Source organism: Phoenix dactylifera, chromosome 5 (assembly GCF_051530095.1).
Source record: "Phoenix dactylifera cultivar Ajwa chromosome 5, Ajwa_hap1_PhDact_Kaust_v1.1, whole genome shotgun sequence".
Taxonomy (NCBI): Eukaryota; Viridiplantae; Streptophyta; class Magnoliopsida; order Arecales; family Arecaceae; genus Phoenix; species Phoenix dactylifera.
This window is the reverse complement of record NC_143194.1, coordinates 18758934-18879226: the sequence shown is the minus strand read 5'-3', so window position 1 is coordinate 18879226 and position 120293 is coordinate 18758934. Positions and strand designations below refer to the sequence as shown.

Here is a 120293-nt window from a genome sequence, read left to right as displayed (position 1 = left end):
ATTTAGCTTGACTTTTCTGAAATATGTGCAAATCATTTTCCTCTCTTTATGTGTGGATCACATCCTTTCTGAGCATTAACCCGGATTGCTAAAGCTTTTCTTCTCTATATCTTCTTATAGTGCCAAACTCTGGAAATGGTCTGGATCTGGATAAGTATTCTTGGACTCAAACGCTTCAAGAGGTTACTGTCAATATTCCAGTTCCTCAGGGAACTAAATCAAGGTTTGTGATGTGTGAAATAAAAAAGAACCATCTAAAGTTTGGGCTTAAGGGACAGCCTCCCATTATAGATGTAAGTAGCTTAATCTTTTGTTCTGCCACAAGTTTCCTATTCTATTGCTGTATAGGAGAATATTTTCTAGGATTTCATCTAAAAGACTACTTTTTTCCTTCATTAAATTTTGGTCACTCACCTGTATTTTTTGGGTATTGTGAATTATCCAGGGGGATCTGTATCAGTCAGTCAAAGCAGAGGATTGCTTCTGGAGTATAGGTATGTGTTGATTTTTGCATGTCTCCTGTGCTTTCGTTGTAGGATATTTTATGCTTTCATTGTATAATTATGATTCCCACATGTGACAGAGGATGGAAAATCCATCTCTATCCTTTTGACCAAGCAAAATCAAATGGAATGGTGGAAATGTTTGGTGAAAGGTGATCCTGAAATTGATACCCAGAAAGTAGAACCTGAGAACAGCAAGTTATCTGATTTGGATCCTGAAACTCGGCAAACTGTAGAGAAAATGATGGTAAATTCTTGATTTTGACTTTTCTTCCCGGCATTCAATTTATGGCAGGTTCCTGATGTCCTGTTTACGTTTCTTTTTCACAATGTGTATAGCCCACCAGAAAGTAACTTTTAGCTCTCACATGCACAGATGCATACCTTACCTTTCCTTTCAAGCTATTTTTCTTCTTTTTTATAATATTTATTCCTGCAGTTATGGTATGCTAAGTATGTTAATAGATTGATTTAGTTTTTTCTGTATTCATGGAATATTAGCATATAACTCATCACATTCTCTGAGATTTAAATTTCTAAGACAATAAGGCATTTTGGCATTGAGGCTTTTATATCTTTCTTTCCATGCCCTAACCTTGTCCGATTGCTTTGTTGCTTCCAGTTTGATCAGCGACAGAAAGCTATGGGTCTCCCTACAACTGATGAGATGCAGAAGCAAGAAATTCTCAAGAAATTCATGGCCCAGGTAAGCAACCTTTATCAATTTCCTCATGGTTTTGGGTGCAAATCTTTTTCTTTCTGAATCTTATTAGTGTCATGGTGTTTACTCCTGCAGCATCCAGAAATGGACTTTTCAAAAGCTAAAATAGCATAAGGATCGATGAGATGAAGGAATGCCAAGTGATAACTGGTTATAGTTCTTCTGGGGACTAATTAAGGCTGAGTTCTTTCTGTCAAGTGGGTCCTTCTTTGTGTTCACAATACTAGTTTAGATTTTTCATGTTTTTTAAGCAACTTTATTTGCATCACTTTGTTCTTTTTCTTCCTTTTCACACCCTTTGATCTGCTATCTTAAGTTATTTGGGCGCTTGGCCATGTTTTGTGAACCTAATGTTACCATTCGGAATGGAAACACTGTTGAAGAAAGGTTTGAGTTAATTATCTCAAGTTATATAACTAAAGAAGTTTTGAGATGTCTATCATTGATCATGGAGACCAGGCATGATGTGATGTCTTTTCTGGTTAGATCAGTATCACAAACCTTTTGTGTTGACAGGGACTTGCAGGATAGTATTTATTGTTTTCGAGCCTCCAAATAATGTTCCCGGGGTACCTCTTTAAAGATATTGTTCAAGCAGATTAGAAGATAAATTTTCCCTCTATGGTGTCATATTAAAGCACTATTACTTTGTCTTTTTTATTCCCCCCACCAGAAGCCGAAGGGGGCAATCCACCTCTCTATTTCAATGGGGGTTGACAACAAGATTGTTTCACATGGATGGTGAAGAAAAGTAGATTAATAAGCTTGTTCTACACTGATAGTGCGCAAAATGAGATTAGGCACCTGCATAAAAATTCTGTGAATTTATGTTCAGTACTGAATTTTTATACACAATGACAATCATGAGAGCATTTTTCCTACCAGGGCATTGTTTAGGTAGGTTATTGGAAATTCAAGTCTCTTCTGCAATACGCTGCTGGCTTTGAGAATCATTCAGGGGTGGGAGCAGTATCTGACTTAAATTGTGCCATTGTTTTCTAAAATTCTTCTCAGCTTTTCGTTCAGCGCGGTGTAGATCCTTTATAAAGCTTCCACTAGGTTACGTGCGATATATGATCAAATTTTGGGGCTGCCTGCTTGCCTAGATGCCTCCTAGGAATGTTAAATCCTGCATGTGTAATATTTGTTTGATTGTTTGCATTTGAAAATTGCAAATTGCAGTTTCTATGTTTGGTTGTTTATTGTGGGAGTGTAATCATGATATTGCTACATAATTATTTTTATAAAATTATATATTATTATATTGTAATATGTAATATTATTGTGTTATATTAATTACAAATAATACATAGTATAAGATAATAAGATGTTAACCATGAAATATGATGATACAATATATAGTATTAAAACCAAATATATAATATCATATTCCCTTATGTAATTATATAATATAATACAATATTAGTATTATAATATAATATGATATAATTAATATTTATAAATAAAATATATTATTATTTATAAATATTATTAATCAATATATTAATATATTTATAATATATTAATACAATTAATGTTAACTATATTAATGTATTTAGTATAATATTAATACAATATAAGTGAGGGTATTTTTGTCAAAAAAATGATATTTTTAGATTACCATTATTCGGTAATTCAGTATGAGAAAATAAATACCATTTTTTTTTATGATATTTGTTTTTGTTTTTTGTATGGATATCCTTCTAAATATTCAAATTTGCAGGTATATCCTCTTAAAATTGATATTTGTATCTATATTCTTATAAAACACTGTTATTATACAAATGTCCTAATCTAATGGTTATTCTAACACTGCTAAAAAAAGGTAATGACGATTTTATCCTCACTTTCTTTTTCCGCGGATCGGGAGGGAGACCAGCGGCTCTAATATGTTTGTGTGGCTGAAAAGTAAAGAGTGCCTTTCTTTTCCTTTGAATTGGATTGATGTATATCGACAGCTTTCTTGCATATATTATGGTTGGGACTATGAAACCCTGCTTCCACGCTTTCCTTCATCCACACAATGTTCTGACGTGTTCATGTTAAAAAAAACAAGCAGCAAACTAGAAATTATTGGAGCTTGTTGCAGTGATACTGGTTTTAGATATCTTGCAGGGTTGCAGTGATGGAGTGTAAACTCTCTTTATTTTGGTTTGACATTGCTTTCAGATAGGTCCACCACATCCTTCGTTTTGGTAGCAAAGTGATTTCCTTTGGGTCTTTCAGTGCTAGCAACCTAAATGGCTGTTGTTGCTGCAAATTAGAGCTGAATGGAACCATGGCAAATATTTATTCAGCAGTACCTCAAGGAAGTTGGAAAAATTAGTCTTCCTGACTGCTGAGACCTAAGGTCCTTAGGCTGCAAATATTAACCTGCCCATCTAAGAGGCAAGTTAAAACAATCGAGACACTCCCCACAACTGTGTTATTCTTAATGGACAAACTACCAAATGCATTTCATTTGGCTTTCTAAATCCTCCAACAAAAGAAAAAGAGATATTGTTTGAGCTTTGTTTTTCGATAGCCACGTTCTGCCAAGAATTTCCAGCTTCCCTGCTTTATTATGTGACATCAACTGAAGCTATTTTATTTTCCTCGGCATGATTTTTCTTACACGGCCAATTTCGCTCGTTAAAAGACCAACATCTATAATGTTCAAAGGATGAAACAATTAGAGAAATTTATTGAAGATTTGTGTCACATTCACAGAAAATAAATATTTTGTGCTATTTCCAAAAGGTAAAAGCTTATGAATATCGTCTTGATCATTGTAGAATAAAATAGATTGCTAGAGAAAAAAAACACAAATCCATATCCAACATAATCTCCACTGTTTCAGCAAAACATGCCATCAAATATGCAATTAGTAAAAATGAAAAAGAATAAGTATGAGAATTAACTCTATATTGACCAATAAATTATATTTAGTAATAATGCTATAAAAGTGATTGAAGTAACTTGAAAGCAAATAAGGTGCAAAAGTTGGAATAGGTATATCCAACATGTACGATCAAGATTGTGGGTAAGCACTTGTAATAACCCCCAAAAAAAAAATTTATATAAAGAAGGGTAGAATAGTCCTTAAATTTGATATAAGAGGTAAAATTGGAAGAAATCAAAAGATAATGGCATAATTGTAGATGCAATGAAGTGGCGAGGGCAAAATGAAAAATTTAGTATTGTGATGTGACTTAAATGGGGCGGTAGATTGGTGCTGTGGCGGTGGAGTTTAAACAGAGAGGGAGAAACACAGAGAGAAGGAAAAGAAAGAAAGAAAAGAAGAAGAAGAAGAAGGAAGAAGAAGGAAAGGGAGTTTGAGGTGGAAGGAAGCCCCGGTTGCACTGCCAGCTGAAGGAAAAAGCGTAGGTCTCCTTCCCCTCTACGCAAAGACCTCGATTTTTCAAAGAGAAAAAGGTAAATACCCATCCCTACCTAGTCTTCTAATGAAATTAGGCTATATAAAGAGTGGATGTGGTCTAGAGAGGTTCGATAAGGGTTGTAGAGGTGGTTAAAAGAGGAAGAATCGGATTTTGACAAGTTTTTCCGGCACTGCGGAAAAACTGTGTCGAAGTTCAACTTCGGTGAATTATTTCGGAGGACAATCGGCCTCCGATGATGATGTATCTTACCATTTTGGAAACCCCTATGAGTGTAGAACATTGGGTATAAATTTCATAAAAATTGGAGTTCGGAAAGTGGATCAAAATCGGGTGAAGTAACCCGCTGTCAGCCCGATTACTGTTCATCCGGATGAAGAAGATGAAAAAAAAAGATGATGTTGGGTCGACCCAAGGTTCAGTAAAATTTTGGATTTGAAGGGATTTGATCCTTTCGCACACCTTGACCCTATAGCATTGGTCTAAGGTGTGTGTGGGATACTCTTGCATCATGATTAATGTAAATTAAGGATTAATTAATAAGAATAAGGGAAAAAGAAAAGATGTTAATTAAGGGGGGGAGTTGTGTCAACTGAAACTTTTATGCTTACAATTAATACGTAGGTTATTGGGCCTTGATATAAGAATAAATGGGTTATTAATGCATGTTTCAGTTGGGCAAGGAACTAAGGATCAAGAGGAAGAAGTCCTCTATTGCCTTCCATAGAGTTTCGGAGGCGTATCGGGACCGTGCCGGATTGGCAAGTGAGTGGGAGTGTGTACTTTGCACCATGAGCACATTCCTTATTTATTTTCATGAATGTTGCCAAGTGTGACTTGATTCCACCTGAGCTTATTGATTGATTGTTGTGGTAGATTCCTCTATGTTTGTTCTCCATGCTTGATTATTCTGTACATGCATTTGAGAAAAATTGAGAGGAATTATAGGAGGAAAAAGAGTAATATGTTGAGTTACATTGCATCCCTTGACTCCTCACTCCCAACCCTGATGTTTAGTTATGATTGGGTCGTGATCGAGTGAGTGGTAGTCTTGATTATACTCCTTTCCAGTAGAATATTAGGAGGGTGCATTATGGTATTTATGCATGGCTTGGCAGTATCTTTAGGACACCTATAGTCGATGAAGTTAGACATCGGCCTGTATGCACATAGTAGCCTTCTGGGTGGGCGGAGCCCAGTCCCTTCCTAGGGGGGACACGGCCCTAGGCGTAGGATCGGCCGGTCCTGCGACTTATATATGGCTTGCCGCCGGGCAAAGTAAGACCCTGCGAGGTGCCGTTTAGTATGCAGATGTGAGATGTTTTTATGGATTTCTGTTCTAGATACTGGCCAGCATTTATATTATCAGTATGGTGTCTTATCCTGCATATACATGTGACAGTAGGGAGTTGTTGTGGTTCGCCTGGGGCGTAAGACCCACCTCCCGATAGCTGTCTAGTGATGACTTCGCATATTGATATCCGATTTGTATGTTCGAGCATTATGATCTGTTGAGCATATTCATGAGTAGCATATATGTTTACTTGATTATTTCATATGTGCTTAAGATGAGTTGATATTGATTATGGTGATATTGATGATTTACTCTATATTCTTTACGTTGAGTTCATGTTCATCTTGTTATTGATCACCATTCATATGCTCTTGAGATTTCATCTCGAGCCATGATTATATTTTGTCTCATATGCATAGTACTCTCTGTTGCCCAGTAGATACAACCCAAGAGGGGGGGTGAATTGGGTCTTTCAAAACTTTTATGCTACTTCTAAAACTTTTTGATTAACTATGCTAAGTTGTATAGATGCACAGTGAAAGTTAAACTTAGCAAGGGTTTGATGTATAGACTTCGACTTGATTAAATATGCTTGCAACTAAAGGATGTGCGGATAAGAATTAAGCAAGCAATTTATCTAAGTAAGTAAGTGTGTTAGTTAGACAATAACTAGAGGCATTACAAACACAAAGGACATATAGTGGTTCGGTGCACCCCAGCACCTACATCCACTCCCCAAGACCTCTTGGGAATTTCACTATAATCCTACCGATTACAGCCGGTTGTTTTACAAGCTCACAACCCAACTTGTTGTTTTACGAGCGCACAACGAACTCGGTCGGTTTTCCCAGGCTCACCGACTAGAACCACTCCGATTGTTTTCCCGGGATCACAATCGAACCCTACTCGTTGGTTTTACCCTCGGCTCACCAACAAACCTAACCCCTTGATTCAATCCCTTGATTGAATCAAGTTACAAGATATTAAAACAAAGTATAAAACAAAACAAAGCTTCTTAAACAAGCAAATATGACAATATAAACAAATAGAGTAAAGAGAAGCCCTCAAACGAGTTTTGAAGATGAAGGAGCTCGGCTTCTTCTTTACTTGACCCTCTTCTGATTTGGCACGAAGTAGAGGATCACCGAGGCAGCACACGGATGGAGAGGAAGCTTTGGGATTCACTTGGATGCTCTTCTTCTCTCTATTTTACTTTGAATGGCCCTTTTGTGCTTATGGGAGATTTCTCTTGTAATCTCTTTGGAATCTCTTTCCTAAATGATCTCTCCTACTTCCATAAGTTCTCCCCTAGCTCTCTTCTTGTTTTTATAGCTTTAGATGGCGTGGAAACAAGAATATAGCCGTTAGAGACAAAAGTAGAGCCGTTGGACACAGTCTGCACTTCCTGACAATATTACCGTTGGGATCGGAGTCGACTCGCGCGATCAGGAGTCGACTCGCCTGTTGCAGGAGTCGGCTCGTGCTTTACTGGAGACGACTCGGCCACTGTTCCAAATTTGAATTAAAGTGCATGCCTTGACTGGGAGTCGACTCGACTTAACCCGGAGTCGACTCGCCAACATCTGGAGCTGACTTGGCATCTTCGGAGTCGGCTCATCCCATGAATCCAGAGGACATACTTTCTGATTTTCTTCCTCGAGTCGACTCGGATTCTCTTGGAGTCGACTCGGCTCTCAGAGCCCGAAAACTGATCCTCTGCATTTTTGGGGTCGCGCTGCCTTGGAGTCGACTCGAACTGTCTGGGAGTCGACTCGAATCTCAGAGGCAGTAACTTGGTTTTCTGTCTGTTGATGGTCGCGGAGTCTCGGAGTCGACTCGTGCAATGCGGGAGTTGACTCGAATCTCAGAGTCCCAAAAATGCTCTCTGACTTTTTCCTTGTGTTCCGCTGAGAGTCGACTCTTGCTTTCTTTGGAGTCGACCTACCAACCATCGGAGTCGACTCGCGTTCCACTGGAGTCGACTCGAATCTCAGACCCGAAAACTGCTCTCTGACTTTTCTGCCTGTGACTCCTAGGAGTCGACTCATACTTCTCCGGAGTCGACTCGAATTCCACTGGAGTCGACTCGAAGACTGTTCTTTTGAATTTTTCTTTTGATTTTACTCCTCCAATTTGAATTCTTTGAACTTTAAACTTTGGGCCAATAAATTGTAGCTTTCTTCCAACTTGAGAGCTTTGGAGGCCTTCTTGTGTTCTTCCAACTTGCTATGTTCCTTGCAAAATAAATATCTTTCTCCTTGCAACATAAACATTAGTATTTATACTTCAAGGTTTTGTGATCATCAAAATCAATCTTTGGGTCATCAATCTCCCCCTTTTTGATGATGACAAAACTTGGAGTATATGCAATATAAAAGATATTATTTTCTAGAAGTAATACATAGCTGAGTTGCATGAAGTAGAAGACATGTATATTTAAAACATACTTCATGATAATGCTTTTAAATTTAATCAGCTTAACATAATCAACATAGTTCAATTTCAGCTTTGTAATACAATTCAAAAACACAACGCATTATGAGCATATACTTAAAGATTTCTCTCCCTTTTTGACAACATCAAAAAGATAGTGAAACATTAAGCACAAAGATCAGAATGCTCATATATTTCTTTTCCTTATTGTACTCTGATTTGCAAGTCAAATTATTGCAAGGATATGAATCATATAACTCAAGGCAATAATATTAGAATCAGATTAACTCAAGGCAATTTCAGAGCAGAACACATCGAATGTGATACCACAGATAGTTTTTTTAATCAAGTGTAGGTGGAATCTTCCTTAGGTTAATTCAAGAGGTACCACAAATGATATTCAAGGAAAAATATGAGTGGAAATCTAACCTCTCTTCACTAAGTATGAAAGCTTGTTCATTTAAGACCTTTTGCCCAATCTATTAAGTATTTTATCAACATGAGAGCAATTTAATTAATTTTCAGAGTAAAAGATCAAACCTTATATATTTGGAAAAACATATCATCATGTTGGATCATTAATTCTTAATGACTTCAAAGTTCTTTTATGATAATAAGAGCATTGGGGCACAAATACCAAAATATGAGTTTATGCAATTTTTGATACATCTTTGAGCTCTTTTAAAGACTTTCTTTTATTCCTTTAGAAAATAAGCACAATTTGATACATAAAATAATGAATTTGCACAAAATTGAGGTTCCAAAGAGCAAGCCAATTAGGACTCATTAGTGAAGTTCAAAATAGATTTTCTAAGAGATACTCAAGAAAATTTAATACATTGTTCTCCCCCTGTTTCATTAAATTAGAGGCTCTCAAGATTTGTAATTTGGTTCATGAGTGATGCATAAGATATACTAACCAAATAACACGCCTCAAGGTGTATCATAAAAATTTTCAGATTTAAGTTTCAGATGATACATATTGGAGAGTATTAGGATTACTTTTCATTTAGTATTCTTTCTCTCTCCTTTAGCTATAGATTTATGCAATTAAGTCCAATAAGACCTCTCCTTCTGAAATTTTCTTTCTCCCCCTCAATTGATTATTCCATTTAACAGTTTAGAGTTTGAAGATAATGTTCAATAAAATTGTCAATCTCAAAAATATGTTTTCCATAAGTTTCAGCTTATTTTCATAAGACTCAAGGTATGAGATAAGACAACCTTTATAGAACTCTTATCAAGGCATAAACTTATAATTAAAGCAAGTATTGCATTATAAGGAGGTTCATCAAAATCAATCCATAAAAATCAAGGTATGCTTCAAATTGAAGTAACTTTAGGATAAGATATCTAAAGCTCCCCCTCAAAAGATGCATACTTCTTTAATCATTCTTTTCTTTTGTTGAATTTCAGATTTTAATGTTAAACGTGAATAAACCTGAAACTTTATGATATCAAGAATGTAGAGTGATCTAGAATTATTCAAAATTTATAGTAATCACTCTTTCTAATCCTTTAAGAACAAGTTATGCTTTCTCCTAATCTTAGAGAAAACTGTATAGAAATATTAATCAGAAAATGATTCATTTGAAGCCCAATTTCTTTCAAAGGCATTTACATTTTCTTTCTTTTAGAATCATTCGAGTGAGCTGAAATATTTCTTGCTTTAAGATCATTCACTCTATTCTGTCTTTAATAATGTAGGAGAGAAAAACATATAGATGATCATTGAAGTATATATATTTATAGAACTCAATTTCTTAATTATAGTTTTTCAGCAATGTATACATGAAGCACAATAAATCTTTTTAATATCAAAATAAAATCATATATTTAAAATTATTTGCTTGCAATCAAGATCATTTAGACCAATATTAGTAGATTTTAATGATAAGAAAAGATATGTTTCGGATGCGTATCGGAGCAATCAGCCAAGGCATCAAAATTAATTCTGTTTTTCTTAAATTAAGATTTTATTTAGAAATCATATTGAGTTTAAGCTTTTATACAAAATCAGATTCTAAATTTTCATAAGAATTTCCAAGAAGGCTCTCAAAATTTGAGATATGTATCTTCTACTTTGTAGCTCATCTTAAATTACTAAGATTGAAAACACATATTTCAAACATATAAGAGCATATTCAGAATCTTTGTATTAAATGTTGAGTTTTGGTACGAATTTGAACATTATATACCAAATTTAGGCAAGTTGAAGGATAGAACAGAATCAATTTATTTTCCCTAAATAGAGATATCCTTCTCTTCTCCTTTATTCAACTTTCAGGTTTTAATGATGATTGTTAACAACCAATCTGAAAATTTCTTTTCAATAATGCCAAACAAAAATTTTATGTAATATTCCAAACATTCAATCAAGTTGTCCAAGCATGGAGCATTACAAAATATTGAGAACCCATAAATCAAGACATCATACCATATGCAAAATATATCATGTGTTGAGTCATGCATTAAAATACTAAGAACAAGCATGTCAAAAATCAAAATCTATTCCTTTTCAAATAAACTCCCCCTATTTATATATAATCTTGCACTGATTTCATCCTTAAAGTATGTTTTCAAGTGTTTAAAAAATTGACTTGATTCTTCTTATATACTTTTATTAACTTTGTCTTTCATTTTTACTTTCTTATGCTCTATACTCTATTTGCTCCCTATCCGGTGGAGTTGGGAAGGGGCACGAGGTACTACCACTAGCCTCCCTCTTGTGCCGTCCCTAATATGCCCTACACCGAATAGTTGGGTCAAATAGTGCCGGGTACTACTACTAGCCTCCCCATTGGCACCATCCCTATGATGAGCAATATAGAAAGGTTAAAATGTTCACTCCAAACTCTTCCTGTTTGAGTGTAATTAATTATAGATTTTATCCCTTCCAAATGTGCCGAATATATTATGCTTGTTTTGCTTTTCCTTAAGATTGAAGTACTTGCCTTTGCTCAGATTTTTCATCTCTTGAACAATGTCCATTTTCTTTTCTTTATCTCTCTCTCTTTTTGTCATTCTCAAGTAATTTACATGAAAGAGTAGAATAAAGAGATAATCTTATGTATTATATAGATGTATATTATGCAAACAACATTTTCATTGTGCTCAAGGATTCATAACTTCTCACAAGTTATTTTACATCAAAATTTTAAGCATATACTTGTGTATTTCATGGTTATGACATAGGCAAAGATATATTTTAGTTTGGGCAAACCATGAAATAATTTCTAAAAGTATAAGTCAGTCAATACACATATAGACATTGTTACGGGGGAAATAAGCCGCCATGCCCCACGTGACCGGCACGCGCGCCCAGGAAGACTACGGCTGCCCTTTGATCCAGCAATCCGACCCCGAGTCGGATATCCTCGGCTCCGCAGCCCGACCCCGAGTCGGCTGCCCTTTGATCCAGCAATCCGACCCCGAGTCGGATATCCTCGGCTCCGCAGCCCGACCCCGAGTCGGCTGCCCTTTGATCCAGCAATCCGACCCCGAGTCGGATATCCTCGGCTCCGCAGCCCGACCCCGAGTCGGCTGCCCTTTGATCCAGCAATCCGACCCCGAGTCGGAGATCTCTTGATAACGACAGGCTATTCCCCAGAGGCACGCCGCGGCCTCCTGCTCCACTACTCCCTGCAACGGCTGTATCTGATGCTGCTCCACGATCTCCTGCATCAGCCGTACAAAGCGGAGCCCCACTATGCCCTGACGTGGCCGTACCCGGTGCTGCTCCACGACGCCCTGTAACGGCCATGTCAGTGGCCACACCATCGTGCCCCACGATAACGAACCCCCCTGAGAGACCCTCCAGCCAGGTATATATGCGGCTGGGGGGAGAAAGGGGGGAGGTGAGCAATATCTCCCAGAGCACTCTCTTACTTGCGATTATCACCTCTCCTCCTCCTCCAATCTCCTCTGACTTGACCGTCGGAGGGCCATCACCACCCTGGTGGTGGTGCAAGGCTTGTTTGCAGGTTTCTTGGCGGAAGGTGGAGCGCAGCCAACACCAACCAAGACAACTCAGACGGAACCCCGTTCACACCGCAGTGCCAATCGTTCACGGTTTGGACCACCAGCAACAGTTGGCGCTAGAAGGAGGGCACCGAATCTTAGAACGATCGTAATGGCACGGCGAGGTGGTCGTGGAGCTTCCAATGCTTCCGGTCGCGGAGCCTCTCGCGCCTCCGGCCGAGAGGCTGCTGCGTCCCTAACGCACTCTCAGCAGCACTCCACCGCCCCTTCTCCCATTCAGACGGTCGAAGCTGCTCAGTTCGACCAGCTAGCCCAGCAGGTTCGCACCCTCGCGGAGGCAGTGCAGAATCTGCAGGGTGGGATCTCTCGGGTGCCGCAACGGGCTCAGGAGCCGCTGCCCCCCGAGCACTCGCCTCTTCCTCACAACCCGCGCTCCTTCCTCTCCCATGGAGAGGAGCGCCGGCGCGAGGAGGATTCTCGAGTACGGTCCATTCTGCCAGGACCTTCTCATCGGAGCTGTGCGGGGTACGAGAGGCGGACCCGGGCGCGTTCTCAGACACCCCAGTCCTCGAGGGGCCCGCACTCCAGTCGGTCCCCCTCGCGCCGCTCCTTGTCCCCCACCCACCGGTCGCGCTCTCTGGACCGGCGGGTGGACGATCTCCACAGACAACTCCAGGTCCTGAAGGGCCACTCCAAAGATCCCTTCGCTGACTTGGAGATCTCCTCCCAGCCGGCGCTTGCCTCGAGGATCCTGCGGACCCCGAACCCGCCGGGGTTCAAAATGCCGGCGATCGAACCCTACGACGGGGCGGCGGACCCGCGGGACCACGTGGAGAGTTTCAGGACTCTTATGCTCCTCCATGGAGCATCGGATCCGCTCCTCTGCAAGGCCTTCCCGGCGACCCTCCGTGGCCCGGCAAGGGCATGGTTCGCCGGCCTGGAGGCTAACTCCATCCAGTCCTTCGACCAGTTCACCCGCTTCTTCATCAGCCATTTCGCCGTTAGTAGCAGGCGGCGACTGGTCTCCGACTCCCTCTTTGATGTCCGGCAAAACGAGGGAGAAAGCCTGCGGGATTATCTCACCCGCTTCAACAAGGCTACACTGGAGGTCCGGAACCTGAGCCAGGAAGTGGCTCTCTCAGCCCTGAAGCGTGGCTTCCGGAAGGGCAGACTCACCTTCTCCCTGGACAAACGCCTGCCGCGGAGCTTTCCGGAGCTGTTATCTCGGGCAAACCAGTATGCAGACGCCGAGGAGGCAGCATCCCACCGGAACAAGGAGGCCGCCGAGGCCCCTCTAAAGCCCGGGAAGAAAAGGCGAAAAGAGGCACCCCAGAGGAGGAGCCCGACGCCTCAACGCCGGCGCAGAAGCCCGTCACCAGCAAGGAACCACGGCGCCACACGCCCTCGTTCTCCGCACCGACGCTTCAACCGGTACACCCCACTCCTGGCCCCCCGGGCCCAGATCCTCATGGAGGTCAAGGGGCGGGAGGACCTCCCGGTCCCGAGGCAGATGAAGAAGATCCCTGGGAGGAGGCCTTCTCGGGCGTACTGTGAGTACCACCGAGACCACGGCCACGATACCGAAGACTGCTTCCAGCTTCGGGACGAGATCGAGGCTCTCATTCGCCGAGGGCGTCTCGGTCGATATGTAAACGACCGACGTCCCCCGGCAGGCCCGCGTCCGGTCGACCCGGCCCCTCAGGAGCCTCGGGAGCAGAATCGACCCGTTGCGGGAGTGATCCACACCATCACTGGGGGCTGCTCTCGGCCCGTGAGGAACGCAGGGGGCTCGGCGGAAGCATCAGGAGTGGCCGTCGCGAAGAGGCAGCGGGTCGGAAATGTAATCACTTTTTGCGATGAAGATGTAAAGGGGGTTCAGACTCCCCACGATGACGCCATGGTGATCTCTCTCACTATGGCGAACTATGATGTAAGGCGTGTTCTTGTGGATAGTGGAAGCTCAGCTGATATTTTGTATTACGAGGCCTTCCAAAAGATGAGCTTGTCCCGACAATTGTTGCACAAAACATCCACCCCCCTTATAGGATTCACTGGAGACGCTATCTCGGCCGAAGGTGTCATTGAGCTGCCTGTGACTGCGGGCGTTGCACCCGCAGAAGCCACGGTGCGACTCGGGTTCTTGGTCGTCCGTGTCCCCTCGGCCTACAACGCTATCCTCGGACGACCCGGACTGAACGCCCTTCGCGCGGTGGTTTCTACCTACCATTTGCTCATGCGGTTCCCCACGGCGGCCGGGATTGGAGAGGTCCGAGGTGACCAACCAACCGCACGGCAGTGTTTCCTAGCAACTCTCAAAGGGAAGAAGCCCATGGAGGCCCTAAGCGTCGAGTCCCTTGACGCCAGAGACGAAGTGGCCTTGCGGCACGGGGAGCCGGCCGAGGGCGTAATCGAAGTTCCCCTCGAAGAAGGCCGTCCGGACCGCACGGTCCGGGTCGGTGCCAACCTCGACTTGGAAGCTCGGCTCCGGTTAGTGGAATTCCTCCGAGCCAATGCTGATGTGTTTGCCTGGTCGGCGGCCGATGTACCTGGGATCGACCCGGAGGTCATTTCTCACGCCCTCAACGTCGACCCGACCCACCGACCAGTAAAGCAAAAGAAGAGACACTGTGCCCCGGATCGGATCCGGGTGGTCGACCAGGAGGTAGACAAACTCTTGGAGGCAGGTTTCATAAGGGAAGTGAGCTACCCCGAGTGGCTGGCAAACGTCGTACTTGTCCGGAAGGCGAGCGGGAAGTGGAGGATGTGCGTCGACTACACCGACCTGAACAAGGCGTGCCCCAAGGATAGCTTTCCGCTCCCGCGAATAGACCAACTGGTCGACGCGACTTCCGGATATCAGCTGCTGTCTTTCATGGACGCCTTCTCCGGCTACAACCAAATAATGATGGCTTCACAGGACGAGGAGAAAACGGCCTTCATAACAGACAGGGGGCTGTACTGTTACAAGGTAATGCCCTTCGGTCTGAAGAACGCTGGCGCTACTTACCAGCGCCTCGTCAATAAAATCTTCAAGGAGCAGATCGGCCGGAACATGGAGGTGTACGTGGACGATATGCTGGTAAAGAGCCGCCATGCGGATCAGCACATTGCGGATCTGGAGGAGACCTTCGCCACCTTGCGGAAGTTTCGTATGAAGCTAAACCCAGCGAAGTGCGCCTTTGGTGCTTCGGCCGGGAGGTTCCTCGGCTTCATTGTCAACCAGCGGGGGATCGAGGCCAACCCGGACAAAATCAAGGCCATCCAAGATATGTCCCCTCCGACCAAAGTGAAGGAGGTTCAGGAGCTCGCTGGGAGGGTCGCCGCGCTCGGACGATTTGTGGCAAAATCGGCCGAACGCTGCCAACCGTTCTTCAAGGTGTTGAAGCGCCCGAAAGACTTCCTCTGGACGGCTGAATGTCAAGTGGCGTTCGACCAGCTCAAGGAGTACATGGCGTCTCCTCCCCTGCTGTCCAAGCCGCAAGAGGGGGAGATGCTCTACCTTTACCTGGCGGTCTTCCCAACCGCAGTCAGCGCAGTACTGGTTCGGGAAGAGGCAAAACTTCAGAAGCCCGTGTACTACACCAGCCGAGTCCTCCGGGATGCCGAGACGTGGTACACGAAGGCTGAAAAGATCGCCTTCGCGCTGCTGACTGCAACCAGGAGGCTTCGCCCCTATTTCCAGGCTCATTCTGTCACCCTTTTGACCGATCAACCACTGCGGCAGATCCTCAGCAATCCTGAGAATGCGGGACGGCTGGTGAAGTGGGCAGTAGAACTTGGTGAGTTCGACATCCGCTACCAGCCCCGGCCCGCCATCAAGGCCCAGGTGCTCGCGGACTTTCTCGCTGAGTGCACTGTGCAGGAGACGGAACCTAGGCCGCCGGAAACACCCAGCCTCGATCTCCCGATCTGGACGCTCCACATTGACGGGTCGTCGAACCCTGAAGGTGGAGGGGCTGGGCTGGTCCTTACCAATCCCGATGGAGTGATAGCCGAGTATGCCTTGAGGTTCGGATTTCCAGTGACCAACAATGAGGCGGAGTACGAGGCCCTAGTCACGGGACTCAAACTCGCCAAGGAGCTCGGCATCCGGCGTCTGAAGGTCTTCACCGACTCCCAGCTGGTGGTCGGGCAGGTTCGAGGGGAGTTCGAGGCACGGAGCCCGACCATGCAGAGCTACGTCCGGAAGGTGCAAGCACTCATTCCCGACCTCGGCAGTATTGACATTCAGCAGGTCCCAAGGAGCGAAAATGCTAGGGCCGACAGGTTGTCCCGCTTGGTGGGCGCTGAGGCACACAACTTGTCAAGGGCGATATACCTGAAGACCCTAGATGCCCCGAGCATCGGCGAGGCTGAAGCGGTAATGGCAATTGATCCGGAACCATCTTGGATGGACCCGCTTGTAGCTTACCTCGCCGAAGGGATCCTCCCCGAAGATGAAGATCAAGCTCGGCGACTTGTTATGAAGTCCGCCCACTACGTACTCTACGAAGGGAGGCTGTATCGGACCTCGTTCACCGCCCCCCTCTTAAGGTGCCTCCGCCCTTCGGAAGCGGCTTACGCCCTCAGCGAAGTCCACGAAGGCATCTGCGGATCGCACCTGGGGGCTAGGTCCCTGGCACATAAGATCATGAGGCAAGGCTACTATTGGCCGACCTTATTGGAAGACTCAAAGGATCACGTACGGAAATGCGACGCCTGCCAGCGCCACGCCAACATCCAGAGAGTCCCCTCTGTTCCCTTGGCGCCAATCACCGCCCCCTGGCCCTTTGCACAGTGGGGAATGGATATCCTCGGACCATTCCCCATCGCTTCGGCCCAGCGGAAATTTTTGATTGTCGCCATCGACTACTTCACCAAGTGGGTGGAGGCAGAGCCACTGGCCACCATCACGGAGGCGCAAGTCCGGAAGTTCGTAAAGAAGAACATCATCGTCCGATTTGGGGTACCTCGGGTCCTCATCTCGGATAACGGTCGACAGTTTGATAACAAGCATTTCCGAGACTTCTGCGAGGAGTTCGGGATCGAACATCGGTTCACGTCCGTGTCGCATCCCCAAACCAACGGCGAGGCCGAGGTCACAAATCGGACAATCCTCCAAGGTATCAAAGCGCGGATCGGACGGACGGGGCAAGCTTGGGTCGAGGAACTCGAGAATGTCCTTTGGGCGTATCGGACCACGCATCGGACTCCTACCGGGGAGACGCCTTTCAGCCTAACCTATGGCACGGAAGCCGTTGTCCCCGTAGAGCTCGGACTTCCCTCACCTCGGGTAGCCGCACACCGACCCGAGGCCAACTCGGAGCAACTCCGAGGGAACCTGGATCTCTTGGAAGAAGCAAGGGAAATGGCGCAGGTTCGGATGGCAATGTATCAGCGGAGGGTGGCCCGATATTACAACTCCAAAGTCCGACCGAAGCTTTTCAGAATTGGAGATCTGGTGCTGAGGCGAGCTAAGGCATCTCAACCTACGGAAGGTGGGAAGCTAGCGCCGAATTGGGAAGGCCCGTATAAAGTTCGTTGGGTAAACCGACCTGGCTCCTACCAGTTGGAAGCCCTAGACGGCCGAGAAATTCCAAGGGGCTGGAATTCCGCTAACCTGCGGATGTATTACCAATAGAACAACAAGGCCAGAAAGACAATTTGAAAAGGTGCAACACTTTTCATTTCAATAATTTCTGGTTACAATGGCGTGCTCGTGTGATTACAAGGAATTCCCAGAGGGGAATTAGGGAGTAAAGAAAGCAAAGAAGAGGTGGAGAATCTGTAGAGCTGAGGACCGAGGATCCCAAACCCTCAACCCAAAGCAGCTGCAATCCCACCGGAAGTGGGTGCTTCTAACCGGAGGCGCCATCCAGCACCTCACCAAAAAGACGAGGAGCCGCCGCAGAAGAAGCTCCCGCTGCCCCCAGGGGAACGCCGCCTCCAAAGGATATTCCCATCCTCCCCAGTGGTAGGAAAGAGAAGGAATACGAGGGGGAAGAGCATATGGAGGCGCGGTCCCGGACTGAGCGTCTGGTGCAGAGCTCAATCGGGAGGCTGAACTTCAAGGAGGGGAGATCTGATCCCGGATGAAACGCCTAGAGCGGAGCTCCGCCGGGAAGACCCTCCTTGTTGATCCCAGATGAAACGGCTAGTTGGCTGAAGTCGCAAGGGGAGCGTCTCCCCTTTCCTTCAACAGGAGTCTCTCAGTCATATGCCAAGGAGGAGGTCCGCAATCCATGGCAACCTGAACAGCTCCGGCTTGGCAAACTCCATCGTACCTGCACCTGTATTTATAGCCGAAACTGCGGCCCCCTGGTCGTTCCGATGCGGGTGGCTCCAATAAATGCAGGCGCATTGAAACCGGAGCCGTTCCGACTCCCGAGGCGTATCTCCCCGTGATTTCCTAAGCGTCATTCTCCTTAAACCGCATTCTTTGTGCAGGACAATCCGGGTGTCATGTACCCCTAGGTCCACATATCTCCGCTCGCGCCCAGGCCGTATCCTCCTCGAAGAACCCGCGTATCGCGGCCGCTCAACTAACACTCCTCGCAAGCAGCAGCTGGTGATCCGATTTCCCAGGTAACGCATTAATTAGCGTTTAATGCCCTTCTCGTGTTCCCCCAGGCAACGCTTAGAGAAAAGGAGAAACATGATCGCGGCTGGCCACGGAGAAACCCCGTCGGGCAGCGAGCGACAAGCGCACGACCAGCGAGCGGAATTTTCCGAGGCACGGCCCTCGGATGCCTGGCTAGCCCGATGATCATCCCGGGAGCAGACTAGCCGGAAGCCCCGACCGGTCGCCTCGGCTTGCGCCAGCCTTGGCCGACCAACGAGTGGAATGCCCCGAGGCTCGGCCCTCGGATGCCTGGCTAGCCCGATGATCATCCCGGGAGCAGACTAGCCGGAAGCCCCGACCGGTCGCCTCGGCTTGCGCCAGCCTTGGCCGACCAACGAGTGGAATGCCCCGAGGCTCGGCCCTCGGATGCCAGGCTAACCCGATGATCATCCCGGGAGCAGACTAGCCTGAAGCCCCGACCGGTCGCCTCGGCTTGCGCCAGCCTTGGCCGACCAACGAGCGGAATGCCCCGAGGCTCGGCCCTCGGATGCCAGGCTAACCCGATGATCATCCCGGGAGCAGACTAGCCTGAAGCCCCGACCGGTCGCCTCGGCTTGCGCCAGCCTTGGCCGACCAACGAGCGGAATTTCCTGAGGCTTGACAACCCTCGGATGCCAGGCTAACCCGACGATCATCCCGGGAGCAGACTAGCCTGAAGCCCCGACCGGTCGCCTCGGCTTGCGCCAGCCTTGGCCGACCAACGAGCGGAATTTCCTGAGGATTGACAACCCTCGTATGCCAGGCTAACCCGACGATCATCCCGGGAGCAGACTAGCCTGAAGCCCCGACCGGTCGCCTCGGCTTGCGCCAGCCTTGGCCGACCAACGAGCGGAATTTCCTGAGGCTTGACGGCCCTCGGATGCCTGGCTAGCCCGATGATCATCCCGGGAGCAGACTAGCCGGAAGCCCCGACCGGTCGCCTCGGCTTGCGCCAGCCTTGGCCGACCAACGAGTGGAAGGTCCCGAGGCTCGGCCCTCGGATGCCAGGCTAACCCGATGACCATCCCGGGAGCAGACTAGCCTGAAGCCCCGACCAGTTGCCTCGGCATGCGCCAGCCTTGGTCGACCAACGAGTGGAATTTCCTGAGGCCTAACCCTCGGATGCCTGGCTTGGCGCCGGAAAGATTTCCTGAGGCCTAACCCTCGGATGCCTGGCTTAGCGCCGGAAGAATTTCCTGAGGCCTAACCCTCGGATGCCTGGCTTAGCGCCGGAAGAGTTTCCTGAGGCCTAACCCTCGGATGCCTGGCTTAGCGCCGGAAGAGTTTCCTGAGGCCTAACCCTCGGATGCCTGGCTTAGCGCCGGAAGAATTTCCTGAGGCCTAACCCTCGGATGCCTGGCTTAGCGCCGGAAGAGTTTCCTGAGGCCTAACCCTCGGATGCCTGGCTTAGCGCCGGAAGAATTTCCTGAGGCCTAACCCTCGGATGCCTGGCTTAGCGCCGGAAGAGTTTCCTGAGGCCTAACCCTCGGATGCCTGGCTTAGCGCCGGAAGAATTTCCCGAGGCCTAACCCTCGGATGCCTGGCTTAGCGCCGGAAGAATTTCCCGAGGCCTAACCCTCGGATGCTTGGCTTAGCGCCGGAAGAGTTTCCGGAGGCCTAACCCTCGGATGCCTGGCTTAGCGCCGGAAGAATTTCCCGAGGCCTAACCCTCGGATGCCTGGCTTAGCGCCGGAAGAATTTCCCGAGGCCCAACCCTCGGATGCCTGGCTTAGCGCCGGAAGAGTTTCCTGAGGCCTAACCCTCGGATGCCTGGCCTAGCGCCGGAAGAATTTCGGGAGCCAGGAGTCAGCAAGACGCTACCGAGAGTTAAAAGAAAAAGAAGGACGAAGGCGAGATGAAGAAACATTCAACTTGCATTAATTTTCATTGTTTCAAGGCCGAGGCCCATACAATTTGGCAAAACCCCGGTATACAAAAAAAAAGAGAAGACAACGAAAGGTACAAGAGGTCAGCTTGGAGGAACTCCCGGGTCGGGAACGTCGGGCTCGTCCGCAGGAGGTAGGGAAGCAGCAGGAGAACCAGCAGGCAATGGCGCCGGAGAGGAGTCGAGAAGGGAAATCTCGCTCAGGTCAACTTCGGGGTACTTAACCGACACCCTTGCCAGGCCCTCCTCGAAGCCTAAGATAAAGGCTTCGGCCCCCGCGTCCGACGCGTCACGGACAAACTCGTCGGACTGACGATAGGTCTGTACTGCCTCCGACATATCATGAGCGAACTCGGCGGACTGGCGATAAGCCTCTACCGCCTGACGCCCGATTTCCGCACTCCTCTCGGCCAGTGCCGCCTCTGCCCGCTCCATAATCTGGGCTTTCGCCTCCAAGACCTTCGCCACAATCCGGCCTTCCGCCTCGGTGGAGACCCTCAGCAGCTCAGCCCGAGCCTCCTTGTGCTTCGCTTCGGCAGCAATGCGAGCAGCCTCAGCCTCCGTCAGGCGCGAATGAAGCTCCTGATCGCTCGCACGGGACTTCTCCAAGGCCGACTCCAATTCGCCCAGCTTAGCTTCAAGAGACCGAATTCGGTTGCGGGCGTCGTCGGCTGACCGCTGGGCCTTCTCCCACCTCTCCCGGTAGTCGGCAGCCTTCCGGGACTGCTTCTCGGCCCGCTCATCCGCCTTCTTGACCTCGCCCTCGAGACCCGAGGCAAGCTCCTGAGCCTCCAACAGCTGCCTCTCGAGGGCAGCAAAGCCGAGTGCCCGCTCTTCGGCCTCCCGGAGCCTCGCCTCGAAGTCCCCGGTTGTCCTGCCTGCCACAGCCTGGCCTCCCTTTTCCACTGCTTTCAGCCGGTCCTCGGCCTTCGCCAGAAGCCCCGCCTGTTCCTTGTAGCACTCCTCCAGACGGATCATGTACTGGGCGAGCTAAGAAATAGGAAAAATAAGGGAGTCAGGCGGAGAACAACAGAGCCAATAAATGGTGAAAAGCGGCCAGAAGAACACTCACCGACATAAGACAGACACAGCTGGCAGCCCCAACGTCAGAGACCTCCAACTCCCGGACCCGCCGACGGTCCTTCTCCAGCAGCACTGTTTCGATGAGATTTCGGGCGCCATCGGTAGTGAAGGCAGACCCCGATTTCTCCCCAGAGCCGGACGGTGGTTCTGCAGCCTTACCCCTATCCATTGCCTGGGGAAGAGTCCGGCCGATCGCGCTCTGGGCGGGGGTCACCCCAGGAATTGATAGGGTCCCGCTCGGTCGGGGCCTCGGCGCGTCCCTCCTCGAGTCATCAGGAGCCGACCGAGTCGAAGGCCGGGTCGGAGACCGATCACGTCCGACCCGTCCGTCTCGGGCAGGCTCGGATGATACCTCCGGAGTAGCGGCAATCTTACCACCGGAGGGCTGATACAGCGTCAGCTGCCGGTCCGTGCCCACGACGTCTCCCTGATCGGTGGGCCCGGACTCGTCGGTCGGCGTCGGAGGCACCTCCTTACGGGACTTCTTCGCCGGTGGGGCCCCGCTCGGAAGAGCTCGTTTCCTCCTCTGGGCTGCTTCCAGCAGGGACGCCCTACCAACAGCCTTTGTCTTCACCGACCGCATGACGTCGTCGATCTCTGCAAAAAGGACGGGATAGTCGGAGACGGAGAAACCAAAGGAAAGAACGGGACGAAAGAAGGGAAAAAGTCAAGAAAGAATCGGTGGCGGACTCACGGTCGGTGGGGACCGAGCTCAGACCGACATTCACCAAAGTATCCTCGGAAATAAGGCGGGCCACCGGGGGGAGCTGGCCCTCGGCAGCCAACCCCTTCAAGGCGGCCAAGCCATCGGACTCCTCCCTTGACAGTCTCGATAGGCCGATCGGAGACTTCATCGGGGTCTCCCAGGTCGCCCTGATTTCCCAAGAGGGATCTGCATCAACAAAAAAGAAGCGCTCCTTCCATTTGTGAATGGAGGTAGGAGCCTCCTTGACAAGGCCGCATCCTCGCCGCGCTGCGAAGCACCACCACCCTTTGTCCTGGGGGTGGCCGCTCAGGCTGTAGAACTCCCAAAAAACATTCAAGGTGGCGGGGATCTCGTGCATACGGCAGAGAACCTGGAAGACCGTCAGGGCCCGCCACGAGTTCGGCACCAGTTGCGTCGGTGCCACTCTTAAACCCCGTAGCACCTGCATGACCAAGTCCGAAGGGGGAAAGCGGAACCCGGCCTGGAGAATGCCCTCATTGATGGCGATCTTCCCTGGAGGAGGATGGGACATCCTCTCCTCAGGCCCCGGGAGCGTGGCGTTGCAGGCCTCGGGAAGGTGGTACCGAGCCACGAGTCTGTCTAAGTCTGTGGCGACCAGCTCCGACTTAATTTGGTCTGCCCTCACTTCGCCCATTCCTAATGGCCAATAAACCTACGGTCAGGACGGGGACAGGAAGGGGGGAAAGACCGGAGCGACTGGAGTACACTAGTATAAGAGGGGAAAGTATGGAGAGCCCTAAGCTGAAGAATGGGGAAAACTCACTGGAAAAGAGGTAAGAGCGGCTCCGAGAGCGCCAAAGGAGAAACGAGCGAACAGTCCGACGGCAGCAACAGCGGCGCAAAGGGGAAACTTGAAAATATCTGTAAAGAAGAAGACGGACGGGGAAAGGCCCCCGATTAAATAGGCGGAAAGGCAAGTGACGCCTCAATGACGCCAGAGGACGCCTGGCTGCCGAAGGGTCGCTCGCGCCCCAAAGGCGAATCGACACCATTAAGGAAGGATGTCCGCCGAAATCCTCAGACTGCCGGGTCAGCAATAACCGCCATACGCCATAAAAAGGGCGGGCAGCTCGAAGCGCGCGCGCCTCTCCGAGGAACGGCGGCAATCCCGAAACATCACTCCCTTCACCTGTTCCCCTTCTGGTTCCAGGCTCGGAAGTGGGGGGCTACTGTTACGGGGGAAATAAGCCGCCATGCCCCACGTGACCGGCACGCGCGCCCAGGAAGACTACGGCTGCCCTTTGATCCAGCAATCCGACCCCGAGTCGGATATCCTCGGCTCCGCAGCCCGACCCCGAGTCGGCTGCCCTTTGATCCAGCAATCCGACCCCGAGTCGGATATCCTCGGCTCCGCAGCCCGACCCCGAGTCGGCTGCCCTTTGATCCAGCAATCCGACCCCGAGTCGGATATCCTCGGCTCCGCAGCCCGACCCCGAGTCGGCTGCCCTTTGATCCAGCAATCCGACCCCGAGTCGGAGATCTCTTGATAACGACAGGCTATTCCCCAGAGGCACGCCGCGGCCTCCTGCTCCACTACTCCCTGCAACGGCTGTATCTGATGCTGCTCCACGATCTCCTGCATCAGCCGTACAAAGCGGAGCCCCACTATGCCCTGACGTGGCCGTACCCGGTGCTGCTCCACGACGCCCTGTAACGGCCATGTCAGTGGCCACACCATCGTGCCCCACGATAACGAACCCCCCTGAGAGACCCCCCAGCCAGGTATATATGCGGCTGGGGGGAGAAAGGGGGGAGGTGAGCAATATCTCCCAGAGCACTCTCTTACTTGCGATTATCACCTCTCCTCCTCCTCCAATCTCCTCTGACTTGACCGTCGGAGGGCCATCACCACCCTGGTGGTGGTGCAAGGCTTGTTTGCAGGTTTCTTGGCGGAAGGTGGAGCGCAGCCAACACCAACCAAGACAACTCAGACGGAACCCCGTTCACACCGCAGTGCCAATCGTTCACGGTTTGGACCACCAGCAACAGACATGATATCAAAAATTAATAATTAAAGAATTTAATCATGCCATAATAAGGTTTAAGTTACTGACTTTGCTCAACTAATTTGTGAGAAAGGTATCTAAATTACCTATTCATTATATGTTCTTCAAGCCAAACTAGATTTCTTATGTGTGAACTTTTGGCTGAAGAAGATCCTCTCTCTTGTTTGCATGTGAATCTTTAGTGTATCTTACATGAAGATATCCTTCAAGTTGAAATTTCTCATTTTTCTTTCTTGAAGGAAGGTCATTAGTTTCTTTAAGATACAAAGCATTCAACCAACATATATATTTTTAACTAGATGACTCAATATAAGATATGACAATAGTTGCATGTTGAGTCACTTTACTCAAGAGATTGCCTAAATATAAGCAAGCACATATCACTTGAACTAAAGAGATAGATTCATTAACCAAGATAGTTCAAGGACAAGCATGTGAGGCAATAGACAGATTTATCAAGGTCAAATCAATTTAGTTTAGATTCTATTTGCTTAAGATAATTATCAATAAGATGTGTTAACTAAGTTTTAATCAACTTATCTTAAACGTTTGTTTCTATCAAAATTCAGATTATGACGTATTTGTTATCAATAAAATATGATTAATTAAAGTTAGATTGAAGTCTTGCACAAGGTCACATAATGAGCATACAATCTGGTCTACTAGCTGTATGATAAAATAATTATTCTATCATGCTTTAATACAGCTTTAAACAATAGATCTACTTTGCTCATCCTTTACAATTTCTACAAGATGGGGTCATAGATATACCTTCTTCACGCCAATCTTCCATAAGAGTTTTCTTGTGGACTAACGTTGGTCAATGAAGATCCCCTTTCCTGTTTGTCTTAATTTGGAGTTTGAGAGAAGATGTTAATTCATTCATCATATTTCAAACTCACCTTGCAACATAACTATTCATATAAATTTTCATTGGTAGAACAAAAATGATGCCATCAATGTGTGCTATGAGCAAGCAAGATATCATAGATTCTTCTTTTTGATGCATAGATTTATCACTATTACTTTCTATCAACAAGGTTACCTAAGCTTTTATATATCAAGCTTTTGATGCTTGTTTTAAATCACATATTGCTTTATCATATATGTAATGTGTAATTTTTAAATATGGTGGTTATTTGACATAGATCTACTTTTTAATGAAATAACCACATAGGAGTGAATTCTACACATTCATTTGACAGAATATAAAGCTCATGAGTCAAGCAAATGATAGTGGTGATCTTTACTTTTAATCATGCAAGAATCAAGATCTATTTCATCTTTTCTTGATTCAGTCTTTTAGTAGTTATCAATTTTTCTTCATTAAGTGCATTTCTGAAAAACTCAATTTTGTTATAATTATTAACAAGTTTTCAGATTGTTATATGTAAAAGATTAACCATATATAATTTGATCTTAGTATCTTGACAATAAGTCATTAGTCTCATAGAGAATAAGACGACTTGATATTTTTGCAACTAAAATCTTTTCATTGAATATTCTATATGCATTGCTTGATGAATGATATCCAAGGATAGACATATCTCTATCAGATTTGGCATTATTTTTCATAAGAACATATCAAGCATAACATGTATGACTGAAAAATATGAAAGATATGCAATGGTTCATTTTCCATTTTTCAGAAGATCAAAAGGAGTTTTCATCAAAAATAGATCTAATAGAAATCATATGTATGACAAGCAGTGATGATAGCTTTTTTTAAAAAATCATTTAAGTAGATGACTATCATACACAATTGTCTTTTTTCATTTCTTCAAAAATTCTATTAATCCTATTTTACTTAAGGTGTCCTTGGTGCTGAAAATATTATTTTTCTGTGCACAACTTAACACAAAATTGGTTTTCAATTACTATGCCATGATTTCATAGTTTGCAAACCTTTATCATTTGATCGCTTTTTGTGAGTTTGTGCCAATGCAGAAAATATTTTAATTTGAGAGCCAAGAACAAGGCTAATGTAAGCTTTTAAAAAATTAGTGTTGGAAACAACATCTCTAGATTTAGAAATTATTTTTGTTTGTTTCCTTAGTTAGCATGCATAGTAAAACTTTGACCTTTAAGAGGATAATCTAAGTAAGCCTATGGCAAGGTCTTTTGAGATTAAGTACATACTAGCATGAGCTGATTTCATATGCCAAATATGGTTTCTTTAATCTTGGTATTCATAGTGCATATATTCAAAAGCATACCAAGTACACATTATCATATCTATGATCAATAAACAATAATGCCATAGATAAAAACTCTCAATCAAGCATATAGAGAATTCATAGAGTTATTCTTAATAAGTTGATTAATCATTTAGCACCTTATCCATTAGTGAGTAAAATGAAATGATTTGATTATATTTCCAAAAGTATTTTCTATATCACAAAATTGATCACTACTAGCAAATCATATCAAATACTAAAGCACAAATAATGATGAGATGCAAGAATTACTGATTTCTTTATTATTTTTTTTGTTAATAACTTTTTAAGTTTCTTTATGTTCCATGGGTACCTTGGTACACCTATGTGTACATCCTCATTTTCTCATTTTGGGTACCCAAGCTTGCTTGAGTCCTTGAGAGTTAGGACATATGGTTCCTTTTGGAACCCATATCTGTTTAATAGTAATAACTTTACCATTTGATTTAATTATACTAGAACGATAGGTAAAGTTGTTATTCCCATCCTTTTCATTTTTGAAATAAGTTATCTTATTTAATGGTTTGCTTGGTAAATTGATAACCTTCTTCTCTAGAGATTTATGGCTAAGTGAAGGAGTCAAGCTAAATTTTGATTTATCAAAATCAGCATGTTGGCTTTCAAACATCATTTTTAATCTTTCTGAGCTTACGGTGAATTTGTTAATGCAAGATTTTAATTGATTAATTTCTTCGCTTAAGTTTTGATTTTCTTTAATTAAATTCTGATTTTTCTGGATCAATTGTTCTAAATTTAACCTTAAGCTTTTATTTTCAGAATCTTGTATTTCATCATTAGGATTTCTTTCTTTTGAAATTTTCAGATTTAGTTTCTTAAGATTTTTATTCTTCACAGCTAATTTTCTATATTCACTATACAAATCATGAAACGCATTTAATAATTCATCATAAGAGAATTCTTCTTGAAAATCATTTGAGGTAAAAGTAGATTCAGATTTTACCTTGTCTTCTTGTGCCATAAAGCACAAGTCAGTTACCTCTTGTAGTTTCTTGGAGCTAATATCATCATTGTTGCTCCTAATCTTTATTTTTTGGCTTGACTCTTTCTTGGTCAAGGCTTTCTTCCTTTTTATCTCTTTCTTCCTTTCTTCTTGCTTCCTCTTTTTCCTTGTCTTTAGGAAGCTGATTTGCCTCGGAGTCGACTCGGACCTTATTGGAGTCGACTCGGCTAGCTTGGGAGTCGACTCGGAACTACTTGGAGTCGACTCGTTCACAGGGTCTTCAAGACTGTGTCTCTGCCTTTCAGACTGTTCTTCTCTAGGAGTCGACTCGGACGAACTGGGAGTCGACTCGGCTACTGTGGAGGATTCTGCAATCTCATTGTTAGTACGCAATTGAAGCACATGTGAGCTAATCTGAGATTTATCATAAATAGTTTCTAAAGTATCCCAGATCTCCTTAGCAGATAAGCATGCAGAAATTTCATTAAACTTCGTTTCATGAATAGCACAATATAATATGTTCATAGCATTAGCATTCAATTGTGCTAAGTCCTTTTCATTAATAGTTTTAGAGAGTGTATGAAGGTCATTTATTATGATTTTCCATAAATAATAGTTTTGTGATTGAATAAAAATGCGCATGCGTGCTTTCCAATATGTGTAGTCTATGCCATTAAACAGTGGAGGCCTATCAATTAACTGTCCTTCTCCTAGAAAACTATCTATTTGAGTTGTCATGATCTTTGGCTCTTGATCGTGAGATCAATAATTAATCTTAGAGCACCTGCTCTGATACCACTTATTGCCCAGTAGATACAACCCAAGAGGGGGGGTGAATTGGGTCTTTCAAAACTTTTATGCTACTTCTAAAACTTTTTGATTAACTATGCTAAGTTGTATAGATGCACAGTGAAAGTTAAACTTAGCAAGGGTTTGATGTATAGACTTCGACTTGATTAAATATGCTTGCAACTAAAGGATGTGCGGATAAGAATTAAGCAAGCAATTTATCTAAGTAAGTAAGTGTGTTAGTTAGACAATAACTAGAGGCATTACAAACACAAAGGACATATAGTGGTTCGGTGCACCCCAGCACCTACATCCACTCCCCAAGACCTCTTGGGAATTTCACTATAATCCTACCGATTACAGCCGGTTGTTTTACAAGCTCACAACCCAACTTGTTGTTTTACGAGCGCACAACGAACTCGGTCGGTTTTTCCAGGCTCACCGACTAGAACCACTCCGATTGTTTTTCCGGGATCACAATCGAACCCTACTCGTTGGTTTTACCCTCGGCTCACCAACAAACCTAACCCCTTGATTCAATCCCTTGATTGAATCAAGTTACAAGATATTAAAACAAAGTATAAAACAAAACAAAGCTTCTTAAACAAGCAAATATGACAATATAAACAAATAGAGTAAAGAGAAGCCCTCAAACGAGTTTTGAAGATGAAGGAGCTCGGCTTCTTCTTTACTTGACCCTCTTCTGATTTGGCACGAAGTAGAGGATCACCGAGGCAGCACACGGATGGAGAGGAAGCTTTGGGATTCACTTGGATGCTCTTCTTCTCTCTATTTTACTTTGAATGGCCCTTTTGTGCTTATGGGAGATTTTCCTTGTAATCTCTTTGGAATCTCTTTCCTAAATGATCTCTCCTACTTCCATAAGTTCTCCCCTAGCTTTCTTCTTGTTTTTATAGCTTTAGATGGCGTGGAAACAAGAATATAGCCGTTAGAGACAAAAGTAGAGCCGTTGGACACAGTCTGCACTTCCTGACAATATTACCGTTGGGATCGGAGTCGACTCGCGCGATCAGGAGGCGACTCGCCTGTTGCAGGAGTCGGCTCGTGCTTTACTGGAGACGACTCGGCCACTGTTCCAAATTTGAATTAAAGTGCATGCCTTGACTGGGAGTCGACTCGACTTAACCCGGAGTCGACTCGCCAACATCTGGAGCTGACTTGGCATCTTCGGAGTCGGCTCATCCCATGAATCCAGAGGACATACTTTCTGATTTTCTTCCTCGAGTCGACTCGGATTCTCTTGGAGTCGACTCGGCTCTCAGAGCCCGAAAACTGATCCTCTGCATTTTTGGGGTCGCGCTGCCTTGGAGTCGACTCGAACTGTCTGGGAGTCGACTCGAATCTCAGAGGCAGTAACTTGGTTTTCTGTCTGTTGATGGTCGCGGAGTCTCGGAGTCGACTCGTGCAATGCGGGAGTCGACTCGAATCTCAGAGTCCCAAAAATGCTCTCTGACTTTTTCCTTGTGTTCCGCTGAGAGTCGACTCTTGCTTTCTTTGGAGTCGACCTACCAACCATCGGAGTCGACTCGCGTTCCACTGGAGTCGACTCGAATCTCAGACCCGAAAACTGCTCTCTGACTTTTCTGCCTGTGACTCCTAGGAGTCGACTCATACTTCTCCGGAGTCGACTCATACTTCTCCGGAGTCGACTCGAATTCCACTGGAGTCGACTCGAAGACTGTTCTTTTGAATTTTTCTTTTGATTTTACTCCTCCAATTTGAATTCTTTGAACTTTAAACTTTGGGCCAATAAAATTGTAGCTTTCTTCCAACTTGAGAGCTTTGGAGGCCTTCTTGTGTTCTTCCAACTTGCTATGTTCCTTGCAAAATAAATATCTTTCTCCTTGCAACATAAACATTAGTATTTATACTTCAAGGTTTTGTGATCATCAAAATCAATTTTTGGGTCATCACTCTCCACTTCACTCACTAAGTATTTATATACTCACTCCTCAGTTGATATTTTTGTTGCAGGCCAGCTGATATATAGAGAGGAGCAGGATTAGTGGTTGCCTGCTATCTGTGCCGCCCCATAGTATAGTATAGTGTAGAGTAGAGGTTTATATATTTTGATGTATTATAAACCCTCAGTTGTATATAGTGTACAGTTATAGACATAGATCTTGTTGTGGATATGGGTTTGACCATGGATGGAATGGGAACCAGATTTTTATACAGATGAGTTATATGCCTGTGATGATGTATTGATATATACTGTCCAGGTTCATTATGTGACAGATTATGATTATAGTCGATATCCTGTTCAGGTTGTTATGTGATTGCAGCTTTGACAGGTAGATTGTGGTACATGTGGATATTTTCTGACAGGTTAAAAATAGAACAAAGTGATCATTTTGTGCATATATCATGCCAAAATTTTCATGAATTTATGATGATTGATAGGTAGTAGGGTTCCACGCGGTGGCTGGTAGCCTTATGCCTACCCGCACCCTAGGACCGTCACGGCAGCCCGCCGGATCAGGGCGGGGGTCGTGACAGCACTATCTTCTCTAACTAAAGTTTTCATTCTTTTAGCTTGTTTGTAGCGTCGTCCTTTATTTTTTATTCCTCTTGGTGCTACGAACACTGCATGTGTGCCTCCTGTAATTGATAGTCTTCCTCTTGAATCATTTTCTTAGGCCTGCAATATTTCAATGATAAGCAAGTGATAAAGGACAAATATCATTAAGTTAGAGTAGTGCTATATGTTACCTCCCAAGCTTCTTCGGTGCAAAAGAAGAGGATATTGAAGCGTGAGATTCCTCCGCTACTGGATTTTTGCAGGTCTTTGCATGATGCCTAAGATTACTGTAACACTTACATTTGTGCATCTTCTTCGATGTATTCTCATCTGTACTCCTAATTCTCTCCTTTTTAGGCTTTTCTGGAGGTCTTAGACTGAGGTTAGGAGGCAATACCTTGTATCCAATATCAACTTTTATCCATTGGGCCTTGTTAGGTAATGATCCAATTTCTAATGCATAGGCAGTCTTATACTTGGCAACAATGAAGTACTCCGAGACATAATTTTTCAAATTTGCATCTTTCATAGTACCAATAAAAGCTATAGCATGCACACAAGAAATGCCCGACACCTGCCACAGACGACAAGAGCACCTTTGTTCATTTAGAATTACTTCATGTCTTCTATTAGTCTCAATTACTTCTGCTTTGTAATCACTGGTTGTATAAACAGTATAATCACCTAGCTTAAGGCTGATGTCTCTTACATATTTCATTACCACAAGAACTAAATTTTCTTTCCAGCAGACAACCATTCTCCTTCTTGCTTCCATTTTCACCATAATTTTTTGTCCTACAATATCTAGTAAATCAAGAACTGGCCTATGTCCAGCCTCAGAAATTCAAGCATTGAATGACTCCAAAAGGTTATTTGCTATATAGAAGCACTTAGCTGTGATACCAAACTGAGATCTACTCCATAAACCAATATTTTCAGCATTAAGATACTTGAATGCCTCTAAGCTAGCCTCTTTAATTTGATTGATGATATCGTCATGTTGGACTTTTGTGTATGCCCTTGCAGCTCCCCATAACTTAATTTTAAGCCAGTGTCTTGGAAACTTTGTTTGAAAATTTTTGTACAAGTGTCTCATGCATTTTCTATGTTCTGCTTGGGGGTATATATGTTGCACTGCTTCTTCCAGTCCCTTTTGTCGATTTGATACAAGTACTAGACTTTCTGAAGTTTGAATTGATTCTTTTAGTGCCTCCAAAAACTAAATCTAGCTATCACTATTTTCAGATTCTGCAATACCAAAAGCAACTAGAAACAAACTATTTTTTCCATTATCAACCCAAACTATGCTAACAAAATTAAAAAAAAATAGTACATAAATATTCTGCTAGTGATGTCAAATCTACAATTCTCTTATGCCATCCTCTTTTGCCTACCCTACAAATACTTGCCAGGCAAGATAGGATTTTTTTTCAATTATGGAAAATTAAATCTACTTAAACATTTTTTAAGATGCATGAACACTCGTTTCTCTTTCACCTTCTCCAATTGTATTGCTCTTTTGTTGGTCTCAAGGGCCTAGCATGAGAAAAGAATATAACAAATTAACATCCAGAAACCATCAAACCCTTATAATAAAGATAACAATCTGACCATTTAAATTTAGGCCATAAAACTATTATGGCGTTTAGAAACAACAGTTTCACTTTCTCAGACATCAACTGGTATTCTTCAATCCTAAACAGCAAAGCTCCTTTAAATATTATGGAAACAGGGAGAAAGAAATAGGGAGAAACAGGGAGAAAGGAAGGAGATTGATTGCTGTGAAGGAGGAGATCGCGATCCCGCTCGCAGCTCGCAATCATGATCGCCCGCGATCTCGTGGGATTGCCCGCGATCCGCCCACGACTAGCATCCAAGCAATCCATCTCCAAGACTTCTTTGCTCATAAATAATTCATCCCCATTATCTCACGTTACTTTCTCCTCAGATAAACACAAAGAAAACCAATCTTTTTTAATCAAACAACATTCAAATATCATTTTGTGGCTAAATATACTACTTGCCAATGAAAACAAAAAATGTGGATTCATTGATGGCAAAAAAAGGAGGATCATTGCTTTAAAGAAAACCAAATAAATTGCATCAAGTTTTTCTTATCAAACACCACCTGATTGCCATCAAATCAAGATCAAAACCTTCCACTAAAATGGGGAAAAAAAAGAAGAAAGGAGATCAAAATGGAGCAAAAGAACCCAAGATACTTGAAAGTGGAGGGCAAATCTATTTTTTTTTCAGGGAAGCAAATCTATATTCTCGTTTTTGTCAGAAACCTCGAACGAATCTCAGGTCTCCCAAACACGGCAGGGGATTCACCATCTTCGCTACGTTCACCGATGCACAGACAAGGGGACAAGATCCTCACGACCTCGGTTCCATAGCGACGGGTGAGGAAGCCCTTGAGCTCAGGCCTTGCTTTTGGAGAAGCTTCTTTGCCGAGGTCTGAAGCTCATGCCATCGGCATTGCGCCTTTTTCTTTGGATGCTCGTGGGATCGTGATCGCGATCCCGATCCGCAGGGAAAGAAGGCGGGGATAATAACATCATTTCCAAAGTTTATTTTATTTTTAATTCTTAAAAATATAATTTTTTTAACGGTGTTAGAATAACCGATTAGGGTATTTGTATAATAACAATATTTTATAAGGATATACATACAAATATAAATTTTAAGAGGGTATTCATGCAAATTTGAATATTTCGAAGGATATCAATGCAAAAAGCCCTATTTGTTTTATATTCTATCTCAAAAAAATAGATACTAAATCCACCATTTATTTTACCATTTCTCTTATCTGCTTTTCGAATCAAATATGTTAATCTGATATGGAATTTATTTTTTGACTCAACACTGCCTCCAACCTAATAGGCCCTAAGTAGCATACAAAAGCTATCCTTTTAGTGTACTTTATTATCACCGGTGGGAAGTTTCTATAATTATTATTATTTTTTCATTCTTTTAGAGAAGATTACAAGTATAGTCCTCTCATATTTATACAATTTTTTAAAAATGTTAAAAGTGCACAAGCAGTGACCTACTCAATGAGAGCAGTTCTTTTCTCAATTGGAGCAGTCACCTCCAAAATCTTGATAAATATGATACTTTTGGCCAACCAAATTTCAATTTTGAAATGACCTTCACTGTTTATTTATAAATAACCATCATAAAGTAATGGTATAGTGAACCCGTTGTAATATGAGAACATTCTATATTTTCTTAAAAAAAGATAACTTCATATATCATGGGGCATGATTAGCATAACCTATGAAAATTATTGCTAAATTTAAAATTATTTGAATATTAAATTACTAAATCAATATAAAAGAGTACAAGAAACTTTCTATGTGCACTAACAAGCTCTCCTAAGGATAGGCTTGATAATGGATAGAATATAAAAATTTATATCGATTTTTTATATCTGTATTTATTTTTATTTGAAGAATACTAGTGGGACAAAAATTTATATCCATATTTATCTTAAAAAAATATAAATGCAAATTAAATATTTAGAGTACGATATAAATATAGATATAAGTTAGATAGTTAAGTTTTATGATCGCTAAAATCAAAGAAATCACCAAATGAAAAAGTAAATTAAGTCAATAATATATTTATATAATAACTTACTTCCCTAAAAAATTTATGAATATAATATGATATTAAACAAGACTAAAAGTACAATCGGATATTCAGATACAGATTGGATAATATCTATTCATATTTATATTTTTTTTATTAGTATAGATATAAATATAAATATTAGTTGGATTCTTAAAATTCTAACTATATTTAAATATTTTAAAATAAAAAATGGATCAAGAAGCATGCTATCGAGTCTAGTTTTTTTTTTTTTTTTGCTAAAGCCGCTGTTTCATACTATACGGGTATGAATACACCTAGAAGAGTCTGCATACAAAATATCACAGGAGGCCCGGGAGGAACTTCAAACTTGGGAAGGGCGGCTAAAGGATTGGTGGGAATGCACCAGGCAAATCATCCTCACCAACCCATAGGGTGCCGCCTGAGTGGCTCGCAACATACGCCGCCACCCAGTCCGTCGCCCCGTTGGCCTCACGATATATATGCACAGCTCGAAAGAGCATCCCCTCCCTCACCATCAACCATATGTCCCGGAGCAAAGGATGAACTCTCCTATCGCTGTGAGGGCACTTCCGGACCCAGCTGATCATGGTGGCCGAGTCTCCCTCCAAGAGGATGGAACTCTCCCGAAGTACAAAACGCGCATACCGCAAACCCATCCAAGCCGCACGCAGCTCTGCCCCTGGGACCGAGATGTCGAAGATCTGACAGTCTCCTGCTACCACCGTGCTGGAATCCGAGCCCTTGATGACAAACCCGGCTCCTCCCCTCTTACCTCCATCCTGGACTGAGCCATCAAAATTGACCTTGAGGAAGCTCGGAGGTGGGGGCTCCTAGGTGAAAAACACCATATGAGAAGTTGCCGAAGCAGAATGGGGGCCCCAGATGTCCCGGGCTGTCAAAGGTCCGTAGTCCGTATCTGCATGAAAGAACTCTGTTGCCTGTGCCCGTGCTCGCTCCATCACAAACCGCGGGGATAGGCTGATATCGCCAAAAATTCGGCCGTTCCTGGCCATCCATACCTGATAAGCTATGCATGACGCTCTAATAGCCGCAAAACGCATCTGTGGGGAGCTAGACCAACTCCGAACCTCCTCCAGGAAGCAATCCCTCCAGCTCCAAGTGCCCTTCGAGAGCCCTGACAACCTCCAAGTCCTCCTCGCCCAAACACACTGGAAGAGTACATGATCTACTGACTCGTTCACCTCACATAACGTGATACCTGCAGTTTCACCGGCCAAAGCATCTGCAGAATCCTCGCGAGCACAAATTCAGACTTCATCAGCAAACCGGTTCAATGAAAAGACCATTAATTGACCCAATGCTCCGGTTTGGTGCCCGGTCCGTTCTGGTTTCTACGGCGTAAAGAGCTGCAGGAAGAGCGACAGCCCGAAGCTAAACCTCGGGAAGTGATGGCGGCGTCTTTGTTCCGGCGAGTTTCGTCCCACCTGGCGCTTCTTCCTCGTCCTTTCCTTCCCTCCGTCTCTCTCGAGAATCCCTTCTCCCAGGGCTCATGGCCGTCCCCAAAAAAAAGGTAGGCCCTGCTATAGTTCTTGTGCTTTGGGTTCCCTTCTAATTATCCTTCTCCCTTGAAGTGCTGTTTTGTATAATATTGAAATATAATGGATTGTTGTTTTTGGCTGATCTCGTATACCACCTTGCCTTCCAGGTATTTGTTAAAATCCCCAGCCTAGTAATTCTTGAAACCTATGAATTAATAGCAGTGTCCATAGCTTATGTTGTCTTGGGAATGCATGTACTAGAGCTCCCAGCTGATTGATGATAAAACCTGTAGTGAATTGTTCCCCGACAAATTGTAAACTCTAGTATTCTCTTAAAATGTTAGCTTTTGCTGCATGTCTGTAGCTACTATTAGTACACTCTGTACTCCTTGTCTTCTACCTAGTTTGTTTTGCCTATTGCTGCATGCCTGAATAAATTATTTATTTGTTGCTCAACTTCTGATTTTTATTTATCGAATTACTTTTATATTTTAGTTGTTATATCTTGAATTTTGGTTGTGCTTCTTCCTTTTAGTATGGAAAATTGGCTGCGTCTTTCTGCATGGGTGTTCGCTAGTAACTTGTATGCATTTTTCCTGCAACAGTGCAGGTTTCTGGAATTCTTGTGCATATGAAAGAATTTGTAGAATGACCGGAGATTGATAACAAAGATTATTATATTGCAGGTTTCCCGCCATAAGAAGGGATTAAGGAATGGACCGAAGGCTCTGAAACCTGTTCCGGTTATTGTCCAATGCAAGTAAGAGTTCTGCTTCTCTATATTCTGTGACCTACCTTATACAGAACATGGTTCAATCATTTTGATTTGAACTGCACCTCCAACTTTGCAATAGTAAATACTATCCATGGTAACATATACAGTTAAGATATCCATCTTTAATTGGAACAAAGGATGCTCAAATTTTGTTTTCACAAGTTCTAAAGTGATCTGTAGTTGTATTTTTACTAACGGTCATGAAAATTTTTCAAGTTTTCAACCGTTCTGGGAATGTTACTGATTGAAAGTTGCACAGACCATTTACAATTTTACATTGTAGTGGTTTTGGATGAAACTGTTTGGCTTTGGGTGAAACCAACTTGTGTTTAAGTTGGTTTTATATAATACTTCACAAATTTGACCACTTAAGTTGGCCTTTGGTAATTTTTCAGTTAGTTTCTGACTGGCTTGTTTCGGCCGTTGACTAGTTCCAATTAACAAATCAGAGTCCAACTTAAAATATGAGGTTTAAGTTAAAAAAACTAAACTCGGAATATTTTCTTCATTTTCTTAGATGAGAGTGGTGTGTCATACTTATGAATGGTATATCAGGACTCCAAGAATCATTTTCCTATGATTAAAGACATGATCACGATTTTTTCTTGAAAATTTTGAAAGCATCGGAATTTCGGATCCAAGAAATTTAAGGAATTTTTGGGTTACTTTCTTTATTTCGAAAAGTTTTAAAATGGGGGATTTCATAAGCTTCAATGTAGATACATTCATTTGATTTATCAGCAAGTTAAGTCTCTTAATGAAGTAAAATTTATAGTCATTCTTATTGATATTTGATGGATTATTGTTTTGCATTTTCTTGTGATCTTCCTTGTGCCTTCTGAGTACTTTGAGAACTATGACTGCATGGAAACCCAACCAAATATTGAAGTGAGGGTGTGATTGAACCTAGGTTTCTTATATCAACACAAGAGACTAGACCGACTCACCCAGTTTGCACCCTCTCTCTCTCTCTCACACACACACACAGTTGCTTGACGCTTTAGACCTAGAATAAATATTGAGACATCTTATTTTTTTCTAGTGCTTTTAAGAACTAACAATCTCGTGCTACATTGTATCTTAGATTGTCGCTAAATGATGTGTCATATTTTTAAGCGTTTACTAGGATATTTTATTTGACTTATCTCAGTTTTCTATTTTTAATGTTTTTTCTTGTAATTTAATTATATTGGTTGTATCTTAAATATTCTGTGAGACTGAGACCATAGAAATTGTTACTATAACTATCCAAGTCTCAATCTGAGTTAGGATTGAAACTGAATTTCTGGAATATAACTCACATTATTTCCCCATTCAACATCTAATATGATATTTGAATTTAAATTATTGGATGATAAAGCCTTTTTGTTTAAGAAGTGCTTAATTATGTTGGAAAAATGTGTTGAGCCTTACTTTTGAGTGTCATATAACCAAGTATCTAAGTACTGCTTACCATCTTGTGGAGGCCTTATCATGCCAACTTTGAGTACCAACATGCAATGATACACAACACATTTAGAAAACAGAAAATGACATATTATTGTACAACATTTGAGCATTTTCCTCTTTTTAATCTAGGCCATTTTTATTTCAATCTATTACATGGAAGACCTCTTTTAAATACACTGTCATTATTTCAACCAATCTACATTAACCTAAGTCCTCACTCCGGAAGGTATTATTTGGATTTCTTGGCCCTATATAGGTATCCAAAAGCTTAACAATGTGTAACCTATGTGAGATTAAATATATGTTTGCAAGGGTCCCTCGCATACTCCCCCACTGAAGCCTTTACGTCCTCGCCAGGTTAAGAGTCTAAACTCTAAATTCTATCAATTCAAATTAGAATACAATGATTGGCCCGTGATCAGCATCAAATGGGCCCATACTGTAGTATCTCCTAGTCCACATGGGTTAGGGACCAGTTTTCTCTGATACTATTTGTAATAATACATAATTCCACTAAAAAAGGTTAGCTAGAAGGTATTATTTGGGTTTCTTGTTCCGGTATAAGTACCCAAAATCTCTCTGGTGTATAACTAATGTGGGACTAAATACACACGTACACGAGTTCTTACACCATCTTAACAAACTTGTCCTCCAGGCCATTTTTATCGCATTCTAGTGCAAAGAAGACTTGTATATGACTTGATTTGAATATGCTATCATTATTTAGGTCCATCTCCACAAACATATTGTCCTAGTTCATATTTCAGGGCAAAATGCTTGTTGCTTATGGGCCCTAGATATGTTGGAAGTCATATTGAAGGACATCACTATGGAAACTAATAGTAACAATCATACAGGATCCAAAAAGAGTGACAAACATAGAAAAACTCAAACTAATGCGAGAATGTCTTTGGAGATGTATATGTTCTCCTCCATTGGTGCCTGTCAAAAAATAAGCATGAGCATGTTTCTTATAGATCCTGATTTTGGAAAACCCACATCTCCTAGGTTCCCAGGCAAGGTAAAACATAAAACCACCATGTATGAACAGAAAAAGAGAAAAAAATGGATGCAAGGAAAAGAAAACCCATCACTTCATTCAAGAATACAAACATATGAGAATGTGCCATATGTATTAAAAAAGAGAAAGATTGAATGCAAGGAAGTCATGCTTCTTGGAAGATGTTAAGGTAAAAAAAAGAAAAGAAAGAAGAAAACCAAAACATTGTTTTACCTTTCTGAATCTAGGTTTAACTCTTTATTTGATGTTGTAGTGGCTGCCAACTGATTGGTGGAACTTCAGAATATGAAACATGCAATGATCTGGGCGAAGAGAAGGCACCTCCATACTGCCCCAAACAAAAAAGGACAGGTTTCAGGGACTACCAGGCTTAAGTAACATATTTGGGATGTGTTGCAGTACAGGTGACTTCTTACTGATATAGGATAATATACAGAGCAGATATGACATGTCAGGACCTTCTGTGCAGAGAGGTATGTGGAAGCCCACTATATTCCAGGTCCACATATCACAACTCCTTTTTATGGACAATATGAAAATATCTGATTGTCTACACAAGCTCTGAATGTCCAAGAAATGCTTGGTAAAGAAATAAAAACCCAGTGTTACTCCTATTCTGCAAATGCTAAAGAAACATAAAGTCTGCAATTGATAGGATAGATCACATTGGATTTGTGAGGTTTTTCATTTATACTATAAATACATTATATAATTCAGATCCTAGTTATATCACTAGTCACTTTATATTCATAAGTATGGATGTTTTGATTTTCTGCAAGACATACTCAGATACGAATTTATGTTTTCTATTTTTTTTTTTAAAAAAAAATGGCGATGTTTTAGGAGCGATCATGCTCAGTGTGCCTCCAATATTTTCTACTTCAATCAAGGCGGTTTTAGACTATCACATCTTGTGAAGCCTAAGAAGTCATTTGATGACTTTTAAATGCCATAGAGACTTCTTAACTCACTTTCACATCAAATACTTTGACTTGAGAACTAAGACTTCATATATGTGGTCACTGAAACTCAGATATGATGATTAGACCACCAAACTAGAAATTTCCTATCTTTTCTATCTTGTGGATTGGATCATTTCTCAAGGGTGCCACGATGTGCTATATACAGGAGCTTCATTTTAAAGAATCCCTGTCTTGATGTATCGGCACTGTCTGTATTTAAAACCACTATTCTCTAAAAGTAAGGGAGCTAGAATGGAGGAAGACTTCCATAGTACTCTGGAGGTCATCTAGGAAAGACCGAGGGACCTGACTGACCAATGGGGCCAATAGGACAGAGCAGTGGTTCAAATGAGATACCAGCAGTGTTCTGCAACAGTGGAAACTGAAGCAAAAAAGCAGTTGAATCTGGTGAGAATTCCGCAGGCAAACTGGAGAGAAACAGAATCCATATATGTGAATGTAACAGTTTCAGCAAAATTGTTAACTTTTATAGAGGTTTTCATCTTCATTAAACTAACAAGTCTTACATCTAACTGGCACAAGTTATTCTGGGTGATGTTTTATACATATTCTAGATCTTCTTGGACAGTGGTTGAAATTATCCTTTGTTAATTAACTGGTGCTGAATTGGATTATGAGGTTTATTTTATCTACCTTACAGGAGTTGCGGTCGAGTTAAGCTGCCTCACTTCTACTGCTGCAGTGGGGAGAGAGGGAGCAGTGGTCCCTCCAGTTGATAAAACAATTCTTCGTAATGATAAAAATCAGCATGCTCGATGAAATCTGAGAATCTTGACATTATCAAAACTAATATTGGAAATTTATTTTCTTGTAGCAGATAGGATATGGATGGAAGGCCTGGCATGTTACCAATAGTCCTCTTAAGCACAACTCTGCTTCAGGTTCAGAGTTGCTTCCATTAGTCATATGGATGTTCATGTGCAAATTTCTGATTTTCCATTTGAAGGGAAGATGCTCAGTGTCTCTGGCATGTTTATTATTAGTGATCATGTTTTGTGTTTCAATTTCATTTCCTGGTGTACTTGGTATAGGAATGGATGGCCATTTATCTTTGTTGTCCTCAACTTTGCTTTTCTTTTGATATTGATATCCTGGATTGTTATCACTTCCTGTTCTTTTTTCCATGGCTAGGCAACTTCTAGTTAGATGTCTTGTGAAAGAAAGGATGTAGTTCCATTCATTCAACACATGGGTAACTGTATGATCTCATGGAGCAAAGATGACCTCCGTGCTATGTGTTGCATGGTGAAGTGCTCTTCCAATTCTGGCAGCAAAGACAACTGTTACCACTGTGTACTAATAATCGGATTAAGTTGTGTTTGCAATCAAGTGAAAGCTGAATAAAGATTGATTGAGAGGTAGCACACAAAAAGTAGATGTATTGTTTAAGAGGTTTCTGGAGAGATTTTGGATGCCAGTCTTCCAAGTAGCTTGGGGTATGAGACCATGCTTGAGAGACAGTAGTTATAATTCTAAACGTGCTTATACAAATTAAATGCACTTTAAAATTCAGGGGTTTTTGATACCTAAAATATAGCAGCAAAAGTTTTTTTCAAACATGATTCCATGGATCAACCAGTATTTCTTTTGCCCACTATGTCATTGGCTAACTGGCCCATCTCTATCTTTGTTATTTGCAGAAAGAAAAAATCAATAGAGCTAAACCTGCTGGATCGGATCCCTTTTCAAATGATGTCAGCTACTAGATTTCAGATTCAGGCCTAAACGCCTGATTTCTACGCTGTATAAACTTATTGCTAAGATTATTGTCAGCATATTGAAACCTTAACTGCCTATTACTATTGCCCCAGAGCAAACAGATTTTGTTGCATCACGATCTATTTTTGATCATATTTTACTGGCACAGGAAGTTCTTCGCACTCCGGAAACTCTCTCCTTTAATGCTTTTATGGCTCAAACTAGATATGGAGAGGGATTACGATCGTATGAGATGACATTTTACAGAGGATGTCATGCATAATTTTGGTTTTCATTGAAATGGCTTATATGGATTGAGGGGTGTGTTTTTTTTCAACCTTAATAGTTTGATAGTTAATACTTTAACATTTGGTAGGTAGGTAATAATTGTTGATAATTGATAAATAGTTAGTGAACTTCTAAATAAAAAACACTTCATACCCATGATTTCAAGCTTTAACCTCTAGCAAAACAAAGCTTCTAAGCTTGCTCACAAGTGACAGATTTTCTGCAAAATTATATTGTACTACAAATTCATCTATAATATTATAATCTTTCTATTACTTCTTCTGCCATTTAAAATTTTAAACATAATTACTGAACTAATTGTTGTGCACTGCATAGCTTTAGAACTTTCCAATGCTAGCCTTTATTCCACAATCACTACAGCGAGCATACTGTATATTCACCTTCAGTTTTTTTTTTCCTTCCCGGTAAGGTTAAGCCTGCGCTCTTGACAAAGTACCAAAGCAAAAGGTTACCATTTCATATAGACAGTCTCGTTATGGAAGGACTTTATGAAGCATGCTGACCCACTGCATGTAAAATTTCAAGAGTGGATGTTGACCAATTGCTGCATGCTGACCAATCCCATTTTACCTTTTTGTGCTATAAATTCTATATAACTAGCCAAGCAGATTATCCTATTACCTGTTCATTAATTTCAAGCAGAGCCTCATTTTTATTCTCATTTGAATTGAAATTGCATTTTTTGTACTTTATTTTTGTTTTAATGATTGTTTAGGGCATTATTGTCCAATAGTTTACTCCAAATTTAGGATTTAGCATTTAATTTTGTCTTGTTCCAATCAATTAAAACTTGGTCAGATGCAAGAATCACATACCATGGCACATCTTTCTAAATCTTGGTTGTAATTTTACCAAGCCAGGCAAATTGTTTCATGCGGGTGTCATTGAGAAGCGATCCGGTTTTAGGGGTAGAAAGGAATGTGTTTCACTTGGCAACTCGCGATAAGGATGGAGCCCGAGATGCAATTATTTTGCAATTGCTGACATTTCTACTTCTTTTATTAGATTGTAACCTTGGGGTTTAACCCCTTGTGTCCACCAAAAATTGACTAAAACAAAAAGGACGGAGCCTGTAATGCGTACCATGATAGGGAGGCTATACACTGGACGCCAAGCATGCTCAATGGGACAGATCAACATGGAAAACAAAACCTAGGATCATGTTCCCCATAGTGGAACACATTAAAAGGATCTTGTTTTACTCCTTTTGTCTTGGTCTGGTGTGCGATTGAACCCAGACAAAACATGTGCCTCTCAAGTTTCAAATATGTATGGTATTTCACCAGTTCAGCTGGAAAGTGATCTTCCTCCATGAATAACATGACCGGAGATCGCAAAAAAAAGCAGCAGATGACCAAACTAGAACTTGTTCTAATGTACATTTCAATTATGGAGTAGCTTAATCCAGATTTCTAGTAAATATCCTCGAATGAGAACTGTAGCCGCCCCTTCAAGATTTAGAAAGATCATGGTTGAGAGGAAAGATCTATCTCCAAGAAGGAGGCAAATTTGGATTGCAGAATCAAGGAGATGCACGACTAGATCATGGCCCTGCAAGAGCGGAAGGACAAGGCTGGAGACGAGTTTGAGGTGATGAGCGAGCCTCCCTTCACCAAAGAAATTATGGAAGAACCTTGCTTACGGAGTTCAAAGTACCTTAGTTAGAACTCTATGATGGTACTACTGATCCGATAGATCATCTCAAGAGCTTCAAAGCTCTCATGATGTTGCAAGGAGCTTTGAAGGCTGTGATATGCCGTGCCTTCCCTGATATGCTAAGAAAGGTGGCACAGCTTTAGTTCTCAAGCCTTCGACTAGGCTCGATCTACTCCTTTAGTCAGTTTGGGTGCTAGTTCGCTGGCTGCTTTGTCAGTAACAAAAGATAAAAAAAAATTTCGATCAGCTTATTCGCTATCAAGCAAATGGAAGATGAGTCCCTTTGAACCTGCATCAAGGCAGCTTCCTCCTAACTCAGCTCTGCAACCTCGATCGTTGATCCATGCTGAGTAGAGCTTCCTCCGCAAAAAGGAGTAGTTTGTCTTCCACCTTTCCAAGGGTGTGTTTGTCCCGCCAATTGCTAGGTTGTTGTGGTATGTCTTTAGGATTGTTACACCACGCCAGCAGTTCATTGTGGCATGATCTTGAGTTTGTTAGGACGCGATCCTAGAAGATTTGCACTCCAACTATATATAGGTCTGAATAGTTTTCCAAAAATGATAAGAATGAAAAATCAACTTGGCTAAGAGGGACTCTGTCACTCAGCTCTCTATTTTTTCTCCTTCATTTTACATCTACAAGATCTTCACTAACATAAACATTGGAGGGCCCGGTCAGAGCCAATCTGGCGAGCCTTCATTCTTTGCCTGTTGTTTTGCAAATCCACAGAGGCGATCCACGTCGACGTCCTAGGATCGGTTGCAACAAATCTGAATGCAAATGGTTTGGGCTTGGATATCCAAAACTCTCAATACAAAGAATTGATCTGAAATATATACATGCATATGCACACATATACATACTTACATACTTACATATATATGTATGTGTATATATATATATACATACATGCATACATACATACATACAAGAAAAAGTCGATATATTTTGGATCCGACTTATAGACTCAATGGATCTCATGAAAACTTTTCTACCTGAACATGGAGCTGGAGCTAATCCAATCATTGGATCAATAGGGTCTGGGTTAAAATATGGACCGAAATCATCTAATGTATTCAAGTTCCGGCTAGGAGGAATCGAAAACCCAATCTAACAAGACAACATTTAACTCCAACCTAAGTCGGAGCTTATCCAGCTTGATCCAATCCCAATCAGAATCCATAATTTCTAACAAGGATGGCTTTCTTGAGCTCCAACACAACCTAACTTCAATCAAAGCAACGTTAACAATCCGAAATAAAGCCCGCCAATCCGTAGAACACAGCCCAACCCAAAGCACAGCTTGGATCAGGAGAGTTATGGCTGACCCGGCCCACCATGCATGGGTTCGCGTCGTAGGAGCCAGCGGCGTATTTTATTTCCGCTGGCGTCCGAAGCTCACATTCTCAGTGGCATCGCAGTCTTCAACCGGTTTTCGCATCTCCTCTTCGATCTCCTCCGCCCCATACCCACCGCCTCTCGATCCCATCCGACTAAAGGAGTGGAGAAGGAGAAAAGAAAAAAAAAGAGAGCGTCCATCCTTCTGTGAATCAGGATGAGATGGGGCCTGGAATTAGAGGAGGAGGAGGATCGGCGGGTCTCCGCTTGGCGCTGGCCCTGGCGGTGGCCTCTCTCTTGGCCTCGCCCACCCGATGCCTCCGGTTCGACCTTCAATCGAGCAAACCCAAGTGCATCTCCGAGGACATCAAGCTCCATGCTATGGCCGTCGGCAAGTACAACATCATCAACCCTGACAACTCCAGCCCCCTTCCCGACTCCCACCGCGTCACCGTCCGAGTATAATAACTAGCCCTAGTTCCATCTCTCCTCAATCCCAGATCCTATATTCTCATATGATCTAACCTATTTTCTCTGTTTTAATTCTATTATGTCTTTTATTATTTGGAATTTATTCAGATTTTGTCGCCCCATGGGAATAGCATCCACTCCGCGGATAGAGTGGAGTCTGCGAAGTTTGCTTTCACTGCGATCAAGGCTGGGGATTACATGGCGTGCTTTTGGACACCCAACCACAAGCCGCCGACCACGGTGACACTCGAGTTCGACTTGAGGACCGGCGTCGCCGCCAAAGACTAGACAAGTATTGCTAAGAAGGGGCACCTTGATGTAAGCAATTTATTTGATGTTTTGACAATTTTATCGGCTGGAATTATATGATTTGCCAATGATTATGTATTCTCTTGGATATATGTATTGCTTTATAATCTGTTATCTGACAAAAATGTTCATGGTTGGAATTTAGGTATTAGTTGCAGGATCTTGTCATGCTATTGAATAGTTATTTTAAATTAAGATACTCCCTCATCTGCACACACGTCCGCGATCGCAAGCATGTGCGCACACACCCACACACACAAAAGAGCATAGAAAACGAGATTGTCTAAAATAGAAGATAGAAGTCACCTGATTTCCTCCTCTAGTTCAGTGAAGCTGTTTTAATATTATGCTGCCATATAACTATGGTGTACAGTGTGATATGCTAATAATGAATTGTGCCACAATCAAAGAAGTGTGATGAGATGATGCCAATTTGGCTTCCCATTCCTTGCCCTTGTTGTTTGCCGAGGGATGTTGTTAGCAGTTTGAATCTTTATCAATAATCATATTATTTCCATAGGAAGTATAATGAGGAAAATTCCATAGTTATTTGGAGTACTCATATGGGCCTATATTGTTTTATGTCTTTGATCCATATGCCTTTGTTTTATCATGGTAAATCCACAGTTCCTTTTTCTGTGGTTTTGTGTGCTAGCTAGCTACTGCTGATAAGTGCCAAAATTATAAGATGAACATATCATTGAAGTTAAAATGGATTATTTTAATGGGCCAATGATGGTCAGAATTAGGTTAGGTAGCATTGTAAGCTTAGTCATTGGGATGGTGATATTGCAAGATTTCTTGCATATGAATCTCAGATAAATGATAAGTATTTTGGAGTCCTCTTCTATTTTCATTTTATTAGAAGACTCTTTGACAGGCAAAACTCTTGTTCTATTTTGACAATGAAGTTTCTTTTAGTAGATGAATATGATCTCTTAAATCATCTAAAATAACATGGTTGTTTGGCATGATCATAGAAGATGTCTTCCTTGACTGCCTAGACAGTCTGCCTAGAAGGGGCTGCTAGGCACTTGCCTTAACTTTATACTGTGGATGCTTTTCATATTATTGGTACCATCTTCCTTTATAGTAGTTGGGATGAAAATTTGTTTGACAAACTCTAGTTTTATGTCTGGTTCTATTCCATGTAGAGCATGCTGATTTCTTATTGGGATTGAAATCAACATGAGAATAGTTTTCAAGCAAATCCATTTTCCTAGTGAACTTGTTCTAACAAACTTGGAGAGGGTGGGGTGATGTTTGAATTAGAGCATGATGGATTGGTCTAACATAAGTCAACCTAAATTTGACCTATTTTCATAAAATTTAGATTTGAATCTGCCCAATTTAATTCACCATTGTAATTAGCTGAGTTCATCAAGTGTGATGACCTTCAATCTACAAGATAAGACCTACGATAGGTGGAGAGCTGAAATAAATCTTAGATCTCAAAAGTTCTATGAAATCCGAATTTATTATTTAAGCAGAAACTAAAGTAGTGGAATAATTTTGTTCTCTTGGAGGTGTAGATATACATGATCTTAGGTGAAATAGAGAATAGAAGAGAGAGACAAAGAAGAGAGAGCTAGAAAGATAGTAACAATAATATTCATTCTTATCACTAAAAGTGGTTGTATCCTCTTCTTATTGTCTTTTTAACTTATGACATAATGAGACTTACTAAATAGCAAGGACTCAAGTTCCAGTGGGATGTCCTGGGGACACTTGGATGATGGGGTACCATTTTGTGTGTCAGGACATGACTATCCTGCCAAATCCTGTTCAACAAATCTTAGGACATCCTTTTCTCAGGTATTTGGACAAGGCAGGACGGTGGCTTATCCTATTCCATGGAAAAATCAAGACAGACATGTCCTACAGAATTTAAAATCTTGCTAAATTGGACTCTTCAACTAACTAAGATGCTTCAAGATTATTCTCTCTAAGAAAAATAAAGAAAAAAGAAATGGATAAGACTTATAAATATTTCTTGACAACATGTAGGACTTGTTTTTTGATGACAACATGTAGGAATTGTTAGAGCAGCAAATTCATATCTCTATGAGACCCCACATAGGAAAATATCAAAATCTATTCAAAACACAAAAGCAAGCAGAGGGCACCTAATAGATTTCCTATATCCAAGCAGGTGTGCAAAGACCCTATACAGTTATGTAGCTGCTGAAATCTTTGAAGCAAATTAGTTTTTAAAGTCCCCATCCAACAGTTAATTGGCTAATAGTCCTTAACCCTATCTCTAGTTTATTAGATGGAGATAAAGCAATAAAAAAATGGCATCAGTCTCTACTCAAGCAAAAGTTTTTATGGTAAACGTTTCTAAAAGTATGTTCATATTTACAAAGTCTTTGATAAAAAAGCCAAATGTCTTCATATATCAAATTGAACTTCATATACCAATTTTTTTGTTCTAGGGTCCTGTCAAGTTTGCCTTCAATTCAAATCCATAGTTGCAATATAAATAATGTTTTGTTTCTAATTCCTTTATTCCACGAATATCATATTGAAGTGATCTACAAATTTCAAATAAAACTTCTCTCTCCTTGTTTTAGGTAGCATCAGCTTTTACTCCCCTTTGATTGATAGCACCTCTTTCTTTCATTATTTATAGATGCGTACATTGGCATTGCACTTATTTCTTCTGTACAAAAGGAAACATGGTTTAACTACATCATTTATCTAAAATAAATAATATGCAAAGAGGTTATGATATAGGATGGTGCAAAGGATTTTTGAAATAGCAATTTTTGGAAGCTAGTATTGCTTTCATGTTAGGAAGGGCATCATGGAGGGTTATTTTCATGTTCTAGCAATTACTAAACAGTTAAGGATAAGGTGGAAATAAAAGCATGATATCATATTGACTGGTTGAAGTATGATAGTGTCATTTAAGATATGTCCAATCGAAAAGACATTTTCGTATCATGTGGCATTACCAATAACTTCTAACATGCAGCAAGTTACCCTAAGGTTTAGTGATGCAGCAAGAATGGAATTCTAGCAAGAACAGAAGAGATTATATCAAAGAGAGCGTAAAACTAAATTAGGAAATAAGAATGAAATGATTCTGGGTTCAAGAGCTCAAGGAATTCTCAGATCTATATTATTTTCATAAGACGGCAACAAAAGTACTTACAAAGGCTCTTAATAGACCTTTTATATCAAGTCTCTAATAACCCTAGCGTCACAACTCTTCATTACATAAGTTTTTATTATCCTATATAAAAGGTCTATTAAGAGTCTTTGTAAGTACTTTTTTTGCCTTCTAATAAAAATAATACAGATCTAAGAATTCCTTGGGATCTTGAACCTAGATTCCTTTCATTCCTAATTCAGTTTTATGCTTTCTTTGCTGTAATTTCTCTTGTTCTTGCTAGAATTCCATTCTTGCTAGGTCAAATTGGTATCAAAGCCATGGCTTGATGTGAAAGAGGTAGAGGTGGTCGAGGAAATCAGGGACAATAAAGAGATATGGCTGAGATGAGATATATGCTTGAAGATTTGTTGCAGGGTGTGCAAGCCCTTCAATAACGAGAAGGTGCGAAAGTCTGTATATAGACTCCGGAAGGTGACCATAAATCCTTAGACATATTGGAAGATAGCACCATGGATGAAGATTTAGAAGAAGAGGAAAATCCCTTTCGTGATACTGGACCTACTATCAAGCAGTACAAAGTAGATGTGAGGAGAGGTTAGTACATGTACTTGCTTTGAATGGAGGAGTCAAAGTAGAAGTTTCTAGTTTTAATAGAAAAAATGCACGAGGAGGATTTTGGACTAGAAAGCCAGCTTAGAGACTTATTTTGAGTGGAAACGCATGGCTGAAGATTAAAAAGTGTTGTCTATGAAGCTTAAATTGAAGGGTGCTGCACTTCAGTGGTGGAACAGGGTTGAAGAACAACGTGCCAGACAAGGAAGGCCAAAAGTTAGCACATGGGAATGCAAGAAATCTAAGCTGCATAATTTTTGCTAGCTAATTACACGATGCAGTTGTATGAGAAATTCCACTCATTAAAATAAAGAGGCATGACCGTTGAGGAAATGCACTTTCAAATTCAACAATCTCTCTATTTGGGTTGGTTTAAACGAGTCCGAAGAGCAAGTAACATCTCATTATCTTGCTAGATTAAATAAATTCATTAGAGATGAGATGGTAGTGGTTTGTTTGTTCAACCTAGAGGATGCTCGACAATATACCTTAATGGTAGAAAGGCGAGCATGGCATTATGGTTCAAGGAGGCCTTTGTTGGAAAGGATTGAGGGTGCAATACAGAGGAATTCAAGTTTTGTACAGAGTGTTTTAGAGACAAAAAAACTCCAAAGATGGGCAAAAAGTTGTTGTATCGAGCCAGAAATGTAGCAGGTATGTTGCTAACATTGACTAGGGTGAGAAGGAAAAAGAAATAGCGAAATACGATGCACAAAACACCTTTGGTTCAAGTTTCACTAAGACAAATAGCAAGTTGCAATTATGTTATTTCTCTTGTCAGGAGAAAAAGACCCACTTCCTATGCATGCCTACAGAGAAGGGTGAATTTGGTAGAATTTGAGGAGGAAGAAGCAGCTTTTCTGCATCTAATTTTTGATGAGTACCATTATGTAGTATATGATGTTGACATTTACCAGGTAGAAGGCAAATCTTTGATAGTGCGTCGTATGATGGCAATGCCTAGAGATGAGAAAGAAGATTGGAGAAGGCATGATATTTTTCGCACTCTTGTTCTTTACGATAGCAAGGCATGCAATGTCATTCTTGATTAAGGTAGTAGTGAGAACCTTGTTTCAAAAGATGTTATGGAAAAGTTGAATGCTGCCCATTTAAAAAGTATTCCAACCCCTACAAGATTGCATGATTTTGGAAAGGAAATGAGATACCAGTTACTCTCTAAATGCTTAGTTAAATTTACAATGGGTGGCAATATTGAAGATGAGGTTGTGTGTGACATAGTGCCTATGGATGCATGTCGCATTTTGTTGGGCATGCCATGGTCGTATGATAAGGATATGATCCATTATTGTCGACTCAACGTTTATTTATTTTGCAGAGGGAAACAAGAACTATATTTTGCATCCTCTTAGGGAAGAGGTCTCTAATAACCCTAAGGATAGCAAAGTTAGTGGAGTTTTGACTACTGAGAAGTTTGATGTTGCAAACAAAAAATTGAAAATTATATATGCGTTGGTAAAAGTCTAGAAGATAAGCAGCCTTTAGAATTTGGTGATTATGCATCAGAAATTCAGCAGCTATTGGGGGACTTAAGGGAGCTAATTGGTAATGATTTGCCTACAGGGTGGCCACCATTAAGGAGTATCCAACATGGCATTGATTTGATCCTGGGGGAGAAAAGCTTTACCAAACCTGCACCTTATAGAATACCACCGCTATAGCATGCTGAAATCCCAAAGCAAGTAGAGGACTTAATTGCAAGGAGTTGGTGAGTGAATGCACTGTTCCAACCTTGCTTACATCCAAAAAGGATGGCTCAAATAGATTAGAGACCCTCTAAAATAGTTGGGTCCATCCTTGATAAATTTGTTGGGTCCAAGGTATTCTCTAAAATAGATTTAAGGAGTGGGTATCATCAAATTAGGATGAGGAGTGGTGATGAATGGAAAACACAGGATGGACTTTATGAATAGCTGGTGATGCAGTCTGAATTGTCCAATACACCCAGCACCTTTATGCAAGTTAAGATAGAGGTACTTAAACCTTTCTTAGGATCATTTGTAGCTATGTACTTTGATGACATATTCATTTATAGTTCAGCATTTGATTCATTTACGCCAAGTTATGGAGGTTCTTTGCAAGGAGAAACTCTATATCAATTTAGAGAAATGCTCTTTCTTGTTCAATGAGGTGGTGTTTCTTAGCTTCATTTTGTCAGCAGATAGCTTGAAACTGGATCCTGAGAAAGTGTGAGCTATAAAAGAGTGGCCTACACCACAATCCAAGGGAGATGTTCATGGTTTCCATGGGCTGACATCTTTTTTACAGAAGGTTTATAAGGAATTTCATCATTTGTTATGCTATTTATCATAGAGTAGATTGACCTCTTGCAAAATCCCTTGTGTAACATCACATGTTGACAAACCATGCCCTTGCTTTATTACTTATTTCTAGTTCAACAGAACAAAGTATCAAGAGATTGAGAAGCTAAAGTAGAACACTTATAATATGATGGTTACAACCATCAAACTAATGAAAAAAAAAGTGAACTAGAACTCGTCTTTGGTCTGTTCATGGCTGTGCCAAAGACCTTGAGTCGTATGATTTTGCTGCTGGTAGGTTACGAGGTATATTGGTCTCCATGAAATGGTTAATTGGATAAAAATAAAAGATTACTTGCACCACTTCGAGTTTTATTTGGGATACACATAAGTTAAGATGCCCACTTTATCTATCTCTTTTGATTAGTTTATTTAAATAATGGTGCTTACTCAAGCTCAAGTGGATTTTTTGTTTCAAGAGTTCTGAAGAGTTTGGATAGTATAAAGAGAAGGAGAAGATAAGTTATTAATATTGTACTGATATAGAAATCCATGATGTGGTACTTCAATTTGGAGTGTGTGATCCAGATTTGACACACCAAATGATGGGCTTAGCTTATGACTCAATTAATACACATTTAGCTGAATTCTTACTTAAGGGAGATAGGTAAAAGAAAATGAGCATGTTCTTTATCATCCAATTATAAGTGAAAGAAATAAGAGGTGATTATGAATTGGAAGAGGAGAAATGTCCCACAGTGGAGTTAAAGAATTGGAGAGTCAGAAAAAATGTGGAGGAATTTCTCATTTTTAGTTGTACAAAGTTCCAAGAGATGTCCTCTTTGCTGAAAGCTACTCAATCTTTTTACATTACCTTTTCAATATTTATGCTCTATGGGCTACGATATCTTTGATGGGAGAAGGCTTTGTTGATGTCGATGACATAAAGTTGTTGAACTGATTTTTTGAAAGGTAATATGTTTGATGAAGTCGAACATTTATCTCAATTCTTTTACATTACCTTTTCAATAATTTTTTTCTATTGGCCTACCACATTTTTGATGGGAGAAGGCTTTGTTGATGATGATGAAAATAAATTTGTTTGAGTTGATTTTGTAAAAGGTAAGTTGTTTGATGAAGTTGGACATTTATCAATTCTTAACCAAGAAAATGAGCATGCAAATGATCTTTTTAAATTCTTTATCCTAGATGCCAATACAATTTCATCTTTTCTCATATTCCTGAGAAGGGGCTGGGCCATAGAAGTTGCTCTTTCCTTGTTATTCTGTATCTGTCAGCATTTTGGTCCTGCATATGCCACATGATGTGAACAAAATAAAAATATCGTCATTCATTTTTATGTGGATGAAAATTTTTGGTTTCCCCCCTCCTTAGCTTTCCATAGTTCTAATCGTCAAGTACTTGAATTCCTTAAGCTTCTTGAACAATGAATGCTTTCTTTCAAAGCATGGTTTTTCATTTATGAGTTTTGTCTGTTTGACCTTTACCAGGAAGATGGTTTACAGGATGTAAAAACTGCCTCTTGTCCCTGGAAGAGAAAACTATTTCTTTATTGTGCAATGGGAAAAGCCTAATCCATAGAATCAGTTTGTTGCAAGCTGGCACCGGAATTTGCTCTAATATGTCTGTGTTATGATTTCTTTTGCAGCGCGTGGAGCTGGAGTTGTTGCAACTGAGGGATACAGTTCAGTCGATCCATGATGATATGTTCTATCTTCGTTTAAGGTAATACATATGATATTTAAACATCTCTTCAATTTGAGAAAAAGATTCTTTATTAGAGTAAAAATTTTACAAAGCTAACTGAAGCAAATGGGGGGCTATTATCAAGTCTATGCAGGACAGATCTGAGTCAGTGCAGATTATCTGTCCAGATGTGAACCAGGATGTTCTGTTGAATTTTTATGAATCAACCCTAAAACTACCCTTTCCTCTTATTTTGTCTCTAAGGGAAAGGTGGTCTATGGTGAATGGTTCTTTTCTTTTTTGATTTCAGAAGTAATTATCTCTTGATTTCGAAAGTATTTATCTCTTACGAGCAGCTTTCAATCTGTTACATTATATAAAGTTTGGCTAATTAATTCCGACTTTAAAATGCTAAATGAACTGAAAGGTTTTGTTGGTTTCATCATCTTTAGGCCACTTTCCCACTAGGTTGCGAAGCCCTCATCAAATATTGAGTAGCCTTGCTTGTCATTAGCATGCATTGAATTTTTGTTTCCTGATAATGTTTCAGTGAGGAAGCAATGCAGGGAATGACCAGAACGACAAATTCTAGGATGGCATGGCTAAGTTTTCTTTCACTTGCTGTATGTTTATCAGTGGCGGGCTTGCAGTTATGGCATCTAAAAAGCTTCTTTGAGAGAAGGAAGCTGCTTTAATCCTATTTTGATCACATTATGTACCAATTCATCATTGTTGTATCAGGTTGGGAAATAGTCCTGAAGGAATTTGTCTTCTTAAAAGTGGGCCTGAGAACTGCATGCATTTAACTTGCCGCATGTAGTCTTACGTATCTGGGCTAAAAGATATATGCAATCGAACCTTGGTTGCTAAGCTTGCTGACTTAACATGCCTCCTGTTCACATCTTCCAATTAATTACAGGAAATGCAAGGAGATGAGGCCTTGCAAGTGATCGAGTGCCTGATTTCGGGCATGTGTCGTTTTATGAGTTAGGCCAAGCTCTTGATTTTGCAGTCTCACATGGTGTCATTTTTTTTTTTGGGTTAAAATGCCTAGTCCAGAGTCAAAATAATCTTAATGCTTGTCAAGCGCAACAAACTTGATCTTCACCGTACAACATCATAGTAATATAATTTATATAACTTAGGGACTGTGGATTATTTTTGTTGATTTTGCGTTTTCATTACTCTACCAATTTAGCAAAATATCATAGGTGTTGAAGGTAGTGTTTATGCAAAATTTCTGTTATTCGTCCATACTTTTTATTGAAAGCCCTAAAAGATTTTATAAATATTTTTTTTTAAAATAAAAAGTTTCACCGTACATGTGCTCAGCCCAATTCATTTATTTTTTAGATTTTTGGAACTAAAAAATAGTACCAAACAGCCCCACAATTTATTCTTTTTTCTTCCAAAAAAAAAAGAAAAAAATTTATTCTCCTGTTTGGAACCACATTCGAAACAAAGACATGAATATATCTTTCAATAAATTTATTACTTGAACTAGTAGCATGGTCTGAAAACCCGTAAGCGACTTATATTTTAGCACAGGCTACTTCAGTAATTAACAAAATCTCTCATTTTAGCCATTTTGAAGACCATCTTGTTATATTCATGCAACAGGACAATTCATGTGATTCTTAAAGAATTTAAGATCAAAAAAAAAAAAATGAAAACGGACTACAGTAACATGGCTCAACCTAATCAATGTACAGGACAGAAAAATTATTAAAACCTCTTCTAAACTTGCACTTCCTCAACAATATTCACAACTCTACTTCATTTCTAGAAATGTAGGATGGTGGCATCTCTTCATCCTAACAAATGTCAAACGAACAAGGCTAAAATTCAAGAAGAGAACATGCGTATGGTCCAGCTACCAAGATTGCGCGGTACTAGAGCAAAAGTTGTACCTCTTTTAACTTTTTTTAGCTTTCCATCCAAATCCATGACCATTGCGGGCTCGTTTGGTTCGCGGGAAAAGAAGGGAGGAAAGTGTGATCAACGAGAAAGTAATGAGATTTTCTTATTTGGCTGAAGTTTTCAAAGGAGAAAGAAGTGAAAGTTGTATTCCCATTGAAATATGATTTGCATATTTTATGGAAAAGTTATTTTCTCATGTTTCACATGAGAAAGTTATTTTTTCTAATTTTCCTATGAGGCGGGAATCATTCCATTTTTACTTTTTTCCAAAAAATTCCTTCAGCATTAAAGAAGCATTAAAGAGGCATTAAAAATCTAATTTTATTAAGGACATAATAAAAATTATACATAATTTTTCTAAAAAAAATGAATGACATCAAATATAAATATTTTAAAAATTTATTATTTTTTTATGATCAACCAAATATATGCTAAAAGCACTTTTCTGGCCTCCATGCCCATCTTTACCTTTAGCACCAGCGACAGAGAATCTGTCGGTGGGAGAGAGAAATGGCGGTGGAATTTAATCACAAGCGAAACGGAAAACTCCGACCCAGAACAACGGACGAGCGCAACAAACCAACGAGAGAGAAAGAAGAAGCAGCGGCGATGTCGCGTCGGGTGCTGAGGGTAGCGGGGACTTCCGAACCGTCCAGGAGGCGATCGGTGCAGTGCCGCAGTCGAACCGGGTGCGGACGGTGATCCAGGTGGCGCCGGGGTTCTACCGGGAGGCGGTGTACGTGCCCAAGACCAAGAACCTCATCACCCTCGCCGCCTCCCAGCCCGAGACCACCATCCTCTCCTGGGACAACACCGCCACCCGCATCAACCACCACCAGGTCTACCTCTTACCACCATCTGTTAATTTCGATCCGAAAAATTCTCTGGGCTTCAGATCGCCAACCATTAGCCTACCTTCTTCTCTTAGTCATCTCGTGCGATCGGCAAGGGGACCTTCGGATGTGGGAGCACCATTGTCGAAGGAGAAGACTTCATTGCCGAGAATATCACCTTCGAGAATTCTGCCCCCCAGGTACCAACCGCTGCCCCCTTTTGCTCCCTGGCCTCGGCTTGTCTTCTTGAATTGTACTCACCCGCATCGCATGGTGATACTCCTACGCAGGGTTCGGGGCAGGCCGTCGCGATCCGAGTGACGGCGGACCGGTGTGCCTTTTATAATTGCAGGTTTCTTGGATGGCAGGTACTGCTCTTCCCTCTTCTTAGGCAGCTTGGACCTGTTTCCTACTCTGTTTATTGCATAAAAATTGCCAGAAGTATATCACATGTGCACATCTAATTGCAATCACCTGGAATTGGGGACACCGATCTTGCGTGACTCGTCCCGACATCTAGCGATATAGACAAATGCGCAACTTATGTCTTGCTTAGGGTTTGCTATTGCTTGTGTAGATTTTTGTTGACGTGGGGCATTAAGGTTTGGATCTCCTTATCCGGGATTTCGATTTTAATTTAATTGAAGGGGGCTCTCTTTCTCTTGGTTTCTTCTATTAGTGGAGATTAGTTATATTGAATGAACTTTGAGAAAAAATAATTTTGTGATATAATCATCCAGCTGCTCCTCTGGAGGCATCACTTGTGGTAACTTATCCATTTGAAATGCCTAACTGCTCGTTCAAACAAGTGACAGGTATACAACTTTATTTAACTAATGTTAATTAATATTATGCTAGAAAGTATTGCTAAAAAGTTTGATGCAAAATGAGCAAGTGGGTTGAACAATATGAGGGCCAATTTTAATAATTTCTTGGTAGCATTATGATTTCCAGTCAAGTTATAGTAAGTGGTTTGATTTGTGAGCAATAGAAATATTTGTTCTACCTAAGCTTTTGATCTTGCAGAATTTTCTAGGTCATTTTAAGCAGTATAAATTAAATTTCATGATTTTTTTCTTTTCTCCGGATCTATCGTTTGATCTTTCATTTGATCATTTTAGTCTTGAAGATTCTCTTCAGTTTGATTGGAGTGTTGATTTGCCTATATCTACCTTTATCACCTTTACTTAGATGTCATCACTTGCAGTTTGTCCTATATTCCTCTTTGCATTGGCAGGATCTGTGCTGAGTGATTTCAAAATCGCAGTTTTCACCTTTTTTTTCTTTAAAAAAGAGGTAATCCTCTCTTGTTTGATGTCTCATTTTATGAAATGGAACGAAACACAAAGCACTACTATTACAATTAAAGATTAAAAGTTTTTGAGTCTCTGCCCCTCCTTTTTCTTCATATAGACAACTAAATATCCCTTTAACCACAATAAGACTATGTTTTCTAGGTTTCACAGAAAGCCCTTCTTGTACCTAGTTTCCTTGGTTAGAAGAGGGTTGACTAGTTTGACAATCAGTCACAAAGATCTACATGATTACATGGATTCTTCTGAACTTAGAATCACGCTCCTGGGTAACTTTGAATTGATGGGTCCAACTTGAGGGGAATGAGCGATGGCTTGATCATGGAGAAAAGACTGAAATTGCTATTACCATTCCAGCTTGGTATAAAATTATAAATCAAATTGGGTACCTTGTTTCAAAATATATGTGGTTTCACTGAGTCATTGCTGAATCAAAATTTAGAAGCATATGAATGACCTACAATTAGCATATGGGATATAAGATGAGCATCAGAGTACAAGTGCCAAGGTTTGATACATACCATGATAAGTTGATATTCCAGGGACTTGTAAGGCCTTTGCTTGATCAAAGGATACTTGCAATGCTGAAGGCCAGTGCTCAAGCTCTTTATTCTTTCTTCACACCTAATGAGAAAAACTGATAGGATAATTGCTTTGGGCATGATGATATGTGATTGAAGTTTGTGATATTTTTTCTTGGTTCTTAAAGATTGAAAGGAAAAATTTCATGAATCACTTGAGAATTTAGGTTAGCCAGCGGTTTTTTATTCTTGCTGCTCTTTCTTATATTAGACTTGGGATAAAAAAGAAGAAAAAATGGTTTCCAGCATTTCATTGTTAATAAGTTCTGTTCCACACTATCCTTACTCAACTGATATCGGTGCCAGACATGTGCATATGCATGTGATACTTTGAATTGATTATTTTGTGGTTAAGAATAAATGCATAATTCTTTTAATTATGCTATATGCACTTTCTTGTTTATTCAATTCCACCTGTTGAGCATAGGTCTCTTGAACATTATTTTGGAGAGCAATGGAATTGCATCTCATAAGATAGAAGTGTATAAATTAGTTCCTTGCCATTTAATAAAATAATAGTGTTTTTAACCACAGTGTCACCAGCGACACAGTGCCTTTTGTGTATACATTTGTCCTTTATCTCTTTCTTAATTTTGGCATATGATAGTCTAACAATTAGCCAAATTGTTTCTTTGCGGATACTTTTGAGTTCTTTCTTTATTTGAAAGCATAAGATTTGAATCTCGTCTTGGTCTCCAAACGGAAACAGCATTACATGTTTAATTGATCGTTGATGTTAACAATGCTATTAAGCTTTTTATTGACTATATACTTCGTTTGAATTTTTATATATATTTCTTCAAAATGCAGGATACCTTGTATTTGCATTATGGAAAACAATATCTGAGAGATTGTTATATTGAAGGAAGTGTGGACTTCATCTTTGGGAATGCTACTGCCCTGCTGGAACATTGTCATATCCATTGCAAGTCTGCAGGATTTGTAACTGCTCAAAGGAGGAAATCTTCCCAAGAACCAACTGGCTATGTGTTTTTAAGGTTTGTTTGCTTTCCTTCTTTTCCCGAGATTGTATTTCATTATGCATTACGATTAGTAGTTTTCACTCATTAGTTTTTTTGGTTGATAAGATATAGGAGCATTGAACGTATGCTTAATTTAATAAGTTTTTCTATAAGTGCAAATGTGCTTTTAAAATCATCAAAAAGTTTTTTCACTTTCTTACAGGCCTCAGATTTGGCTTTAAAGTTCAAACTATTGTTATTGAAACTAAAGTTTGTCGTTTCTGTAAACCCTACATGATCTCTTCATGACTGCCTATCAGCAGTTCACAGGTTATTTCCAATTAACTGTTAGTTTCGTACATCTTTTCTTGATCGAGGGGTAATTGATAATCAACATAGTCATGTTAGTCCCCCACCAATGAGTCCAAGAGTGCTACGACGATTTCCGAGTTTACGTAAGGAAGGATTAGTGGCGGGCGGCATTTTTTCTCCCGACAGTATTCAGGTCACTTTAAGATGAATGGCATCCATAAAATGTTTTAGGTTTAAGGGTTTTTGATGGTCATTGGTAGCTTAGACTCTGTGCTCTTGTTTTTGATACAACATTGTTCTATGTAAGCCCCTCTTGCTGTTCTGCAGCTTCCACTAATCAGCACCCTTAACATGTGTCAAAGAGGCTTGATAGATTATTCGAGTAGATTTGCAGTGACAGTGGATGTATGACTTAATAGGAATGATTGGCTAAAGGTCTATATGTCAGATTTATCCATTTAGCGAGTTTGTGTACTTCTATTTTTTATCTTGGCCAAGATCTCAGCCAAGATATCAGTTTGTATCAGTATCAGGTACTCGCCAATAGCTATTCTAATATGCTGGCCTGCATTATTTCAGCTGACATGGACTAATTCATCACATACATTTGTTGAGAAATCTAGTGGGGATTCCACCCCCTGGATTCAAACCCAGGACCTCTCCCATGTAGAGAGGGATGCCAACCAGCTGGACCAAGTCCATTTGGCAGTATATATCGAGCTAAGCTGATACAATATCAATATTGCTACCAGAGTTGGGCATGAGTGATGAACATGAGAGGTATTATGTATGGTTATCATCTTGCAATCTAAGTTTATTATTTATGTGATTTAATAAATTGGCATCAAATTTTGAGAGCTGCACTTATATTCTGGCTTTAACTGAAAATAACAATTGAACATAACCCATTTATTGGGGTTATGTAGCTCTCTGTTGATTACTTGATTTATGAAGTTATATTTGGTTAATACTTCTACATCTTATAATTAATATATTTACAGTGGACTTATTATTTTGTTGAATACGCCTGTTTAGGTTGATTAACATGTGCATGTTGAATGCTTTGTTTCTCACATCTAAATACAAAGCAGGAATTCTTCGATCTCGTGTAATTTATTTTTTTCCAGTTGATGTTTCTCTTTTGCTGCATAAAAGTGTTATTATGTCTATTTTGTGGTACTCACAATCAAACCGTGCAAATGTATTATTACTGGGACTGGCAGCAGTTCATAGTCATATCTTGGGCGGCCATGGGGTCCTTTTGGAAGAGTTGTTTTTGCATACACATGGATAGATTGCTGTATTAAACCTGTCGGGTGGCATAACTGGGACAAGCCTGAGAATGAGAGAAATGCCTGTTTTTATGAGTACAGCTATGTACTTCTGAGAGTATTGGGAATGGGCTTCCTACCATTCCATTTTGGCAAATTTCAATGATAATTCTGGTGTTTCCTCAAAAAAATGATAGTCTTGATGTGGTTATTTAGGGTTCCAGCTATATATTTGTTGCAACCTTGGCATTGCTCATTCTTATAGGTGCTAGAATGAACATCTCAGAACCAACAACTCGTTGAATAAACTTCTTTGGTTGACTGCCAGATTAGATAGTTTTAAAGCACCACACCAACAGTTAAGCATGATTTTTCGAAAAGGCAGTATGTTTGTTTCCTGGGGGAACAATCATTATCAGTAGTGGTTTCTTTCTGTTAGTTCTTTTGCACAGTTGCCTTACCATGAAATGCTCGGCTGCTGAAGGTAGCGGTTTTCTTATGTTCCTTCTCTAAACTTGTCCACAGATGCTTTGGGCCTGGCTGCTGCCTTTCGAACCGAGTTACATGGGCTAGAGAATTGCTCGATGAGGAAGCTGAACAGTTTCTTCTGCACTCATTTATTGACCCAGATCCGGAGAGGCCTTGGCTTGTACAGAGAATGGCAGTCAAATTACCAATATCTGCATGAAGTTATGTAAGATTCCGCAGAAGATGTGCCCTCTTTGATATGTCCACGTATGATATTTAGTCCTGTTTAACTAGTAAGATCAGGTGGAACAAACATATGCTTATTTTACTTGGAAATAGTAATTATGATTAATGTTAACCTTTTTATTATGGTGCTCAACTGGTTGAACCCATACGCTTATTTAAATTTGAATAGAGGGCATGACTGGATGATTTATAATATATTCTCTTGAGCAGAATAAAATTTGAAACATATACAGGTTTTGAGGCAAGCTTTCCTTGGGAAGCCCTTGATCATGCATTGTGCACTACTGGAATAGTATGTTGATAATTTCCATTGCTGTTGTTAGAGTCGACCTTCCTTGTGCCCTGATTAAGTTGAAGGTGTCATGGCACCTGGTCTAGCTTAACTGTATTAAAATATTCCAGACGGTCAATTGCATCGACCTGGCCTTGAATAATAGAAAACCCAGTCCTCAAGCAAGCTAGCTAGCTAGCTGATCTGGGAAGCCAAACCTCTTTTCTGAAGTATTTAGAAAGCCTGGGATTTACTAGGAAGCATTCTTTGTTCTTGGAAAATATTGCTTGCTGCTGCTTTTTGGTTAGCAAGATATTGCTCTCTCTACCACAAACTCAATGCACTGAAGATCTCTAGGATTTTAAAATGGGAAATATCCCTGTCTGTGGTCCTCTCTTCACCATGATTTCTACTAGATGCCTCAACTAAAAGCTTGTTTTAGGCATTTAGTTCCAGTGCTGATTTTGATCTTCATACAAGCTTTATTGAAGCAAGATTTCATTAGAAATCATATCGAGACAGTTTCAATGCTTTTTCCCCCTTTCCTATGTACTTGCACTTTAGAACCAAATGGGTGGCCCGAAGTATTTCTTCTGGCAATCTATAGTTGCCAGTTGCTAGTTTTATTATATTCTTTACCAAAAAAAGCTAGGATTATGTTATTTTACTTGAGAATGTTATTGTTTTGACAAAAGGGACCAGGACTAACGAGTTGCCCGTATCATGATGTAAATTAGCTATAAAGACCGATGATAATGAGGATATGAAGTTACCGCTGGCCATGCAGGCAGATGTGAATTTCAACACAAAGCCCGGTGTCTTACTGTATGTACAACCAGTGGAAACTGGCTTTCTTACTGGCCAGTGGACAGTGGTGCTGCCCATCTCTTCTGGGGCACTATAGATAGAATAATTTCCTGTTGTCTAAAAGGTGGAGTGCTGACTTTCTACAGCTTCACAACTGGTTTAGTTGGAAGTTTGCAGGGACAACAGGAACAGTGAGCTGAATAGGCTTGACCTTTTTACACTAAAAAGAAAAGCCAACAATTGTATAGAATGATGCTGTGATAGAATTGTTACAATATCGAATTGTAGAAAGCTGAAAACATATTTACACAAAAATAAACCTTATTATCGTAAAACGTCCCATTTACAGACCAGCACAGCATTGCAAGCAAACCAACATCTGTTTGGTAACATTTTCAAGATCTCAATGTACAAAAAGAATACCTTACACAGAAGAGAACCTAGCAAATTTTACAGAGGAATAAGCAGATTTGATGACCTGTTCACGGTTGTGTTGCAATGACAGATGATAGAGAGGGATGAGTGCTGCTGATGTTCGGTTGACAACTGACAACCAGAGTGCTTGCTGGGGCTTAATAGCTACCTTGATCTATTTTTGACAAGCATGCCATCCGAAAATAAGAAAGTGAAAATTGGAAAAAGGAAAAAGCAGGGAAAGATGGGGAATAAACTCCACTTTTTTGCAAATGATGGCCCACGGCAGAGGTGTCTCATCAGCCACTATGCCAATTTCCATCAACAAACATTCTGCGTCTGCTGCATAATTAATTGCAATACCACCAATCAAGGTAGCATGCCCAATGATGCGCAAGAAAAAACATAATCTACAGGGTAAGAAGCCAGGTTACAAAATGTGCCAGTGATGCTCTTGCGGTAAGATCTCCTTGATTTTTTCAAGCCTCTTGAGTATCTCTAGAAAAGAGGGCCTCTGGTTCATATCAGCAGACCAACACTGGCTTGTCAACCTACAGAATTCAAAAACCCAAATCTTAAATGTCACATGATGCATTGAGAATATTAGCTGAGGAAAATGATCAAAGGTTAAGGGTTACAAAACCACCGCTGGAATAAAAAAATACAGTAACTAGTTGAAGTATGAATGCTGTTCAATAGCTAAATTTGTCCATACTCTTTCAATTCTTGAACATATCCTTTTGCTCGAAATGTTGGCCGGTGTCCGTCAGCCGCATATTTTGCACCTTCATATGCTTCATAGTTTGAGAATGGGGGATCTCCTTCAAGCATCTGCAGAAGCACAGATCTGTCAAAAAGCACAGAGCCTAAATATTTGCCAATCAAGTGCTATTTCGAAGGCAAATTACCTCATATAATATCATAGCAAAAGAGAAAACATCGACTTTCTTGTCATATTTCCTGTGCTTGAATACTTCAGGAGCCATATATCGATCTTGGGTTCTCAAAGAACAACATGAAAATCAGTCCCAAATTCATGATATTATTAAATCTGATAAAATGGGTCTAAAAACTTACAGCTTCCAGTTTCTCCAGTCATCTTGTACACGTCATGAGAGTTCTGGACTCTTATCAGCTTACTTAGTCCAAAATCTCCGACCTTCAGATGGTCTGCATTGGAGTTCACCAAAAGGACATTCCTGAAATTAAACTAATGTAAATCAGCTCTATGCCCAATCAAAAGCATGTAAGAATCAGTGATTGAAGTTACCTCGGTTTTAAATCTCGGTGAATTATAACATTTGGCTCACTATGAAGATATGCCATGCCCCTGTAAACACTCGAAGGTCAAATCAACAAGTCAACAATGATGCAAGTCAAACAAATGTATGAAAAGAAAAAATTGAAGTGGCAAGTTTTAGCGTTCAAGGATATGTCATCCACATAAGTAGAGGTGAGAATCATGTAAACAGTGTTTTTAGCAAGCAGAAGAGTGATGGCCCATGCAAGAAAGCCATTAAAAAGAAATCAATAGATTGGTTTAGAAAATTAGGAGTGAGCACTACAATATCTGCCCATCAAACCAAAAAAATAAAAAGAAAAAAGAAAAAAAAATGAACGACCAAGCATAAATTGTTACAAAAGAATCCATGAAGCCTGGAATCCAAGGAAGCGCAGATCCAAAAGCATTCTGATGGGAGATATATGCTTGGGATGGAGTTGAAGGCATTAACTCTAACAAGTGGACAGGAATGTGCTCCAAAGACAAAATGCAGACCAAGAACATCAGCAAGGTAGTCAATGCATGTTGGACAAAATAAGGCTTCCATCAAGACGAGCAAAAAGAAAAGAGAAAGGGGGAAAAAAGGAAAAGTACCCAGACGACTTGACCAGAATCAGGAGTAGGTGCAAGTGCAGGGTTTAGGGAAGCGAATATTCAAAAAAACCTAGTATTAAAAAAATGCTTAGGTAGCAGGTTATATTTGAGTTATCAAGAAGTTACATAAGCAGATACATTACCCTAAATAGAAGCTTCCTGCTACTTAGAACTAGTCAAAGGAAAAGACAATAACCATCACCTTGTGGGTGCTGCCCAAGTCAAAGAATGGCTGCTACAGTAAATGATGGGTCACACTTGCATGCAAGTCTATATACAACTCCAAAGACAGGTCTAAAGCACAAAGGGCAAAGAGATATTTGTAAATTTGTAAAAGGAACAAGCTGGTTAAGAATGGGATGAGAACTACTGTAGTGAAAAATGGACAAAAGGGAAGATATTAGCATGTGAGTTACATCTAAAATTTGGCCTGAAACATGAAAAAGAACTTAGGAGTTATGAACTTCTAGGATTATTAATGTGTTAGATCAGGGTGGTTTTTGATGATCTAGCATACAGACTTGACCAGAATCCAACCTAACCTGCCAGAAGGTCAATATTGCTTGATTTATACCCAATGGCAACCCAGTCCTAGTGACCCATCGCAGCCAGTTTCGCCTAAAATATTAGAACACATGACCATGCATATGAGTCCTTAAATAAAAACAGAGAAGGCAGACGGCTATTTGAAGACCACCATCTCAGTAAGAAAACAACCATATTGGTCCTTAATCCACTAAAATACAGCTTGAAATAAAAAGAAAAAGGTTATAACTAGTTAAGAAATATAATAAGGGCTGCCTCATCTCATGAAGGGGAGGGGGGTAAAAGTAGTTAAAAAAAGTGAAAGTATCACAAGTCATATCTCCACAAACCATATTTTAAGTAATCTCTATTTTCACGTCTAATACAAAGAGGAAAAATCCAATTTAATTCATTGGCATTTCCAAATTGTAGCCATGATGAGCTCAGAGAGAGAGAGAGAGAGAGAGAGAGAGAGAGAGAGTTGTGGCAGCCAAAAAAAAGTTTGAAAAATAAGGTTTCTTTCAATTATTTGTTATTCTCCTTTTACCCTTCCCCAGTCTTGGTCATTAATGTTTAAAGTGGATATGTAGGAGTATGCAGTATACCAACATACATTTAACTTAGAACTCTATAAAATAATAAAAAAATAGTGGGATATATCAACATGATAGGCTGCTAGATCAACTATTCCACCTAATCTTCTATTCCTGTATCAAGAAAGTATTTTCATTACATGACAATTGATGGTACAATTTGCAGTTTACCATTACCGATTAAACATAAATGGAATTGCAGTTAACATTAAAGTGTGCATACAAAGAATATTTCAGCATATAGTGGATTTGTCCTTTATATTTACAATTGCTTCTATCTTGTTAAGGGAGAATAGCACTTCTATTCATGCCTAAGAAAATAAAATCCTATTTACCTGGCAATATCTAGCGCAAAATTAACAGCGGTCAATGGAGTAAGTGAGCCCTTTTCTTTCAAGAACTGATGAAGATCACCCTGTAAAGAAATGTAAATAAAGCGTTGTTTCAGAAACAAGAGAATGTTACAAACTCTTAGCTAACCAAAAATTAGTTTTAGACAGATATTATCATTCAAACCCCTCGTAGATACTCCGTTATTAGCATCAAAGGTTTCCTTTCAGTGACTGCTCCAAGGAACTGGACAATATTGGGATGGCGCAACTTCACTAGCAAATTAACCTCATGCCTGAAATCTTGGCTGAATCATGAGAATGAGAGACTGTTAAGATATGCTGTTTCTGCTGGGTTAATTTTACTGCATGTGATATGATCCCACTGAACAAGATAATAGATTTCCAGTGCTTTAGTTCCAGCACATCCTCATTCTTGGAAACAGGAAAAACAAAAGTTGCAGATTTGCAGTGATGCCCCTAAGGCAAAGTTTCTCAATTTAAGAATTTTTAAATATTTTATTTTATCATTTCAGAATACGCCTAACATCCAGATAAAATATAAAGAACCTGATAAATCTAGCTTGAAATTCCAGTTCAACTTTTACCCATTTACACTAGTTCAACTATGAGTGTTGCTTACATAGTTTTCCTTTTAATAAAATATAAAATAAAAAAGCCAAAGCCAATTCACTATAGCTGGTTATATCATAATCTATAAGGACCTTTATATAATTATTTCCAGCATTACAAAGTTGAAATATGGGTAAATTGCAAAGGGAAAAATTCATAATGGAAAAAGCTAGCAATAAATCATGAAAATGTTAGAGAAAAAATAAAAACAGAGAAATCGATGGATGCATACGAAAAAACTCTTGATAAAAGAATAATTTTAAAATATTTTAAATCAATTCATAACTGCAAATTCATTTTTTTACTAATTAGTGAATAATTAAGGGGAAAAATTAACAAAAGATATGATATATCTTTTGGAGGGTTATGCAAGTACATTGAGGGTATATCATAGTTGTGATTTGTGAATCTTTTTTATTTCAATGTTTTGAAGCATCATGCATAAAGCATACTATTACCAAACTAATCAATTATACTAAGTTGAATTGTGATTCAAAAGTTGAGCATTTATATCCCAAATAAAATTCTACATTTATGCATTTAAAAAAAGGGCCAATAATCTATCATATCAAAATTGTGTATCAAAATATGAAAACGAAGAAATGTCTTACATCACCAATCTATCTTCTGATAGAGATGGAAGAATCCGTTTGACTGCCACTGGTGTTCCACGCCAATAAGCTTTTAAAATTTCGCCAAATGAACCCTGCAATCATGAGCTATTATTACTAAAAGAAAACAAGGAGGAGCAATATAGTAAACATAGACTAAAAAATTACAAATAAAAGTCTCAAAAACTAATTTTGATTTGATATGATTCGAATGACCTGTTGCTTAATAGATGTATCTTAAGAGAGAAAAAAGGTTCATATTGGATCATATGCATTATATTTAGATATTATAATATGACAAAGTTCATTGAAGAAATAATTTTCTCGAAGAAAAGTTTAACCATTTGGAAGAAAAAGCAATCATCCAGCCAATTATTCAGCACAATCTTAAGATTAAAAGCAAGATCAACTCCAAACTCCCCACAGCTAAACTCGTACTGATGAATAACCAACCCACAATGAATAGGGAAGGTATAGTAATGCTATGAATGACCTAGTATCGAATACTGGTAATAATATCAGCAAAAGAACATTGCTTCCAGACATTCTGAGCTCCAAAAATTTTTGTACATTCAAAACAAAAAAAGGAATTTGACTCCAAACTCCTCACATGACCATTGTTACCCATATACTACAAATTTTAGGCTTCTAGAATTGCTCATGCTTTGGGACACACATTTGTTGACCAGTTATGATAAATCTTTTTGCTTTGGCATGAGAACATCTTGTGTCATTAGTACTTCACCTTTGCCATATGTCATCTCATGATTCTTTAGGACTGCAATAATTCGTGACTAATAAATCTCTAAGACCACATTTTGAAAATGAACATTAGACTGTAAAGTGATGCAAATAAGGTTGGCCAACCTAAATGGAGCTTGAAGCTTATAGATAAATAGCAAATGCCAACAGCTCATCCAAGGCAGGCAAATATCCAGTGTACAAGCAAATATTTCTTCTGACTTGCCGCTTTATTTTGAGCCTCTTGCCATTTATGGACATAAAGGTGAAAATTTAATTGGACCTTCATCAGTTTACCCTTTATTCTTGCAACTTCTGTCATTGCTCTATTACACTAGTTTCATACTCGATCTTCCTAATGGCATCCACATTTGACAGTTGCTAAAGAACTAGAGGATTTCTTTCCATATCAAAATACCCAGGGTTTTGGATGGTCAACAAGAAGAACATTCAGATCATAACAACTGCATGGATTGGATTTTTGCAAGGTTGTGATTCAAAGAATGACCAAGTTGATATCAAGATCCAAATTTAGCCTGAGGTTTGCAGTTCCAAATGTAAATGAATAGCATTCATGACATCTCAAGGTTTTATACTAAGTATCTTCCTATGAACCTACAAGTCCAGTCCTGCAGGGATTAGCACATAATACTAAACAAAATATGCAAGGTGCATACAAGAATAAACCGACGCACTCATATTCAACAGAAAAATGTGCTATCGAGTGTAGCAGATAAGTTTGAAATGCAAGCTAAGTCTTTTGCAAGGACAAGTTAAAGGTAAGCCTTTCGCAAAGACAAGGTAAGCCTTTTTGAGCAACAATTGTGTTTATGATTCTTAGCAATTAAAAGTTAAAGATACTGCTTGATAGCTATTAACAAGCTTCTAGCATTTAAATTGATACAAATAGGTAGGAAGGAACACGAAGCCTTCATAATATTTCAAGCTCTAACTTCTCAGTTTGTTCCAACTAATCTGAATTTGATTAATAAATTGATGTATGAGAGTCATTAACTGATGACATGATGAAATATAAGAAATATTAATAGCAGAAAAAACCTTCCCAATTATGGTTGAAGCCGAGAAATCCAACTCAGAGGGCTCTATTTCCCAGTCACACTTGTTCGGAAGAGGAGGTGGAACAGGTTTTGGTTCAAAATGACTGCCATTTTGTCCCTGCATCACATATAGAGGTAAAAACTTACTTATAAAAGCTTAAATAGCAAAAAGAATTAAAACATATACTACCGCAAGAGGAATGCAAACGTCATGAAAATCATCATACAACAGTATGATGTTAGGCTTCACAGATGGAGCAGCCAGTAGCTACCATTGGTCTGAGATAATGAAAACAAACTAATTATATATTCAACAAGCTAGTTTGAATTTGCTAAAGCTACTACCATCCTGTTGGGGCACCGGAAGATCTCATCAGCCAATAAGATCTTCCCAGCAGTGTTTTGCCGATGTTTTTGTTCTAAAATTATGATGGCTGGGAAGCGGCTTACAGAGATTGGTTTACCTGGTTACATAACTAATCCTATTTTTAAAGATCAGTTAAATCAACTTGGAAAAAGATAAATTTATCCCTGAAAGCACCGATTAGCTGTGGCTATCAGCAATCACGAATCTCTTTCAAAATCTACCTCCTCCATCATTTTTTTCGAAACAAAACTCAGGGAAGATCTTATTGGGCCGATAATATCTCCTAGCATCCAAACAGGCCCTATTGCATTTAACTATATTTATAAACTGTACGCATGTGCAAAGCTATTAAACAACAGAACAATCTATAAGAAGCCTCAGAACCCCATTACTGAATTATATATAGTAACAAACACTTCCAAAATTAGCTTCTCAGTGACTTAACAGTTGACTTGAAATTTTTTGCATGGTTCTTTAATAATAGATTTGAAGATTTACCATGGAACACTGGATCTTCCTTCGCCAATCTCTGCCTATGGATTTAATTTCCACCTTAAACAGAGTTTTTCAGCAAATCTTCACTAAAATATGGTAACTTGTTAGCTAGTGATTGAAGTCCTTGATAAAACTCAAAAAGCTATGAATATTTTTAACAAATTTTCCTCAAGGACTATAAATTTAATATTGGATCATCAAAGATTCATATGATCTTCATTTCCTTCTTTACTTTATTACACCCTGACTGTAACTATGGAAGTTATGTCCTTACATAAAAATACATGATATTTTGGTAAACTATTATCAGTGCCACTCATAATGATCTAAAACAATTAACTACCTACTAACTAGAAATTATGTATCGTCACTTATATGAGGAATTGAAGAAGAGGCATCCAAATTGCATATCTTTTACAGAATTCGTAGGTATTTTTGATGGTGCAAACATTGATTGGTATGTGGTTTCTGAAAATTTAAAACACACATGCACAACATCACACTCTCAACACAAGCATGCTTCTATTGTTCCATTCTTACTCCAACATACCCATGTACTACCAGTTAAAATTTATAAAAACTTCTTATTTTGGTTTTTTTATCATCTTAGTTATACTGCAAACTTGATAAGAACTTAGTTCCATATATCAAACCTTGTCATCTCCCCTCTTAGTCTATTCAAGTTTCCAGGAATATATTAGGATTGCTGCTGTAGAGTTGATGTAAAGCAATCGATCTACATTTGTATTAATATCCAAAATCAATTTTAGATAAGAGAAGAAAAGACAATAATTTCTGGATCTTCTTTGATTTCTGAAGTCCAAGTAGAATCCACAACAACAGGCAGCACCCAGCCCAAAATCGATAAACAATCTTCTAAGAGGAGAAAAGATGAGAAGCATGAATGTATTTTCTGTGAATAATAATCAGTACTATAGATGAAAGACCCCTTTTGAAACCCTAGAACACCAATCAAACATGGGTTCAAAAAAAAGCAAAGGACTCTTTCCTTACTTTTTGTAAAGGGTTTTTTGCTTGTATACCCTTCAAAATATACAAAATTGTATGAATACTCTCGTAAAATTACTATTTGCATGTATACCCTCATAAAATACTTGTTTGGCGTATATACTCTTTTGTTTCTTTCTTTTTTATACATGTCCCCATACCATCTAACACCGTTAAAAAATAAATAATTTAAATTTAAAATAATTGAAATACCCTTACAGGTAGATGTGCAAAAAGAAAACTTTACAAAAATACACATGCAAATAGCAACTTTGCAACGGTATTCATGCAATTACGCATATTTAGGAGGGTATACACTTAAAAAAATTCAATAAAAAATGATCAAAATTCAGTAAAGATAATTCAATTGTTCTTAATTAAAAAAAAGTAGCAAAAAAAGATTAATATTATTATGTCATATGATCTCATGTTAATATCAACTCTTATAGAATGAATCATGTTGCTTTTACAAAATTCTTGCCTCAAAAACAAACAACTCAACATTTTCAAATCATAAAAAATATTTTACCAATCTAAGCATCTATAATTAATTAAAATTTAATATGCTTTAATCTTTTAAAAATAATGAAGAATATATAAATGTTATATATTTAATAATGATAATTATATCAAAATCAAATGGAGAATAGCATTACCAAAATGATCACTTAATATTCCAACTTAACCGAGTCATGATCTTAAAAAAAAGAATAATGTGGCTCAATCTTTTTTTGACTTATCGATCCAATTGAATCATAAAAGATTTAGCAAGTTACAGCCAAGTTTGATCTTTTTTTTAAAATAAATTTTTGAAATGCATACCCTTCTAAATATGAGAAATTGCATGAATACCCTTGTAAAGTTGCTATTTTTTGCATATCTACCTATAAGGGTATTTTAGCCATTTTAGTTTTAAGTCGTTTATTTTTTAACGACGTTAAATAGTACGGATACACATGAAAAAAAAAGAGGATATACATGCACAGAGTAATTTTATGAAGGTATTCATGCAATTTCATATATTTAGAAGAGTAGACATGCAAAAACCCTTTATGTAAAATGACAGAAAACAAAGAAAGGAGTTGATGCTATAGGGTACTCATGTCATGCACATGAAAAGTTTCCTTTGCCATGTGGTGCAAGGGGATTAGAGCAAGTTGCAAGAACTGGTTAGATACAAGGGGACATTAAGTTTGAGTTGTAATGCCAACATTATATGAGCCCAGGGAAACTTTTCATGTGCACTAACATGCGCCCCAAAGCATTTATCTAAAAGAAGAAAGTTCATTTTAGACTAACAGCCAAAATGGGAAGGCCAATTGGTACCTCCCTTGGCCAAGCCTAAGAAACAGTCGTCCAACACCCAAAAAGTGGTGGGAAGACCATATAATACAGCCAGCGCCGTTAGACCTTCATATAGTGGTCAGCCATTCCTTTAACTCAGAACTATAATTAAAAAAACTAGATTAACAATAGATCCAAAAGACCATCTAGAACATCTAATCTTGGCATTTGATCAACCAAATAGCTAATATTCACAAATTAAGCTCCCTAAATCTCTCATGCTATTTGATTCATAGGACTCTCAAAATAGTAAACATAATAGAATGGGAACGGAAGACAAGGAATCAGAATCACCATTCCTATTCTACTTTTACTTCATCTCATATTTTTACTTTATATAATCTGGCACTTTAATCTTTGTGCTATATATTTTATTTTCTAATATATATTTTTGTGTTGTTGTAATCAATTTCCTTTGTTCAACTTAGTTATCTTCATGTCATTTTTTAATATGTCATACAATTTGGAGTTTTATTTCTATCTTTTTATTAAGTTTTTATCCTTCAATGTGCATTTCACGGTTCTGTTGGCTGATAACTTTTAAGTAACAATATCTTAAGGCATGATAGTTACTACTTTATCTCTCTACTTCTCATCCTAATGAAATGATATTCTTTTCAAACTTAAATCACTCACTTTTATTTTATACCATAAACCAGTAACTAATTCATAGCAAAAATCATTCATTTGTGTTTTATACCATAGATGTTCCTGAATTGTTTATACCAAAAATACCTTACACTCCATTTCCTTTGGGAATGACCATTTCTCCCATTTAATTGTGGAACCACGATTCCTTTATTTAAGGATGGTGATTCCAAAGATAATGTGATTTTGTTGCTTATAACATAAAGCCATAAAAAAACATCAGAATGGGGCAAAAGCTGGAATTCAATCTATTCTAAACCTCATTCTGCCAACCAAATGGAGCAATAAAATTTTAACTCGGAACCCCTATCGAACTGTAAATGTATTCAACTAAGCCATGGCAGAGAGTGTTGAAAAGTTATCTTCTTTCACCAAGTTCTTTGCCTTTTGCTAACAAGGCTTGATCTTCTATCTTGGCAGCGTCAGTTGTTCCATGTTGTAATAGCTTAAACTACAAAAAACAAAGTCGGTCTTCCTAACTGCCATTTAGATTCATAGGCATCATGACTACTCTCTTTTTGTCCAAAGTTTTCTATGAAAATAAATTGGCCAAAAAATCTTCGAGGGTGGGTGCACAACAAGTTGACAACCAATTATAAGAAATTAATTAATTTATCGATGCCTGCTTGCAGAATCTCCTTGGTAGCCAACCACCATCTTGGATGATTAGTACGAAGAGGTCATACAAGAAATGAGTTTAATAATAAAATGTCAAATTCATAACTCAAAAGTATCTGAAATGGCCAAATTTGGTCATCACAGTTGTTACAAGTTGTCAATTATAATAGCTGGTTGAAAATTTTAGTTATAACGGCATGCCATGTGTTTTGACACTCCAAATAACTCTATTATCTAAAGCGTAGAAATAATGAAACTATGGCCCTTATAGCATGTATTTGGCAGGAAAAAATGTTTAATTTTTTATTCTTAAGGAACAACTTTTCGCTTGAAAGGAAAAAAACACTTAATGCTATCACGATACAAAGAGGGTATCATTATACCCATATCCATATTTGTTTTTAGTTGACAAATATGGATATGGATATGGATTTCAATAAGATGCTAAAATTCATATTCGTAGTCATTTTAAACATTGATACAAATTGGATATTTTCATACAGATACAAATGTGATATAAATTGAATAGTTAAATTTTATGAACCACTAAATCATAGATATCACTGTAAGAAAGGTAAATTGAGTTAAAAAATGCATCAATTGTCACTTATTTTCCTTTAAAATTAGTGAAATCTATATTAAGACTAAATACAATTGCAAACAGAACCGGATGTTCAAATACAAATTGCCTAGTTGTCTATCTATATCCGTATCTATTAAGTTTGGATAGATATGGTCATAGATATGGATATTAGTTGGATGCTGAAATTTTTATCCATATCAAGATAGATTTGGATATGGAGACAGATCGGGACAAATATTATCTTGTCCATTTTTTGCTTAAACTTCCACTGCTTCCAACAAATGACTAGAAAAAGTGAAAAGAAGATATTTTTATCATAGAAAGGGAAAACCTAATAATCCTATGTCACTTAATGGAAAGGTTACCAGAAAAAGGCATATAATCACCTTCACGGCTGTCACCAAAAATGTTGGATAATAGTGATGAGTGGTAGAATATGATGATGGCAACACAAGACAAAGATATATGAGTGTGGATCTAAGAATAGAGGACATGCTGGTTGGAGTGGAGATGATAATAATCAAGAATGATGAATTATTAGGAATGGTGGTTGCTGTGTATGAGGCTAGGTTGTGCCAAAAAATAGTGGTATTGGTCACCACAATGGAGGGTGGATTGATGCCATCATGTTGTATGATGGAAAATGGAGGAACATGGTAATGGAACAAAAGAAAAAGAGGTGTCGAAAAGGATGTTAATAGCATTATAACCAGATGATGAGTGTCAACCACAAAACTTGGAAGAATGGTTTGAGTGACCACCCCAATTGATTAGCTCGGATCATGCAAGCCTAGTACTGACACACCGAACACTAGGTTAGCATGGCACCCATTAAAAAGCTTTTTAATTTTTAAATGGAAAAGACCTTTTAAGGTTTTTTTTTTTTCAACATGTCATAGTACATGCAATGCCAGCCAATCCCATGCTAGAGGCACTTAAACCCTTCTTGAAATTAAGCTATTGAAAGAAGGGTTATTGGTCAGATCACTTCCTCCTAGGGCTACAGATATTATATAAACTCAACTATGTGTCTTGCAAAAGAAATGCCTCTCCTTATCCTCCTTGAAAATATATTAGAATATAGGAATTGTATGGGAATTAATGAAAATAGAAAAAATAATGATCATGCTTTCAGAAAAAGGCTATATGAAAACAAGCCAAATGCCTATTTATTACTTGAAAAACTTAGAATAGCTGAACAAATACAGAAAACTTTAAATGAAAAGCGAAATGACATAGGATAGACACATTATATAAAACAGGAGGGAGAGGTAAAATGCTATTTAGTAGTCAACTTGACTAAATAACAGGCCAAGTTCTTGCAGCCAAAAATGAATTTCCTTAAATCGGTATACAATGTTAGGCCAATCCTTGTTTCAAGAGCGAAACAGACTATGAATTGTTTGCTGACAAAAAGAAGTATATGCAATCTAGAAATTAATTCTTCCACTTCAGAAGAAACCACAGGAAACTTTTAATAATATTATCAAGATTAATACTGTAAAGCATATAATATGTACAGAGATACAATGATGTAACACTAACTGGTATTCAATCCTATCCAAAATGAAAGTGAACTTACAAAAGATAAGCCGCCATATGATTTTAACAACTCAATCATGTTGTGCTTCTTAGCTCCTTCAGCATCAGCCAATGGCTATGAACAACAAGTAACAATTTAGCAAATCAGACACATATAGGGAATTTAACAATCACTCTAGCATTCTAAAACAACGGTCAAGATATACATGAAAAGTTTAGAAATAAAGTATTGCGACTTTCAAACTATACAATCACTCTAGCATATAGTGAATGGTCCATAGGAACATGTGTTTCTTCAATATGAATCAGGACAATTTTTTTTTTTGGTTAATATGAAGCACAAGTCATTAATACCATGAGATTTCTTTTTATGATGCCTCTTTTCCCAAAAAAATATCTGAAAAACAAATGTTCTTATTCTTAAATGAATTTCATTTAAAACTTATAATCATAGTAATTGAATTTATTTTCTTCCTCGGCTTTACATAAAAATGGCCTAGATTAAAAATTGTCTCTAAAATGAATGCTTATTGATTAGTTACTTTGCTGGTTTATTAGACAATATGCTATTTTTGCAAAATATAGACGTTGGCTTTTCACTTAATAAACAGTCATTCTACCATGTGAGGATACTGATGCATTAGAAGAAAAACAGCAAGAGAAGCTATATGATAAGAAAAGAGCGTATACCAACAAGAGTCTCATCATATACGTATTCAATTATTCATCTAGAACTTGCTCTCGACATGCATGCTAAACGTGCCTATTCTAGTGGTTGAAACATATGAAAACCGGTTGATTCTGGACAAAACCCAGGCAAAGCGCTGTATAAAATCTAAACGAAAGATTGCTACAACAAGCAGATGCATTATGCATCCAATGGACTGGCGAAATTCCATCAGATTCGCAAAACCAAAACCATCTATCAAAAATCAAAACATGGACCAATTTCGCATCAGGACACCAACAGCAAAAGAATTCAGAATTCTATTCCATTAAAAGATGAATCCAATTCCATCAAAACTATAGATTAGATAAGAAGAATAGATATCGGACCGTGTTCTTCCATCGATCCTGGGCATTGACGTCGGCCCCGTACTCGAGGAGGCACTTGGCGACGTCGATCCAGCCGTGGATGGAGGCGACGTGGAGCGGGGTGCGGTTGTCGTAGTCGCGGGCGTTGACGAGTCCCGGGTCCTCCTCCAGGAGCTTCCGCACCGCCGACGCGTCGTTCTGGTGGGTGTGCCACAAGATCAGCGACGTCCGGCTCACCCTCGCCTTCTCCCTCTGCTTCTCCGTCGACGCCGCCGACGACGTCCCCGAAGACGTCCCCTCCGACCCGCCGCTCGCCTCCTCCCCTCCGCCGCCGCTCATCTCTCTCCTTCTGTCTAGCAGATCGGATCGATGGGACGCTCGCTCCTCCAACTTTCTCGGCGTCATCGCTGAGGCTCCGCAGGGAGCAACCCTCTACTGTTTTTATTTTGCCTCGAAGATGCCCTCCAAGAAGATAGAAAAATATCTTTTGCCTTTGCTTCGGTTCGGTTAATGGTCGGCGTCTCGCGCCGCCTCGGGAGTCGGCCGAGTCGACCTGGTCGGCGGATCAAGATCCGCCATCCAGTCCTCGTGCTCAAGGTTTGTTTTGGAGTTCTGACTCGCTCTTGCTACGGCTTGGGAGGACGGAGAGGGGGTGGGTCCCGGTAAGTTGTCGGCAAACGCCTTGTGACGTAGGAGTCCACAAATATATTCTGTTTAACTTTCTGGGTTTTGTAGATTGAATAAAATAAGTTGCATACCGAAACATAAAGCAGGTTAGACTTCTGATCAGACTAATGTAGTAAATATGGTAAATAATACACATAATGTTGCATTTGAAAATGTATTGTATGTTCCGGAAAAAATAATAAAAAGACAAGTTGGGTCTTGGGTGAGTAAAGAGAAAAAAATATAGGGATTGTCCAAATTTTATTACATGTGGATATTTCATATGGTATAAAGGAAGAAAAGACATGGTATCCACTACATTTGATAAGAATTTTGTCACAATCTGGTTATTATTTTCTTTCTTGAGCTGATCTCATCGGATCAATTCGCTCTTTCATTATTAACTTTTGCATTAGCTACCCTTGATTTGATCTTGTCTAGCATCAAGACTCTACTGCTTCAAAATTAGACTAATAGAAGTTTAGAATGAACCTGCATTTTTTTGTGAAAATGCTTAATTTATTTGAAAATTATTGACTTATTTTTTTGATTAAGTGATTCTCTAAAATATGTTTAGCGAATAAATTGATTAAAAATTATTCTAATAAAAATTCATTATTTTTATTTTTATTTTGCTAAGATAGACAAATCATACATATCTAGTATGAGTACATCCAAAAGAGTCAACAAAGAAAATATCTCAGAGTAGGGGTGGCAGGGTGGCGCTGACTGTCCACGGCATCTCGTCAGAATCATCAGCTACAAAGGACGCAATCCAATCCACAGCTCTATTCACCTCGCGGTAAACATGGTTCCCCCAAAAGTGGTACACTCCTTAGCATACTGCCAAATATCCAAAAGTAGAAGGTGTCTATACGCCTCTGAGGTTTATCCACAAATTAAGCTAATGACAGTGGCCATGTTGCCCTCCCGGTGGATGATATTCACCTGCAAACAAGATCTCGCATAACTGATCCTTGCTAAAGGCACCCTCAGCTTAGTTCCAAGGACAAAGGTGTCATAGATCCGATTCCTCCCCAGCAATGAGATGTAAATTGCGCCCTCTGATAACAAATCTAGCTCCTTCCCTACTAATGCCATCAGTTATGCTGTCGTCGAAGTTGACCTTGAGAAAACTCGGAAGTGGGGGCTCCCAAGAGATGAAGATCATCCTGGCTACTGCAAAAGCTGAAAAGGAGTCCCAAGTGTCCCGAGCTATCATAGAATCTTCAAGAGAGGGTGAATGATTGATTTCTGGTACCTGAACATGGCCCTCTCTGCAGTAAATCTAGATGATAGACTGCTCCCCTCAAAGACCTGATCATTCCTAGCAAGCCAGATGTGATATGGCAAGTAAACGATCCTGATGCCCAGACTTCCAGTAGGGGCTCTCCCGGTGCAATCCCTCAAGTAGGAGAAAGGCCTCAATAGGTGCAGCCAACTGAAGGAACAATAGGGAACCATCAAGGAGCCCCCAAACCTGCAATGCCCAATGACACTAGAAGAGAACATGAGCCACTGACTCCTCAACATGACAGACATCTCAGGTCGGCAAAAGATTCATCCCTCATTTGCTCAACACATCTTCGGTAGGCAAGCGATCCTACGCCACCTTCTAGAGGAATAACGCAACTCTAAGGCGGGCCCCCAATATTCAAACCCAAGTGTAGTCCTTCCTCTGATCAGTCTCGTCTCTAAATACCTGATATTGGTCCCTAGCCTTCACTTTTGAATTGCAAGTCATCTGCATGTCCAAGGTGTTGACCCAGGGGATCGGAGTAGAGGTGATCCTCTCAACTAATCCACCACCGAAGAGCCAGGTAATAAGGGTAGTGTTCTACTTCCTCTCCCTCAAGGTAAACAACTACCAAATCTGTATGTCAGTGCTAACCTCAGTGTTAACCATGGTAGGCCACTAAGATATATGTAAGTCAAATAACCAAGCATCACCCATAACCCTCATAGCCTACCTGTCACTCATAGACCATCTAACATTGGCCATGACCATAAATCTTCTTCGAGATGGAGTTATTCCAACCAGTGCACACCATAGTAGAAGACATCCATGGGCCATACTTGGCCTGCATGGCTGAGCTCCATAGGCTCTCTAGCTCTAGCTGATATCTCGCAACATACCTAGCCATCAAGGCCTCCCTCCTGGTCAACATAGAGTGGACTCCCAAGCCGCCTTCCCGTAGGGGTAGACACATTGCTCCCTAAGAAATTAGGTGCATTCTACCAGCACCGCCATTTCCTCTTAGAGAAAATTTTTAAACATCAGTTCAAGCTTCAACAATGAGGATTTGGGGAGAAAAGGATTAGCCATAAGATAAATTGGTATATAACTAAGGACAGATCTCACTAGGGTGACCCTGCCCATTATGAAAAGAGCTCTAGACTGCTAGCCTCCAGCCACTCCTAACCCTCATTTCTAGTGCACTATAGTCAACTCCCTATAGTCTCCTCCCAGAGATTTGGACACTTAGGTACTGTCATACCCGAACATGTTTCCTAACCCCAAAGTAGTCTCTCACAATGGCCTTTAGCTGTGGGTTGACTTTCAGGCTGAAGCATATAGCAGGCTTAGCCAGATTCACCAGTTGACCCAAGGCTAAACAGTATTGCTCCAAGATTCTCCAGAGGATCACTATATTTCTTTTGGTGGCTCGGGCAAGCAGCAAGCAATCATCAGCAAATATGAGATAGGAGATCGGCTAGGCCCCTGCTGCTAGCACATAAGCCTCCAATCCCTGACTGATGGTGGCAGCCTAGAGAGCTTGAGACAATACATCAGCATAGATAATGAATAAGTACGGAGACAGGGGCAGCCTTAGCGCATGCCAACCGCAGAAGTGAAGTAGTCTGTCGTCATGTCGTTGATCAGGATGGCATAGGAAGGAGCCCACATGCAGCCTAGAATCCATCTACTCTAAACACTACGAACCCAATGCTTTCCAGCACATGCACTAAGAAATCACAAACTCATGCGATCATAAGCCTTCTGCATATCCAGCTAACGACCATGAGACTGCGACGATGTGAGGCCCTCTGAAAGTCGTGCATAAACTTCTACATGATTAACACGTTGTCAATGGTACTCCGACCACCCACAAAAGCCCCCTACACCAGGTTGATAACACACGAGAGGACTGGTTTCACCCTAAATACCAAAATTCTGGTAATAGCCTTTTACAAAGTGGTGCAGAGATTGATCAGCCTATAGTGGCTAGGCTCACTTGCGTCTTGCCTCTTCGAGATGAGGGTGATGAAGGTTCTCTTCCAAATATCAGGCATCTATGCAGTGTCGAAGAATTGCTGGATGGCAGGAACCACCTCATGGTGAATGATCACCCAATACCTCCAGAAAAACAAGGGAGGAAACCCATCAAGGCCCAAAGCCTTGTCCCCTGCCATGGACTAGAAAGGCCTCCCAAATCTCACTCTCTGATATTGTTAGCAAGGATGGCGAGCTCATTGTTGTTGACCCTCTCATCGGCTGGTGGGATAGAACTCAAACATCGCTCCCCAAATCTTACTGTCCATCTCGAGCTGAAGAAATGAAAAATCTCATGATGAATCTTACTCTCTTATTTTGAAGATTTTTGGGATCCAAGTTAGAACGCATGTACAAGACTCATGTGTGAGATTGAGAATGAGTTTTGCGAGGCCAACATTCTTGATAATGTGGCAACTAAACATAAGAACAAAGAGTGGAAGACCACTTAGGGTGACAAGATGGACCAACCATAAGTAAGATGAACCAAGGTAATTAAGAAAGAGGCTAAGTTTTGGATAATTGCATTGTAGAAATTTATTGCAAAATTTGGATCACCATCAAGACTATGGTGGAGCCAAAGCATAATATGGCATTTGTAGGATAAGAATATGGTTTTGAATAACATAGATGTCCATGGACATTCTCTAGAGGGTTCTTTTGGGAGAATCAAGGGGATGTTCCTTATTCTCTTCGCCAGCTTCATTTTTTTGATTTTGTTGGCTGTGTTGAAATATTTGGAGAAGAAGAAAAAAAATAAGAGAAAAGGAGAGAGAGAGAGAGAGAAAGTGATTTTATTTCTCTATGTTGCTTCTTCTTATATCCGGTACATCTCGGAGGTTATATATACTCGCGTACAGACTCCATACATAAAAAATAATATCAGTTGATATAGGATCTCACTAACAATGGATCCCTAAAATGACTCTAGTAAAATTATGCTAACACAATAAACTAATATAGGTTGACACAGAATCACGCTAATAAAGAAAAATATTATGAGTGATGCAGGTTGTTTCGTGATCTCTAAAATCATTCTAACATCCCCCTCAAACTCAAGATGGTACTATAGGTGCTAACTTGAGTTTGAAAATTGGATCACGAATGTATCGAAAAACTGACGTACTAGATGAAGAGCTGGAGTAGTAGCTCAGAAGCCAATGTCACAAATTAGAAGTTGACATAATAAAGCTGATTTGTCTGGCTATCGTGACAAACTGACATATCCATCGATGTGGGGTAACCGAAGGTCGAAGATAACAAATAAAATCAAAGATTGAGGATTGGGGTGGCACCATGCAGATGTACACCTCCATGATCGAGAGCGGGATCGGGCCTACCAAGTTCAGCTTCGCCAAGCTTTGGACGGTACTGTGTGGCACGGTGCTCCTGCATGATCGAGAAAGGGACTACACCTACCAAGTTTATCTTTGTCAAGCTTTTGATGGTACGGTGTGACATGCTGCTCCTGCATGATCGAGAGTAGGACCGTGCCTACTTAGTTTACATTTGCGAAGCTTTTGATGGTACGGTGTGGCATGCTACTCCTGCATAATCGAGAGCGGGACTGCGCCTATCGAGTTCACCTTAGCCAAGTTTCTAATGGTACGATGTGGCGCGCTGCTCCACGCTTGTGCCATGACCCCCGCCCCGTTCCCGGCGGGCCGCCGCGACAGTCCTAGGGTGCGGGTAGGCATAAGGCCACCAGCCACCGCGTAGAACCCTACTACCTATCAATCATCAATAAATCTTGAAAAATTTGGCATGACACATGCACAAAATGATCACTTTTTCTATAGTGACCTGTCAGGATTATTTCAATACATACAACAACACTACCTGTCAGAGCAGCAATCACATAATCTATCACATAATAAACCTGGACAATATATAGCAATACATTATCACAGGCACACAACTGATCTGCATATATATATATACCTGCTTCCTAATCCATCCATGGTCAAACCCATATCCACAACAGGATCTATGACTGTAACTATACACTATATACAACAGAAGGTTTATAATACACCAAAAGGGTATAAACCTCTATCTACATTATACTATACTATACTATGGAGCGGCACAGCTAGCAGGCAACCACTAATCCTGCTCCTCTCTATACAATACCTGTCCTGCAATAAAACACACCAAACTGGGGAGTGAGTATATGAATACTCAGTGAGTGGAGTAGAGAGTACTATGCACATGAGACCAGATATAATCATGGCTCGAGGTGAAATCTCAAGAGCATATGAGTAATTATCAAGAACAGGATACACATAACTCAACATAAGAAATAAGGAGTAAATCATCACAATCCCAATTAACTCATCTGGAGCATATATAGAATAATCAAATAAGTATGTATGATAACATGAATATGCTCAACAGGTCATAGTACTGAATCATATAAATCAGGTGTCAATAGGCTGAATCATCAACAAGACAGCTATCGGGAGGTGGGTTTTACGCCCCAGGCGAACCAGCAACAACTCCCTACTGCCTTATGCATACATCGAATATGACACCACACCAATATGTAAATCATCACTGGACAGCTGTCGGGAGGTGGGTTTTACGCCCCAGGCGAACCAGCAACAACTCCCCACTGTCACATGCATATGCAGGATAAGATACCATACTGATAATGTAAATGCTAGACAGCTGTCGGAAGGTGGGTTTTACGCCCCAGGCGAACCAGCAACAACTCCCCACTATCACATGCATATGCAGGATAAGACACCACACTGATCATATAAATGCTGGCCAGTATCCAGAACAGAAATCCATCTCACATCTACATACTAAACGGCACCTCGCGGGAATTCTACATCCGCGGAAAGCCATACTGCACCTCGCGAGGTCTTACTATGCTCGGCGGCAAGCAGAATATAAGTCGTAGGACCGGCCGATCCTACGCCTAGGGCCGTGTCCCCCCTAGGAAGGGACTGGGCTCCGCCCACCCAGAAGGCTACTATGTGCACAAAGGCCGATGTTCAACCCCCATCGACTATAGGTGTCCTGCAGATACTGCCAAGCCATGCATAAATGCCATAATGCACCCTCCCAATACTCTACTAAAAAGGAGTATGATCAAGACTACCACTCACTCGACTCCGACCCAATCATAAACTAACATCAGGGTTAGGAGTGAGGGTCAAGGAAGTGCAATACAACTCAATATACCACTAAAAAGGCTCTACAAATCTTTGAAATAGAGGAAATGAAATCAATTTACAAAAGAAATCATTTCACAATTCGGAATCAATTTGATTACTCATCAACCCCTCGTAATTCCTCTCAATGTTCCCTCAAATGCATGTACAGAATAATCAAGCATAGAGAATCAAGATTATAGAGGAATCTACTACAATATCGATCAATATGCTCAAGTGGAATCAATTCACACTTGGCGACATTTATGAAAATGAATTAAGGATGCTCATGGTGCAAAGTACATGACTCCCACTCATCTGTCAATCCGGCACAGCCCTGATATGCCTCCAAAAATCTACAGCAGGCAGTGGGGAACTTCTTCCTCTTGTTTCCTAGCTTCTTGCCCAACTGTGACATGCATTTACAATACATTTAGTCTTGTATCAAGGGCCATAATCTACGTGCCAATTATAATATAGGAAACTTTAATTGATTCAACTCCCCCGTTCCCTAAATCTTTTCTTTTCTTTCTCTTTTTCTTTTTCTATTAATTAACTCATCATTTATGTGTATTAGGGACTCCCTTGCACGAGTACAAGGTTTCCCTTAGCCTAATCTAGGCTTAATACCCTATTTTGGCATAAAATTTCTTATTTTCCCACTCGGATGAACAGTAACCCGGACCGACAGCCGGTTACTTCATCTCGGGTTTGATCCACTTTCCAAACTCCAAATTTGATGAATTTTTTACCTAACATTCTAAACTCATAGGGGATTCCAAAGAGGTAACATGCATTGCTATCGGAGGTCGTTTGGCCCCCTAAATAATTCGCCGAAGTTGGGACTTCGACACAGTTTTTCCGTAGTGCCGGAAAAATTTGTCAAAATCCGATTCTTCCTCTTTTAACCGCCTCTACAACCCTTATCCGACCCCTCTAGACTATATCCACCCTTTGTATAGCCTAATGTCATCAAAAGACTAGATAGGGACGGATATTTACCTTTTTCTTTTTGGAAATCGAGATCCTTGCGTAGAGGGGAAGGAGATCTACGTTTTTTCCTTCAGCTGGAAGTGCAACCGGGATCCCTTTCCTCCTCGAATCTCCTTCCTCTTCTTCTTTCTTCTTCTTCTTCTTCTCTTTTTCTTTCTTTCTTTCCTCTGTTTCACGCCTGAGGCTCCCCCCTCTGTGACTCTCTCTCTCGGTTTCATTCCACCGACAGCACAACCCTCCCAATTAAGTCACATCAAAATACTATTCACCCTTTTTTTAATATTATTAATTTCCCATTTTGCCCCTAACACTTCAACATATCTACTGTTATGCCATTAACTTTTGATTCCTTCCAATTTTACCCCTTATATTAATTTTAAAGGACTATTCTATCCCTTTTTATATAAAAAAAATATTTTGGGGTTATTACATCCTCCCTCCTATATAAAATTCGTCCTCGAATTTAAAAGAGTAAATTACCTGATTACTCAAAGGGGTGAGTGTATCTGCTCTTCATATTCTGCTCGGTGTGGTATTGGGAATCAAATAAATTGGGAGTGTTTTACCTTCTATCTCTACCACATAGGTAGGATACACATACTTCGCTTTTATACTATCCCCTACAGATATACTAATAGCTAAGGGAATATGCATTAATATCTTATCCTTAGCTAACTTCTTAGCAAAATAAGGGGACACAAATGAATGGGTAGCTCCAGAATCAAATAACACTCAAGCTTTAATCTTATCAATGAGGAGCATACCTGTCACAGCTGCATTCGATGCCTGTACCTCCTGTGAATTTACCGTGAACACCCTTCCTTGCCCTCTGCCTATTGGAGCTGACAGTTGAGATGGTCCAGCACTCTGCTGTGATGTTTGTGCTTGACCTCTGCCTCTGCCTACAGGCTCCCTACTACTAGGCATGTCCATCTGCACAGAAGGGTAGGATGCCAAAGGCACAAACTGCTGGGTGGCACCCTGCGGGCATTCTCTGGCAAAATGACCCATTCTGCATCTGCCAGGGTGCTGCTTGCCACGTATGCCACATACTGGCCATAATTGGAACCTAGATTCAGTTATGGCCATAGTGACTGGAGGACGAGGTACTGATGGTAGAAAAGTATCTTGTGATTGATCTCTTTCCCTCCATTTCCTCTTACGTGGGGCAGGTGGAGCTGAGCGTACAGACTGCTCCGTCGGGCCCTCCGAGAGATTTACTCCCTCAGATCTACCTCTACTGCTTTGCTCCTTCCCCACACTCATTTTCCTCTGTTCTCTTTCAGCTCTTTCCTCTTTGTTTCTGGTCTCCCACTGTTTTGCTTTATCTATCAGCCTAGACAAGGTGGGGACCTCTACTGCCAGTACTGCATTATACAGCGGGGAAATCAAGCCCCGCCTGAATCTTTCTATCCTGGCAGCTTCAGTGGGGATGATGTAAGGAGCATACTTCCCCAATATAGTGAACTCACGAGCGTACTCAGATACGCTCATTCCGGACATCTGCTTTAGCCTCTCAAACTGAAGAGCCCGATTCTGCCTCTCAGCCGGAGACGAAAACTCATCCATCACTGCTTGCCTGAACTCTTCCCAGGTTGGAGGATTCCTACTGTACAATCTGTCCTCCACTTGTCTCTGGTACCAGTCCCAGGCATCTTCCTTCATTGTAAGCCCTACAAGTTCTATAGCTCTTGCATCAGAACAGGGCAGTCTCCGTATCATCTTTTCAGTCTCCTCCAGAAATCTCTGAGGATCTTCACCTTCTTCCCCCTTAAACTCCGGGGTTCTGAGCCTCAGAAATTCTTGTACAGTAATCCCCTCATCATCTAGAGCTCGCCTGGCCAAACTTCTTGGCACAGGTACAGGAGGTGAGATGGATACTACTGACGGGGCAGGAGGTTTCCCCTGAGCAATCTGCTCTCTCAGAGCCTGATTCTCCGCCAGTAACTATTCCATCAATGCATCTCTACTTCCTACCTCTCCTTGATCATTAACCCTCCGTCTATTAGCAGGAGGAGATTTTTCTCTTTGGGGCTCGACATGTGCAGAACCCGCATCCAATGCTATATCTGGCTCCATCCTCCTTCCAGGACGAGCAGGTCCTCTCCTTGGAGGTATTTTTTTATATGTCTCTAAAAGAATCAAGAGAGATGGCAGTTATTACACACTGAGTCATAATATATTTTACTGAATTATAAATGACTCATAAATTAACATACAGAAAAATCCTATGCTCCATAGTATAATCCTATACTTAATCCTGACTCACCCTATTGCTCTGACAGGACTCTTCTTAACCTTTGCTCTGATACCAAGCTTTGTCACGACCCCCGCCCCGTTCCCGGCGGGCCGCCGCGACGGTCCTAGGGTGCGGGTAGGCATAAGGCCACCAGCCACCGCGTAGAACCCTACTACCTATCAATCATCAATAAATCTTGAAAAATTTGGCATGATACATGCATAAAATGATCACTTTTTCTATAGTGACCTGTCAGGATTATTTCAATACATACAACAACACTACTTGTCAGAGCAGCAATCACATAATCTATCACATAATAAACCTGGACAATATATAGCAATACATTATCACAGGCACACAACTGATCTGCACATATATATATACCTGCTTCCTAATCCATCCATGGTCAAACCCATATCCACAACAGGATCTATGACTGTAACTATACACTATATACAACAGAAGGTTTATAATACACCAAAAGGGTATAAACCTCTATCTACATTATACTATACTATACTATACTATACTATGGAGCGGCACAGCTAGCAGGCAACCACTAATCCTGCTCCTCTCTATACAATACCTGTCCTGCAATAAAAAACACCAAACTGGGGAATGAGTATATGAATACTCAGTGAGTGGAGTAGAGAGTACTATGCACATGAGACCAGATATAATCATGGCTCGAGGTGAAATCTCAAGAGCATATGAGCAGTCATCAAGAACAGGATACACATAACTCAACATAAGAAATAAGGAGTAAATCATCACAATCCCAATCAACTCATCTGGAGCATATATAGAATAATCAAATAAGTATGTATGATAACATGAATATGCTCAACAGGTCATAGTACTGAATCATATAAATCAGGTGTCAATAGGCTGAATCATCAACAAGATAGCTATCGGGAGGTGGGTTTTACGCCCCAGGCGAACCAGCAACAACTCCCTACTGCCTTATGCATACATCGAATATGACACCACACCAATATGTAAATCATCACTGGACAGCTGTCGGAAGGTGGGTTTTACGCCCCAGCGAACCAGCAACAACTCCCCACTGTCACATGCATATGCAGGATAAGATACCATACTGATAATGTAAATGCTAGACAGCTGTCGGAAGGTGGGTTTTACGCCCCAGGCGAACCAGCAACAACTCCCCACTATCACATGCATATGCAGGATAAGACATCACACTGATCATGTAAATGCTGGCCAGTATCCAGAACAGAAATCCATCTCACATCTACATACTAAACGGCACCTCGCGGGAATTCTACATCCGCGGAAAGCCATACTGCACCTCGCGGGGTCTTACTATGCCCGGCGGCAAGCAGAATATAAGTCGTAGGACCGGCCGATCCTACGCCTAGGGCCGTGTCCCCCCTAGGAAGGGACTGGGCTCCGCCCACCCAGAAGGCTACTATATGCACAAAGGCCGATGTTCAACCCCCATCGACTATAGGTGTCCTGCAGATACTGCCAAGCAATGCATAAATGCCATAATGCACCCTCCCAATACTCTACTAAAAAGGAGTATGATCATGACTACCACTCACTCGACTCCGACCCAATCATAAACTAACATCAGGGTTAGGAGTGAGGGTCAAGGAAGTGCAATACAACTCAATATACCACTAAAAAGGCTCTACAAATCTTTGAAATAGAGGAAATGAAATCAATTTATAAAAGAAATCATTTCACAATTCGGAATCAATTTGATTACTCATCAACCCCTCGTAATTCCTCTCAATGTTCCCTCAAATGCATGTACAGAATAATCAAGCATAGAGAATCAAGATTATAGAGGAATCTACTACAATATCAATCAATATGCTCAAGTGGAATCAATTCACACTTGGCGACATTCATGAAAATGAATTAAGGATGCTCATGGTGCAAAGTACATGACTCCCACTCACCTGTCAATCCGGCACAGCCCTGATACACCTCCAAAAATCTATAGCAGGCAGTGGGGAACTTCTTCCTCTTGTTCCCTAGCTTCTTGCCCAACTGTGACATGCATTTACAATACATTTAGTCTTGTATCAAGGGCCATAATCTACGTGCCAATTATAATATAGGGAACTTTAATTGATTCAACTCCCCCGTTCCCTAAATCTTTTCTTTTCTTTCTCTTTTTCTTTTTCTATTAATTAACTCATCATTTATGTGTATTAGGGACTCCCTTGCACGAGTACAAGGTTTCCCTTAGCCTAATCTAAGCTTAATACCCTATTTTGGCATAAAATTTCTTATTTTCCCACCTGGATGAACAGTAACCCGGACCGACAGCCGGTTACTTCATCCCAGGTTTGATCCACTTTCCAAACTCCAGATTTGATGAAATTTTTACCTAACATTCTACACTCATAGGGGATTCCAAAGAGGTAACATGCATTGCTATCGGAGATCGTTTGGCCCCCTAAATAATTCACCGAAGTTGGGACTTCGACACAGTTTTTCCGTAGTGCCGGAAAAATTTGTCAAAATCCGATTCTTCCTCTTTTAACCGCCTCTACAACCCTTATCCGACCCCTCTAGACTATATCCACCCTTTGTATAGCGTAATGTCATCAAAAGACTAGATAGGGACGGATATTTACCTTTTTCTTTTTGGAAATCGAGGTCCTTGCGTAGAGGGGAAGAAGATCTACGTTTTTTCCTTCAGCTAGAAGTGCAACCGGGATCCCTTTCCTCCTTGAATCCCCTTCCTCTTCTTCTTTCTTCTTCTTCTTCTCTTCTTCTTTCTTTCTTTCCTCTGTTTCACGCCTGAGACTCCCCCCTCTGTGACTCTCTCTCTCGGTTTCATTCCACCGACAGCACAACCCTCCCAATTAAGTCACATCAAAATACTATTCACCCTTTTTTAATATTATTAATTTTCCATTTTGCCCCTAACACTTCAACATATCTATTGTTATGCCATTAACTTTTGATTCCTTCCAATTTTACCCCTTATATCAATTTTAAAGGACTATTCTATCCCTTTTTATATAAAAAAAATATTTTGGGGTTATTACAGCTTGAATGTTCCTCTAGGGTTTGGAGCAGGATAATGCCTATCAAGTTTACCTTTGCCAAGCTTCTGACGGTACGGTATGGCATGCTGCTCCTGCATGATCGAGAGTAGGACCGTGCTTATCGAGTTCACCTTCGCTACTCCACGCTCACTTGTTCCTCTGAAATTTAGAGCGGGCCCGTGCCTATCAAGTTTACCTTCGCTAAACTTCTGACGGTATGATGTGGCGCGCTGTGTTGGTTTTCTTTTAGTAGACCTAAGGATGACTTAAAAAGGATGTCATTGTCAAAATCTTAACCAACAAGCAAATATTTTTATATTACTCTTACCATCCTCTATTTGATGAATAGTGGTTGTAGGAGGTCGATCCACAGGAAGGCAATTGGAGCACATAAATAGAGAATAGAAACTTCATTAAGGTTTATTTTTTTTAAAAAATAATTTCTTGAGGATATTCGATTAATCTCTAATCAAGCAGAGCTATTTTTCTAAAAAATAAACAAAGGAAAGAAAGGAAGCTTTTGCAATTAAAGTAAGAACCCCAGAATGCATAAAATCAATTGCAGAAATTAAACTAAAACTTAAACACGGATTGCATAAAAGAAAATTGATAGATTTCATAAAAAAAAAATTGATTACAAAAGTAAAAATAAAGAAAAACCCAATGCTTCTTTCCTCTCAGTGGAACACTCTTTTTTTTTTCTTTTGTTTTCTTCAAGAACAGAGCATCCTCTGTTCTTTTTTTTTTTTTTGAATGTGAGCCCTCCCCTCTTTTGCCAGCCGAGAGTCTCCCCTCCTCACCTTTGAACGAGCGCCCCCTTCTTCATAAATAGGTTGCCCACCCCCTGAAGCACAGCAACAGATCCCCTGATTGAGGGGTAACAGACACGTGATCTTTGGCATGATGCGGGAGGGCAGATCGCGGAAGGTTTGATGTGAATCCGGATGGTTGAAACGGCAGGATGGGAGTTGTTGCACGCGAGATCGCTGGAGGAGACGGACGCACGCAAGCGGCTAGATTGCTGGGACTCGGATGGGCGCATGATGCATGAGATTTGATTGCAGAGGAGATATGGTGCTTCGTGGAAGGCTGGGAGAGCGGACACTCGTGCACTGCTGCATCACGAAAGAGGCGGATGGATGTAGGAGGCTGGATCACGTGTGATTTTAGGGAGGAACGCACGGAACGGCTGGATGCGGCTTATTGCAGACGTGCTGTGAATGTGGATAGAAGAAGAGGCGGAGGAAGGGGTCGTACGGGATGCTGGGAATGGACGCACAGGATGCTAGGGATCTCGAATCCGGAAGAGGGGGATGTGGGATCGCTGATTTGGAAGGGGATGATGCAGACATGGATGCGGACGATGGGACCATTACTCCTCCCCCGTTTTCGCACAGGATGAGATGGAAAAAGAGTATAGAAGACTAGGACGCTGCTGTGAACATGCTGGGAGGCTGGAAATGTGGTGCCTTGGACACCGAAGATCGCTCGCAAATTGCTGCTGAAGTTGGAAAACCTGGGAGCGCGGGAGGAAGAAGAAGAATAGTGAAAAAAAGTTTTATATCGTAACACTGTTCATATGAATAATTTCATCACGCAACAGTGTTCATATGAACAGTATCTTCATGCAACACTATTCACATGAGCAGTGTCTTCACACAATACTATTCATATGAATAGTTTCTTCACGCAATACTATTCATATGAACAGTAATTTCAACCACGAACAGTAATTTCAGCCATTGTTCATAGGATTGGATGCTAAAAAGATCTTCTCTTTTGTGATGAAGTGAGAGTGGTGCAAAGAGAAGGGATCCGTGGCTGAAATGTGCCTGATCGCAATTGGTTGAGATGAATTTTTTATCTATAACAATAGGGATGAATCGTGATGATGCAGTGGAAAGATAGGGAGTGACCCAGATTTTAGGTGGGCTTATCCCGAAAGGACCTTCAATTACAATAAGAAAACCAAAATAAAGAAATACATCTTTTTAAGAGTTATATGCAGGATAACTTTAGAAAACTAAGTCCAAAAGAGTGCTAAAATATGCACAGATGCAACAAGCCGTTAAACCCCTAGGTTACCTAGTGGACGAGTGTTATCTCGTGAGGTTTTGCAGTGAAGTTACCCACAAACTTTATCAGTCAGGAATTTCCAATGCTTAACTCGAAATTTGAACAAGTATTATTGTATGAACCTAAAATTGCAAGGACAATAGAGACTTATTGCTATCATATTTAAGCAGACTCTAACTCAAGTTTCATTATACCCCATCTATCCGCTAACAAGTCAAGAATGTAGTGAGGTGCAAGATAGTATCGTATAAATGAGTGGCTTTCACTTACTTCCAACATGATTACTCTAATTTCCAAGACTTTCTAGAGTTAAATGGTAATGAACACCTAAGATTTAACTTTTAATCAGACTGAATGCTAAGAAGAATGGCGTGTGCAATATCTAGCCTTATTAAGCTTTCTAGCCAACCCATGTAGTGAATGTTAGGCCAATGACTCCCGATCCAGATTGCTCAGGGCACTAGGTGTAAAGACATCCTAACAGGCTTAATAACTCAAGTCAACTAGGCTCCAAGGCCGAATTAGTCACTCAAAGTTTAATCTCAGTCATCCTCATCTTTTTAAGCGAACACTCGCTGCTTGCCAGGCAAGAGGCCCGGTTACTCAGTGAGAAGACTTAAAATAGACTCATTTTATTTTATTTTATTTTATTTTTTTATTTTATTTTTTTATGGTGTTCATCATACATATAACTTTAAATTATCCAGAAGATTAAAAGTATTTATATTAGTTCCAAGTTTACATACCCCACTATTCATGTGCTTACGTGTAGGGGCTAAATCATCTTTTATCAAGTTAGTAAGAGACAGGTGGGATGAAAACTCATTCTAGAACTACTATCATATTTCTTAACTCAAAGCTATTGTCAAACCAATTCCCAGTTTATACAGCCAAAAAGATTAGAATTTGAGTTAAAAAATTGAAATCCTCTATTTTCTCTCTCTATTTTTATTTTTTATTATTATTATTTATTTATATTTATATTTATATTTATTTATTTATTTATTTTTAGACAGAAAAATCAAAAATATTTTCACCCCCATACCTAAATTCAGCATTGTCCTCAATGTTGAGAAAATTAAAATAGTGATAGGGCAGAGGAGACATTACCTGATATTGGACCTTGATATGGCTGAATAAATTGAAGATTGGGGAAAATACCCCCAAACCTGCATGTTAGTAATTTTACATGTTGGGTTGCCTCCAAAGAGCGCTAAGTTTTATGTCTTCAGCCAAACAATTCTAATTCACTCATAATAGACAAGGTCGGTCAGAAGTGTCTCCTCGACCTTTGGACTCAGATACTCAAGGTATGGTTTTAAACGATGTCCATTGACTTGAAAAAACCTACCATCCTTGGTATTGCATATTACTACCGCACCATGTGGATGCACTTTTCCTATCATGTATAGGCCAATCCAGCGAGATTTTAGTTTCTCAGGAAATAAATGTAATCGAGAATCATATAAAAGAACTTTTTGTCCTTGGTGAAACTCCTTACGAGTGATCGTTTTATCATGCATGACCTTCATGCAATCCTTGTACTTCTTTACACACTCGTAAGCATCATTCCTAATTTCTTCAAGCTCATCGAGCTGAAGCTTTCTATGCTCTCTCACCTTGTCGAGATCGAAATTTAGGCATTTGATTGCCCAATAGGCCTTGTGCTCTAACTCAACAGGTAAATGGCAAGCCTTGCCTTAGACAATCCTATATGAGGACATTCCAATTGGTGTTTTGTAGGCCGTACGATATGCCCACAATGCATCTGTTAACCTAAGGGACCAATCCTTTTGAGATGGATTGACAGTTTTCTCAAGGATGTTTTTAATTTCTCTGTTGGAAATCTCACTCGTTTGTGGATGATACGGTGTACCGATCTTGTGTGATGTTGTACTTCGTAGCAAGGGCTTTAAAAATTCTATTGCAAAAATATTTTCCCCCATCACTAATGATAGCACGAGGGGTGCCAAAACGAGCAAAGACAGACTCCTTAAGAAACTTGATCACCACTTTGTGATTATTGGTCTTATACGCGACAGCCTCAATCCACTTGGACACATAGTCAACAGCAAGAAGTATGTACTGGTGCCCAAACGACATAGGAAAGGACCCATAAAATCAATATCCCAAATATCAAAGATTTCTACAATTAAGATTGGGTACAGGAGCATCTCATTTTTTCTGAAAATTTTTCCTAGTCTTTGACATTGGTCACATGTTTTACAATACTCGTATGAGTCATAGAATAGTGTGGGCTAATAGAATCCACACTGTAAAATCTTTGCAGCCGTCTTTTTACTACTGAAATGACCACCACAAACATGGTCATGACAAAAGGAAAGAACTTTCCTTTGTTCGTATTCAGGGATGCACTGTCGGATGATTTGATCAGGGCAGTATTTGAATAAATATGGTTCATCCAAAAAATACCACTTCACACGAGTTAGAAAACGAAATTGCTCTTGCTTGGTCCAAGAGCTGAGCATGCATTCAGTAACGAGGTAGTTGACTATGTCAGCATACCATGGAACATTAGTTTGGGAAATCATCATTAGTTGTTCATCAGGAAAAGTTTCGGATATAGGTAAGGATTCTGCAGATGACTCAACAATCAGTCTGGACAAGTGGTCAGCCACTACATTCTTAGATCCCTTTTTATCTTGGATTTCGAGATCAAATTGCTGGAGCAATAGGATCCAACGAATGAGCCTTACCTTGGCATCCTTCTTCATGAGAAGGTACTTAAGGGCGACATGATCAGAATAAATAAGGACCTTAGATCCTATCAGGTAGGGACAAAATTTATCTATAGCAAAAACAACCACCAACAATTTTTTTTTAGTGGTGGAATAGTTGAGTTGGGACTTGGGCGTCATTCAGAGTTTTGCTCACATAATGAATAACATGGGGAAGCTTCCCCACTCGCTGACCTAAGACGGCACTTATGGCATAATCAGATGCATTATACATAATTTTAAAAGGACGACTCCAATCAGAAGACCTTATGATGGGTGCTGAAGTCAATTCAAACTTCAGTTTTTCGAAAGCAGCAACACAAATTGACGAAAAATTAAAAATAGTATCTTTAGTCAACAAATCACATAAGGGTTTCGATATTTTACTGAAATTCTTGATAAAGCGGCGGTAAAAACCCGCATGCACTAAGAAGGATCAAATTTCCCTAACAGTCTTGGGAGATGGCAATTTAGCAATTAATTCTACTTTACCCTTATCCACCTCAATTTTTCTTTATGATATAATGTGTCCTAAAACAATACCTGATTCTACCATAAAATGATACTTTTCCTAGTTAAGAACTAAGTTTTTCGCTTTACAGCGCTCTACAACAAGTGACAAGTGGTGCAGACATTCATGAAAACTTCTAAAAATTTCTCCACCATGTCGGAGAAAATACTCATCATACACCGCTGGAATGTAGCCGGTGCATTGCATAGCCCAAAAGGCATGCGACGATCGGCAAAAGTGCCATAAGGACAGGTGAACGTGGTTTTTTCTTGATCCTCGCGTGCAATAGGGACTTGGTTATATCCAGAATACCATTGAGGAAACAGTAATGAGAGTGGCCAGCTAGACGTTCTAGCATTTGATCGATAAAGAGTAGAGAAAAGTGGTCTTTCCTAGTCATAGCATTAAGCTTTCTATAGTCGATGCATACTCGCCATCCCGTTTGGATTCGAGTAGGGACTAACTCATTGTGATCATTTTTTACTACAATGATGCCAGACTTTTTGGGTACGACTTGAATTGGGCCTATCCACTGACTATCAGAAATAGGATATATAATCCCTGCATCTAAAAGCTTAATGACCTCGGCTCGAACTACATCCTTCATAACTGGATTAAGTTGCCTTTGTGGTTCTCTAGATATTTTTACATCCTCTTCTAGATGGATCTTATGTTGGACCACAAAAGGACTAATCCCTTTGATATCAGCTATAGACCAACCGATAGCTTTCTGATTCTTCCGAAGGATACTTAACAACTTCTCTTTCTATTCTTTAGTCAGATTCGATGCAATTATAACATGTAAGGTCTTGTTGTCTCCAAGAAATGCATATTTCAAGTTTTTGGAAAGGTATTTAAGTTCTAGCTGGGGAGGTTTGACATTGGATGGCACTAGCTGAGATTCCGAAATAGGCAATGATTCAAACTTGATAGCCCATCTGCTAGTATCCATCACAGGAATAGAATCTAACAATGCATTTATCTCCTGACTTGATTCACAATCTTGACCGAAATTAGCCAAACATCTTTCTAATGGATCATAATAACTTGACTCTTCAAGAGAACTGCTAATTATATTTTCGATCATGTAAATTTCTTCCAAATCGTCCATCTCAGTTGACTGACTACTACTGTGAAAAACATTGAGCTGGACGGTCATATTCCCAAAGGCTAGAGTCATTATTCCATTTCGGCAACTGATCACAGCATTTGAAGTGGCTAAAAATGGTCTACCTAGGATCACCGGAATGTGACTTTCTGGATTTTTTACTGGTTCAGTTTCAAGGACTACAAAATCCACAGGATAGTAGAACTCATTAACTTTTATAATCACATCCTCCACAATTTCTTTGGGGTACTTTACAGTCCTATCTGTTAACGAAAGAGTGATGTTTGTGGATTTTAATTCCTCCAAATCCAACTCTGTGCAAACAGAATAGGGTAACAGGTTTACAATAGCTCCTAAATCTAGGTGGGCTCTTTGAATAATGGTTTCTCCTATTTTAATTTCAACGGTGGGACAACCAGGGTCCTTGTATTTTGGGGCAATCTGTTGTTGAATAAGAGATGAGGCTTGTGCCGCTATTACAGCTTGCCTAGGAATACTGGATTTCCTTTTCACCATGGTGAGGTCTTTTAAAAATTTTGTATAGGAGGAGATCTGTTTGATGGCATCTAGGAAGGCTAAATTTATTTGGATATTTTTAAAAATCTTCATCATTACATCATACTGAGATTTTTTCTTGGAGTCTTGTAGTCTACTAGGAAAGGGAGTTTTGGGTGTGTATATCTCTATTGGTTTCTCCTCTATTCCTTGTGTTCCCTGTTCTTATCCCTTTTTCAGAGTGGGGTTCGGTTCATGTTTTTCTGCTTTTTCTAGCACAGAAAGTTGGACTTTGTTGTCCACTTACTTGTCAGACCGTAAAGTGGTAATTGCCTAGACTTCATGGGTTGGATTTTCATTCAAGTCAATCTGAAACTGGCCTCTCGGCCCTTGATTCTGTTGACTACTAGGGTTAGGCACTGGCTGACTGGGTAATTCACCTCTCTTCTTATCCTCTAGAGAGTTAGCTATTTGGCTCAGACTAACCTCAAGTTTTGCAATTGCTTGTGCATGGAATTGGTTAGTCTGGGTTTAAGCCATGTTGGTCTGTTGTTGCTGTTGGATGAAGCCCTGTTGTTGCTTCATCATGTTAGCCATCATGGCTTCCAACAATGTAGATTGCTGAGAGATAGGACAACTATAAGGAGGAATAGGTGGAGCCAATGATTGGTTTATCTGTGATGGACCTATCTTGGAAAAATTCTTCTAAAAACCTGGTGGACCACCCTGATGCTGAATAGGTTCAGTCTGCCTGTATGAGAAGTTCGGGTGAAACCTATTATCGGATGATAAACTGGGCTGAATAAGTTGAGAGTGGGTTTCTTAAACGCACTATATAAATTTAGAGCATTTGTCTGCTCGGCCTTGATATTGGGTAAACTAGGACAGCACTCCACTAGATACTCAGAACTGTTACACAAGATACATAAGCCCTGTGGCTCGTGTTCCACTTTCATGATGGGATTCGACTCTTTTTGTGAGTTCAAATTAGTGAAAATAGTAAAAGCATTCAACTTTTTGCTCAGATTGTTCACCCCATTCACCAAATTGGACATGACATTCTTAAGATCTGGGTCTATTTTTATTCCATAGGGACTTGGTTCTCTAGACCCATGATCATCTCTATCAACCACCTGACCGTAGTAACTCCAATTTTGGGCATTTTCAGCTAAGTCAACAAAGAACTCATAGGCTTGATCAGGGGTTTGGTTCATGAACCTACCGTTATGCATGGATTCAATCATGTTCCTATGTGCTGGAGGTAGTCCTTTGTAAAAAAAATGTACTAGATCAACCTTGTCAAGCCCATGGTGAGGGCACTTGACCAAAAGATCATGTAATCTTTTCCAAAGTTAGGAAAATTCCTCCTCATATTTTTCTCTAAAAGTTCTGATGACATCCTTAATTTTTTCAGTTTTTACCATGGGATAGAACTTAGCTATGAACTTCCTAGATAGTTATTCCCATGATGTGATGGAATTTGAAGCAAGAGAATACAACCATACAGCAGCACGATCCTCTAAAGTCATGGAAAACAACCTTAATTTAATACCCTCTTCATCTAAGTTTTGATTCTTGAATGTTTGACAGATTGTCAAAAATTTGTTTAGATGAATATACGATTGTTCACTCTCAAACCCATGAAATTTGGGTAACATGTTTATTGTTGCAGCCCGAATCTCGAATTGGGCTGCATTATTAATTGGTAACACTATGTAAGTAGGGGAACTAGCAGATGCGGGTGCGAACAACTCATTCAAAGTTCTAATATGTTCACCCATTGTAGAGATTGATGGTTGGCTTACAGTTCGCTGGGTATGATAAAAAGTTCTATCAATTTTAGGATCAAATGGTGTTAACTCACCCTTTAGTGACCTTCTACCATTTATACACTATCAACAATTCATTAGATTTGACTCCTAAAATGAACGAGATCTTAAAGAAAAGAAGGGCTAGACACAAATGACCACAACTATCACCACACAACAATTTGGCTCTATTAGTCTTAAAATTAAGTGAGGTTTAGTAGCTTCTTAAATCTAGTTGTATGGAGAATTATTAGGTAAAAATTTCTAAAATTCTCTCCTAGATTAAACAGCTCCTAATCTCCCTTTCAGATTAAATTTGAGCATACCAGTTAAGAAGATCTAGTAACTAATGACCAGGTAAGTCCCAGGGTGTATGGTGGTGCACTAGGCTCACTTAAGTACCACAATTCCTGTAACAGTTTTCACTGTTATAAAACTTGCCTAGACATCACTAATTACTAAAGTTCTCACTGAAGTGGCCTTCAGTCGCTTCTTTTTAAGAGCCTATTGAGCTCGAAAACCCTAAGGCCAATGTCAAATTATTTTTAATATGATTAGGCTTAGGATATTTATGCACTGTGATGATTTTTTTGAGCTAAGGACGAGTAATGAAATCCCGACCTTATCTTTTTAGTGGGTTCTGCCCTTAGAATATTTTATGCAAATATTTTACACTACATGCAACAATCATAAAAAAAAAATTAAAAGTTTTATGGCATGACATTAAATCACTTTAAATAAATGATCAAGCAAATTCTCTTTTTTTTTATTATTTTATATTTTTTATTTATTTTATATATATAGGAAGAACTTGAATGTAAACTAAAAACTAATCCTTATGCATCAGTCAATCTCCGAATGTCTATTGAATAAGCTCTGGAGATTACTCTGTGAGGAGCCCTAATAGAGGTATGATAACCTCGGAGGATTGCATCCTATTAATTACTAGCATTTTTTTATTAATTATTTTTTTATTATTTTTTAACTTTAATCTAGGAAGAATTAAATGAGGTAAGATTAAAATAATCTAAGAAAATAAATCAAGGCTAAAATTAAAAATTTCACACCTGATCTTAGTGGCGTTCGCTGAATCTTTCTTGTGACTCGCCTTGCCTCTCTAGCAACAGCACCAAAATTTTGGTGGCTCTCTTCTTGTTGACCCGAGGATGACTTAAAAAAGGTGTCGTTGTCAAAATCTTAACCAACAAACAAATATTTTTATATTACTCTTACCATCATCTATTCGATTAATAATGGTTGTAGGAGGTCGATCCACAGGAAGACGATTGGAGCACACAAATAGAGATTAGAAACTCCATTAAGGTTTATTTTAAAAAAAATAATTTCTTGAGAATATTCGATTAATCTCTAACCAAGCAGAGCTATTTTTCTAAAAAAAACAATGGAAAGAAAGGAAGCTTTTGAAATTAAAATATGAACTCCAGAATGCATAAAATCAATTGCAGAAATTAAACTGAAATTTAAACATGGATTGCATAAAAAAAAATGATAGATTTCATAAAAAGAAAATTGATTACAAAAGTAAAAATGAAGAAAAACCCAATGCTTCTTTCCTCTCGGTGGAACACTCTTTTTTTTTTTTTTTTCTTTTGTTTTCTTCAAGAACAGAGCATCCTCTGTTATTTTTTTTTTTTTTTTTGAATGTGAGCCCTCCTCTCTTTTGCCAGCCGAGAGTCTCCCCTCCTCCCCTTTGAACGAGCGCCCCCTTCTTCATAAATAGGTCGCCCACCCCCTGATGGACAGCGACGGATCCCCTGATGGAGGGGTAACGGATGCATGATCTTTGGCATGATGCGGGAGGGCAGATCGCGGAAGGTTTGATGTGAATCCGGATGGCTGAAACGGCAGGATGGGGAGCTGTTGCATGCGAGATCGCTGGAGGAGATGGACGCACGCAAGCGGCTGGATTGCTGGGACTCGAACGGGTGCATGATGCAGGGAGATTTGATTGCAGAGGAGACATGGTGTTTCGTGGAAGGCTAGGAGAGCGGACACTCGTGCACTGCTGCATCACAGAAGAGGTGGACGATTGCGGGAGGCTGGATCACGCGTGATTTTTGGGAGGAACGCACAGAACGGCTGGATGCGGCTGATTGCAGACGCGTTGTGAACGCGGACGGAAGAAGAGGCGAAGGAGGAGGTTGTCCGAGATGCTGGGAACAGACACATAGGATGCTGGGGATCTCGAATCCGAAAGAGGGAGATGCGGGATCGCTGATCTGGAAGGGGATGATGCAGACGTGGATGCGGATGATGGGACTGTTGCTCCTCCCCTGTTTTCGCACGGGATGAGACGGAAAAAGAGGATAGAATACTGGGACGCTGCTGTGAACGTGTTGGGAGGCTGGGAATGCGGTAACTTGGACATGGAGGATTGCTCGCGGAATTGCTGTTGAAGTTGGAAAACTTGGGAGCGCGGGAGGAAGAAGAAGAACAGTGAAAAAAAGTTTTATATCGTAACACTGTTCATATGAACAGTTTCATCACGTAACACTGTTCATATGAACAGTGTCTTCACGCAATACTGTTCACATGAATAGTTTCTTCACGCAACACTATTCACACGAATAGTTTCTTCATGCAATACTATTCATATGAACAGTAATTTCAGCCATTGTTCATGGGATTGGATGCTAAAAAGATCTTCTCTTTTGTGATGAAGTGAGAGTGGTGCAAAAAGAAGGGATCCATGGCTGAAATGTGCCTGATCGCAATTGGTTGAAATGAATGATAATTTTAGAAAACTAGGTCCAAAAGAGTGCTAAAATGTGCACAGATGTACATTTAACATGCTGCTCCATGCTCACCTAGTCTTCTAGGGTTTAGAGCAGAACTGTGTCTATCGAGTTCACCTTCGCTAAGCTTCTGCGGGACGGTGTGGTGCGCTGCTCCAAGCTCCATGCCCTCCTAAGGAGAGCAACGTAGCTCAGGCAATTCTTGTTGTCGAAATGCTCGTCGTTGTCCTTCCACAAAGCAGAGTTGCCCCAATTGAGGCACTCTGTGACGGGCCTGCTAGCGCTGGCGCCGTAACGGAATCGGAGACCCTCCCTTAGAAAATTTATGCCGGAATCAGCTTCAGCTCCAATCTAACTTGGAATCTGCCCGAACTTGCCCTCGCTTGCATCTGACCGAAGCAGCCCCGAATGTATTGTGCAGTGACCGGAGGGGATGATTTGACCGAAAAGTTGCCAACTTTGATCAGAAACCATGGCAATCCAATCTGAGAACAGACTCCTCGAACACATGGCGGATATGAGAATAGATGGTGCAGACTGCCTAGGCGAGAAGGAGGACGACCTTGTCATACGTCTGGTTCCAGAGGGAGGCGTCCCTGAGGTGCCGCACGTAGTGTCGTTGCCCCTAGATCTTCTACTCGACGGCACGACAGGTCTCGTCATGGACCGGCATCGGAGGGAACTTCTTGGCCGACTGCACCAGCTGAGTGAGGACCTCGAGCTCGATGTAGAGGGTGGCGATGGAGGAGACGAAGCGCTTCATCTTGCGGACCGTGCCGTCCATGTCCTTGGTGGTAGATCAACATGCCATAACAATAGTGGTAGATCAAGATTTGCTCGTAACGCCGAACAAGCATGAGAAATAAAAAATTTACCACAACAAAGGCGGAAGAGATGATGCCAGCAGGTTACGTGATCTGTGGCTCTGATATCATGTTTAAATATTTGAGAAAGAAGAGAAAAATAAGAGAAAAGGAGAAAGAGAGGAAAGTGATTTTATTTCTCTGTGTTGCTTCTTCTTATATTCGGTACATCTCAGAAGTTATATATACTCGCGTACAGACTCTATACATAGAAAATAATATAAGCTGATATAAGATCTCACTAACAATGAATCCCTAAAGTCACTCTAACAAAATTATGCTAACAAAAAAAACTAATATAGGTTAACATAAAATCATGCTGATAAAGAAAAATATTATGAGTTATGTAGGTTGTTACGTGATCCCTAAAATTATTCTAATAGGCTGCACTCAAGCACGTATCGTGTGAGGTACCATTGTACTAAAAAAGAAATGGTGTCTCTTCCTTAATATTAAAATCTAGTTCAAAATTATAGAAAATTGACAACTTTATTTACAAAATAAAAAATGAAAAAACATAATTGAACTTTGAAGATAAATACTTGACAAAATATGCAATTTGCCATAAATTAAAATACTTTTCTTTCAGGAAAAATGAACAAAAATTTTTTTGTTTGACCGAGCATATTTTCTTTAATTTTTTTTTATATCAAGCATATTTTACTCTTTTTTGAGAGACCATCAAGAATATTATCTTTGCCATTATCCAAAGTTTTGCTCAGTAAATATGTAGTTAAGCTCCAAAGCTTAACTCAAAATTGAGAAAACTTTATGATAAAACCCAGTAGACATTAAGGTGGGCTGTCAAACTAATAACGATCTCGTAAAACTATCGCCAAACTCTAGCCAAGACATGTAAACTGAGACAAGACGGTGACTTAGCATAAAATCTATGGTCAGTTGTCAAATAAGAGAATCTTCCTTGTCCTGGAGTTGCCATCCAAATCTCCCCTCTTCAAGAACCACAAAGGTATATCCAATGGACATGGCACGTCGTGGCTTTTTGTCTCCCCCGGCGGAATGCATCAAGGATCAATCCCAAACATGTCTCTAGAACGGGGAACATTCGCATCAAGGTGCCAGAGATTAATGAAACTCTTCTTTGTGTTTGCTACTCTTACGATACCTGGAGGCATCCTGGAGAAGCAATCCTTTCCTCGTACGTCAAGCCTTGCCGGCAGGTGACAACTGTCATCACAAATCGGTGTATTCCAGGATTATTCCAAACTTGTCCCACCCCGCAATCCTCGAATTAGCGCGGAAATTCACGTCTCAAAAGCGGCCGCCATTCGCAACTCATCCCTACCAACGCATAAACAACATTTGTGCGGACGCTCCAACCACCGTCCATCTTCCGATCGAACGCTGTCGCCGCTCCCGCACGTTAAACTTTGCCGTACGCAGCTTCGCCCATAAAGATAGTTGCGGCGCTAACGAATACTCCCGGGACAAGCAACGCAACACGAGCGGGGACATCGCATCCACATATATCCCTTCATTTGTGGAGGCGGACCCGTATAGCGTATACCGACGCCGAGCTCGCGAAATAGATTGAGATGGAGGGAAGAGGGGGAGGAGGAGAGGAGATCGCTTTCTTCGACGTGGAGACGACGGTGCCGGGGCGGGGGAGCGGGAGAGGGCACTCGCTGCTGGAGTTCGGGGCGATCCTGGTGTGCCCGCGGCGGCTGGTGGAGGTGGGGAGCTATTCCACCCTTATACGCCCCACCGACCTGTCCGCCATCTCCGCCTTCTCCATCCGCTGCAACGGAATCACCGCGGAGACCGTGGCCTCCAAGCCCTTCTTCCGGGAGGTTGCCGACGAGGTCTTCTCCATCCTCCATGGTATCTTCTATCTTTCCTTTCTTGGTCGAAATCATTGGGCTTTTGAAGTGGTACTTTTGTCGAACATTTGATGGGGATTTTGGGCAGGACGGGCGTGGGCGGGGCATAATATTGCGAGGTTCGATTGCCTGCGGATAAGGGAGGCGTTTGCGGAGATTGGGCGGGCTCCGCCGGAGCCTAAGGGGATCATCGACACCCTGCCGTTGCTGACCCAGAGGTTCGGGAGGAGGGCCGGCGACATGAAGGTAAGGGAAATGAGCTATTTTTCCTCCCGTCCCCCCGCCGCGCGCGCCGCCGGAGGGTTAAAAGAACAAGCTTTAGCACATGTCATTCCAAGTTTTAGATCACCAGCAGCAAAATATTAACAGATTCTGTGGTTCCATTTGAAGTAATGGCATCATAATTAAGAGAAAAAAGTGACTAATTGATAAACAAACATTTTTTCTGCAGATGGCGAGTTTGGCATCGTACTTTGGTCTTGGTCAACAAAAGCATAGGTGCTCTCTCTCGATCACTCTCGATCTCTACCATAAATTTGTATGGTTTCAATTCGTACATTTCAGTTTTCTATTATAGTCTGGGAGATAACTTTTGTAATCAAATGTTACCTGTGTTTGGTTGACTCGTGTAGGCCATTTCTTGAATCATGAAATTTTTAAGGTCCAGTTAAAATGAATATATCCAGAAAAGATATTATACAGGTAAAAGAAGTTTCATGCTGCAGGTGAACAGATGATGCAAATGCATTCTCTAGCCCATCATTTAACTGGAGTTCTCTGCATGCTCTAGCTAAATACTTAGTGACACGATCATGCAGCAAAATGGCCATTGGTAAAATGGTACTTGACAGAAAATTCCGTAGTTCTAACAAGCAAGTAATCAATAGTCTCGTGACTTGCTTCATTGATGTGTTTTGATCTTACTGGTCTCAAAATAAAATGATCTCAGCGAACTGCCAGAACAGTTTCTGCAGTTCCTGAGGTGATATAATGAGGATTGGCACTTCGTAAAAAAAGATCTAGGAATCAATTGCTATTTACAGGCTGACTGCATTATCATACCCTGGTAGTGGCAGCTTGCATTAGATCTGTATGCAATGGTTCAAGAAACAATCTCACCACTCCTCAAAGCAGATACTTGTTGTTTTCTTCTTCTTTGCCAAACGATTGTGCATATTGCGACTCGTTTTCTCGGTCTTCTGCATGAACTTGTACTCTTGTTTTGTCATGTCATCAATCTTTTTTTGTTTTTTATCAATTACTTCTCCAATATCTTTTAGTTGAAAATTTAAAATCTTAGCAATATCAGGCACCTTTATTTTATTTTTTAAAAAAAATACATATACCCTCAACCCATAATCTCGCTAAAAGTGGGCAGTCTTGCTCCAACGGATGGGTTTGCTTGACTTTCTCATACCCATAGTTGTGAATGCTACTTCCTCTAGATATTTTTTTTTCAAAGAAATAAATTAACTGTTCCACCTCCTCTAAGGTTGTAAATTTCTTATTATATGATGGAATATGGACAGAAATGGTTTATTTTTCTCAATCCCCTGATCAATGACATTCCACATGCAAGTCTTCTGGAAAGTACTTTAATTTTTCCTTAGGCCGGGAAGGGTGTTCAAAATGTCAAATGATGTTCTGTATTCATTTTATTGTTTCCCCCGGGTATTTGGTGTGCCAACATTGGGAGTACAATATGTCCTAATATCGGTGAGGATGACGACCAAAGATAAAGATCAATTGGAGGGGCCTTTGAGTATGCAAAGAAGCATAACCATATTGTACTTTGTGTTTGTAAAAGCTTCTTACTGAGTTAGAATAAAGGAGGAAAAAATCTACCCAATAACTTAAATAAAGGATATGTTCAAGGAGACATCGTAGGCATCAAGAAACATGGAGAAACTTAAGGGTCCATTGGAATTGTGTGGATGCATATGAAGGAGCAGCTATATAGTTAGGAGTAGCCATGGCAATATGAGAAATGTATAATACAACCTTCCTTTTAAAGTTGTCAGAACTCAATTCTCTTTCTATTAAATTTATTGTAGTCTATCAATAACACAACTTGTTACAAATTCTTTTCTTGATTGCAGTCATTATTACGAAATTTTCCTCTTGGATTTCCCACTGTTTAATTGCTAGCTTGTTTTTGACTTCTATATTATTCAACTTTTTTTCTCGTATCTCTAATTGCTAAATTATCCATAATAAGTTTGTTTTTGTCGAGGTAGTAAAAGAAAATTTACAAGATAAAGTGTTTTATTCTTTTCCGTGCAACCTTGGCTGCATTGTTTACCATTTATATGGGGTTAAATTTACTGATATAACTTGATTAAGTTTATTTGCATTTTATGAGCTGCTAGCAACCTGGTATCACTGGTTTGAGAAATGATGCCAAATTCTTGATCAAGGCATCTTGGCAAGAAAAGGGCCTGTAGTGAAATTTGTAAGACTAGTTCGTGTTACACATATATCTTACAAAAATATATATGTATGAGTATAGTATATGTACATGCATGCATACATGCAAATAGATATTTTATATGCAGATATTGTAGTGCATATATAGACACAGATATATTCATATGTATGTATATGTACATATATGTGCACTAAGAGATAGAGTAAGTAAAGCTAATATATGGATGCTCGCCCAATTGTCTAAATAAGATCGTGATGGACTGGACAACTATGAGCCTTGCACCAATAATCTGAGTGTTGGATATGATCTACTATCTCTAAACAACTTACTATTAAAAAATCATGTGCTTTGGAGATTCCTAGTTAGGCTAAAGATCTTTAAATCATATGATATTTGACCATATGCACAGTGTCAAATCTCTAGTCGTCTTATCGGAACTAACCATGTTCGGGCTGTTTGTGGACACCCATATATTAGCTACATATGTACAAATATATGTATATATATGTGTGTCGTCTATATATATATATATATATATATATATATATATATATATATATATATATATATATATATATATATATATATATATATATATATATATATATATATATATATATATATATATATATATATATATATATATATATATATATATATATATATATATATATATATATATATATATATATATATATATATATATATATATATATATATATATATATATATATATATATATATATATATCTCACACTATCTATTTATCTATTTGTCTATCCATCTATCTATCCATATATATATATGTATGTATGTATTTATGTATATGTATATGATGTATATAAATGTTAATGTGTCATAGTTCTCGTGCATCTATGTCTATGCATGTATGTATGTCTTTTGTACAAGTTGAATTGATCCATGTGCGTATGAGTTCTTGTATGTCCTGACTAAGTTTTAGACAATTTGCTTTACTATAATTGCAAAATCATAGCTTTTTATTTGATCTTTCTGTGCCAGAAGCTTAGATGATGTTCGAATGAATCTGGAAGTTCTCAAGTACTGTGCTACAGTGTTGTTCTTGGTAAGCATACAAAACCTTTTAAAATGCCAGTATTCCCTCAAGGAGTGATTTAAAGTTTGCAAGAAGTTTCTTGCGTTGATTTCCATATATGGGGGCTATACTATCTGACTTCTGAATCGTAGGGATCATATGAGATTCTTTTTTCTTTTTAAATATAAAATGGCAATGATACAAGAATTTATTTCTCTAAGAATGTTCAGCAATGATACAGTGTCTGCTAGGGGTTGTTGCATGTTTCTTCATTTATGGGAGCTAGTCTATCTGAATCCTGTGATTTGTCTGATTTTTCCCCCTCTTCTAAACAAAGTTGGGAGTGGTATAAGAACTAAAAAATATTCCTCTCCTATGTTTCATATCCAGGGTCATAAGGCTCTCTCGTTTACCCTATGTTGTATGTTTAATGCATTATTGTGTATATGTACGTGCTATGCACATGCTGAATTCTTGTAGAACTCCAAATGAAAATCTAGATTGACTCTCCTGATAATTACTATGTCATAGCTAACTTGAATTCAAAATTCTTGTTTTCAGAAGTTTTAAATCTACGAAGATTCTCTCACTAGTATTCTGCCTTTAAAGATAGGGTAACTTACATCTCAAAATGCAACTTGTTGAATTATATTATGAAGATTAAAGAAAATATTAAAAAAATGAGCATGATTTAAATGTCAAAACTGCTTTTAGGTAATGCCATCATTATTTCTGTCATGATGGCTATTATAAAACAAAGTAACAAACTACTCTCCATGTTAACCATTGGATGGATCGTCTAAGCAAATCTGAGGGAGCTTTTTCTCCATCACTTTCTTGTTTTCTTTACCTTTTTGGTTTATAATAGAAGATGCATCATTTATATAAGCTATTTATGATCAAGACATCTTAAAACACATGCTAGACAAAACTCAATTGACTTGGATGCTTGTAAGCTAATCTCTCTCTCTCTCTCCCCTCCCCCTCCATCCATCCATCCGGGGATGGTTTTAATGTTAAGGCAAAACTGAAGTAATTATTGATAAAAATTTGGGGCCAACCATTCAACTTGATGATCTACAATGTAAACATTTACATCATACTATTACTTAAAAAAATCATCATACAAATGCTTTAAAACTATATATAAAATTATCTAATACTTTTTGCTTGTGCATTAGCGGGCACCGATGAATTGTTCTCGATGACAAGATAAATTATTTGTTCTGTTCCCTAATTGGAGAGTATTCAAACCACTTGAACTTGGTATGTGTTACTAAAATATTAGACTTTGATTAACGATGCAAATCAATGATTTGAAAATTGGGGTCACTGCTTGGTGCAATAATAAAAGGTTTTGGCCGACAAGTGTGATAGTACAGGTTCAAGTACTGGGGCAGCCACTTTGTGCAAAAAGAAAAAAGAATGCCAAATGTTAGGACTGTCCCAGTTCGCCCCTCCCAAGATCCTGAATTGCCAGGACCATAATTGGTCAATGTCCTTTCTATCAATGATTTGAAAATGCAGAAAATGTATATTTGCACCTAGGCATGACCCTAGTTCGCTCTGGGAAGATTAAAAGCAGTTGCTCTTATCTTCTTCTTTTCTTGATAGCTCCTATCTTCTCGATGAAATTGAATTCTGTTGCAGCGATGTGTTGCATACAACTGCTTGACCGAGATTTTTCTTATTGGTATGTGACTCTGAATTCTGAGGTTCCTGCAGGAAGCAAGTCTCCCAGATGTATTGTCTATCAATAGTTTGAATGAAAACACCATAGCAAGAAACCAGCGTGATGCCACTGCTCCTTGTGAAGGAACAACACCAATGTTGAACTCTCCATCCAATCTGTTCTGCAAGACCATACCGGACGTCAATGATAGGGCCGGATCAATCATTCCTGTACCAGAAAAGGATTGTTCTGACTTGATTTCTCACATTGAACAAATAAGAATAGATCCTCTACAACAAGATGCTGCCGTCCTTGGAAATTCTGCAACCAAGCCACCTGAGATGGTCTGCACGACTATTCCCACCTCTGAAGGTTGCAGCGGTTTTGCTGGATTTCAAGAGCCTGAGGAAATCTCAACACAATATATTAGTGCACCCATAGTTCCGTTTAGCAAATGGGGTCACAAAATACTTGTACTTCATAGAGATTGCCCCCTGCAGCTTTGTTGTATGGGACTCAGAGTTCAGTTTGGGCCAACTAAAAAATTTATGGATCATGCTGGCCGGCCAAAACTGAATATAGTGGTTGATGCCCCTGAAAATCTATCCGAGGTTTTGGGTGTCTGTGACAGGCTTGCCCAAATTTCATCTCAGATTTCTGGTAGCAGGTCTGAGTGGAGACCTCTGATAATGAAAAACAGCTACTCAAATTCTTCTAGCATCAGATTGCAGTAAGTTCCTGTTACTTTTTCTTTCACCTTTTCTTTCCCTAACATAAAGTGGTGAGATTGGAAGGCTGTTGGGTACCTGATCTTACACTACTAGTTAACTTGTTTTGGGCCTTTTGCTACCATCAGGATTATTGATAGAAACTACAAAGAAATCAAATATCTGGTATGTTTTCACCCTGTCACCCAAGTGCTCACTAGAATAAACAAGTGTCCAAGTATACTTTGATTAGAAATCCAGTAAACCTGGTCCTTTCCCTTTTCACTCTCCCTACTGACCACATGAAAAGCTGATGGAATCATGTGCTATATTGTAACTCAAGGTTTCAGGCATCCCAATTCCATTATATTCTTACTGCATTTATTGCATTTCTGCTAAAGAATGTTCTGTTTCTCGATGTTTTATCAGCTATCTGGGTCTGCATGTGATTAGAATCTCTACTTCTCATGTTATGATTTTGATGGTAATGGAAGTTGCTGAATTATCTATTGTTGCCTCTTTGCAGCATACCTGTAATGGCAAATGGTGATGCTGCTATCTACTCGACAGAGCTATACCAGAAAGAGCCTTCTAGGAACATGCAGAAGCTTGTATTCAGCAACTATGATGACGTCAAGCTTGATTCCTTATTTGTTCCAGGAGCGACTCTAGATGCCTATTTCTGTGTAGAGACGTATGATTATCAGCTGCATGCTGGCATCAGGCTTGTAGCAAAAAGACTGGTTCTTCATTCTAAGTAGAAGTACAGAATTATTTGAATGGCAGCAAGAAATCATATCCTGATCAAGTGTCTAGAGGGTTCTTGATGTACATTATGTCGATCATCGAAAGCCATGACTAACCAATGTTATTAATATAACAGTTGACACTCTATTCAATGAAAATTAAAATGCTATCCATTGAATTATTTTCTGCCTCAGATGTCCATGGTCATTTGTTGATTCCTAAATTACTCTCTGATTGTTTACATATGCAGTAATTACTCAAGTCTGCTTGTCAAGACTGGTGCTAAATATAAGTAGCTAATTGTAATATGTTGGATAATTCTGCAAAAAGGTTATTTTTTTATTGAAGAATTGATTTTATTTTGAGATCTTAAAGTATTCATCTTGGTGGAATCATTAATAATTTTTATCACCATCTTTGGATCAAAATAATGTCTATTAGAGACTATGTGGTGCGTAATAAACTTCAATTCAAAGTTTGGGCAAATAGGTTGATCTGGTGATCTTTTGTCAGGTTGCTGATGAAATCTAGTTTTGTGGAAAGAATTTGAATTTTTGAGGCTTGCATAATTATCATAGAAGATTTTTGACAAATGCTAAAGGTTTTGATAAAGAAAACTCTAGGAGAGATGATTGAGTCGATTTTACTTATATCTATTGATTTAAGGTCTTCTAACTTGGTGGAGCATTTAGAAAATTCTTTTGGTTGTTTTTACTTGTAGGAGTTTGACTTAGAATTATTTAGTTGAGTTGATAAGAGAATTAAGATTCAATTTATTTTGAATTATAATAACTAGTCTATATGATGGTTTTGAATATATCAATTGACTCGAGAATTAATCTTGATGCATGTGCTCGAGGTAAATTAGAGGATGAGAAATCAAAGGTTCCTTTTTGGGCTTTACCTGAAAATTAAGTATTCGACCTTTTTAGTTCATAATACAAGATAGTATTTTGATAAAAAAATTATTAGTAAATCCAAAGGATTTTGATGGTTTAAATCAGAGCATGCAGTGAAAACATAATGGTTTGAATTATTTTTTCAAGTTGGTCAGAAGTATTATCCTTTTTCATTTGGCAAGTTTTAATAACAAAAGAAGTGATCTATTTTCTTGTATAGTTAGATTTTCTTGATAAACGAAAGAAAAATATTCTGATTTTTGGATGTCGCTGCACTATCTTAGGTTCTCCAATTTTATGTCATGCTAAGAAAATTCTTAGCATCTTGAGACTAGAATTAATGGATTATCAATTTTGATCTTGGGTCTAGAATATTTTGGTTTTGATATCTTTGAACTTCTTCAATTTATATCAACCCTCTATCTGATTGAAAGAAAATACGGTTATCAATTGACTTTGATGAATATTCTACTAAGAGTGGATTAGAATTATTTATGATCTAATCATGTGATAGATTGGTTAATTAAGAACAACTGACATTTTGACAAAAAAAAATTGATATTTTTATGCAAAATTAAGATGTTGATTTTTGTTTATGAGAGAGAGAAGCTTGATTTACATCATCTACAAAAGGAATCAAGTTTGGAGGTATTGGACCTTATTCTTCTAATAAAAACTAAAGATCAAGTTGTATTGATAAGTAGAATTATTGGAAACTTGAGGGTGAGATTAGAACTATGTATCTCAACCTTTTTGAAAATGCAAGACAAGAAAATTTCATTGATGATTTTTTTTTAGAGGGGAGAATGTAAAGCCCAGCAAACTAGGCCCGCTCAACTTGACTGGCCCAATCGCTTCAGCCGAAAAGAGAAGAAAAGGAAAAAAAAATCGGCACGTGCTGCACACAAGCCAAGGAAGAAGAAGACTCCCAATGGAGTCTTCTTCCTCCCTGAGTAGGTCGGACGGTATCTGACTCTAGGTCGGATTCTAGCTGCAATCAAGCTCTATAAGAGTCCTCCCTATCCTCTCCATCCTTACCCACTGGAAAGCCTGCCCCAATCAATGCTCTTTGCTGGAGATCTCTTTGGTATACTCTCTGAAGCTCGGTCGTCGTCGCGCCGCCGCCATGTCCAAATACTGTCGGAACTAGGTAAAGACCTGGTCCCCCTCAAGCCACACTATCTTTCTTTCTTTTGGGTTCTTTGGAGTCTTGATGGTGGCTGGTGATTGCGGAATATTGGAAAAAAAAGGAGATAAAAATCCCTAAACATAGAAAATAAAATTCAAACAAATACATGTCTCAACATTGTAGGCCGCCTTGTGCGTCTCTTATAGAACAGAGGCATAGACTCACTTCAGAGGACGGCGAGTTCATTGAAGATTGTCTCAGTTCAGCAGCATGGTTGGGAGTAACTAACGTGTATATAACCATCACACGACCCAACATTGCCTATGTTGTTGGAGTTGTGAGTAAATTCATGCAGAAGCTAAGAACGAATGATACATTTTTTATGCTTCTTCTGTTTTCAAAAATTGGCCCTGTTTCTTTCGATTTTGGCTCCCTCTGCCTTCGGTGCTTGTCGTCGGGGCCTTCCTTTAGTTCCTCACAGTCGTTGGAACCTATGGTCGAAGTCCTTGCCGTTGCAATGCCTATGCTCCATGGGTTAAGGGGGTCGAACACTTGTTTAAGGAGGCTTTTTCTCAATGTCGGTTGCCGTTTTCCATCGGTTGTCATCCATAGTGGGCGGCCATGGGTCCCATACCCCGGGCATCATCCACCGCCACCCTTTTCCTCTCCTTTCTCCTTCCTTGGCTAAGAGAGACTTTATTCTCTCTTTCTCTCTCCTCTCTCTTCCCCATGCTTTCTCTCTCTTATTTATCTCCATAAAAAGTTTCTCTCTCTTGATTCATGGTTAAATATGTTAATTGATCTAGGTTAATCATGCCATTGACAACCAAACTCAGACCCCCAATTGAACTCGATCTGAGATTCTCTCTCCACTGACTTTCTCTCTCTATCTAGACTTTCTCTCTATACTCTCTTTACTCTCTCTAAAGTAGTTGGATACAGTACATACTCTTCATAGTGATTTTGAATTGACCCTGGTAAAGGGTCCTGATCCCGGGTCATTGGAAGGCATGTCAACCCCACCCTGGCCCCTATCAAATACTATTAGATTTGATCGCCTCGATCTTTGTTGAACCATCTATATCCTAGTCCGAGCATGATTCAATGAATTTCACTTTAATTAAACTAATCGGAGTGTCGGGCACTCCCGCTTGGTCAGTCCTGTGAGAATATTGGAATTATGGTTCTATTCTTGAAATAATCATGATAAATTCTAATTAAAAATATAATTTTTAAATATCAACATCTGAGAAGGATTTTTGGAAATTATTGGATCTATTAGTTAGATTGTATGCGAGATAAGTAATGTAACTTTTTTCTAGATTTATTGGTGAATTAAACATATATTTTTGAATCAAATTATTCTTGATTTATGAATTTGATACATGGTGTTTTATGCCTTATCTTAGAATATTTTATGATTCTTGATTGAACGTATTGGTTTAGATATGGATTATGTTTGATTGATTTTGATATCGCATCTTTTGATTTGGAATATTGAACATGTTTAGAGAAAGAGAGTTTTGAATCAAAACAAATTTGGACTCAGCAGGGTTGAGGACCTCACCAATAAGAGCTAATATGTTAGCACTTATCCTAAAAATTGTGTCCAAGATAATTAGTGATATACTGCCAGCAGACCAGCAGTCTTGAAGGACTTTGTTGCATGTTGATGTGCAACTCACTGCAAGAAGATTAGTCGGTATAATTACCCTGCCACAGGAAATATGTGGTCACAGTTCTTGACTATTAAGTTAAATTTGATGATTTGAAAAAAAAATAATTTATAAATAGTATCAGCAATCATTAAAATATTATATTTATGACTTTTGAGTGGTTTATTCATGGTGCATGAATTTGATGGATAGTATTTTTTCATGAAAAATATTATTTTGAAATAATATAACAACATATGGTCTAATTATAGATATGATTGATTGATTTTAACACCGCATGATTTTAGAATTAAAATATAAAACTGAGAACTAAATGAATTTCGATCTGACTATTTTGAGGACCCCTACAATAGGGGTTAATACATTGGCACATGATTTGTCCTGAAGGTTGTGTCCAAGATAATTAGTGACGTACTGCCTATTGACCAGCGATCATGAAGAACTTTACTGCAAGATGATGCGCTGCTCACTGCAAGATGATTAGTCGGTGTTATGACCCTACCACTGGGAATCCAGACATATCTCAGGATCGATAAGATGAAATGAATATTTGAAATAATTTGAATCCACGAAAAAAAATTTAAGATATTAAGAAAGATTTAATTCGTATATTAGTACTACATATATGCTTATTTTCTATATATTATTATCTATTTGATTGCCTAATCTATCTAGATAAAGTGTTCATTGCTTACTAGGTTGTTTAGCTCATTATATGATTTCTTTTTTTTTTTTACAGATTACGAAAAATAGCCTACAGGGGTTTTCCAATTTAGACGAGCGACTAGAAGAACTATGGCACAAGTTATTTTAGATTGGAGTATATTCATATTGATGTATTACTTTAAACTAATATTAGAACTATGAGACATTGTAAATTGAGTTAGTTAATAAAATAAAGATGGCATATTTTTAGTTTAAATTATTCTGCTGCATATTTGATGATATCACGTTGAAATGCCTTGCATGCTTATAGAAAGAGCTCCCTATGAGTGTGTGGCAGTTGCCATGACCTCCAGCCCTGGAGTGTGACACACAGTGACCAAAATATTGTTATCTCCTAGATCAGCCGCATCACTAGGCTAGCAGAAAGTTTCAAGATTTTAAATTTCAGGAGTCCCAAAACTGTGAGTGGAGCATCAGTCGAGATATATAAACTGTCTTACAACGGCTATTTTGTTAAGAATAAAGTAAATTAGCGGCAAAGCTTTCTAAAGAGTATACTTCTCGCACTACCAGAGTACCAAGTAAAACAGCATAAAACTTGAGATCTTTGCATGCAGTTTATATAAAGGTAAGATTCAAGATTTGTAATGAGATGAATATCTTAAGTATCCCGTGTCATTTGCAGGGAAATGGCAGTGCTCCCAGTCCCAGAGTGACCAATGCTGGCGACTGCTGCGGTCCAATGGCACATGCTCCCAGTCCCAGAGTGACCATATAGATACAGGTACTTTCGAGGAGCTTTCTTGAGCTCGCCTCCCTATTCTCAAGATCAAGATACTATAAATCCTAGTTCTACTGTACGAAAAGCTCACCCAGTGGATCAAGATGGGCGCAATTGGTGATTCTCCAAATCAACTACATAGAGCAACATGATATCTATACTCCCGGGCTCTATTCAAGGCATCCTCTAACATCCACATGTCGGTACAGCTTGAGTGGCAAATAGGGCTAAACTTGGATCAGATTCGGATTAGATACTATCATATCCAATTATCCATACCTATATTTGTTTTGTTTGACGAATATAGATATATATGTGGATGTTAGTTGAATGTAAAAATTCATATCCATATTTGTTTTGAATGGATACGGATATAAACCAGATACCAAAAGTATAGATATAAATACGAATATAAATCAGATAATTAAACTTTATGATTACAGAATCAAAAATATTGTTAAGTAGACGATAATTTAAGTAAATAGCATATTAATATGATTTTTTTTTTAAAGTATATGAGTATCATGTAAAATTAAATAGGGTTATAAATAGAATCGGATATTCAGATACATATCGGATAGTTATTTATCCACATCTATTTTTCTTTAACGGATATGAATACAGATATGGGTATCAGTTGGATATTCAAATTTCTATCTAAATTTAGATAGATTGGGATATGAAAACAGATCCGAATGAATATTATCCAATCCACTTTTAGTGGCAAGCAAATGAATCGGTGAGCAAAGGCTTCCTTCAAGCTCTACTAATTTTGGCTCACGATATTGATTTGAGTTAATATGAATTGAAGATGGGGATTGATGTGAACTTCTCTATCATTAAAATCGAAGGATCCAGTCTTTTTTTGATTTTAGATTGAGAATATGTACGTCAATTTGCAAAGTCACCATCACCAAATATCGGCACTATAAGATAGTCACACCTCCAACTTGAAATCACAAACCAAGCATATAGCAACTACTGCATACTCACAATAAACTTTCTCTACAAGCATAGAATGTTTTCATCATAATATCGTAATAACACAATAGAATAAAATCAAAAAACTAAAATCCAAATTTCTACTTCTAATAATTAATATGGAAAATATCCATAATTTTTGCTCACAAGAGTCTTACATCAACTATTCTTCAAACTCTAATCAAAATAAGGAACCTATAAACATTTCCAATATTAAACTAAGAAAGTATTCATTCTAAGCTAAGTCAATATGATCGACTCTCACTTCTATGCATGTCCTAATAGTACCCATCACCATCTAGTTCTCTGAATCTATAATGAAAAGAGATTTTAAATAATATGCTCAACAACCTAGTAAATAATGAATATTTTAATTAAATAATTCAAGTAATAGATTAAACAAATTTTCTAATTAATACTAAGTATAAGCAAAATCAATAAATTTAAATATGGCAAGAATAAGAATATCCATAATTTCTCAAGTACTCAGTTTATGTTCACAAGAACAATTTGAAACATCATATCCATGTTCATATTTGTTTCATAAAAATAATTTAAAAATACCATAATTCACCTCAACTGCCTTGCTGATTATGATCACACTTGTACCCTATAGACGGGCTGAAAAAGTAAGCTAAAAAATAGCCAAAGTGTTAAATGCATAACTTCTAATTGATGAGGTTTCAAAGCGCCAATGCATAAACCCACTGGTAGAGTATCGATATGTCCATGCATAACCCCTACTGGTATTAAAATATTACTGTGTAACCCCGAGTGGCAGGATATCAAGTGCCAATAAATAATCTCCCACTAGTACGGCAACACAATATAGTCAAACTGAGGGTCCAAATCCGAAATGTATCAAAGCTATATTTAAAGAATAATATAAGTCATATTGCAATCAAAATGCATATTCCATATGAGATCAATTATGGCATGCATAATATTCCGTAATAAAAATATTACCTCCAAATTACAAATTTATTTTTCATTCAAAAAATAACTTATTTGATCTTAAAAAATTTATTAATTAATTGAAAAATATTTGAAAGTTGTATCATTACTTATCTTGCAAGTATAAAGATAAATCCAAATAATTTCTAAAAAAAAATCCTCAAAAATCTTGATTTAAAAACTATAATGCAGTACCCCCTAGCTGGATCTCTTCTTGTTCAGTTGATTACACTCTCTACATAGAATGAAGTCCAACAATTAGAAAAAATACAGACAATCGTAGAAAAATTAGGATGAAAAGGTGGAGAAGAGAATAGAGTTGGCCAAGTAGCAGTGCTTGCCATGCTGGGTCATTCTAAAACCAGTCAAGTCGCGAAGGTCAAACCAGGATAATGATAACACAACGGATGGAGCCTTGTGGTGCTAGATGAGGGTCGGAGTGCAGCCCAGGACCATTTACCAGGGTCGCCAAATATTTCAGGGGAGGGGCCTCTGTTGAGGTCCACCAGTCCGAAAAGAGATGTTGAGAGTAAAAGAGATTGAAAGAGAGAGGAAGAGAGAGAGAGAGAGGAGAGGAGGAGAGAGAGGGGAGGTGGAACAGGTCTTGCCATCTCTCTTAGGAGAAGGGAAGGGAGTTAGCGGTGACAGGTGGTGGCACAGTGGTCACGGTCTAAGGACCGAGAGATCAAGCGGTACCGATGGTGTAAACTGGTGAAATCAAGAAAACATAGTTTGGCCAGAAACATGGCATTGAAGGGAGCTACCGACGTCGATTCGAGACTCGGCTCGATCACCGATTATGGGACTCCATGACCCGTTATAGAGGCATTGAGGTAGGGCACAACAGGCGAGAAAAGGACCAACGATTGCAGCTACGATCATGGCACCTCGGAGGAGGCAGAACTCCAACGGCTGTGATGGTGGCTAGAAGGGGAGAGGAACCCGGGATCCAGTTTCTAGAGGTTGGACTGGAGGAGAGATGCAAAGAGGTCAGCCACCTGGCCATGGAGGAACATGCTCACCGAGCTATTTCAGATGACTCAGGACATCTAATTTCAACCACAGTTCTGCCAGCGATCAAATAAGCTCACGTCACTCGATTTGAAATAAAACCCAAACAATACTTCAAATATCAGTAAATTGCAAACCAAGTTTGATCAGATCCAAGCTCGAAAAAGCTTGGATCAATTACTTACATCTCTACTACTCCATATGGGAGGGATGTTTCTGTTACATTATTCAGATGACAAAATCAACCAACTGGAGAATTAAATTACCGTTGCTCAAGCATAAAGACCCGAGGACCTGTTTGTTTGGCAGATTGGGACAATCTGGACACTATTTTGAGGGTAGCATTATAGTCGTTACACAATCTGGACAAGCACCACATGCATGCACTCTTATCCAGAGCCATATGGTTGGGCTCCAGAAACCAATAAAATTAGGTTGAAATAGTAAAACTCAGAAAACGCTGCCAAAATTAATGGCTTAACCATGTAATAAAATCAGGCTGGGTGGGGGTGGGGGTGGGGGTGGGGGTAATACCAAACAAATAGCTATAAAACAGGCATCAATAACTGATAACATCATTAATATATACACCACGAAGTACTTCTGTCGCCGATTATTTGCACAAGATCCACAAGTTCCAAGACTTACCGAACAATCATGACTGCAGTAGCAGTTCA

General features: G+C 39.9%; 5 protein-coding genes and 3 pseudogenes across 8 annotated transcripts in view; 5 read left to right on the top strand and 3 right to left on the bottom strand.

Moving 5' to 3' along the window:
- The window catches only part of LOC103721229 (protein BOBBER 1-like), a 7388-nt gene extending 5778 nt beyond the window's left edge, over positions 1-1610 (top strand). Inside the window, exons 2-6 of the mRNA XM_008811347.6 lie at positions 121-293; positions 446-494; positions 584-750; positions 1126-1209; positions 1300-1610. Coding sequence (XP_008809569.4) covers positions 121-293; positions 446-494; positions 584-750; positions 1126-1209; positions 1300-1338 — 512 coding nt within the window. The 3' untranslated portion in view covers positions 1339-1610. The remainder of the gene's footprint in view (positions 1-120; positions 294-445; positions 495-583; positions 751-1125; positions 1210-1299) is intronic.
- An 18927-nt stretch (positions 1611-20537) lies between these two features.
- On the bottom strand, positions 20538-22026 carry LOC149753479 (uncharacterized). Its single transcript, XM_089923521.1, has 2 exons — positions 21847-22026; positions 20538-21764 (listed from the first exon to the last, which is right to left on the bottom strand). The coding sequence occupies exons 1-2, from the start codon at positions 22024-22026 to the stop codon at positions 20859-20861; spliced, it is 1086 nt and encodes a 361-aa protein (XP_089779647.1). The 3' UTR covers positions 20538-20858.
- Positions 22027-31113: 9087 nt separating this feature from the next.
- LOC103721237 (uncharacterized) lies at positions 31114-35732 on the bottom strand (annotated as a pseudogene).
- Positions 35733-36022: 290 nt separating this feature from the next.
- Positions 36023-41231, top strand: LOC108511805 (uncharacterized; annotated as a pseudogene). Its single transcript, XR_016413171.1, has 3 exons — positions 36023-36250; positions 36905-36978; positions 41087-41231. The product of XR_016413171.1 is annotated as an uncharacterized LOC108511805 (transcript).
- A 4582-nt stretch (positions 41232-45813) lies between these two features.
- Positions 45814-54799, top strand: LOC103721230 (transmembrane emp24 domain-containing protein p24delta7-like; annotated as a pseudogene). The gene is made up of 4 exons (XR_016413170.1): positions 45814-45906; positions 46027-46236; positions 53906-53982; positions 54494-54799. The product of XR_016413170.1 is annotated as a transmembrane emp24 domain-containing protein p24delta7-like (transcript).
- Positions 54800-56390: 1591 nt separating this feature from the next.
- Positions 56391-62094, top strand: LOC103721238 (pectinesterase 31-like; the record flags this gene model as incomplete). The annotated part of the gene is made up of 5 exons (XM_089930699.1): positions 56391-56702; positions 56792-56896; positions 56987-57064; positions 59401-59588; positions 61661-62094. Coding segments are annotated over 5 exons (846 nt in total), but the record flags the coding sequence as incomplete, so codon positions are not given.
- A 1136-nt stretch (positions 62095-63230) lies between these two features.
- On the bottom strand, positions 63231-90472 carry LOC103721231 (serine/threonine-protein kinase VIK). Of its 2 annotated transcripts, XM_089930698.1 has the most exons (13): positions 90299-90472; positions 89615-89705; positions 77369-78069; positions 76353-76427; positions 69709-69825; positions 67909-68003; positions 66852-66972; positions 66671-66750; positions 64612-64671; positions 64419-64540; positions 64250-64335; positions 64057-64172; positions 63231-63892 (listed from the first exon to the last, which is right to left on the bottom strand). In XM_089930698.1, the coding sequence occupies exons 3-13, from the start codon at positions 77750-77752 to the stop codon at positions 63772-63774; spliced, it is 1377 nt and encodes a 458-aa protein (XP_089786824.1). In that variant the 5' UTR covers positions 77753-78069; positions 89615-89705; positions 90299-90472; the 3' UTR covers positions 63231-63771. The 2 variants fall into 2 exon arrangements, with proteins under 2 accessions (XP_089786824.1, XP_089786823.1); XM_089930697.1 differs by lacking the exons at positions 89615-89705; positions 90299-90472 and adding an exon at positions 85451-85631.
- Positions 90473-104374: 13902 nt separating this feature from the next.
- Positions 104375-111700, top strand: LOC103721232 (protein NEN1-like). The gene is made up of 6 exons (XM_008811352.5): positions 104375-104912; positions 105000-105157; positions 105363-105409; positions 108360-108423; positions 110119-110795; positions 111299-111700. Exons 1-6 carry the CDS (start codon positions 104627-104629, stop codon positions 111531-111533), a joined length of 1467 nt encoding a protein of 488 aa, XP_008809574.1. The 5' UTR covers positions 104375-104626; the 3' UTR covers positions 111534-111700.
- Positions 111701-120293: the final 8593 nt, after the last annotated feature.

Excerpts from the sequence above, each read along its gene's own strand:
- LOC149753479 (XM_089923521.1), bottom strand. The coding sequence starts at position 22,026 with ATGGATAGGGGTAAGGCTGCAGAACCACCGTCCGGCTCTGGGGAGAAA. Across the intron at positions 21,765-21,846 it reads GCTGTGTCTGTCTTATGTCG|CTCGCCCAGTACATGATCCG; the intron begins GTGAGTGTTCTT and ends CCTATTTCTTAG.
- LOC103721231 (XM_089930698.1), bottom strand. The coding sequence starts at position 77,752 with ATGACGCCGAGAAAGTTGGAGGAGCGAGCGTCCCATCGATCCGATCTG. Across the intron at positions 66,751-66,851 it reads TAACGGAGTATCTACGAGGG|GGTGATCTTCATCAGTTCTT; the intron begins GTTTGAATGATA and ends ATTTCTTTACAG. Across the intron at positions 63,893-64,056 it reads TATGTTCAAGAATTGAAAGA|GTTGACAAGCCAGTGTTGGT; the intron begins GTATGGACAAAT and ends TGAATTCTGTAG.
- LOC103721232 (XM_008811352.5), top strand. The coding sequence starts at position 104,627 with ATGGAGGGAAGAGGGGGAGGAGGAGAGGAGATCGCTTTCTTCGACGTG. Across the intron at positions 105,158-105,362 it reads GGAGGGCCGGCGACATGAAG|ATGGCGAGTTTGGCATCGTA; the intron begins GTAAGGGAAATG and ends TTTTTTCTGCAG. Across the intron at positions 108,424-110,118 it reads GTGCTACAGTGTTGTTCTTG|GAAGCAAGTCTCCCAGATGT; the intron begins GTAAGCATACAA and ends AGGTTCCTGCAG.